The sequence below is a fragment of the Tamandua tetradactyla genome, chromosome 12 (genome assembly GCF_023851605.1).
Source record: "Tamandua tetradactyla isolate mTamTet1 chromosome 12, mTamTet1.pri, whole genome shotgun sequence".
Lineage (NCBI taxonomy): Eukaryota > Metazoa > Chordata > Mammalia > Pilosa > Myrmecophagidae > Tamandua > Tamandua tetradactyla.
In genome coordinates, this window is record NC_135338.1 from 33664173 (window position 1) to 33808351 (window position 144179).

The 144179-nt window shown below is 38.5% G+C and overlaps 3 protein-coding genes across 10 annotated transcripts; 2 read left to right on the forward strand and 1 right to left on the reverse strand.

Annotated features, from left to right (window-relative positions):
• Positions 1-300: 300 nt before the first annotated feature.
• AREL1 (apoptosis resistant E3 ubiquitin protein ligase 1) lies at positions 301-81909 on the reverse strand. 5 transcript variants are annotated; one of them, XM_077123052.1, is made up of 20 exons: positions 81747-81909; positions 31946-32261; positions 27797-27857; positions 26646-26872; positions 25421-25658; positions 19721-19890; positions 19278-19458; positions 18836-19083; positions 16873-16950; positions 13884-14025; positions 13628-13749; positions 12563-12638; positions 11956-12065; positions 11071-11250; positions 10785-10910; positions 8704-8833; positions 8558-8616; positions 6680-6769; positions 6139-6314; positions 301-6033 (listed from the first exon to the last, which is right to left on the reverse strand). In XM_077123052.1, the coding sequence occupies exons 3-20, from the start codon at positions 27810-27812 to the stop codon at positions 5931-5933; spliced, it is 2472 nt and encodes an 823-aa protein (XP_076979167.1). In that variant the 5' UTR covers positions 27813-27857; positions 31946-32261; positions 81747-81909; the 3' UTR covers positions 301-5930. The 5 variants fall into 5 exon arrangements, with proteins under 5 accessions (XP_076979167.1, XP_076979170.1, XP_076979166.1 ...); XM_077123055.1 differs by having other exon boundaries at positions 26676-26872; positions 31946-32266; XM_077123051.1 differs by having other exon boundaries at positions 31946-32266.
• On the forward strand, positions 81285-114301 carry FCF1 (FCF1 rRNA-processing protein). Of its 4 annotated transcripts, none has more exons than XM_077123058.1 (8): positions 81285-81303; positions 82303-82370; positions 83533-83604; positions 84704-84852; positions 97365-97437; positions 108945-109032; positions 110244-110338; positions 114070-114301. In XM_077123058.1, the coding sequence occupies exons 2-8, from the start codon at positions 82336-82338 to the stop codon at positions 114116-114118; spliced, it is 561 nt and encodes a 186-aa protein (XP_076979173.1). In that variant the 5' UTR covers positions 81285-81303; positions 82303-82335; the 3' UTR covers positions 114119-114301. The 4 variants fall into 4 exon arrangements, with proteins under 4 accessions (XP_076979173.1, XP_076979171.1, XP_076979174.1 ...); XM_077123056.1 differs by lacking the exon at positions 81285-81303 and adding an exon at positions 81936-82008; XM_077123057.1 differs by lacking the exon at positions 81285-81303 and adding an exon at positions 82020-82216.
• A 15590-nt stretch (positions 114302-129891) lies between these two features.
• Positions 129892-135246, forward strand: LOC143651298 (uncharacterized). Its single transcript, XM_077122272.1, has 2 exons — positions 129892-132683; positions 132726-135246. The coding sequence occupies exons 1-2, from the start codon at positions 132120-132122 to the stop codon at positions 133122-133124; spliced, it is 963 nt and encodes a 320-aa protein (XP_076978387.1). The 5' UTR covers positions 129892-132119; the 3' UTR covers positions 133125-135246.
• Positions 135247-144179: the final 8933 nt, after the last annotated feature.

Below are 144179 nucleotides of genomic sequence, written 5' to 3' on the forward strand. Positions count from 1 at the left end.
ATCCAGTAACCAAGTGAGTCAAGGAAAGTTAAGGGCATTAGGGGTGGTAGTTTTCATGATGTTCTTTTTTTTTTTTTTTGTATACTATATAGTGGGGGTCATATTTCATTATTTTTCCAATTGAGTATCTAGTTATTGCAGCACTGTTTGTTGAATTTTGGGGGGAGGTGGGGGGTGGGGTGGGGTGGGGTGGGGAGAGAAGTGCATGGGCCAGGAATCACACCTGGGTTGCCTGCATAGCAGGTATGATGTCCTTTTGAGATATGGCCCCTCACATCCCTTCTGTGGCTTCTGAAGGGTCATATAGAGTACTCAAGTGGTAGTGATAGGGGTCTATTGACTTGGGGGTCTTCTTCACAGGTGTTTGGGATAGATATTTTGGATACACATTCTCTGTGGCTTGCCCCTGGATATGGCAAGGTGGGAAAAGAGTCATGGTCCCTTGGAACTTTCATTATCAGTCATCTACTCTAGTACTCTCAACTGTTCCAAGATCCTTACTGTCTAGAGATATGGACATTACCAAGACCCTAAGCCGGGGGAAGCACAGTGTGTACGAATGAAAACTTTTTTCAAGGAACTCCAAGTTGTTAGTCAACTTTTTTATTTAATCTAGCATCAGTGTGCAGGTCAGGAAACTGATGCTGAAAGAAGGTTATATTGACCAAGGTTGTGGAAATATGGGAGTTAAACATGAACATTTAAGTTCATCAATCCATGGCTTTCTATCTTTTGAGGCTCCCATTCTGCACACTGAATATAAAAGTGTCCAAGGGCAACTTCTGAAAAACAAAAACAAAAACAAAAACACCCAAGGACAAAGAGATGTCTGTGTTACAGGGGTGCTAGAGCCCCAGGGAACCTGGACTCAGAAACATAAGGTGATATGTGGGTTCCTGTCATTAAGCTGGGTGGCCTGGTCAAGGACATGAAATTTGGAAGAAATTTATCTCCTAGATCCTTGAGTAGATATTTTCCCTAAAGAATAAAGTCCTAGGACCTTGACCACTTGGAAATTTGCCCGGTTTGCCAGCTGAACCTAACCTAAGACATTCACGGCTATGAAAGGTCTAAGACATTCAAAGGCCACGTTGCCCTGGTTATTAGATACCCACGGAAGTAGCAACCAACATCCACAGGTCTCACCTTGGATAAGTTATCTACCATCTCCCTGATGAAAGGTTTATATAAGAGGACCCACTGTTTTGCAAAACAACTGGATGATACGATTCTGTGAGTATGATCCTTGCCCCCAGGGGTACAAATACTGACACCACCCCGTGACAAACCAGGGCTACACTGCCAACCTGGACAATATTGCTAACACTACCTCTGATTTCATATAAAAAATCTACAGTTATCAGTCCCCTGACTTCTGGAAAGAGACTGTGTCCTCCTTGTCTCTTTACCAGGAATTTACTGATCATTTTGTACAGTTTTACACCCAAGTTCATTGCAGAGAATCCAAGTTTCTTCTGTGGCTACCATGAAGTGGCTTTATATACACAGAATTAAAGTGGATTGAGTCTGAAAAAAAAAAAAATTCATACCAAGACATATCCCAACTCTAAGCAGCACCACTCTATCATATACAAATCAAAATCGTCACCATACTGCGATATCACTGCATTATCACTATGTCATACAACCTGCTGGGTCTCTAAATTCTCGATGCCCCTTCCCCTTCCCGCCTCTTCTACCCTCCAAAAGAGTCCTGAGCTCTCAACTTTGGGATGGGTGGCTATTAAATGGTGCAGATTCAGTTTTCTGAGCCAGAAGTAGTAGCCCATTCCACACTTTTTAAAGACAATTTAATGCCGAGTCATTTTCAATATTACTACATTTATGTGATACTCAAGAACCAGAGAATCACAATCACATTATACAGTCTGCAAAAAATGTTCATGGTATAAAAGCAAAGGAGTATCCAATTTAGAGTAACTAAGAAAAAAATATTTACAGAACAGGATACTTAATATGATTAATCAGATTTAGCATCAGGAATCTAGACTAGATTCTTATGGGCATCGATAGTTTCAGAAGACTTTCAAAACCAATTGTGGGGTATCATGGAGACAATCTACCCTAGTTGGCATCTTATCAGACTATACAGGCCTTTTTATCTCCCAATTATGACTTTCGGGACAGACTGTTTGAAAAAGGAATTGATGAAACAATTATAAAAGTCAGGACAACTTATTTATGGAGGGGTGGGATGTGAATGTGCTCTGCAGTGTTGAAATGTTTTATTTCTGACCTGGACAAAAGTTACACGTGTGTTTCTTTAAAATTATTTATTAAATTGCATGCTTGTATACTTTTCTGAACATACATTATATTTCAAAGAAAAAGGAAAAATGGAATTATTCCAATTTTCTCAGGATGCCTGGAGTTTATTATGCTTGAGGGATACAAAGTGAAGCCAAAATAGAGGTAAGGAGTCCTCTGGATCAAGCCAGTTACTGGAGAGCCTCTATTGTGGTCCTAAGTGAAGTGTGGCTAGACAGAGGTCTGAGAGCTTTATCTGCAATGGCTCAGAAGTAGCAGTGTATGAGAAGCTAAAGCTAATCTGTATTGTGTTAATTCAAGAACAATCCTAGCAGCCTCTTGGGTTTTAAGAATGACTTCATGACGGGCTGTAATCATAGTGACTCATACAAGACCATACAAGCTGTAAGTGTAAAAAACCTAAAACTATAAATATCCTAAAAAATGAAATGTTAGAGGGATAGAATTTTGTGAAGATATTTCATACCACCCAGGAGCTTGGTGAGGTGGGAGTAGAATGAATGGATTCTAAGAGTGGTTTTCAAGTTAAAGTTCCAAATCACTGGGTCTGAGATGGGACCCAAGAATCTATATTTTCTTATAAATTCCCCAGGGGATTTTGATTTTCCAGACTGAAAACGAAAATACAAGATACCATGATTACCTCCTTAGAAAAGTCAAGGTGACTTTTGGTTTTCCTTCTGGCCAGAATAAGAGGTCTGGCTTTCTCTCTCTGCCAAGCTCACCTTTGGTTAGAAATGAATCAGCACACCTGCCACTCACAAACTTTTTAGGAGCAGTGGTTTAGTTCGTCACAGCCAAATATCTGCAGTGGGGGAAATGTTAGGAAATAAATGTGCAATTACATGAAAATCAGAAAGATAAGGACATCAACATGTTAACAGTGGTCATCTCTGGATGGAGGGTGACTTATTTTCCTTATACTTTTTTTTTTTGGTAATTTCCAAATTTTCTATATTCAATGTGAATTTCTTCTGTAGCTAAAAAATAATTAATTAATGTTTAAAAGACTGATGAGGAACTGACATTCTCTGATCTTTACCAAACTGATTTCTTCTTCAGGAGCTGAGCACAAACACTTGTGCTGATGGCTAATGGGAGAAAGTACGATGGTCCTGCTGGACACCATGGACAGCAATAAGGAAGGGTGAAAGGGCAAGACAGCCTGCAATAAGCCAGGGCCCCTGGTGCACATTCTGCCCAGCTGAATGCTTCCTAATGAATTACTGAGGAAATACAAAAATATTTCTAAATTTTTTCCTTCACCACCTCAAATGTAAGCTCTACATCTTCACTTAAAGCAACCATTTGCTCCTTATTTCTTCTTTTAAACATTTATTTATTTACTGTACAAAATATTTACACCAACAGCTGCAATTGTCTGGCCTGACAAATGTGCAGCAAGGCCTGGTCTCTGCCAAAGTTCCTGAAACACGTCGACTCTTTCCTTGGTGTTCACTTGGTGCCTGGTCTCCTTCAAAGAAATTAAAAGGCCAGAAGGTTGGCTGGCCCCTAAGTACCTGGGCCACACAGGAATAAATAAGAGAGCTGTCCAAAATAAGAAACATAAATAGAAAATTGTCTAAGAAATAAGAGACACTTTTCCTTCTCTCCAACATATTGTACCTTTTCCCCATTCTGGCTAGTACCAAAGCAGGATTAGAAAGAAAGGCCAAAAAGAGCAAAGAACCTTTTGAATACAGTTGGTGAATGCAGAATCTAGAAGAGGAACAACTGCCAAAGGCAGCAGAACCATGTGCCCCAAGCTGGAAACCCCTTTCAGGGCCCCAGGGACAGCACTGTATTTCCCAGCGTGATGACTAAACTTGCCTGCACATATCCCATGGGAAAATATTTGGGCAAGCAGCAGCACCTTGTCCTGGTCCCTGAGGAGAGCAGTGACCATGTGGCATGGAAGATCTTGGGGTGTAGAGGCCCTGATGCTGGATCCTGGACCCTAAGGATGTGTGAGGTCAGCACCCATGCCAAGAAAGGACAAATGATGCCTGTGGAGGAAAAAGGTCAGGCAGGAATTGTAGCAGCTCAGGAGGGCTTGCTTCTTGAGATCCCTGCCTGGCCCAGAGGAAAGGGAGAGCGCAGACATACTTCAGGAGGCCAAGGCATTGCCACAAGTCCTGTCTCATCTCAGGACTCTGTGTACTTGCTGGTTTTTGGCAATAAATGATGGCTTGTAATATTCTCAAAATCGAAGTGGTTCATTTGGAATGGTAGCTTGCAGCAAAGCCTTCTTAAAAACAGAAATTTGGAAACTCAATGAGATTTTGAGCCTTGAAAATGTTCTCATTCAAACTGTAATGAAGAAGGACATCCTCTTCCAAGAACAGCTGTGGGGTTCTCTTCATTACTCTACAGTGAACTTAATATATCTTTTTCCTTTTTTAGTTCCCCTTCCAGGTACCTGATGAAGTGCAAGGAAGTCACTGGGACAGCAATATGCTTACTATCTTACATATCTCCTCTATACATGTTCCCAAAGTCCTGAACTCAAGGGAAAGGACCTATGATAAACACTTAAACTCCTTATCCTTTTTCTATTCTTTCAGTGTTGCCAGAGAACACCAAGCAAATAGAGAATGAGGGATTATTGGCATGCTTTTCTTACTGTCCTCCAACCTTTGCTAAAAAATTTTCTTCAGTGGAAATCTAGGTTCTGGTGGGAACCTAGAATCATGTCAGAGAAGAAGCACAGCTCTTAGCACATTGCCTAACTTGGAGGCAAATGGCTAGGCCCAGCGATACCTCAGTGTAAAGAACAAACTCAGGGAAAAGCGTCAGAAGTCTTCCGGCCAGTCATGGGCCTCAGTATACCTCATAACCCTAAAGGATAACCATATTCAGCATTGGAGGCTATAGTCCAGCTGTTTTTCACATTCTTACGTCTGTCTGATTATCTTAGCTGGCTCAAAATCAAGAAAAAACCTTAGAGAGTTCTTCTTTATGAATTAATGATAATTTCCAGAAATGACTACAGGCAAAGCTTCTTTTCCAGTTCTGACACCACAAAAAATGATCCTTTTGTGCTATCAGTGCCCATTAGAGGTAGTCCAGTGCCATGGCATGTGCCTGTGATTGTGCAGAGGGACGAAAGAGAACATACTCATGTGGCTCCTTCCTATCTGTGCTACTTCTGGCTCCTGATGAGAAGAGGCAATCCCCCCCTTCCACAGAGGACTCAGGTACTGGCCAGGTTAAGCAGGAAGGGTCAATTAGGGAAACTCCCAAGGAACATCAGCAGAGGCAACTGGAGCATAGCCTGGACTTGAAGTTGTCAACACACCAAACTTCCAATAGATCTGAGCCCTCTGTGTAATCTCCCTCAGCTACAGAGGCAGCTCCAGCTACTGAGATCTTCAAAGAACCAAATGAAATTATAGCAGCATGGTCGTCTCCTCACGAACGAATGGGTAGCTCAGATTACATACCATGACAAAATGGCCTGTGGTAGAGATGGGCAGGGAAGGGGTGAGATAAAGACAAGGCTCGTAGGTGACAAAATACTCCAAACACAAGGGAGCATGCGGAATCTTCTGGCTGATGGTTACGTGTGTTCGGGCCAGAGATTATGATGTCTGTGATGTGCTCCAGAGAGTGTAGGAGCTGTAAGGATGGCAGGAAAGTGATCAGAGCATGCCAAAGCCCTCACAGCCCTCGCTGATGGCCAGCTGCAGCATCCTGTGCACCTCTTCATAAGAATCATATGTGGGGAGGCACAGCTGGTTAAAACTGGAAAGGCAAGGGGAGAAGTGATTCACTCACACCAGGAAAACACGGAAAGGCCTGGAAAGATAATCTTCCCCAAGAACACATATTAGGCCATCAAATACCTACCATGTGTGTGCGGTAGGGAGCGTGCTATGGGTCGGAGCAGCAATAATCTGGAATGAGGGACAGAGGGCGGCAAAGCCTCCAGGTGGTAGCTGAGAGGAGCCTGTTGTGAACTGAAGCAGACGAGCCAACTCCTCCTGAGTCAAACTGGAAACTACAGTCCAAAACCACCTCATGACCTGGCAGGGAGAATACAAAACTGGGATCAAACACGGTATACAGCCTAGGAGTTGACCAATGGGGGAAGAAACGAGATATCCTGAAACCATGATATGAGCATATATAGAGAGAGGAATGGTTAGCGTTGACAACCTCTTCAGGAAGTGACATGTCAGAAGCAAGCTGATTCCTTGCTTCAACTTTGCATTTCCAACTCACTGCTCCTGCTGCACTCAGCCTGGCAGTTCTTTCTGCCGAGAAAACCATCTAATTTTCCCTGGTCAATCAATAAGTCTATTTCAATGACTCCTCTACTTTTTTCTTTCAAAACTTTTTCCTTACAATATGACACAAAATCCAACTGAAAGAAGTTTGGTCCACTTGCCTTTTCTCTGAAATGCCATGAGCCACCAACCACCACTGCATGGGCTTTGAAGTCAGAGACATTGATGTTTCCAGTCCCACACATCAGCAACTGGAGAAAGGTAGTCAGGTGTTAGTAGAATAGTCAGATGGACAAAGACCCAAAATAAGGTCAAAATACCAGGGGAAAAAAAAAAAAAGACAAAAAGTGAGGTTGTAATGCCAGAATGCTTTAGGAAAATGATTTATGATAGGATAATAATTTCTAACCAGTGCAGTGAAAATCTAAACATTAAAAAAAAAAGAATACAGATGCCCAAGCCGGTCTAGACCTATTGAACAGAAATCTCTAGGGATGGGTATGAACCTATATAGGCTGAAAAAGTTTTCCAGGTGTTCCTGATGAACACTTCTAATTAAGAACTGCTGCTATGGATTTGGGACAAAAAAAGAACCAAATTTTACTCTGCTCTAGATTTAGCCTGGGAATATGAGGGAGAAAAGGAAGGCCTTTCCTTCTGATGAAGACTTTAGCCCCATGGCCTTTCCTTTTCCCTGGATTGAACTTTTACTACCTTACTTTCAGACCACCTCTACTTGATCAGATAAGTTAAAAATTATACCAAAAAAAAAAAAATGAGAACATTCATGACATCAGAGCCCTAATGTCTAATTTGGTTTAGGATCCAGCATGTTACTCAGCTGACTGTGAGTACTACTCCAAGAGCTATGAAGAATGACACATCCTTATCAAGAGATAGGAAAAGCCCAAATTAAGCCTGCAGAGACTTGGTTCCTTTAAAAAGACCTTAACTGCTAAGTTAATGAGTAACTAAAAGCACAGTACAGAACAACTGTTATGAGGTTGTGTTCCTTTCTTTCTACTCACTTTCACAAAGTTGTTATAAATGCTTTACTTCACGAAAAAATAAGCTAATACCAGAATTATTCCTCAGCCCCAAAATTAATAGTACTAGGCTACATATTTATCAGAAACTTTAAGCTGCAATCTGAAGAGTTCATTTTATTTGGACTCCATATCTGAAGTTTGAAAACTGCACAAGACTTTGATTCTTGTTCTTTAAGCCAGTTCCGTTAATAACAATATAAAGTGGGCAAGACCACAAGATAAAGTTTTCCCATTTTTTAAAAGAACTTCCTCTCTACAAGAAAGTTTGTGGAAACACACTCCCTGTAAAGGCTATGGGTAGTTAAAATTAATAATTTGCATTGTACGTCTTATCTGTGAGGAGCAGGTAAAGACACACTGATTTTACTTTTTGCCCACAACTGATAAGTGAACTTCAGTTCTGCTAATAAAGAATGGCATTAACCATCATATAGCCAATTTTTGCTGTTACAGGATCTGAAATAAGACATTAACTATATCATGTTATGATTCAAAAACTTGAGATTTTATCACATCTTTTGGTTTCACTTTCACTAGAATGTAGCTCCAGGAGGGCAGGGACTTTGTCTTCATGTCCAGTGCCTCAAACATACATGGCACACAGGAGGCACTTGATAAACATTACCTGAACAAATAAATCAAAATCATTCCCTAAAATGTACTTTAAATGTCATAAAGATTTTATGAAGACTGTACATGAAACCAACATTCTTTACTACTCGACCAGTATCAATAATTTTTGATGACTCAACGAATATTATTAGTTTTAATAAATAATTAGTTGTTAGCTGGCTTCTAATTTTCATATTCTAATTTTTAATAAGCCAAAGAAAGCATCAATGAATAGTAGAGTGACAAAAGTGAAAACAACTCTTGAATGAAGGGCTTTCCTAAGGCATTTCAAACTAGAAGATCTAACAAACTGGCTCCTTGTGAGTACACTAAAATATTGAGTCAAGGATGCAGGGGTTTGCAATTGTAAGCACTTACTTCAAGTTCATTCTCATCAAAAATAGCCAAAAGGTTTTCAGGGACCAATTCATTCAGGCCTGAAACAAAGTAGGCAAGTTAAAGACATATCCACACTGGTGATATAGGTATTTCAACCTCAAAGTCAACAGTAGACAGAGTCCCACCTTTTAGGAAATGTTCCACCTCCTCTTTCACTTGACTGGCCAGCCGATATTGGGCCAGTAAATTTAAATAGAAGATTTTATTTGCATTGGTGACTGGGATTTGAGCTCCACCTGTCATGAGTTCTACAACCTGAAACAGGAGGCAAAAGACAGAAAGGGAGAGATCGTGGATAGGAGTTTCCAAGATGATGTCTCCCTGATGTGTTCCATAAACATAGCAATAACTTCATGGTGCCCGTCACAAGTTTCTGCTGCGCATTCAGCTTCTCAACAGACCTGATTTTATTTAATTATTAACCTTCAGGGTTCATATCACAATTGCAGTATTCTACTACCTACTATTTCTGGAGTAGCTACCCGAGTCTTCTCTGACCTTGTCAAATGGTGGTGATGCAATGGAAGGTTTTTTAATCTCTCTCCATGACCTACAATTAAACTATTACTGACTGTTTCTCTTAAGCCCCTGAGCCAACTGAGAGTAAATAAAGCCAGATAAGAAATCAAGAAGTCTATTTATATCTCAGTTTTCAGATGGGAAGAGTTGTTTCCTTACATTCTTTTCTTTTCAGTGTGGGTCCATGGGAAGAGCCATGGCTTGAAATCCAGGGGATCCTGGATTCTAATCTCAGCCCTGACAGTAAGTAGCTATAAGACTTCAGTTACTTAGCCATTTGGGCCCCCAATTTCCTTAACTGTAAAGAAATACCTGAACAAGCTGTATGATTCTTAAATGGGAGATGGCACCCTCAATAAACAACCTCTAAACGGTTTTTGAAGAACTCATAAAGCATGGTCCAAAACCACCACCCTAGGGGCGGTGCAAAGTGGCTCAGTGGGAGAATTCTCACCTGCTATGCCTGAGACCCAGGTTTGATTCCTAGAGCCTGCCCATGCCAAAAAAAAAAAAAGAAAAAAAGGGTGCACGGGTGGTTTGGTGGTAGAATGCTCGCTTTCCATGAGGGAGACCGGGTTCGACTGCAGGACCATGCACTCGCCCCCCCCAAAAACCCACCACCCTAAGGAATATGTATAAAGTAAACAAGTTTGTTTTCTCAGGTGAATTCAGTTATAAGCTCAGATTTTAAAGTACTGAAGATAATATGGAAGAGAGAGTGCTTTCTCTACACTAGAGTAAGGATTCTCAGTAGATCAAAAGATGCATAATCCTGGTTTTTTTTTTCCAGTTATTTTGTACATGTTCTTTTGTACAATTCTGAATATTTATTTTATGTATAGGCATTTCTTCCTAGTAGTCTAAGAAGCAAATTACTAAGATTCAGAATTTATAAATTAAAATTGGCATTCCCTTGGGCTTGCGGACCCTAATTCAGTGTTCCATTGACTCTAGCTATCTTGCCACACTGGGTCAGGAAGATAAGTTCTGACCACATGTGTGCAAAGGCAGAAAATGGGATTCCCACAAGCTTCAGGAAAGGGATATTTGACTATTAGTGGAGTGGTATCAGTGGTGCTTTAAGTTGGTCACAAAGTTCCAATCATTGCTATTTTGCTTTTAATTATATATTACTGCAGCTTTGGTTTCTTCATTACTTTTGATATTGTCTAACTCCACAATGTAAACTGAACATTTGTATCAGCAATACTTTTGGCCAACAATCTTCTAATAACAGGTATTAAGATACACAGGCATTATGCTCAAATAGAAATCGTCTATGTCGCCACTGTCAACGTTATAGATACTGCAGTCCCTTCTTAATCTGCTTGTACAGTGATATTTTATTGTTATTGCAAAGTTCTTTTTCTACTAGAAAGTAGGAATGGGATGGACAAATGGCCACCTGTGTTTTCTGCTCCACTCAAATGAGCCAAGATCATAAAGTGTGGGATACAAATGCCCTGTCCAATATGGTAGCCACTTGCTATATGTGGTTATCTCAACTTAAAATTAAAATCAAATCAAATAAAAAATTTTAGTTATTTAGCCATACTAATAACATTTTAGATGCTCAGTAGACAACATAAACAGAACATTTCCATCACTGCAGAAAGTTGCATCTGATAGTGATGCCCTAGAGGACACTGGGAACATGAGACTCACAGGCTTTAGTTCTTTTTCTCACCTTATCCAATTGACCGGATTTGTTATATTTCTCTTCTGCAAAGACCAGCTCCATCTCACTCATGTCATTGTTGAGGATGAAACAAACTTTAGATTTGTAGAATTCTGGGTCATCTGTTTCAAAGTACTGAGTGATAGAAAGACACAGAATGGAACATGAATGTTGTTGCCCAGAAATGAAATTTGTAAGTGCTTATAATCATTTACCCTTTCAATCTTAAGAATAATAAGCTGAGAGTGAAGAAATTCTACAGCTTGGGGCCTTAGAAGAACACCTAAAACATTACCTTGTAATGCATACGTAGTCCTATGATTTGGGCCAGAAAAGAACGAGTAAATCGAGCTCGGACCAACTGCTTATAGGCTCCTCCTAGAGAAGACTCATACAGACACTTGCCCACCAGCCGCCCTGCAAACTCATACATCTTCAGCCGCAGATGAGCAGGACGATTAGGGTTGGGATGTACCTGTCAAACAGAAAGACCAAAAGGCCCTGGACTATTTTTCTTCAAGCCCAACCCTTCCTCCCCAGCCTCATCTTAACAGAGCAAGAATTTCAGAGTCCAGATTAAAGAGCCCATCCAAATGGCACTAGTCTTTTGGTAGCCACCAAAGAATAATTCAAAGTGGTTGGAGGATAAAAGGCAAAAATGGACTTATATAAGTCAAAAAATCTTATATATTAAAGCTTTAGAGCTGAACACTTATGTAAGACCTCTGCTGAGTATGGAAGTTAAAACAGTGGATGATGTGTTGGTTTATTCCCAAGTTTTGGCACATACACACACACACACACACAACAGTGGATAATGGAATGCCTCTTTTCTAAAGCAGAGATTCACTTAGCCAAAGACTACTTCTCTAGTTCTGATACTTCTCCTTATTCAATGATATAGCACACAAAAAAGCAAAAAAACAAACAAACAAAAAACAATTGCTTCAGGTATATTTTGATAAAGGGGCTTAACTATTATAACAATTAGCAAACCAAACAGTGCATTATAATATCTTTCAGTATTTTAAGGAAAGCTGACTGTACACATCAACATTAAGAATGGAATAAAGGTTGTTAGACTCCCAGAACAGTATAGTAACTTCAAGCCCCTGTTACTATATTCTTTATAAAATAATTCCCATTTTCCACCCTACCCATGGGGAAGTCACAGACTCACTAATGCTTGGTTGTTGTCACTGAATCGGGTGAAGAGCTGACTGGTGGTATCAAACAGTGCCTTGCAGATTAGCTCAAACCATTCCCGGCGAGGCCCTCCCCAGTCGAGAGCTGAAAAGTACAATAAAGATAAAACTGACTCTGTTTTATGACCTCTTTTCACTTCCATTTATTTATCCATCATTCTACACTCTATATTCCTCCATTCCAACCCGATTAAAATTTTTTGAAGTCCCACCTCTTTCTGTAAAATAAAAGGTATTCTGATTGCTAAGCTAGTATGGGAATACAGGAGAACAGAGATCTCTGGAAATGGACATCCCTCTTGGTTCTACAAAAGTTAATGTGTCTGTCTGGTTCCCAGAGCTCTCCCTCCAAGTCCCTGTATATGATCTGTGTACTACAAGCTCCAAAAAGCCACCTGGCTGGTAAACACTATCTTTTTTTCTTGACTCATGGTCTCTTTTTCCCTTGGAAAATTATTGTGTGTGTGTGTGTGTGTGTGTGTGTGTGTGTGTGTGTGTGTGTGTGTGTGTGTGAGATAATAATGAGGCAGGTGAGGGGAGGAGGAGAGTTAAAAAAGATGAACATAAAATTTCAAAATTGACCTTCTTCATCCTGGAAAACCACCTCAAAGTTCTTGCTCCAATCTGAGATGGAGAAATATCGAGTGGCTTTCAGGGACTGGAAAGCAGTGAAAAGGAAAGAAGCCATTAGAATACTAGTATCTCTTGGGTATTAAAGACAAAAACACAAGAGCTTTGATGTTGTCTGTTCAACTAACTACTAGTATTTGGAGGAAATATGTTAAACAGAAATAAATTTTATTAATACCATCTTACATTTATAACGCACCTATCTCCAGATAGTTTATGTTTTAAACTTAGAGTTTTAAAACATAACCTATAACCACTGCTATGCTGGAGAGTTGAAGCTATTTTTTACCATCATCATTTTATTAAAGACAAAACTTGCAAAATGTAAGAAATAAAAAACAAGTCAGTAATCTCTCAGCAAGAGAACCAAGGTGCCTTGTTTTCATTAAAGTACTGTCTATCCATGAGACACCTTTATCCACAAGGCTATGTTCAGACAGGGAGCCATGCCACATAGAGAATGTGGCTGAGCAAAGGGGTTTCCAGAAACACCTACCAGAGCCAAACATCACAAATAGTTTCTGGTCAGGGACCAAGCCTTCTCACACTTGGGGAATGTATGAACTAGGCCAGTGTCTGTGCAGTGGAGACAGACACACATCAGGTGTTCCTCTCTCCTCAGACTAGAGTGGCAACAAAAATTATTTCCTTTTAACCCAAATGGAACTCTTCTTTTGCAAGGATTCTATAACAAGAACTTTCTTCTGAAACAAATACTTATACCTGCCCTATATAGGAGTTCCATGAAATTTCTCAAGAACTAGAGATCAGTACAGATTTGAAAGTCATCGTGTCAACTAGTGATGCCTTTCTCTGCTTGTAACATACCTCCAACAAATTGGCTGTAAACTTAGAATAATTAAGCAAATAGAGAATAGCTTTTTTATGAGTATGTTAAAAAGAGAAAATTAGTTTTTTTTTTAAAAAAAAGATAAGCTGAAGACTATAACAAAATGCTGAAGAGGTTCTTAGTTGGAAAACTTTGGCAAGTGTTGACAGAGATGACACTTTACGCACCGATTCTAACAAGGCTTGTCTGCTGACTTTCAGGGTGACTTTGGAGTGTGGTCTTTTCATATGTATCTGCCGCAGTTCTCGCTGGAAAAAGTTCACCTTGTCCTGAAAGGTCTCAGAGCCTCCTGAGGAACAGCAACATTCATTATAATTACAGGCTCATTGTGAGACATCTGTGGAGTCCCAAATTCTACACCCTCATGGATCCCGAGTAGCTGAGATCCCTGTTTTCCATATTACAATCCCCATTCAACATTACCTATGTTCTTATGGAGGGAGCGGATAAAAGTGGCCGCCAGAATGTTCCTCTCCTTACAGCTGAGCTCCACAGGAGGTTGGATGCCATCATCCACCACCAGTGTAAGAAGCTTATGGACTGGATCAGGACCAAGGTATGAAAACTGGTAGAGAAAAAAAAAAAGAAGGTAATATATAAAACTTCAAACCCTGCAAAGATCTTCCACAACCCTACCTTTCTATACAAGTCACTAAAATTATTTAAAGCCTCCTTCTCCAAGCTGGTCTTTACTAGAAGCACATCCTCTTATTTTTCACCTCAATACTCTACAATTTAAATTTTATTTAAGTTATTTGGGTTGCAAAGACTGCTTTTACTTAGGATTATGGATTGATTTGTGCCCCTGGCATGTTCCATCACATATTGAAGTCCTAACCTTCAGGCCAGTGGATGTGAACTCATTTGTAAAGAGGACATTCAAAGATCCTACTAAGATAAGGCCACACTCAGAAAACTACAAAGTATCTACAAAGTCCCCTTGAAGGACTGGGGAAAAATGAAGAACTATTAAACTTTCTCACCTGGGGAATTTCTGATATTTTCTCAAGCATTAGCAACTCCCAATTTAATAAGCCAAGCCCTTGATCTTGAGGTTTGCCCTTATGAAACTTATTTCCATAATGGCAAAGTGAGGCCTGCTTATACTTATGCCAGGAGTCAGCCCTGAAGAGCCTCTTTTGTTGCTCAGATGTGGTGTCTCTCTTTAAGCCAATTCTGCAAATAAACTCACTACCCACCCCCCTACATGGAACATGACACCCAGGGTACAAGCCTCCCAGGAATGAGCCAGGCCCAGGAACTGTGGGATGGAAAATGCCTTCTCCAACAAAAAGGGGTAAAGAAATGGACCAAAATAAAGTTGCACTGACTAAGAGATTGCAAATAGAGTCAAGAGATCATTTTGTATGTTACTCTTATGCAAGTTTCAGCCACATATTACAAACTACTATAGTATGCTAAGCCCCAATCAACAGTATTCCTGAAAATCCTAGGGAATGCTCTAGACTCTAAGTATCCATAAAAGTTTTTCTTAGTAAGTTTATTCTTCCCTGAAGATGAAGAGGAAGATCAAATGATAGAGAAGAAGTGTATCTAAAAAATTAAGATGTAACAAGTGACTGTGACTACTGATTCACTATATAGGTACTTCATTTTATGCTCTAGTATTTTAGAATAGCCAGAAGGAAATATATGAAGTTGCTGAACTGTAATCCATTAACACTAGTCTTTGATAGTGATTGTAAAACCATATAGCAAAATAAAAAAAAAAAAGTCAGTTTGCCTGTGTTTGTGTGGCTCTACTTTTGAGTGTTCTGTTCTGTTCCACTGATGTATGTATGTACATATGGATACACACACACACACACACACACATAATTCTGACAATACTAGACTGTCTCAGTTAACTTACTTCTATTTTAAGTCTTAAAATTGGGTGGAATCCAATACTAGTGGTCAATAAGAGGGTAGGGAAAGTGGTATGGGATATATGGGGTTTCGTTTTTTCTACTTATTTCTTTTTCTGAAGTAACGCAAATGTTCAAAAAATGATCATGGTGATGAACGCACAACTATGTGATAATACTGTGAACCAACAACTGTACACTTTGGATAGATTACATAGTGTGTGAATATATCTCAATAAAATTACATTAAAAAAAAAAGATGAGGCACACTGAACCTTAAGGGTGAGCGTTAATCTAATATGACTTGGGTCGTCATAAGCTGAGGAAATCAGGATACAGTAGGAAGAATGAGGAAGAAACAGAATGAGACAGATCACTGTTGATGAAGGCAAAGACTGAGTTATGGACTGCTGGAAAGCCATCACCAGAATGCTACAGACTTCAGAGAGAGCATGATTCTGCTGACACCTTGATTTTGGACTTTTAGCCTTCAACGCCATGGAAAGAAAGCAATGCCTTGATGATGTTGCAATACAGAATTTTTTCCTAACCTCAAAATTGTAAGCCAATCATTTCCCACTGTTTAAGCCAACCCTTTGCATGGTATTTACTTGAGCAGCCTAGGAAATGAAAATAGAACCCATCACCAGTTTCAACAATTATGAATTCATGGTCCATTTGTTTCATCTACATCCTTGTTCCTTCATCGCCATTCTCCCCCAACTCAAATTCAAGTCAGATTTTAAAACATAAGTGGTATACAGCAAAGAGTTCTGAAGTAGAACAGAATTAGAATTCAGTTTTGGTTACAAGATTAAAGAGATAGAATGGGATGTTCTGATAGTCTCCTTTTTTTATGAGAGCTGAACGAATAAGCAAAATACCAATATTAAAAAGAAAATGCCTAATAAAAAGAACTTCTTAACTCAGGGGCCTTGGGAACTTCACCTTCTTGTACCAGTAAAATTTCTCTATTCCAATCCTCCATCCTGATAGTGACACTCATTTATCATGAGACAATAAATTCTGCTGTTTAGGCCAACCTATGTGTTATTTGTTATAGCAGCCCTGACAAACTCAGAAAGTTTTCACCACAGACAATACTACAAACCTTCCAACATAAAGTATAAGAGTAAAATTAAGAGCATATAAAATAGCAAGAAATGACCACCTATAAAGTTTGGGTAAACTGACTGGAGAAAAGTGATTTTTATAAAATGATATATTCAAGACCTTGGGAAAAGTTTAGATCCCAAAAGCCTAGAAAAGTTGAATTTTTTTTTAATATATGAAAATGTCATTGGGGCAAAAGATAACTGTAGAAGTATTCTGAGTTAATCATTTTTGTTTGTATCCTTCTAGAATTTACATAGTCATCATACCATTTATTGAGGAAACGCTTTCTTTATTTGGCAGTGAATCCTGTGTGTACAATGAGAACTTATAGAAACAAAAGCTGCTCTATTAGGAAGGAAAAAAAAGGCTGAGAGAGTCCAGAGAGTTGAAGCCTGCTTAGAATGAATCAGACGTAAGAATCAACTTACTTTTGTTCCTGGACACACTCGGAAGGTATAAAGGCGCCAGGGAATGATTTTCAGGTAGAACTCCTTCACTGAGAATTGCTGGAGGACAAACATAGAAAATGAAGTGAATAATAAAAAGGTTCTATCTGGGCATTGTATTTCAAATATCAGTGTGCTTATATATTTCATGATAGCCATTTCACCCATGGACAAAGAGGATTATTTGATCAATACATCAAATAGAGATATCAATTGTATGTAAAAGAGACATAATAAAAACATTACTCTGACGATACAATTTCACCCAAACATATTTTATAATCTTAATATTCAAGTCTTACTACAATTTCCAAATATCTGAGGCCAAGTTTTCACTTCATAAGTAGAGAATATTTCACTTGAAAACAACCAATCTACTTCTGCTCAGCCTGGTACCATATAAAAAGGAAGTTTATAAAAATTCTCTATGTAAGAATAAAGAGGCGCCTCTTAATGCCATTTATAAAAGATAAAAAAACAGTGTAATACATCTTTTAGATTAATTAAAAAAGCTTGTGAGATTTTGTTCTCATTCTTTTTTTAACTATTCAATAAAGAAAATTTCAAACACACGCTAAAGAAGGAAAAACAGTATAATGAACCTGTGGTGGTTTGGAGTTATATGTACCCCAGAAATATATTTTCTTAAACATCCTTTGGGTGTGAACTCTTTGTAAATAGGACCTTTTGATGAGGTTATTTCAGTGGAGGTGTGGCCCACCTCAATCAGGATGGTCTTAATCCTATTACAGGAGTCCTTTATAAGTGGAATGAAATTCAAACAGAGAGAGAGCACACTACAGAAGGAGCAGCCAGACCTAAACATTAGCGAAACACAGAAGAGAAGGAAGAGACCAGGAGAGGCCATTATGTGCACTGCCATGTGACAGACTAAGGATCACCCACAGCCAGCCCCAGAACGCCATGGAAAAAAAGCAATGCCTTGATGATGTCGCAATACAGAATTTTTTCCTAACCTCAAAATTGTGAGCCAATCAATTCCCACTGTTTAAGCCAACCCTTTGCATGGTATTTACTTGAGCAGCCTAGGAAATGAAAATAGAACCCATCACCAGTTTCAACAATTATGAATTCATGGTCCATCTTGTTTCATCTACATCCCTGTTCCTTCATCGCCATTCTCCCCCAACTCAAATTCAAGTCAGATTTTAAAATGTAAGTGGTATACAGCAAAGAGTTCTGAAGTAGAACAGAATTAGAACTCAGTTTTGGTTACAAGATTAAAGAGATATAATGGGATGCTCTGATAGTCTCCTTTTTTTATGAGAGCTGAACGAATAAGCAAAATACCAGTATTAAAAAGAAAATGCCTAATGTAAAGAACTTCTTAACTCAGGGGCCTTGGGAACTTCACCTTCTTGTACCAGCAAAATTTCTCTATTCCAATCCTCCATCCTGACAGTGACACTCATTTATTGTGAATTCAGAAATTACAGAATGAAAGATCGAATTGTTTTAATATAGCACAATAGTGATTTTTATAATACTAGTGGGAAAATTTTTAATGGTTAAAGGTAGCTTCCTTTAAAGCTCTAAAAGTCATGCCTTGAGAGTGCACCGGTGATTCACTTGTAGAACGCTTGCCTTCCACATAGGAGACCTGGGTTTGATTCCTGGACCATGCACTTCCCCCTCCCCCCACAAAAAAAGTCATGCCTTGAAATATTTTCCCAGAATCAATCAAGGAGAAGAATGCCAGAGGCGAAGTAAAGCACCAATGGACAGACTCTCTAGAGAGAGATTTAATCTAGTTCAAATCAAACATTCGCAAAAAGAGGTGGCACAATCTTTTGCTCAACTTTAAGCAGCTTCTCTTAGTATCCTAGAAACCCCATCAGACTGCTACCTCATGGTTTCTGTTAACAAATAACAAGTACATGCAGGCACAGGAAAGTGATTTTGAGGAAAGAATGGAAATACCAACCTTTGGTGACACATAGCAGTACACTTTCTTTGGTTTCTTCACTTTTTCAGGGGTGTGGCACTCAGAGGGCGAATCTTCATCTTCCTCTTCAACAGCAGTGGAGGGTCGCCGCTGGGAAGAGCTCATATGCATGGGTGGAAGGTGCCATGGTGTGTTGGTACAATTGGTGGCATTATAAAGATAAGCCTCAAAGTAAATGCTCACCCCTGAGGTGGACACATTGCGTTCAACAATATTCTTCTCATTCTCTGAAGGGTAATAAGGAATAAGGTTTAAGGTAGGAGTTGAGGGAGAAAATTACCTCTTGTTAGGCCTTTAATATACACAACTCTAAGCCAAGTTTGGCTCAAATATCAAATGCCTGTGAAGTCGGTCAGAAGAGGGCAGACATGCAAAGAACAAGTTTTCTGGGAATAGAGCCAAATCAGAGCTTTTAACTCACCACTTAGAACAATAATGTCAAATTCGCCATTATTGATTGGCTGATTTTGGTATGAAATGCAGGCATGGAAGCAGCCACAAGAATGCAGGGTGAGTCGCAAGAACACCTGGCAAGTCTGCCTGTTGGAGGTTACTGACTTCTCAAATGAGATACCAGTGCTTTCTTCTTCTTGAGGACCAAGCTGTGGGAGGAGACCAGCATCGCTTAACACATACAGTTTTCCCTGTTTGCAAGCATTTACTGTATACAAAGAACTTCCTTATCTATGATATATCATAAACCTCACAATTACTAATGAGATAGGTATTTTCAGATGAAGAAACTATAGCCCAGAAGTCAGGTAGAAGGAAGACAAGAGATGGGAGTGAAGTAGATAAAACGAGAATGACAGAGAAAGGAGTCCCTTCTCCCTAATACACAAAGAAAGAAGGGTGTCTGCTTACCTCATGAATAGACAAACTGTAATTGTGTTCATCTCTCAAAGACATGGAATTGTTCGTAGGGTTGTCATATTCATCTCGGGGCACTATTTGAAGGGTGTGTGGCTGCCCACAGGTCAACACGAGAGTAGAAAAATGGCACACTATTTTGGTCTTGGAAGGAACCACCACTCCTAGAATGAAGACAACAGAATCTAATGTTTAGAGAGGTGTTCTTGAGGACACAAAGATTGGCTCAATGAGGAGTTCTAAAGAGCTGGGTCGCCCCAACCCCTGTAAATTCCTAGGGCTAAACAACACTATTAAGAGGCAGAGAAGAGAAGAGAGGAAATTAATTCAAATGATCTTTGGGGGATCATTTTTACAAACTCCTAACACTGCAAGCACAAAACAAAGTGAGAAAAGAATCTGAAGAAATCAAAATTTGATAGTTACAGTTATAGTGTATTGGAGCCCTACTGAGAACCTTTGAAGAAGGCAGGCTTTAAAAATCAGTGCTGACCATGGGATCAACAATTCCATCCTGACCAAAAGGGGGAAAAGAAGTGTAATTAATAAAGTATCAGTGACAGAGAGTTCAAATAGAGTCAAGAGGCTACTCTGGAGTTTGCTCTTAACGCAGACTTCAGGTAGACCTTGCTATTTATCATAACCTGCCAACCCCCAACCAGGACCATTTCAGCCAATCCTAAAGAACACCTAGGGCAATATATAAGATTCCACAGGGGTTCCAGGCACTAGAGTAACTTGCCAGAAACCTACAACCTCCAGATGGGTCCCTGGTCCAGATAAGTCCTGAAACCTAGCCCAGCCTCTCCAGAACATCAGATAGTTCCATCTCCCTACTTCATATTAGTGACAGACCCTTCCGATATAAAAAATTTAGAATTGCCATAGCCCAAACAACCCTAAAGAGAGGTATGGAAAGATTAAAGTTGATCGTGGAATTATACATAGAAATTAGGACTTAACAAATGAAAATGAATGCTGAATCATTAAACTGATATCTTTTTTAGTCTCCAGTATTTTAGAGCAGATAGAAAAACCTAAAATTGTGATACTGTAACCTATGTCAAAGTATGAAATATGTTCCACAACTAATTGTGGTGCTGTGCTTTGAAATTTATAGTTTTGTATATATGTTATTGTTCACAAAAAAAGAAGGAAAAAAAGTCGATTGTGATGATAAAATAGTATTTAAGCCCTCTAGACTTCTATATTCTGAAGGAGCTAGAAGGAAAAACATGAGAGGATTGCATGGCACCCTATGACAAACTCTGGGATCTATCCTATAACCACTCTTTGAAGAGTGCTTTGAAAATTATTGCTTTCTTATTTCTTTGTTTTGTATATATGTTATACTATACAATAAAAAAAAATAGACACAAACAAAACTCTGAAAATAGTAAATTACCTATTGATTCAGTGAAAACAACAACAACAAAAAACCTTGCATCTGATGTTCCTTTTATGCAGAATATGGACAGATATGTAAAAAATATGGAGAAAAAATGAATAAATAACAGGGGGGATAAAGGGTAAAATAAATTGGGTAGATTGCCATACTAATGGTCAATGAGAGGATGGGATAAGGGTTATGGGACATATGAGTTTTTTTCTTTTTACTTCTTTTTCTGGTGTGGTGCAAATGTTCTAAAAATGATCCTGGTAATGAATATACAACTATGTGATGATACTGAGCCACTGACTGAACACCATGTATGGATGTACGTGTGTGATTTATCAATAAAAATATTTTTAAAAAGCCCTGGCAAAGTATATATCTTCCCCAGTTGTGCCTCTTCTTCTTGGTGGTCCTAAGGAACGGACTCTTCCGCAAGACACTCGGTCTATCTGCAGTCTACCCTGAGCAGCTCAACCTCTGCCGAGATCTCTTCACCGCAACCATCAACTACCATATTGAAGCCTGCTGCAAGCCAAATCTCCTGCCACTGGAAGGAGACTGTGGCAAATCTTTTCCCTGTTCTCCTTCCCCTTCCCAGGGAAGGTAGGACCCACTTTGCCAAGAGCCCTCCGTATATTCCCTTCTCTCTGAGGAGCTGGAATTTTTTTCTCTGGTACATGATCTCCTGACACCAATATGTGGATTTTTAACACCACCGTGAGTCTGAAAGGTCCACAGGTCTTTCTGCAAATATTTTCTAGCATTTCCCAGTCACTGTGTCTGGACTAATCAATTACTTTGTTTTTCTTCCTGTGCCATATACCCTCCTATATCCCCTTCCTGCCTTCCACCATCTTTGGATGAGTGAATTTTGTAAATCTAGCTACTGTAATTTGTGGATGCTATTTTTGCTTTTTCTGTGAAATACATATACTGGATATGAGGGTACAGGTACAGGGGTATAGTTGTTTCTGGTCACTTTCTTTATAGCCATCACTGTCTTGTTTCCTGTAACTCAGGCTGGGTTTTGGTCTCCTGCCCCACTGCAAAAATGACCCAGAAGACATGGGACAGGAGTAAAAACCTCCCGGTCAGACCTGCTGGGTTCTGAGGAGTGAGCTTCTTTATTCCCCTTGAAGTGGAAAATACATTTTTTCCACTGGTTCATTTAAAGCACCCCAAGTGTGGGGAGATAACAATTCTGGACAAGTGCCATTGTGTATTAGTTAGGGTTCTCTAGAGAAACAGAATCAACAGGGAACACTTGCAAATATAAAATTTATGAAAGTGTCTCACGTGACCGTAGGAATGCAGAGTCCAAAATCCACAGGGCAGGCTGCGAAGCCGACGACTCCAATGGATGGCCTGGATGAACTCCACAGGAGAGGCTCACCAGACAAAGCAGGAATGCAACCTGTCTCCTCTGAGTCCTCCTTAAAAGGCTTCCCATGATTGGATTTAGCATCACTAATTGCAGAAGACACTCCCCTTTGGCTGATTACAAATGGAATCAGCTGTGGATGTAGCTGACGTGATCATGACCTAATCCTATGAAATGTCCTCATTGCAACAGACAGGCCAGCACTTGCCCAATCAGATGAACAGGTACCACAACTTGGCCAAGTTGACACCTGTCCCTAACCATGACACACTGCAATACAGAATGGTCAGAGAACCTAAATTTTTAAACTCTGAGAGGTCTGAAATTTACTATTGGCCACTGCTGCATCTGTCTGGTATTACAAAGGACCACAGGGTGCTGTGAATAAGAACTGTTGGGGTAAACTTGAACACATTATACCTGTCGGGGGTGAGAAGAATCTGCACATGAATGTTTATAGCAGCCATATTCCAAATAGGCCAAAACTGGAAACCCAGATGTCCTTTGACAGGTGAATGGCTAAATTATCTGTGGTACATTCACACAATAATAAAAAGAACCAACTCTTGATACATTCAGCAACTTGGATGATAATTACGCTAGGTGAAAAAGGCTAATCCCAAAAGGTTATGTACTATTTAATTCCATTCACACAACACTCTTGAAATGACAAAATCATAGAAATGGAGACATGGAGACCAGCTTAGTAGTTTGTCAAGGATTACGAAAAGAAGAAAAAAAAGGGGGGGATAAGGAAAGGGTGGGTGCAAAAGGGGAAAGAGATATAGTTACAAAAGGACAACATGAGGAATGACAGAAATGTTCTATATCTTGATTGTATCAATGTCAGTGTCCTGATTGTGATATTATTAGTTGTGCAAAATATTACTATAGGGCTACACTGGGTAAAGGGTACACCAGATCTCTCTGTATCATTTCTTTCATCTGCATGTGATTTTATCTTAACATAAAAGGTTTAATTAAAAAAAAAAGTGCTGGTATATAATTATAAGGATATGAATTGTTCTCCATTGATGGTTAGGATGTAGGGAGCTGCTAACTCATATGGAAAGAGGTCTTTGAGTGAGTGTGCTGGTGTGAAAGTACTATGTACACCAGAAAAGCCAAGTTTTAATCCTGATCTAATCTCGTGGGAGCAACCATGTTTCTTTTAATCCTGATTCAACACTGTATGTAGAAACTTTTGATTAGATTATCCCCACAGAGATGTGGCTTGCCCAATTATGGGTGTGACCTTTGATTAGATGGAGATGTGACCCCACCCATTCAGGGTGGGTCTTGATTAGTTTACTGGAATCCTTTAAAACAGGAAACATTTTGTAGAAACGACCAAGAAGCCTCAGAGCCTACAGAGAGAGGAGTGACAGAAACTTAAGGGCAGAACCGACACAGAATGCCAACATTTGGAGAACAGAGACACAGATGTTTGGAGAAGCTTGGAGCCCAGGAGACATCACCATGAGATGTTAAGCAAGCCAGAACCTGGAGAGAGCCAAGGGAAGCCAAAAGATGAAAGCCAGCCCCGGAGAAGCAAAATGAGGAACCCATATAGGGACAGAGGCTGAGAGCAAAGGAACTCAGGAGCAAGGGACCAGATACCTGCCATTTGATTTCCCAGTTGACAAAGGTGTTGCAGACCCATCGACCTTCCTTGAATTAAAGTATCCTTCTCTGGGTGTCTTAGTTGGGACATTTTTGTAGGCTTAGAACTGTAAATTTGTAACCAATTAAATTCTCTTTTTAAAAAGCCATTCCAGTTCTGGTATATCGCATTCCAGTAGCTTGCAAACTAATACAGTGAGGTACGCAAGCAAAGGAAGAGATATATGGAGAGAGACATGGCTTGGATGCCTCTTTATGCAGAGACTTCCTCTGTTAGAAGAAAAAGACAACCGAGGACCACTAAAGCAAAGAGATACAAATCTCCTTAAAGTCCCTATCATGGTCAGATTTCAACAGGTACCAGTGGTCCTACCATTTCTGTGAATACCAAAGTGGCCAGTATCCAATACATCCTCAAGAGGAAGCCAGGTGAGACACACAGGGAAAATGGGATCTAAACACATTCTATGTATATGTTGCAGGGCCAAGAGTTAGAGTACACTTTTAGACTTCAAAGTCAAAGAGCATCTGTTAGAACCTGAGAAAAAAACTTAAAATAGAAATAAAGGCCCCAATTCTTAGATAACAGATGCTTGGGCAGGCATTCTTCAGTGAGAATTAGAACACAGTAGATGTGGGATTAAGGTCAAGGTACTTTTATTTGCAAAGCTTTCAAAAAATCAGTAGATTTATCTCTTGTCTGTTCTGGCATGCTTACACCTTAAGACTCATCAGGCTGAGGACCCAGCAATTCCACTGCTAGAGAAATGAAAACATATTGGCCACACAAAAATGTGTACCTGAATATTCAAAGCAGCATTATTCATAAAAATCAAAAGTAGAAACAACTCAAATGTCCATGGTATATCCACACAATGGAACATTATTAAGCAATGAAAATGAAGTACTGATTTATACTACAAAATGGATGAAGCCAGACACAAAAGCTACATATTTTATGATTCCATTTATAAGAAATGTCCAGAATAGGCAAATCTGTAGACAGAAAGTAGATTAGTGGCTACCTAGAGCTGAGGAGGGAGTGGATGTAAGGGGGTGGTACCAAAAAAGTTGACAGAGTTGGGGGAAAATGAAGAGTGACTGTGAATGGCTATGAAGTTTCTTTTTGGAGGAAAGAAAATGTTCTGAAATCCACTGTGGTGATGGCTGCCTAACTCAATATCAAAAGCCACTAAATTGTATAAATTAAATGGATGAACTATATGGTATGTGGATTAAATTGTAATAAAGATCTTGTTATAAAAAGAAAGAAAGAAAAAAAAAAAGAACTTACCAGGTTGAAAAATTTTGTAGTACGGACTATAGGCCACATTTAATCCACCAAGTTTTACTGTGATTTCATAACGCCCAGCCCTGCGCACCGTGAAGGCCACTTTCACCACATTGGAATGGGGCTCTTGAAGGACTTCCTGAGTCACTGGAATTTCCACTGCTAGCTCAACATGAGAGATGTGAACTCTTAGTCCCACAGGCCGAACTGCAGGAAAAGGCTGTCCGTTCTTATAGAATAACTGCAGTGGGAAGAAGAAGAATACCCATTAGCGATGAGAGAGAGATCATTCCCTTTGTGACTAGATAGAGTGTGGGGAAAAAGGAGGTAGCAGGCATAGGTCACACTGGTAAATGCCAGACCCACCTGCTCCTACAGTTTTGCTCATGGAAACTCACAAAAAACACGCTAAATACTTCAAAGAAAACAGTTAAATCCTGAACAAATTTTTAAAATGCTTAGAGGGTAGGAGTAAAATATACCACTGAATCAAGAAAACATCAATTTAAACTTGACATTTCTGAACCACAAATGCTATCCCTTTCCACATCCCCCTCCCCAGTCTTACTAGCCTTTATATTATATTATGAATGCCGACCCAGACTTAAAAAGGTAAGTCAGCCAATACCATTGGTACTAAGTGAAATAAAGCACAGGCCAGGGGAGATGTGGGTTCAGGCTCTCAAGCCAAGCATAATGCGTGGGGAAATCACTATAGAGGTCAGTACATTTTTCCTGTAAACTGTCAGTAAATACATTCAGCTTTGCAGGCCATAGGCAATTACTCAAATTCTTAATTACTAAAATGTAAATGTAGCCAGAGCCAATACATAATGAATAAGTGCAGCTGTGTTCCAATAAAACTTTTTTACAGAATCTCAGAAAAATTTCTGTAAATAAACATAGGCAGCAGGCCTGGTGTGCCCCTCAGGCCATAGTCTGCCAATCCCTGATTTATAATATCTACTTTTTTCAGAAGTATGTCTCTTATTTTGAAAAAGTCAAATTAAGCTTTAGATTTCTTCAAAGCTAAGTACCTGTTAAACCAAAATGATAGAGAAATTCCTGACTCTTTAGATAGTAACTATTCCAAATTTCCTACAATGGATTGAAAGACCAAGGAAAATGCTGACATTCCAGGAGAGTACAACCAATAGACTGAACCAGACTCTGGAAAGCAAGTGACTCAGAAATCCCAATGGGTATGGAGACAGAAACATTCCCTTACATGCACTCGGAAGGCCATGCTGTGGCCCACCTCATAGGGGTCCTTCCAATCCCAGGAGACTTTGCAGGACCGGGGATCCAGGTAATTTCCCCGCACGTAGTCATAAATAGTCCGGTCCCCTCGGCGCTCGCGGTCCTCATTCTGTAGGAAGCTGACTACACGTGCGGCAAGCTCAAAGAGAAACTTAATTGTGAAGAAAAATGCAACCACAGACACTGTGATTCCACCTATGAAAAAGAGAGAACATACATTCACCTGCCAGTTACACTTTACAACTTGTGATTATAGAACAGGCTAGTTATCTCTCAAAAAATAATTAATCAGATGAGGCCTCAAGACCTGCAAAGAAACAAAGTACTAGGTCAGTACTCCTAAAGTAAAGAGAGGAACTTCTATATGTGGGTCAGCAACTAAAGCCCTTGGGCTACTGCCTATTTTGGTAAACAGAGTTTTATTAGAACACAGCTATCCCATTTACTTACATATTGTCTATGGCTGCTTTTGCACTACACTAGAAGAGTTAAGTAGTTGTGACAAAAAATGTACAGTCTGCAAAGCTGAAAATATCTGTTATCCAGTCCTTACAGAAAAAGTTTGCCAACCCTTGTTCTATACCATGGACCATATATAATAATGACCATTTCCCAACCCCTACTTCCTGCAAGTACTGGGGCCTCACAAAAGTAGCAAAAAGGCACCTTCCCCTCCCTGGTTCCCTTGGAAAAATTATCTCATCCTTCAAGTTTCACTTCAAGGAACCAAATCTTCCATAAAATCCTTCCCAATCCCCCACCATAGTTAGGGATTTCCTCTTCTGGGCTCCCTCAAACTCCTGTACAATTTACCTATGACAATTTTTTCTTTTTCAACTTGACCATCTTCTCCTTACGTTATAAACTCTTTAAAGGGATATTTTTGCCTTATTTACCTTTGACTCTGTGGTAAACTGTGCCTGGCACTGACTATAATTACGCAATAAATATTTCCCAAATGAATGGATCCCTCTGCCAATTCTGTGAAGGTACATTCTGGCACGGTTGAAAATATTTCTTTATCTACTTTCAAGGGTAAAGGGGGTATATAAGAAGTCAAAAAAAGAATATAAGCAACCCTAATTAAAGGTAATAAAGAGAACTCTTTCTGTAACTTACCAATAACGTAAAACATCAGGTCCCTTCAATGCCAACAGAAAGCCGAGGATCACAGCTGCAGCTGAAAAGGAAAACTGATTTAGACTTTTCCCCAACTCTTCTTTATAAACATCTCAGTGAGACAAGGTATAGCACATAGCTTTGGCCAACCAACTCTCTCTAATCTAGAGTCCTCCTATTCCTATCTCAGGTACCCTAAGAGAAACATATTTCAGAGAAACAAAAGAAGGCTGAATCATTCCCCCAAAGACTTCCAATTGGTCTATCACCCTAGGAATACCACAGCCACTTGCTTTCTCACTAATTACAAAATGCAATAACATGGCTTCTATCTTCTTAAATCCAGGGTTCCCAAGACAGTTTTCTCTACCATGGAAAGTGGTGCTAATCAACACAAACAAAGAGGATAGCGGAGTCACTTTTCCCTTACATTTGCCTTCTGGAAGTAATCCATCCAAGCAGAAATAGCTATATAAAAGGCTGATTTTAAAAAGTAAATATTGGGTGGTGCAATGGTGGCTCAGCGGCAGAATTCTTGCCTGCCATGCCAGAGACCCAGGTGTGATTCCCGGAGCCTGCCCATGCCAACAAAAAAATAAAAAGCAAGTTATCATCATGTTGGCATTATGTATTAAAATGAACTCAGGGTCATCCCAATAATAAGCACGGGACTAGAACAAAAGTCTTTATGCTGTTACCAATCAGAAAAATGAATGCGCCCTGTGGAAGATGAGCTCAGCAGAGAGACCAAGGGGAGGAACAAAAGGAGGAGGCTATACTTCTTATCCTAAGTGATGCCTACAAAGGTCAGAACAGCTGAAACATGGGGCCAAACATGAGAGATAACTTTCACTCTTATTAAACTTGTTTCCAGAATAAAAGGTTCAATCTTCATGATTCATTTGAACCATCCCAAGGCACCACTGAGAAAACTGCGAAGTATACCGACATCTTATCACTGAGTTTATCTAATTTTGGTATTTGTGCTTAGTATAAGTTGAATACAGCTCCATTTTACCATGCACAAAACTCATATTTTCTTTTCAAATCAATATATACTAAAGTTATCAATGTCATCTTGACCCAGAACCTATCAGCCCCAGAATATTACTTAAGAGAAAACACTGCTGAAAATATCAAGGCTCAGATTTGGGAGGGACCAAAACACCTTTTTTTTTTTTAACCGAGTGTGCTTTCCATCTGATTATGTTGGAAAAATTTAAAAGAAAAAGACAGAGAAATGGCCATTAGTTTCTCCGATAACACTATGCCCAATGGAATCCATAAAGAGTAGGTAATTTGAGGAAAGACCTTTACAAGTTGCACAGAAATCCCTATTCAAACTGGTATCTAGTCCTACCAAAAAAGCAACTCGCACTTGGAATATTAGCATTGTCAATACACACGTATTAAGGTGTGCCCAAAAGAGTCTATTGGTGAAGGTAATATACAGATCCAAAATTTGGGATCATGACTATTGAGTCTCATTAATAAACAAGCACCTCATCTCCTGCAACCCTAAGTTGAAAAGATGCTAGCTGTCTGTACCTTGCAGGATGTGTTGGATGACTTGGGACCAAAACTGACATTCAACTGTCTTGGGTACTTTCTTGGCTGGACATCATCCAATCTGATTCTGGATGTGAAATCTCTAGTTCTCAGGGAAGTCACAGCACTCAACAGAAAATGAAGTCTATGTTTGTTGATGTTGCAGGACTTCGGTTACAAGTCTCTTCTTATTCCTTGGAGGAATAAGGGCAGTGCCAAATTCATGGCATCAGTCACAAGGGCTGGGAAGATGCCTTATCTATTATTTCTGGCGACTACAATAATCTTCTCCATAAGAGGTAGCAGACAAGCACTAAGTTAGAAGCCTAGAGACCAGTCCCAGGGCTGCAACTTTCTTTGTGACCTGTCTGGTCATTAGAATTCTTATTGCTGTAAAGAGAGTTGGTGTTTAATCATTTCCATAGCACCATCTCCTGTAGAGTAATATGACTTCAATGTAAATCCCCACAGCCATCAAGGCTCTAAAATCAAACAGTGTAACAAATATTATAGTTTAGAGAATAAGTGCTGGACTCTGAAGCTATACTGTCCGAGTTCAAATCCTGGCTCTGCCACCTATTGTGACCTTGTACAAGTTATTTAATCTTTCCATACATTGTGTTTCCTTATCTGTAAATGGGCACAATATCTATATGGACCTCATAGGGGTGTTGTGAGTATTAAATGAGTTAACACAGGTAAACACCCTAGAATAGTGATTGGCACACAGTGAGTTCTCAATAAGTTTTAACAATTACTATAATTATTATCTAGTAGCAATATCACTACTTTCCTAATCCTAAGGTCTAGGTGAAATCCTAACTCCCCTCCCTGAAATCTTCCCTTATCATCAATTTAGAAATTCCTTCTCTCCTCTGAGTTCCCACACTACTTTGCTTTTATTCATCTTATAGCACTTACAGTCTAGCTTTAATTCTAGTTCCTTGTTTCTTTTACTTCACATACTAAAGTGGTAAATAATATGAGGCCAAGACTAGACTTAAAAATCCTCAAAAGCATCCAATAGAATTGTATATAGTAATTACAATAAGTATGAATAAAATATCTGCTGAATGAAAAGGGCCAAATATCTGTTCTTTTCTTTGCCAGAATGGCTAAGAACCAGGATTTTCTAGATCTCCCTTTTAGATACAAAGATTTCTCTCATTTAACAGAATACTCACTTGAGCTAGGGGTTATAAGCTCTTCAGATCAAAAGTTGCCAAATTAATCCAGTTCAACAGGTATGTATCATATCACCCCTAGGGTCTCTGCATGGGTTTTCATGAACATAAGGTATCATATTCAGTTTTATGGTCCCTATTAAGATTTCAATATCTTAAGCTTTCATTTGTCTACAACAGTTTCTATAATACCCATCACTTTTCGCTGGTCACATTCTTTCTTCATAAAATTATTCTGGAACTCTTTCCAAGTCTAATTCAAGCACAAAGAAGTAGTATTTTAAGACTAATGCCATTTCATACAATTCAGTTACATGAATATTTTGTTTTTCTAATTCAACTCCTTAGTGTCCTTCCTTGTTCAGCAAACTGTGATACTATAAGCTGGCAGAAGAACAGTAGTAGGGTCAATTAATAACAATAATTACCCCTTTATTGAGCCACTTACCGCAGTTCAAGCACTGGGCTAAGCGCTTTACATTTTTAGTCAAAGTAACTGTCATAACAACTTGGACAAATAGGCACTATCATTCTTATTCCACAGAGTTTAAAAAAAAAGCCAGGCTTAGAGAAACCTGCTAAACATCTCACAGCTATTTACGTGACAAAGGTAAGGCTTAAACCCATGTCTAACTCTGATACCCAATGCTCTTAATCTTACACAATTCTAAATCATGAAAAAGAATGGAGTCATAGAGATAGGGAAGTACTGGGGAGGAGAAAGGACTTCAAAATACAGATAAATGAAAGTATGAAAAACATTAACCATCTTAAGGTAAGAAAGCTCACAGAAAGGTTAAAATTAGAAAGATAGACTCTTCTGGCCCTTTTTTTTATCTTTTAAAATAAAAATAGAGCATGAAAAAGGAAAAATGGAATGCAATACCAATTATCTAGTGTAGAAATATCACTTCCTCACTACAGGATCCTGGGCAAGTTGCTTAATACCACAGAACTTTGGCTCATTGTTACCCACAAAGGGAGGTGAAAATACCTATCTCAAGGGAATGTTAGAAAGTTGATTGGCATGCTTATTCTAAAACACTTTGAATTTGGGGGAGTATAAACATTTACAGTTATAATATCAGATAAATTTTAGTCTTAACATTGAAATTCAGCTGTAAATAACTCATTTCCCAAGAATGGAGAACTGGTTTCTTTATATGCAGTTATTCTGCTGGGGCGGGCAGTGGTGACACAGTAGCAGAGTTGTCATTTGCCATGCTGGAGATTCGGGTTCTATTCCCAGTACCTGCCCATGCCCAAAAAATAGTTATCCTGCTGGGGACAAGTCAATTCTAACTGCAACTGTGACCTTCAACGGCTATCCCTTGCTGAAAAGACTTAGAAACTGGTCACTGAATCTATGTTCTGCATCCCAGTCACAACTGTATATTAATTCATTGTATTATCTTACCTTTAAACGAGGGCCCATGTTTTGAGAACTGAATGGAGAATACCTATTCACCAAAGCAGGTAACTTTTAGCCCCTTTCACCTTGTCTTCCAACTTCAACATTGAAGAAAAAAGCCACAAGGTCAACAGAACGGGTCTGTCCATCAAACCTTCACTGAGGATGTGTCACAGTAAGCAGAGGATCAATGTTTCTGGAATAAACTGGGTGAATTCCAGGTGGAGAAATATAGTCCAAAAGTATATCATCCCTGGACTTCACCCTAGTGCAGGGTGAGATAAACTGCCATCAGATGCATCCGTTCTGGTGTTCCAGGATGCTATCCTAAAAAGAAAAAAAGGTAACTGGGGGAAGTGTTTATTTCTGAAAGAGAATCTGCAAAAAACAATAAAGAAGGCTAAATGGATAGTGAAAACCCTGGAACACTAAAAACAATCAAGGGTTGGTAAACTCTGATCACAGTTTCCCCAGTAAAACTCTAAAGTTTCCCTGAAGCCATTCTCCAACTCCACAAAAGAAGTCAACTGGCAACCTAGTGTTTATAACTCCATCATTTCCCAGGAGGAAGCTCAAGCACTTCAGCTGGCTCTAACACTTCAAGGAGGAAACAAACTAGAACACAAATTTAAAGAGTGAGCCTTATCACAAACACATACCCAGTTTAATGGGGCTAGAGTACAAGTTCTGGGAACAATCTTAAAGAGAAATCAGATGAAAGGATAGGGGCCAAGTTATGGAGGGTCCAGTATGCCATGATAAGGAATCAAGACAATATTTAGTTGGAAAGAGGAAGCCACCGAAGAGATTTAAAACCTAATCTTTCAGTCTACGCACTCTGTTCCCTTTGTATTCATGCATGCATTTGTAAGACATGGTTAAAAAAAGCTGATTTTATGTTTATAAATAAGAGTAAAATCTGCTACTAGGACTAGAAAACTATCTACGAATTTTCAAGATCAAGTCACTAAGTAAAATCCAGTAAAGTTAATCAGTAATTCCCAATGATATTCAAGATATTCATGTAGCAGAAAAGGACTTTATGGCAATACCACCATAAAATGAAAGAGAAGAGATTACTAATCAGTAATAAATGAAAAGAAACTATTACCACATGGCAGAAACTACTCTCAGTGCTTACATGTATTAACTCTCATAATCGCCTCACAACAATCCCAAGACATAGATATTATCACCCTAGTGGTACAGATGAGGAAACTGAGGCATAGAAAGGTGGAGACACTTTGTCAAGATTACACACAATAAGGCATACAGCTGAGTCAAACCCAGGGAAACTGGACCCAGAATCCATGCATCTAACACTTTTCTACCATGGGAAACCAACGAAGAAAACAAAGTACAAACAGGAGCAAAAGAAGAGAATGACTAAAGGCCAACAGACTGAATAAGTTACAAACATTTATAATAAAAAATAAGCAAATATTTGTCTTTATTTGAAAATATGGTGATAGAGTAACTAAGCACATGAGCCAATACCTGGGGTCAACTAGCAACTGAGATCAGCTTCAAGGATTCAAAAACAAGAGAATAGTTACATAAACGGTAAGAGATCCATATGATAGAATATTATATAAGCATTAAAACTGGATTTTCAGGAATAGCACCACAAACCCTCACAAGTAAAATGGTAAATGAAAAAGCAGGCACAAAATTATTTATATAGTTATATAGCATAAGCACAATTTTAGAAATATTAACATTACATAAAGATGAAAAGGAAAAACAAAAATGTTAATATTCCTCTCCTAATGTATGGAATTATAAGTAATTTTATTTTCTATCTGTATCTTTCAGTGTTTCCCAAATTCTTAAAGATGCAAGAATATGTAAAAAGTTTCTATTTCTGAAGAATATATAACTTGTTAGAGACCATTCATTCGCTACAAAAAGGAGAGAACAGGCAAATTATCCTTTTTTTCAAATAAGGAAACAGTATAAAGAAATTGAGATAATTACTGAATTTTTATTTTTATTATATCTGTTTATTATTATCACGATGGATCTCCAATCCTGTGATCAATTATGTGGCCACTAAATCAAAAACCTCCTGCCTTAACATAATCTTTATTGCCCCCATTATGAACTACCATAATTATCCCAAAGCTTGTGTCTCTAATGAGCTTCAAGACCCAATTCAAGCTCCATCACCCCCACCCCAACTTTCTGGTCCAGCTCCAGACCCCTCTGAGGCCTTCCCCCATGCCAAACAGAACCAATTACTTCTCCTCTGTGATACATCTATGTTGAAAATATCTCATCATAGCATTTATTAGTCTATGTGTATTATAATTATGTTTATACAGCAGCATCTTCTACTACATTGCAGGCTCCCTAAGGGCACTGTCTAGTTCTTAATCCTTTGTCTTCCAATGGCTAGTATGGTATTCAACTTTACTACCTCAGAGTTTATACTTTCACAAGATGCCAGGTGATCTGTATGTACCTTAAAGTTTGAGAAGCACAGGTCTAGACTCAAGAACAGCAGACCTATGAGTATGCCCAAGATCCTGCATCTCTTACAGGCTCCCAAGTAATGCTGATGCTGCTGGTCTTTGGACCACACTTTGAATACCAAGGATCTGGAACAGGGGCCAGTCAACTACGCCTGTAGGACTAATCCAGAAAGTCACCTGTTTTTATAAACAATGTTTTAGGGGAACACAGCCACTTGTTTACATATTGTCTATGGCTACTTTTGTGCTACAATGGCAGGGGTGAGTAGTTGTGACAAAGCATATGGCTATTAATACCTAAGGCATTTCACTCTGCTCCTTTAGAGAGAAAGTTTACAGATCCCTGGTAAATAAGTCTTAGTTTTAAAGCTATGTAAGTGCCTTGCATAAATTAATGCATTTCTATAAATCAAAGAAAGCATAAAAATAATTTTCTTCCAGTTCTCCTATCACCTTTTAGGAAAAGAGCTATAAAGATTGTCAAATTATGTAAATGTGTCTCCTGGCCGATTTTAACTCTTATCTAAAAGCTTTATGCCTCCCACAATCAAAGCAGGAATTTTTTTTTTTTTTTACTTTTTTAATTTAAAAAATAAACAAATGCAAACATTCTTAACTTATGAACATCCGTTCTACATACATAATCAGTAATTCACAATATCATCACATAGTTGCATAATCATCATCATGATCATTTCTTAGAACATTTGCATCAATTCAGAAAAAGAAATAAAAAGACAACAGAAAAAAAATCATACATACTATACCCCTTACTCCCTTTCATTGATCACTAGCATTTCAATCTAAATTTATTTTAACATTTGTTCCCCCTATTATTTATTTTTATTTCATATGTTTTACTTATCTGTTGATAAGGTAGATAAAAGGAGCATGAGACACAAGGTTTTCACAATCACACAGTCACACTATGAAAGCTATATCATTATACAATCATCTTCAAGAAACATGGCTACTGGAACACAGCTCCACATTTTCAGGCAGTTCCCTCCAGGCTCTCCATCACATTTTGACTAACAAGGTGATATTTATTCAATGCGTAAGAATAACCTCCAGGATAACCTCTCGACTCTGTTTTGGAATCTCTCAACCACTGACATTTTATTTCGTCTCGTTTTGCTTTTCCCCCTTTTGGTCGAGAAGATTTTCTCAATCCCTTGATGCTGGGTCTCAGCTCATTCTAGGGTTTTTCTCAATTCCTTGATGCTGAGTCTCAGTTCATTCTAGGATTTCTGTCCCATGTTGCCAGGAAGGTCCACACCCCTAGGAGTCATGTCACACGTAGACAGGGGGAGGGTGGTGAGTTTGCTTGTTGTGTTGGCTAGAGAGAGAGGCCCCATCTGAGCAACAAAAGAGGTTCTCTTGGGGGTGACTCTTAGGCCTAATTTTAAGTAGGCTTAACCCATCCTTTGCAGGGTTAAGTTTCATATGAACAAACCCCAAGATTGGGGGCTCAGCCTATAGCAAAGCAGGAATTTTACACAATCATTTCCCAATGCACATGTTTCATACAATTATGTCTGCATTCCATCATGGCCATAATTTCTTAAAACCAGTACCTCAGGGATCAAATACTATATCTAAGTTCCTAATTATTAGAATACCTACTGCAGATTCAGTCTCTACTTTCAAAGTGCTGTTCTAAAAAGGTGTGGGAAAAGGATGTGAAAATCTACTTCAGAATTCTGATGCATATATAGCTAGTGGCAGCACACAGGATTCCAAATATCATCTACTAATTTCTAACAAAGAATTCAAGAACAGGACAGAAGAAAGATTAGTTTTGAAGAGGATGCAGCTTCCAGCATCCTCTACACAGAAGGACCAGCCATGAGTCCAGGGAAATAAAATTAAAAAAACAAATCATTTAATTAGCAAAGGCCCATAAATTAGGGAGGTCTAACTAAGGAGGTTCAAAGAAATAAAATGCACCATCAGCTACTCTGGATTATTAATTTACAGATACTTTGTATTATTTCCCTTCACTTAATTTCACTCTTGGTTTAGTCTCCTCAATCCAAAATCCCACCACAAAAGATTGCCCTCACCCATGAAATTAATACTCCTGAGATATTCAAACAGTTGTGTATTTCTGCTGTCTTGGTTCAGCCAAGTATATGGTTTTCATTTATATTTTTTCCTCATCAGTCAGTCCCTCCAGTCTCAGTCAATCCTGCAGGTCTTCTGTGAACTTTCTCCAGCTGGTCCCAAGTGATCTGGTAATGAGGTGCCTCCAATTGACTACAGACTTCCAGGAAAGCCTGGTTAGTAAGAACAAGATGAGCTCATCCTCTTGGTTCCATGACATAATACTCCTGAAGAGGCAATCCCCCGAATCACAGAAAGCTGTATGCTACCATATTAAACTATAAGCCCATCCCAGGCTTCCCAGACTGGGGTATGGAGCACGTCAGAATGTACAAGTCAGAGGATAAATGACACACATTCCTGTAGCATCCATTTTACTAAAGGATGAGGTGAGTGGGGGGAAAATAAATTTCATGTTAAAATAATTATAGACAATAAAATAAAACGAAAGATTTGTAAGAATTTCTAGAGCTAAAACATGGAAATTTCTAAAATATTCGTAAATAGTTTGTACTTGAGTCAGGAGGGCTGCGTGGGGCTCTATTCCCAGGCCCTAAGGAATTATATATACACATGAGAGACACTTGAGCCAAAAAAGTTTAAAACCTTAACTGTCCCCTCATCTCAACTTCTCATCTACTGCCACTACCACCTACCCCATATACTCACACTTTAAATAATATTTTTCTGTTATGTTCTACATCATCAAATATATATATACTTATTTTCTCTTTGCCTAAAATCACTTGCTAAAACTTTGTATTTCATTGACTATCAACATCTTTAGGTTCCTCTGCATCATTCATTCTTCTTTCATTTCACATTTTTTTTTGAGTGCTTGCTATATGCCAGCACTGGTGCTAAAAGCTAAAACACAAGGATAAATAAGACAGGTTGTGTTCTTACCCTCAATGGACTGCATCCAATGAGGGGGGTGGACAAACAGCCTGTGCAATTACAATACAATGTGGCACATACCAAGAAAGACTAATAAATGGTGTGGAGGGGAGAGGAAGAAGAGAGGTAATTTTGCCTGGGAGGGAAGTCCTGACAGAAAACAACCGAGCTGATTACTTCAGAATAAATTAGTATTTGCAGGGTAGCAAACAAAACTAGTATCCTAAACAGAAAGAATAGCGTAAGCATAGGCAAAAGTGCACAGTCAAGAAAGACAGTAATGAAAAGTCCAGCATTGTGAAAGCAAAGTGTTTGTGATGTGGGTGGTAAGAAAGATCACCTGGGGCCAAAGAAGGATTACTGATTTTAAGTACAGAATAGTGTAGTGGTTAACAAGCATGAATCTAGGTCCCACAACCTATGACTGAGTAATCTTGGACATCAGTTACCTCATATGTGAAATGGAAATAGATGAAGAAAAGGAAGGATTTCAGCTGTTCTTTTTTTCATCTAAAAATCATGCATATTTTTGTTGTGCTCATAATTAATTTGTTTTCCCAGAATTAGTCTTAAAATTATTAAGCAATTAAATTACAGGCAATTCTCTTGCCCAGTTCATATATGCACAAATTTCCATTACTATGGATTTGTTAAATTACATCAGTTCCCCCAAACAATATGATCCAAATTTCATTTACCACAGTACTGGAAATGTGATTAATTACTTTAAGTACAAACTTTGTGGCTAGCTCTCAGTCCACAAGTCACTACATAAATAACAATCATATCACGTCTTTCAGAGTCTGCCAGTGGTTGGTCACTGCGCATCTGTTAGCTCACACATAGACTGCAAAGGTGGTAGATGTGCTGCCTCCTTCTTTGCCAGGAATAACCCCATGTGATATATGACAAATATGGATAATTGAAAGAGGGAACTGGCAAACAAATGTGAAAATACAACAAAGAAATAAAAACAATAACTCTGGGTTCAAGATTAGCCCTGCTCCACGGAAAGGTTGGAGGGGACAGGAGGGCAACTTAGGGGAAGATTCAGGAGTATGGCTGATCTGGGAGAGCCTTCTGCACCACATGCACCAGACTTGGTTGCAGAGGCCCAGGAACTGAGAGGCAGAAGGCTGGAGCCTGGTATGGAGCCGCAGAGCCCACGGGAGTGCATGGACTGGAACGCAAGATTAGGAAGTAAGTTAGGCCATGTTCCTTGGGCACGCTACCCTCACCAGCACAGCCCCATGACTGGCAACTCACCCTACACCCCATGCTCCTGAACCCCAACACCCTCTCCCATTCCCCACACTCCAAGCGTCCCCACCCCACCAGCCCCCAGTGTACATACCTGCCCCACCCCCTCACCCCAACCTCAGCACAACCTACCTCTCCTGTACCCCTACTGAGCACTACCTCCCTGTCCCTGTTCCCTGCAGGCTGGTGTCAGTGCATAAAGGCTGCAGGCACTAACCTCCATACCTAGGTAGCCGCATCCCACACCCAAAGTGCGGCACAGTCTCATCCCACCCTCTCTGAGCTCAGTGCATCCCTTTATGGCACTCTCAGGCCCATGCATGCACAAAGGCCCCAAATCAGGTCATTCAGCTCTGGGAACCACACTTTACAGCAGTCCTAGGACCACGCATGCGCACAGCCCTCAGCCTCACTTCCCAGCTCTGAGAAAGTGCCGGCCTGAGCAGCCTGTCACATCTGCCCAATCCACAAAGGCGCAACACTGACCTGCTGCCACAGCTCTATGCATGCACACAAAGGGCCCCGTGACTTAGGCCTGTGCACACTAGGGTTAACAAGCCCCCAGACTGGTGCACCCACATAACTACATCCTCCCTGGCCACTGGGCACCCACAATCACAAGCATCAGCATAACATTCCCAACCTGTGCCCATAACTGCCCTGAAACAAATCACTGTACTGAGTGCTCCACTCTATGCCCTGTTCCCAGCTGTACAACCATCCTGCAAACACAAGTCCTTACATAAGGACAGAAATCAACTCCCAAAGTAAATCAATCAAGATATTTACATGCCATGAAGACAGAAGAAGTTCACTAAGCGTATCACAATGCAGACAGATACAGCCCTGCCTACTAAACAAATTAAAACACCAGAGGGGACACAGACATTGGAACAACTAATCAAAGATTTTCATACAAACTCTATTAAAATAAGTGGGATAGGAAATGACATAAAGGAGATCAAGAAGATAGTACAAGAGCACAAAGAGGAACTTGATAGAACAAATAGAAAAATAGCAGAAACCACAGAGATTAAAGACTCTGTTGAGCAAATAAAAACCATACGAGAGGCACACAACAGATCTGAAGAGACAGAAGAAAGAATAAGTGATACAGAGGACAGGATAATTGACTTCAAAGACTCAAAACAGCAAATGGCAAAAAAAGATGGAAAAAACTGAATTCAAGGCAATGATAGACAAAACAAAGTACACAAGTATAAGAATCATTGGTGTCCTGGAAGGAGAAGAGAGGAGTAAAGAGCTAGGAAGAGTACTTGAGGATATAATGGGGGAAAACTTTCCAACCCTCAAAAAGGACACAAATATACAAGTCAAAGAAGCCCAAAGAACTCCAAACAGAATAAATCAAAACAGGCCTTCCCCAAGGCACATACTAATCAGTCTGTCAAATGTTGAAGAGAAGCAAAAAATCCTGAAAGCAGCAAGAGAAAAACAATCTACTACATACAAGGGAAACCAAATAAGACTGAGTTCAGACTACTCAACTAGCACCGTGGAGGCAAGGCAGTGTGGTATGATATATTCAAGATTCTGAAAGAGAAAGACTTCCAGCCAAGAATTCTGTACCCAGCCAAATTGTACTTCAAAATTGAGGGAGAGATTAAAGTTTCCACAGACAAAGAATTCCTGCAAGAATTTGTCAACAAGAGCCCAACCCTACAAGAAATACTAAAATGAGTTCTGCCTGCTGAAAAAAAAAAGACAGGAGAGGGCGGTCTGGAGGAGGGCAAAGAATTGAAGAGTACCACTAAGGGTAATTTAAAGAATACAAAAAGAAAGAGGGAAAAGAATATATATATCTGACAAATAAAATAAAAAAGATAAGATAGTGGAATCAAGAAACACCATTTCAGTAATAACTCTGAATGTTAACAATTAAACTTATCAATTAAAAGATACAGGTTGGCAGAATGTATTAAGAAACATAATCCAGATATATGCTGTTTACAAGAGACTCATCTTAGACACAATGATACAAATAGATTGGAAGTGAAAGGATGGAAAAAGATTTTCCACACAAGTTGTAACCAAAAGAAAGCAGAAGTAGCTATACTGTTATTGGACAAATCAGATTTTAAATGTAAAGACATCATAAGGAGACAAAGAAGGACACTACATACTAATTAAAGGGTCAATTCACCAAGAAAATACAACAATCATAAATGTTTATGCTTCCAATCAAGGAGTTCCAAAGTACATGAGACAGACATTGGTAAAACTGAAGGGAGCGATAGCTGTTTCAACAACAATAGTAGAAGACTTCAACACACCACTCTCCTCTATAGACAGAACAACCAACCAGAGAGAAGGTCAACAAGGAAATAGAGAAGTTAAATAACTTGATAAATGAATTAGACCTAACAGACATACATAGGTCACTGCACCCCAAAGCTTACATTCTTCTCTAGTGCTCATGGAACATTCTCCAGGATAGATCATATGCTGGGGCACAAAACAGGTCTTTATAAATTCAAAAATATTGACGTTATTCAAGGCACTTTCTCTGATCACAATGGGATGAAGTTGGATTTCAATAAGCACCAAAGAACGAGAACATTCACAAATATATGGAGATTAAATAACACACTCTTAAACAACCAGTGGGTTAAAGAAGAAATTGCTAGAGAAATCAGTAGCTATCTGGAGATGAATGAAAATGAGAATACAACTTATCAGAACTTATGGGATGTGGCAAAGGCTGTGCTGAGAAGGAAATTTATTGCCTTAAATGCCTGTATTAAAAAACAAGAAAGAGCAAAAATCGAGGACTTAACAGCAAACCTGGAGGAACTTGAGAAAGAACAGCTAACTAACCCCAAAGCAAATAAGAAAAGAGAAATAACAAAGATTAAAGCAGAGATAAATGAAAGGGAGAACAAAAGAACAATAGAAAGAATCAATAAAACCAAAAGCTGGCTCTTTGAGAAAATCAATAAAATTGATGGGCCACGAGCAAGACTGACAAAGAAAAAAAGAGAGAGGATGCAAACAAACAAAATCAGAAATGAGAAGGGGTGCATTACCATAGCCCCTGAAGAAATAAAATAAATCATAAGAGGATACGATGAACAACTATATGCCAACAAATCAGATAACTTAGATGAAATGGACAAATTTATGGAGACACACAAACAAGCTACATTGACTCAGGAAGAAATAGAAGATCTCAACAAGCCAATCACAAGTAGAGATTCAATCAGTCATCAAAAATCTTCCTACAAAGAAAAGCTCAGGGCCAGATGGCTTCATAGGGGAATTTTATCAAACATTCCAGAAAGAACTAACACCAATCCTGCTCAAACTTTTCCAAAAAATTGAGGAGAAAGGAACTCTACCTAACTCATTTTATGAAGCTAATATCATTTTAGTAACAAAGCCAGGTAAAGATTCTATAAGAAAGGAAAACTATAGGCCAATCTTCCTAATGAACATAGATGCAAAAATTCTTAACAAAATACTAGCAAACTGAATCCAACAGCACATTATAAAGAATTATATACCATGACCAAGTGGGGTTTATACCACGAATGCAAAGATGGTTCAACACAAGAGAATCAATTAATGTTATACAGCACATTAACAAACCAAAAGAGAAAAATCACATGATCATCTCGATTTATGCTGAAAAAGCATTCAACAAAATTCAGCACACTTTGCTGATAAAAACACTCCAAAAGATAGGTATCAAAGGTAACTGTCTCAATACGATAAAGGGGATATATTTAAAACTGATAGCCAGCATCATACTCAATGGAGAGACACTGAAAGCCTTCCCCCTAAGACCAGGTAGTGGACAAGGATGCCTGCTGCCACCACTATTATTCAATATTGTGCTAGAAGTTCTAGCTAGAGCAGTCAGGCAGGACAAAGAAATAAAAGACATCCAAACTGAAAAGGAAGAAGTAAAACTCTCATTATTTGCAGATGATATGATACTACACTTGGAAGATTCTGAGAAATCTACAGCAAAGTAACTTGCGCTAGGACTTCTGGAGAAGATGGCGGCTTAGGAAGACGCGTGGATCTTAGTTTCTTCTCCAGGACAGCTACTAGGGGAGTAGAAACGATACAGAACAGCTCCCAAAGCCACAACAGAGATAAAAAAGACAGCGTACCCCATCCTGGAACGGCTGGCTGGCTGAGAGAAGCCGCTCAGGTGAGATCGCCAAGGGGCACGGGCTTTACCGGGCGGGGCGGCAAGCGGCCGGAGTCACTCCCTTCCCCCTTCCCGGGCCGGCTGGGAGAATTGGACAGGCGGTCCCCTGAAACCGCGGCGACTGGCGCCCACACCACGCGCGGCCCCCCGGACCAACTGAGAGAATTGGATCGGAAATCCCCAGGCCGCGGAGAATGGTGACGGGTGGGGGAGGCCCCTTCCAAACCCGTGACTCCCCGGGAACGTGCACTCTCCCGGGCGGGCCGCTGCCGCTGGCGCCCTCCCGCCACGCTTGTCGCCCCAGGCCGACTAGGAAATTCGGACGGGCGCTTTCCCAGGCTGCGGCGGCCAGCGACCCTCCCCACGTTCGGACCCCGGGACGGCTCGCACTCTTTCAAGCCGCTTCGGCTAGCGAACCTCCCGGACGGCGAGAGTTTTCCAAAGTTAAAGGTCCCACAGCACCTTTTACTGGTGGGACCCGCAGACAAACGTGTGCCATGAGCGCCACCTACTGGGCAGGATAAGAAAAACAGAACCCAGAGATTTCACAGAAAAATCTTCCAAACTTTTGGATCCAATACCCAGGTAAATCTGTCTAAATGCGCAGACGCCAACAGAAGATAACGGATAACGCTCAAATAATTGAAAATATGGCCCAGTCAAAGGAACAAACCAATAGTTCAAATGAGATACAGGAGCTGAGACAACTAATGCTGAATATACAAACAGAAATGGAAAACCTCTTCAAAAACGAAATCGATAAATTGAGGGAGGACATGAAGAAGACATGGGCTGAACATAAAGAAGAAATAGAAAAACTGAAAAAACAAATCACAGAACTTATGGAAGTAAAGGACAAAGCAGAAAAGATAGAAAAAACAATGGATACCTACAATGATAGATTCAAACAGACAGAAGACAGAATTAGTGATTTGGAGGATGGAACATCTGAATTCCAAAAACAAACAGAAACTATCGGGAAAAGAATGGAAAAATTTGAACAGGGTATCAGGGAACTCAAGGACAATATGAAGTGCACAAATATACGTGTTGTGGGTGTCCCAGAAGGAGAAGAGAAGGGAAAAGGAGGAGAAAAACTAATGGAAGAAATTTTCACTGAAAATTTCCCAACTCTTATGAAAGACCTAAAATTACAGATCCAAGAAGTGCAGCGCACCCCAAAGAGATTAGACACAAATAGGCATTCCCCAAGACACTTACTAGTTAGATGTCAGAGGCCAAAGAGAAAGAGAGGATCTTGAAAGCAGCAAGAGAAAAACAATCCATCACATACAAGGGAAACCCAATAAGACAATGTGTAGCTTTCTCAGCAGAAACCATGGAAGCTAGAAGACAGTGGGATGATATATTTAAATTACTAAAAGAGAAAAACTGCCAACCAAGACTCCTATATCCAGCAAAATTGTCCTTCAAAAATGAGGGAGAAATTAAAACATTCTCAGACAAAAAGTCACTGAGAGAATTTGTGACCAAGAGACCAGCTCTGCAAGAAATACTAAAGGGAGCACTAGAGTCAGAAACGAAAAGACAGAAGAGAGAGGTATGGAGAAGAGTGTAGAAAGAAGGAAAGTCAGATATGATATATATAATACGAAAGGCAAAATGGTAGAGGAAAATATTATCCAAACAGTACTAACACTAAATGTTAATGGACTGAATTTCCCAATCAAAAGACATAGAATGGCAGAATGGATTAAAAAACAGGATCCTTCTATATGCTGTCTACAGGAAACACATCTTAGACCCAAAGATAAACATAGGTTGAAAGTGAAAGGTTGGGAAAAGATATTTCATGCAAATAACAACCAGAAAAGAGCAGGAGTGGCTATACTAATATCCAACAAATTAGACTTCAAATGTAAAACAGTTAAAAGAGACAAAGAAGGACACTATATACTAATAAAAGGAACAATTAAACAAGAAGACATAACAATCATAAATACTTACGCACCGAACCAGAATGCCCCAAAATACGTGAGGAATACACTGCAAACACTGAAAAGGGAAATAGACACAAATACCATAATAGTCGGAGACTTCAATTCCCCACTCTCATCAATGGACAGAACATCTAGACAGAGGATCAATAAAGAAATAGAGAATCTGAATATTACTATAAAGGAGCTAGACTTAACAGACATTTATAGGACATTATATTCCACAACAGCAGGATACAACTTTTTTTCAAGTGCTCATGGATCATTCTCAAAGATAGACCATATGCTGGGTCACAAAGCAAGTCTTAACAAATTTAAAAAGATTGAAATCATACACAACACTTTCTCGGATCATAAAGAAATGAAATTGGAAATCAATAATAGGCGGAATGCCAGAAAATTCACAAATACGTGGAGGCTCAACAACACACTCTTAAACAACGAGTAGGTCAAAGAAGAAATTGCAAGAGATATTAGTAAATACCTCGAGGCAAATGAAAATGAAAACACAACATATCAAAACCTATGGGATGCAGCAAAGGCAGTGCTAAGAGGGAAATTTATTGCCCTAAATGCCTATATCAGAAAAGAAGAAAAGGCAAAAATGCAGGAATTAACTGTTCACTTGGAAGAACTGGAGAAAGAACAGCAAACTAATCCCAAAGCAAGCAAAAGGAAAGAAAAAACAAAGATTAGAGCAGAAATAAATGAAATTGAAAACATGAAAACAATAGAGAAAATCAATAAGACCAGAAGTTGGTTCTATGAGAAAATCAATAAGATTGATGGGCCCTTATCAAGATTGACAAAAAGAAGAAGAGAGAGGATGCAAATAAATAAGATCAGAAATGGAAGAGGAGACATAACTACTGACCTCACAGAAATAAAGGAGGTAATAACAGGATACTATGAACAACTTTACGCTAATAAATACAACAATTGAGATGAAATGGACGGGTTCCTGGAAAGACATGAACAACCAACTTTGACTCAAGAAGACATAGATGACCTCAACAAACCAATCACAAGTAAAGAAATTGAATTAGTCATTCAAAATCTTCCTAAAAAGAAAAGTCCAGGACCAGATGGCTTCACATGTGAATTCTACCAAACGTTCCAGAAAGAATTAGTACCAATTCTACTCAAACTCTTCAAAAAAATTGAAGTGGAGGGAAAACTACCTAATTCATTCTATGAAGCCAACATCACCCTCATAACAAAACCAGGCAAAGATATTACAAAAAAAGAAAACTACAGGCCAATCTCTCTAATGAATATAGATGCAAAAATCCTCAATAAAATTCTAGCAAATCGTATCCAACAACACATTAAAAGAATTATACATCATGACCAAGTAGGATTCATCCCAGGTATGCAAGGATGGTTCAACATAAGAAAATCAGTTAATGTAATACACCATATCAACAAATCAAAGCAGAAAATTCACATGATCATCTCAATTGATGCAGAGAAGGCATTTGACAAGATTCAACATCCTTTCCTGCTGAAAACACTTCAAAAGATAGGAATACAAGGGAACTTCCTTAAAATGATAGAGGGAATATATGAAAAACCCACAGCTAATATCATCCTCAATGGGGAAAAATTGAAAACTTTCCCCCTAAGATCAGGAACAACACAAGGATGTCCACTATCACCACCATTATTCAACATTGTGTTGGAGGTTCTAGCCAGAGCAATTAGACAAGAAAAAGAAATACAAGGCATCAAAATTGGAAAGGAAGAAGTAAAACTATCACTGTTTGCAGACGATATGATACTATATGTCGAAAACCCGGAAAAATCCACAACAAAACTACTAGAGCTAATAAATGAGTACAGCAAAGTAGCAGGTTACAAGATCAACATTCAAAAATCTCTAGCATTTCTATACACTAGTAATGAACAATCTGAGGGGGAAATCAAGAAACGAATCCCATTTACAATTGCAACTAAAAGAATAAAATACCTAGGAATAAATTTAACTAAAGAGACAAAAAACCTATATAAAGAAAACTACAAAAAACTGCTAAAAGAAATCACAGAAGACCTAAATAGATGGAAGGGCATACCGTGTTCATGGATTGGAAGACTAAATATAGTTAAGATGTCAATCCTACCTAAATTGATTTACAGATTCAATGCAATACCAATCAAAATCCCAACAACTTATTTTTCAGAAATAGAAAAACCAATAAGCAAATTTGTCTGGAACGGCAGGGTGCCCCGAATTGCTAAAAACATCTTGAGGAAAAAAAACAAAGCTGGAGGTCTCATGCTGCCTGACTTTAAGGCATATAATGAAGCCACAGTGGTCAAAACAGCATGGTATTGGCATAAAGATAGATATATCGACCAATGGAATCGAATAGAGCGCTCAGATATAGACCCTCTCATCTATGGACATTTGATCTTTGATAAGGCAGTCAAGCCAACTCACCTGGGACAGAACAGTCTCTTCAATAAATGGTGCCTAGAGAACTGGATATCCATATGCAAAAGAATGAAAGAAGACCCATCTCTCACACCCTATACAAAAGTTAACTCAAAATGGATCAAAGATCTAAACATTAGGTCTAAGACCATAAAACAGTTAGAGGAAAATGTTGGGAGATATCTTATGGATCTTACAACTGGAGGCGGTTTTATGGACCTTAAACCTAAAGCAAGAACACTGAAGAAGGAAATAAATAAATGGGAGCTCCTCAAAATTAAACACTTTTGTGCATCAAAGAACTTCATCAAGAAAGTAGAAAGACAGCCTACACAATGGGAGACAATATTTGGAAATGATATATCAGATAAAGGTCTAGTATCCAGAATTTATAAAGAGATTGTCCAACTCAACAACAAAAAGACAGCCAACCCAATTACAAAATGGGAAAAAGACTTGAACAGACACCTATCAGAAAAGGAAACACAAATGGCCAAAAGGCACATGAAGAGATGCTCAATGTCCCTGGCCATTAGAGAAATGCAGATCAAAACCACAATGAGATATCATCTCACACCCACCAGAATGGTCATTATCAACAAAACAGAAAATGACAAGTGCTGGAGAGGATGCGGAGAAAGAGGCACACTTATCCACTGTTGGTGGGATTGTCAAATGGTGCAACCACTGTGGAAGGCAGTTAGGCGGTTCCTCAAAAAGCTGAATATAGAATTGCCATACAACCCAGCAATACCACTGCTGGGAATCTACTCAAAGGACTTAAGGGCAAAGACACAAACGGACATTTACACACCAATGTTTATAGCAGCGTTATTTACAATTGCAAAGAGATGGAAACAGCCGAAATCTCCATCAACAGAAGAGTGGCTAAACAAACTGTGGTATATACATATGATGGAATACTATGCAGCTTTAAGACAGGATAAACTTATGAAGCATGTAATAACATGGATGGACCTAGAGAACAGTATGCTGAGTGAGTCTAGCCAAAAACTAAAGGACAAATACTGTATGGTCCCACTGATGTGAACAGACATTCGAGAATAAATTTGGAATATGTCATTGGTAACAGAGTCCAGCAGGAGGTAGAAACAGGGTAAGATAATGGGCAATTGGAGTTGAAGGGATACAGACGGTGTAACAGGACTAGATACAAAAACTCAAAAATGGACAGCACAATAATACCTAATTGTAAAGTAATCATGTTAAAACACTGAATGAAGCTGCATCTGAGCTATAGGTTTTTGTTTTGTTTTGTTTTGATTTTACTATTATTACTTTTATTTTTTTCTCTATATTAACATTCTATATCTTTTTTGGTTGTGTTGCTAGTTCTTCTAAACCGATGCAAATGTACTAAGAAATGATGATCATGCATCTATGTGATGATGTTAAGAATTACTGATTGCATATGTAGAATGGTATGATTTCTAAATGTTGGGTTAATTTCTTTTTTTCCGTTAATTAAAAAAAAAAAAAAAGAGAAGGGGTAATTGGAGCTGAAGGGATACAGACTGTACAACGGGACTGGATATAAAAACTCAGAAATGGACAGCACAATACTACCTAATTGTAATACAATTATGTTAAAACACTGAATGAAGCTGCATGTGAGGTATAGGTTTTTTTTTTTCTTTCTATTATCATTTTAATTCTTATTCTGTTGTCTTTTTATTTCTTTTTCTAAATCGATGCAAATGTACTAAGAAATGATGAATATGCAACTATGTGATGATATTAAGAATTACTGATTGTACATGTAGAATGGAATGATTTCTAATTGTTTTGTTAATTCTTTTTTTAATTAATAAAAAAAAGTAACTTGCGCTAATAAATTCAGCAAGGTGGTGGGATATCAAATTAATGTGCAAAAATCAGTAACATTTCTACACACAAGCAATGACTTAGCTGAGGGGTCGGTTAAGGAAAAAATTCCATTCAAAATAGCAACTAAAAGAATCAAATACTTAGGAATGAACTTAACTAGGGACATAAAGGACTTGTACACAGAAAACTATGTAACGTTGCTAAAAGAAATTAAAGGAGATCTAAATAGGTAGAAAGACATTCTTTCCTCAAGGACAGAAAGGCTAAATATAGTTAAGATGTGAATTCTCCCCAAGTTGATCTATAAATTCAATACAGTACCAATCAAAATTCCAAAAACCAATTAATGCAAATGTTCTAAGAAATGATGAGTATGCAATCAAATGATGATACTGTGAATTACTGATTATATACGTTGATGCTTTATTTGGTTTCTTAATTTTTTTAATTAATAAATAAATTTTTAAAAAATTCCAAAAACCTACCTTGAAGATTTGGAAAAGCTAACTACCAAATTCATCTGGACGGGAAAGAGCATCCTAAAAATAGTTAAAAGCATCCTAAAAAAGAAGAACGAAGTGGGAGCATTAACACTCCCTGTTATAAAGTCACAGTGGTCAAAACAGCATGGTACTGGCACAAAGACAGAAGCACTGACCAATGGAATCGAATCGAGAGTGGAGAAATAGACCACCAAATCTATGATCAACTGATTTTGGCAAGCCCCCCCAAATCCTCTGGACTGGGACAAAATAGCTTTTTCAATAATTGGGCATGGAAGAACTGGATAACAATAGCCAAGAAAATGAAAGAGGACCCCTAACTTACACCCTACACAAAAATTAACTCAAAGTGGATCAAACACCTAAATATAGAACTAGCACCATAAAGCTTCCAGAAGAAAATGTGGGGAAACATCTTCAGACCTAGTAATAAGAGGTAGCTTCCTAAACTTTACACCCAAAGCAGAAGCAAGAAAAGAAAGAAATATATCAATGAGAACTTCTCAAAATCAAATGCACCTCAAAAGACTTTGTCAAAAAGGTGAAGAGGCAGCCGACTCAATGGGAGAAAATATTTGGAAATCACGTATCAGACAAAGGTTTGATTTCCTGTATATACAAAGAAATCATACACCTCAATAACAAAAGAACAAACAATCCAATTATAAAATGGGCTAAAGATATGAATAGGCATTTTTCTGAAAAGCAAGTACAGGTGGCTCAAAAACACATGAAGAGATGCTCATTTTCACTGGCTATAACGGAAACGCAGATCAAGACCACCTCACACCTATAAGAATGGCTGCTATTAAAAAACCAGGAAACTATAAATGTTGGAGAGGATGTGGAGAAACTGGGACACTTATGCACTGCTGGTGGGAATGCATAATGGTGTAGCTACTATAGAAGACTTTTTGGCGGTTTGTTAGGAAACTAAATATAGAGTTGCCCTAGGACCTAGCAATAGTTCTACTTGGTATATACCTAGAAGAGCTGAAAGCAATGACACAGACATTTGCACACTGATGTTCATAGCAGCATTATTCATAATCACCAAAACATGGAAAGAAACCAAATGCCCATCAACAGATGAGTGGATCAACAAAATGTGGTATATACATACAATGGAATATTATGCAGCAGTAAGACTGAATGATGTCCTGAAGCACATGACAAGATAGATGAGCCTTGAGGACATAAAGCTGAGTGAAGTTAGTCAGACACAAAAGGATAGATACTGTATGATTCCACTTTTATGACAAGTATAAATGTATAACCAGAGGTTTATAATACAAAAGATAGAGGACTTAGAGATACATAGAAGCTAGAGGGGGTAAACTGTTAGCTAATGAGATTGAACTCCAATGTAAGGACATAGACAGGAGCAAAGGTGATTCCATAATGGGTCTAGAAGTAATATTACCATATTGAAGATGAACAAGATTGAATGGGGTTGTATAGACCTACGTGTCCCACTGAATTACACTAGAAATGTGAATGAGTTTCCGTAAGAATTACTTCAAAGATATGATTCTTGTATAGAGTGTTTAAATTCAGGGTACAGTGCGAAAACTGCTATTGCATACTATGAGCTATGTTCAAAAGAAACAATCAGCACTACTACAGCAACAGCAGAGATAAATAATGGGGTAAGGGTCAAGAGTAAAGAGGAGATTTCGATTTCCTATTTGGCGAGGGTGTGCTAACTGGTTTTCTATCTCTTGGGAACAATGAAATTATCTACAATTGAGAATGTTAACAGACTGTGGACTTTGGGCCCTCTACATGATGCCTGATGAATGCAGCTGGCTGAAGGATGCACTGATAGAGAAGCAGATCAGCGAATGATGGTGTATACTTATGAACAAACGTTGTGTTGCTACAAAAAGGAACAAATGTTGTGAGGAATGCAGCGATCTGAATGAATATGTGGGACAATTGGTGACACAATATAAGCCAGAAACAAAACAACAACAACAATGGTACGGTCACTTTTAGGAAAATGCTTATAAGAAAACAGAGGACTAGACTTCCGGGCCAAGATGGCAGCTTAGTAATGTGTGCGTTTTAGTTCGTCCTCCAGAACAACTAGTAAATAACCAAAAACAATACAGAACAGCTCCTGGAGCCACATCAGTGACCAAATACACAGCGTACCCCAATCTGGACCAGCTGGACTAGCTGCAAGCTCCCCAGAACCATGAGTTTCCCAAGCCGCGGTGTCGGCCGGCACCCCTCCCCCATGGCTGCTTCTCAGAGGGGAAAGGAAAGAGACTTCATCAGCAGTAGGGGCTGAGCCCAACCAAACGCCAATTGTGGAATTAATTAACAAATTCTGACTACTAAAAATAGACCCCCAGCTCAGGTGAACCTGGTCAAAGCGGAGGTTGCTCATTTTTTGCCCCAGCGCCAAGGGGCAGGGCTGACGGAAAAAGGAAAAAAAGAGAAGGAAACAGAGATTTTCGTGGCTGTGTTTCTACAAAGGCTTGACTGCCTCTGGATACAGCGGCAGGGCTCCTCTGGCTGCAACTGCCCCAGGCACAGGCAGAAACAAACTCGTTTTGACGGCTTGTCTGGAACCTGTGCCTTCCCCAGGGGAGGGGTGAAGCCCAACTCAGGTGGAATCCCTCTCTCAAGGAATTCAGACACCAGGGTTTGGTAATTGGAAGCCATTAAAACCAGCCTACTACCTCTCCTCTGTCTCCACCACGCCCCCAGCCAAAGTTAAAGGTACCGCATCATCTTATGCTGGTGGGACCTGCAGGCAGACAAGCACCACATACTGGGCAGGATAAGAAAAACAGAGCCCAGAGACTTCACAGGAAAGTCTGTCAACCTGCTGGGTCTCACCCTCAGGGAAAACCTACGCAGGTGAATCTTTCCTCCTCATAGGAGGCCAGTTTGGTCTGGGAAAATCTGGCTGGGGTCTATAATACCTATGTAGACCCTCCTCAGGGTGGGGGGGGGGAAGGCACCACACAAGTAGGGCAAGAAACAAGAAAACAAGAACTGAAAAATTCTCCTATGTTAAACAAAACCTAAGCTAGAGGTCCAGAAAAAGCTGAACTGAATGTCAAAGAACAAATAGACAACAAATTCATCCAGCAAGAAAACCCTAGGTAAAAGAAGTGCAAGCAATCTCCAGAATAAACTAATTAAGGTAATTAAATGCCTAGAGGCCAGCAAGAAATAACAAATCACACTAGGAAAATTGAAGATATGGCCCAGTCAAAGGAACAAACCAACAATTCAAATGAGATACAGGAGCTGAAACATTTAATTCAGAATATACGAACAGACATGGAAAACCTCATCAAAAAACAAATCAATGAATTGAGGGAGGATATAAAGAAGGCAAGGAATGAACAAAAAGAAGAAATCGAAAGTCTGAAAAAACAAATCACAGAACTTATGGGAATGAAAGGCACAGTAGAAGAGATGGAAAAAACAATGGAAACCTACAATGGTAGATTTCGAGAGACAGAACAAAGGATTTCTGAACTGGAGGATGGAACATCTGAAATCCTGCAAGAAAAAGAAAATATAGGGAAAAAATGGAAAAACATGAGCAGGGACTCAGGGAATTGAAGGACAATATGAAGCACATGAATATACGTGTTGTGGGTGTCCCAGAAGGAGAAGAGAAGGGAAAAGGAGAAAAACTAATGGAGGAAATTATCACTGAAAATTTCCCAACTCTTATGAAGGACTTAAAATTTCAGATCCAAGAAGTGCAGCGTACCCCAAAGAGAAAGAAAAAATCTTGTAAGCAGCAAGAGAAAAGCAATCAATAAGAAGCCCAATAAGACTATGCGTAGATTTCTCAACAGAAACCATGGAGGCAAGAAGACAGTGGGATGATATATTTAAATTATTAAAAGAGAAAAACTGCCAACCAAGAATTCTATATCCAGCAAAACTGTTCTTCAAAAATGAGGGAGAAATTAAAACATTTTCAGACAAAAAAAATCACTGAAAGAATTCGTGACCAAGAGACCAGCTCTGCAAGAAATACTAAAGGGAGCACTAGAGACAGACACGAAGGCAGAAGAGAGAGGTGTGGAGATGAGTGTAGAAAGGAAGACCATGAGTAAAGATAAAAAGAAGGAAAATTAGAAGGACATGTAAAAGTCAAAAGGCAAAAAGCCCGGGCAGTAAGAATACTGATGTTGATGGATTAAGCTTCCCAATCAGGGGACATGGACTGGCAGAATGGATTAGGGAACGGGACCCATCTATATGCTGTCTCTACTTAAAGGACATGAGGGCAACGACACAAACAGACATTTGCACACCAATGTTTATAGCACATCATTTACAATTACCAAGAGATGGAAACAGCCAAAATGTCCATCAACAGATGAGTGGCTAAAGAAACTGTGGTATATACATACGATGGACTATTATGCAGCTGTAAGACAGAATACACATATGAAGTATGTAACAACATGGATGGACCTTAAGGACATTATGCTGAGTGAGATAAGCCAGAAACAAAAGGACAAATACTGTATGGTCTCACAGGTTTGAACTGACATTAGTGAATAAACTTGGAGAATTTCGTTGGTCACAGAGACCATCAGAAAGTAGAAATAGGGTAAGATATTGGGTAATTGGAACTGAAGGGATACAGATTGTACAACAGGACTGAATGTAAAAACTCAGAAATGGACAGCACAATGCTACCTAACTGTAATACAATTATGTCAAAACACTGAATGTGAGAATGATAGAGGGAGGAGGGCTGGGGGCACAACTGAAATCAGGAAGAAAGATAGATGACAAAGATTGAGATGGTATAATCTAGGATTGCCTAGAGTGTACAATGACAGTGACTAAATGTACAAATTTTAAAAATGTTTTTGCGTGAGGAAGAATAAAGGAACGTCATTACTGCAGGGTGCTGAAAACAGATGGTAATTAATATCTTAAAATTTCAACTTATGAGACTAAAGCAGAAAATGTTTATTTGGTACACAATTTATATTTTGACTAGTGCATCTCCTAACATAACTTATGTAGATAGCTTGGTTGAACAACATAAGTACATGGAACCTTGGGTAAGACATGAGATTTTGTTGGTTTGTCCAGAGTGATGCCCCAATGAATCCCAGGGTGATTTGATCAGGGAGTGGAAAAGTGTTTGCAAAGTCCCCTTTGGGGAATGGTGAGGACTGGGGAAAATTCAACCTTCCCAAGTTGAATTCTTGATATTCTCACAAGCAGTGTGGACAACCAAAGCTATAGGCTGAGTCCCCAGTGTTGGTGTTTGTTCATATGAAACTTAACTCCACAAACAATAGGTCAAGCCTACTTAAAATTAGGCCTAAGAGTCGCCCCCAAGAGAACCTCTTTTTGTTGCTCAGATGTGGCCTCTCTCTCCAGCCAACACAAGCAAACTCACCACCCTCCCCCTGTCTACATGGGACATGACTCCCAGGGGTGTGGACCTTCCTGACAACGTGGGATAGAAATCTGAGAATGAACTCGGACTCAGCATCAGGGAATTGAGAAAAATCCTGGAATGAGCTGAGATCCAGCATCAAGGGATTGAGAAAATCCTCTCGACCAAAAGGGGGAAGAGTGAAATGAGACAAAGTGTCAATGGCTGAGAGATTCCAAACAGAGTCGAGAGGTTATCCTGGAGGTTATTCTTATATATTAAGTAGACATCACCTTATTATCTAAGAGGAAATGGAGAGGCTGGAGGGAACTGCCTGTAGAGCTGTGTTCCAGTCGCCATGTTTCTTGATGATGATTATATAATGGTGTAGCTTTCACAGTGTGACTGTGTGATTGTGAAAACCTTGTGTCTGATGCTCCTTTTATCTACCTTGTCAACAGATGAGTAGAACATATGGAATAAAAATAAATAATGGGGGAACAAATATTAAAATAAATTTAGTTTGAAATGCTAGTGATCAATGAAGGAGAGGAATAAGGAGTATGGTGTGTATGGTTTTTTTTTCTGTTTTCGTTTTATTTTTCTGTTGCCTTTTTGTTTCTTTTTCTGAATTGATGCAAATGTTCTAAGAAATGATCATGATGATGAATATGCAGCTATGTGATGATATTGTGAATTACTGGTTATATATGTAGAATGGAATGATCACATATTGGCAATGTTTGCGTTTCTGTAATTTTTTTTTAATAAAAAAAAAAAAGAAAACAGAGGCCTAGATTATAAGTTTTTAGAGCAGACACATTAAGCCCAGAGTGGTGATTATTATTTCTGGATTTTGAGAGGCTATTTTATATATAACCTGATATTTACAGATAAGAACGAAGCCAAACAGGTTGGGGTTAAAGTAATTCAGAACATAGGGGTAAGGAAGACAGTATCTGTATTTCAAAGAAAGGTTTATTTGATCTGGAACTGAAATTTTCTGTGGTGTATAATCTAACTCAACCTATCTGTATAGCTCATTTGAACAACTGAAACATAGGAAGCACAGAATAAGAAAGAGGTCCTTTAATCCTGTATAGATTACTGTAATACCTAGAAACATCCTAGATGTAAATTAACCAAATAATCAAAAAGTATTGGCAAAGTCCTCTGAGGGAGGGGAGAAAGACTATGGAACTATTAAACCTTACCATCAGGGAATCTCCTGATACTGTGTCAAACTTTAGGGATACGCAAGTCAATAGGTCATGCCCTTGATCATGAGGCTTACTCTTGTGAAGTTTATGTAGGTAGCAGAGAAGTTTAGATTACCTAAAGGCATGCCTAAGAGCTACTTCTGGAGGACATCTGGTGTTACTCAGATGTGGCCTCAGCCTCTCCAAGTCCAACTCTGCAAGTGATATCATTGCCCTCCCCACTACAGGGAACATAACATCCAGGGGTGAAAGTCTCCCTGGTGATGCGTGAGAGGACTTCCAGGGATGAACCCAGACCTGGCACCATGGGATCAACAATTTCATCCTGACAAAAAGGAGGAAAAGAAGTGTAATTAATAAAGTATCAGTGGCAGAGAGAGTTCAAATAGAGTCAAGAGGCTATTCTGGAAGTGGCTCTTATGCAAGCTCAGGTAGACCTTGCTATCTATCATAACCTGCCAATCCCCAACCAGGACCATTCTAGCCAATCTTAAAGAATACCTAGAGCAATATATAAGATTCCACAAGGGTTCCAGGAACTAGAGTAACCTTCCAGAAACCTACACCCTCCACATGGGTCCCTGATCCAGGTAAGTCCTGAAATGTAGCCCAGCCTCTCCAGAACCTCAGATAGTTCCATCTCCCTACTCTGTATTAGTGACAGACCCTTCCAATAGCAAAAATTTAGAATTGCCATAGCCCAAGAACCCTAAAGAGAGGTATGGAAAGATCAAAGGTGATGGTGGAATTATACATAGATGATAGGACTTAACAAATGAATATGAACGCTGAATCATTAAATTGGTATCTCTTTTAGTCTCCAATACTTCAGAGCATCTAGAAGTAAAAACCTAAAATTGTGAAACTGTAACCAATGTCAAAGTCTGAAATATGTTCTTCAACTAATTGTGGTGCTGTGCTTTGAAATTTATAGCTTTTTTTTAATATATGTTATTGTTCACAAAAAGAGAAGGAAAAAAAGTCGATTGTGATGATCAAGTATTTAAGCCCTCTAGCCTCCTATATTCTGGAGCAGCAAGAAGGTAAAATACGAGAGGATTGTATGGTAGCCCATGACAAACTCTGGGATCTATCTTGTAACCACTTTTTGAAGAGCGCTTTGAAAACTATTGCTTTTTTATTTCTTTGCTTTGTATATATGATACAGTTTACAATAAAACTTTTAAAAAATTTAAAAAAAGCAATAACTCTGGAAATGAAAGTTGAGTTGAGCATAGATCGGAGTTAGAAGTAGCAGACTGTGAAATTGTTAGCACCATGGCATTTAGAGAGACTCTAGATAGATGTGCAGCCAGAGACTGTGACAAAAAGAATGAAGATGTCTCAGTGGAAATGACACTGGCAAAAATCTTCACATTAAAAAAATTCTGAGAAATTTCATGAGATTGGAAGTGCAAAGGAGAAAGTGTTAGAACCGGATGCAAACTTAAAAAGGAGTATGACAGTTCACCAAGGCATATAAAACATGCTTAATCTGTAAACTACACACAGAGAAGAAGATAGCAAATGCTGCTCAAACTACTCTGAGTAAATTCTTATAAAGTTTTAAAACACTTTAATTCTCAATGTTTCTGATGTTTTAAGTTATAGTATACTGAATTTTAGTTATACTGTTTTTTTCATTTCCCTATACACTGTAACTGACAGAAAGAGAGTTTTGAATGCTTTGGCAAAAACTATCAAATCAGTCACTCTTGAGGAGCAAGACTTAGAGTACAGGGAGAGGAGGGCTGGTTGAATGTGACTGCAAACTCTCCACTCAGCTGACCTGGCACTAGAGGAGTGCCCCTGGGGACATGGTTCTATATACAAACCAGGATACTGGGTTGCTAGGTTTTATTGGTGGGTGGTGTCCAGCCCAACCTGCAGTGGATGAGAAAGATTGCATTGAGGCTACCTGAAGGACTAACTGGTTTCCCAAATATATCTCATGTGGAAACAACCACAGCAACAAGAGAAAATATCTAATTTTCCAGTTTTCTCTTAAAAAGAGAATAATGATAAGAACAGTCCATCTTTATTGAGAACTCACTTTGTGCCAGGCCCTGTGCAGTAGTTAGGTTCAGGTGTCAACTTGGCTAGGTGAAGGTGTCTAGATCTATTGCTGTGGACATGAGCCAATGGTGTGTGAACCTCAACTGTTGCTGATTACATCTGCAGTTGGCTAGGAGGTGTGCCTGCTGCAATGAATGATGTTTGACTTAATTAGCTAGTGCTTAAATGAGAGAGCTTAACGTAGCACAGCCCAAGCAGCTCAGCATACCTTATCTAAGCACTCGCAGCTCAGCCCAGCCCAGGCCTATGAAGATGCAGAAAGAAATCACCCAGGGAATATTGTTGGAACCCAGAGGCCTGGAGAGAAGGCCAGCAGAGATTGCCCTGTGCCTTCCTGCATAAGAAAGAATCTCAGTAGAAAGTTAGCTGCCTTTTCTCTGAAGAACTAACGAAATAAATCCCCTTTTATTGAAATCCAATCCGTCACCAGCAGCTAGCAAACTAGAACACACAGGTACGCTTTATTTATCTAATTCTTACATATACATACAATTACCTCATATGTAGTATAGCATATTGTAATCCATAATTTATAAATTAGGATCAGAGGCACAAAGTTAAAGTAACTTTCCTCAGCCACCTGGTTGATAATTGAAGATATAAGACAACGCGATTCCAGAGCCTACACTCAACCAGGAATAGAGATATAGCAAGAAGAATTCCAAAACGAGAAGACATTCTTGGGAAAGACAATGAAAATTTAAAGAAATCTGACTTTACGTTGGTGAGACAGGACTTCATATTTACATTTATAAGCTACAAAAACCCAAGAGAGAATTTTTACCAAGGAAAAAGGAGGTTCACACATATAAAAAGGAAGTAACCAGGGACAATGTGAAAGAGATTCTGAAGAGGAGAGATGGAGGGCTGAGAGACTAGATAAGAGGATACAAGTCCAGGGGAGAAGTTAGGTGGTACAGAAGGAGAGAAGCTAGAGAATGCTTTATTTTCCAATTAGGACCAACAGGGTTGGTGAACTGGGAGATCAAAAAGATAAAGTAGAACAAAAAGACAAGGATGAATCTAGATTTTCTCAGCTTGAGGCCTAGGTGAATGGTAATAGAAAATTAAGGAGGCAGAACAAACATGGAGGGAAAGATCAGACCAGAATATGTTAAGTCTGAATATCTACAGAATACCCAAGTGAATATATGCAGAAAGCAGATAGAAATATGCATCTGAAGTGATGAAGATACCAACATTTCAAGGACAAAGACATGGAGAATGGAAAAGATTGCCATGGAAAGCACGCAGGCCAAAAAAAAAAGGAATTAATTATAAACCCTAGGGAATCTATCTTAAATGAACAACAACAAAAAAGGAGCTAGCAAAGAAGGAAGACTCCAGAGGAGAAAAACTGTAAGAGTAGTTTATTGGAAGCCAAAGTAAATTAATATTTCTAGAAACTGGTGGTCAATAAGGTTAGATCCAGTAAAAACTGAGATCAGAACAAGGACACAAAATCAGCCTGAATTTTTTTCCCCTGAATTATTTGGGATTCTCATTCTCTGATACAGCAACTTCTTCAAATGAAACTTGTATCTTATTTCCCTCATTTGCAATGATAAGAATATTAACCTAAAACTGACCCAACATTGAAAATGAGTAAGCTCTTTGCAACTCAATTTGGTGACATTTATTATTTCAAAATTATTTTAGTGCTGTTATAACAGATTCAGATCTAAAGTAATTTAAAGCCATCTTCTAATCCCGTGTAAATCACTGGTGAAATTCTCTTGCCAAAACTTCAGATTAAAAAAAAAAACACTTAAATTCGGCTTCATTGAGGTACAATTTACATGCAATAAAAGTCACAAATTTAAAGTGTACAATTTGAGTTTTGATAACATATAAGGTCATGACATAAAACATAATCATGATATAGAATATTTTATCACCCTAAAAAGTTTCCTCATGATTCTTTGCAGTCAGCACCCCTCTCAATCGACTAACGATCACTGATCTGCTTTCTATAACTACAGTTTTGTCTTTTGCAGAATGCCATATAAATGGAATCATAAAGAATGTAGTCCTTTTGTGACCTTTCTTCTACTTAGCATGCTTTTAGATTCACAAGTTGTTACATGTATTAGTAGTTCATGGCTCTTTCTTGCTGGGTAGTATCCATTAAATGTTCAGTTTGGGGCTATTAGGTATAAAGCTACAATAAACAGTCAAGTACAAGTCTTGGGTGGACATATGCTCTTATTTCTCTAAGACAGTGGGATTGCTGGGTCATATGTAAGTGTATAATTTAAACTGCCAAATTGTTTAAGCAACAGTACTACACTATTTTGTATTCCCTCCAGAAATGTATGTGAATTTCAGTAGCTCTACATACCCACTAACACTTCGTATTGTTGTCTTTTTAAATTTTATCCATTCTACGAAGTATGAAATGGTATCTCACTGTGGTTTTAATTTGCATTTCCCTAATGACCAATGATATTAGGCACCTTTTCTTATGCCTACTGGCTACTTATATTGCTTCTTTGGTGAACTGTTCAAATTTCTTGCCATTTTAGAAACTGAGCTCTCTTACTAAAGGCTTTTAAGAGTTCTTTATATATTCTGAACCAAGTTCTTTACCAGATACATGTTTGGCAAATATTTTCTCCATTCTGTGGCTTGCCTTTTCTTTTTCCTTTTTTTTTTAAGTGTCATTTAAAGAGAAAAGTTTCTAATGATGAAATCCAACATCAATTTTTTTTTTTAACTTTTCATGGCCCATGATTTTGTGCCCTATTTAGAGAAAAACATTGCCTAAATTAAGGTCACAAAGATTTCCTGTTTTCTTGTAGAAGTTTTACCTAAAAATTTCATAACAGTAAATCTCTCCTAAAAGATTTTTAATGACATATTTTAAACTTCTTGCATTCCATTTATCTTACAATTAGTTATTCAGTTTTATTACACCTTTATTCCTTTCTAATTCAACTTGACATTTACCAAGCACTATTTAACTTAAAGTCTATTTCTAAATTGGAGAAGATTTTTATCTTTTAACAGATTTTCCTCCTTCTAAAACCTTTAATAAAAGGCCATTCTAAATTTAATCAAGGTTTTAGTCCCTGAAATCTCTTCAAACTGACCCAAAACCTCTGCACCCTTCATACTGATTCTTAAAACAACAAAAATTCCACAACTCATAGCACGTACCTTTAGGTTAAGCAATTCTGTTTAAAGAGAAGCTTTTATAAGATCATTCTCACTATATCGAGTCACTCTAACCTGTGATGAAGCTGGAGAAAGTTATCTTATCACTCACTGGTTAAAAGGAAATTTAGGGCGCAAAAGAATGAAGTTGGACCCTTTTCTTACACTATATACAAAAATTAACTCAATAATAATAGAGAGGTATATGTGAAAAAATGTACCTATTGCAAATATGGACTACGGTTAACAGTAATATTTTGATACTCTTTTATCAACAGTAAATGTATGCCACCAATACTATAGGTTAATAATGCGGGAGGGGGGATAAAGAGAATGGCAGGATTAGGGTTTTCTTTTTTACTTTTATTTCTTTTATGGAGTAATGAAAATGTTCTAAATTTGATCATGCAGATATATGCACAACTACGTGATGATACTGTGAGCCAGTGATTATATACTTCAAATGATTTCTATGGTGTGTGAATATATCTCAATAAAGTTGCATTAAAAAAAATTAACTCAAACTGGACCAAAGACATAAATTTAAGATCTAAAACTGGCTCTTAGAAGAAAACAGAGGCACAACTTCATGACCTTTGATTTGGCAATGATGTCTTAAATACGACAGCAAAAGCATAGGCAATGAAAAAAATAAATTGGACTTAGTCAAAATTTAAAACTTTTATGCTTCAAAGGACATGACTATCAAGAGGATAAAAAGATAACCTGCTGAATGGGAGGAAATATTTGCAAATTATATATATGATAAGGATTTAATATCCAGAATTTGTTTTTAAATTTCTATAACTAAACAATAAAAAGATAAGTAATCCAATTAAAAAGTAGGCAATAAGCACATGAAAAGAGGTTCAACATTAACCATTAGGGAAATACCAATCAAAACCACACTGAGATACCATTTCACATCCACTAGGATGACTATTACAAAAAAAACGAAAAACAAAATTTTTAAAAGCTCCTGAAAAATAACAAGTATTGACAAAGATGTGTCAACATCCTTGGGACCCTCATGTACTGCTGGTAAGACTGTAAATGGTACAGCCACTGTGGAAAACAGTCTGGTAGTTCCTCAAGATGTTCAACAGAGGACTGCTATATGACCAGCAACTCCACTCATAGCTATATACCCAAAAGAACTGAAAACAGGGAAGCAAGCAAATAATGGATTCCAATTTTCAAAGCAACATTATTCACAAGAGCCAAAAGTGGAAACAACTCAAAGTGTCCATCAGCAAATGAATGGACAAACAAAATGTGATATATACATACAATGTGTGGTAGTTAGATTCAGTTGTCAACTTGGCCAGGGAAGGCACCTGGTTCTGTTGCTGTGGACATGAGCCAATGGTACATGAACCTCATCTGCTGATTTACACCTGCAGTCAGCTAGGAGGTGTGCCTTCTGCAATGAATGATGTTTGACTTAACTGGCTGGTGCTTAAATGAGAGAGCACAACATAGCACAGCCCAAGCAGCTCAGCATACCTCATCTCAGCACTCGCAGCTCAGCCCGATCTTTGAAGATGCAGAAAGAAATCACCCCAGGGAAAGCTGTTGGAACCCAGAGGCCTGGAGAGAAGGCCAACAGAGACCATCCTGTGCCTTCCCACGTAAGAACCTCAGTTGAAAGTTAGCTGCCTTTCCTCTGAAGAACTAACGAAATAAATCCCCTTTTATTAAAAGCCAATCCATCTCTGGTGTGTTGCATTCCAGCAGTTAGCAAACCAGAACACAGTGCAATATTATTCAAACATAAAAAGGAATGAAGTTCTAGTGCATGCTACAACATGGTTGAACCTTGAAAACATATGCTAAGTGAAATAAGACAGACACAAAAAGAGAGAGAGTGCATGAAATATTTGATTATGAAATATCTGAACTAGAAAATCTATAGAGACAGAAAGTACATTCCACGTACTTGGAATGTACAGGCATGGGGGGAGGTGGGAATAGGGAGTTATTGCTTAATAGGTACAAAGTTTCTATTTGGGGTATTTGTTTTCTGCAAAAAAGTCCTGCAAATAGATGACGGTAATAGAGAAACAGCACTGCAAATGTACTTAATGCTACTGAATTATGCTTAAAAATGGTTATAATTGTAAATTTTATGTCATAAATTTTATCACAATTTCTTAAAAAAATGAAATTTAGGTTTATAAAGGTTAAGCTGACCAATATTATGACTGGCCAAAAGTAATTCTACATTTCTTAACACAATGTGCATTCTGTCTGTATTACCATTCTATTTAAAACAAGCCTGATAACCCACCAGAATTCTTCAGACTCAAAATGAAAGCACAGGGTAGGCCACAGTGGCTCAGCAGACAAAATTCTCGCCTGCCATGCCAGAGACTCAGGTTCAATTCCTGGTCCCTGCCCATGCAAAATAATTAAATAAATAAAAATTTAAAACTGAAAGCACAGCTTAAATTAACTACCCTCTGGAACAGAATGTGCCATTCTCAGTGCACTTCACAGATTCATAGCTAATGTGAATAAAACAGGAAGAACAAAAAGTGGCAATTTACCACTGCTCATTTTGAAACTTCAAGGGATGCTGAGAAAAATGAAAGAAATAATTGGCTTATCTATATCCCCATCACATTCTTTACCCTAAATCAAGAAAATGTTTGCTTTGGTTTACTTCTCCCTCCACCCTGATGATTTTTCTATATACAAAACTGACTCTACTGTGCTGGCGATCCAAAGAATTAGGAAAATCCCATGTTCGCATACACTTAACCTTTTGTGCTTAATTGACCCTGGGCCACCTGGTTATACAGGAAAATTTTAAAACTAATTCTCTGAATCTTACAAGCCATCTCCCTCAATAAGTCTAGGAGGTTGTTATTTCATTAACTGCGCATGAAATGGCAGGCAATCTGCCAGATGTGCAACCCCAGTGGGGTGGAACTACAGTTGTCACAAATATACTTAAAAGCTAACAACATTTCTGGCTCTTCCAGTCTCTCCTATTTTCAATTTTACTCTATTTTTTAAGGAAAATAAATTATTTATATAAGAAGGAAAGGCAACTTAAATGGCATTTTTTATTTTGGATTCTTTAAGAATCCAAGAAGAAAACTCAACTAGCCACAGAAATGGCAGCCTAAGATGGCTCTATTTAAAGCAGAAATTCAACCCTCAGTTCATCAAAACAAAACTTGTGCTGACTTAATAATCAACATAAGCAAACAGGGATATATTAATTTCTTCAACTGTATTTTAAGCATCCACTGTATGCCAAGCAATATGTTAGACCCCAAGGAGTTTAAAAAGATTAAGATGGTCCCTGACTGTTAGAAACATATAGTTTGATAAAGCAGCCAAGTAAAAAAGTAGTTATAATTCCACGTAGTAAAATCTATCTTTGAGGTGAGTACATGATGTTACTGGAGCCTAAGATGGGATCAGTTCTTAGTTTCTCAAGAAACTTCACACTGCCCTCCTGGAAGTTCACACTGCCCTCCTGGAAGCAAAACCAACTCTTCCACAGAGCTAACAGTGCTTAGGGAATCAGGGGTACAAAATACCACCTATGCACTATTATTCTCGTGGGCAAGGACTTTTTCTCTTCAGCACTGGTCAGAGGGCATTACTGGCCCACATAGCACAGAAAAGGACTCAATGGAAACTTCAATCTATTTATCAAAATTATACATGGAAGATGGTGGCTTAACAACGTGCGCATTTTAGTTCGTCCTCCAGAACAACTACTAAATAACCAGAAACAGTACAGAACAGCTCCTAGGGCCACGTCAGTAACCGGACACACACCATACCCCAGTCTGAACCAGCTGGACCGGCTGCGAGCACCCCCCCCGAACTGTGAGTTCCCAAAGTTGCAGCGGCCAGTGCCCCTTACCCACAGGCCGCTTCCCAGAGGGGAAAGGAAAGGACTTTACCAGCAGCAGGGACTGGGCACAATCAAACGCCAATTGTGGAACTAATTAACAAATTCTGACTACTAAAAATAGGCCCCCAGCTTACGTGAACCTGATCAAAGCGGAGGTTGCTCATTTTTGCCCTTGTGCCAAGGGGGCAGGACTGACAGAAAAGGGGGGGGGGAAAAAAGAAGGAAAGAGGTTTTTGTGGCTGTGTATCTACAAAGGCTTGACTGCCTCTGGATACAGCGGCAGGACTTTTCAGGCTGCAACTGTCCAAGGCATAGGCAGAAGTGAGCTCTTTTGGGGGCTTATCTGGAGCCTGTGGCTTCCCCAGGGGAGGGGTGAAGCCCCACCCAGGTGGAATCCCTCCATCAAGGAATTCAGACACCAGGGCTTGGTAATTTGAAGACATTAAAACCAGCCTACAACCTCTCCTCTGTCTCCACCATGCCCCCAGCAGGGAGAGTCTGCCAAAGTTAAAGGTACCGCATCATCTTATGCTGGTGGGACCTGCTGTCAGACAAGTGCCACATGCTGGGCAGGATAAGAAAAACAGAGTCCAGAGACTTCACAGGAAAGTCTTTCAACCCGCTGGGTCTCACTGTCAGGGAAAACCGACGCAGGTGAATCTTTCCTCCTCATAGGAGGCCAGTTTGGTCTGGGAAAATCTGGCTGGGGTCTATAATATCTAAGTAGACCCTCCTAAGTGTGTGTGGGGAAAAGGCACCACACAAGTAGGGCAAGAAACAAGAAAACAAGTACTGAAAAATTCTCCTCTGTTAAACCAAACTTAAGCTAAAGGTCCAGATAAAGCTGAACGGAATGTCAAAGAACAGATAGACAAATTCACCCAGCAAGAAAATCCTAGATAAAAGAAGTGAAAGCAATCTCCAGAATAAGCTAATTAAGGTAATTAAATGCCTAGAGGCCAGCAAAAAATAACAAATCACACTAAGAAAATTGAAGATATGGCCCAGTCAAAGGAACAAACCAACAATTCAAATGAAATACAGGAGCTGAAACAATTAATTCAGAATATACGAACAGACATGGAAAACCTCATCAAAAACCAAATCAATGAATTGAGGGAGGATATATAGAAGGCAAGGAAAGAACAAAAAGAAGAAACTGAAAGTCTGAAAAAACAAATCACAAAACTTATGGGAATGAAAGACACAGTAGAAGAGATGAAAGAAACAATGGAAACCTACAATGGTAGATTTCGAGAGACAGAACACAGGATTTCTGAACTGGAGGACAGAACATCTGAAATCTGACAAGAAACAGAAACTATTGGAAAAATATGAGCAGGGACTCAGGGAATTGAAAGACAACATGAAGCGCACGAATATATGTGTTGTGGGTGTCCCAGAAGGAGAAGAGAAGGGAAAAGGAGGAGAAAAACTAATGGAGGAAATTATCACTGAAAATTTCCCAACTCTTATGAAAGACTTAAAATTACAGATCCAAGAAGTGCAGCGTACCCCAAAGAGAATAGATCCAAATAGACATACTCCAAGACATTTAATAATCAGAATGTCGGAGGTCAAAGAGAAAGAGAGGATCTTGAAAGCAGCAAGAGAAAAGCAATCCATCACACACAAGGGAAGCCCAATAAGACTATGCGCAGATCTCTCAGTAGAAACCATGGAGGCGAGAAGACAGTGGGATAATGTATTTAAATTATTAAAAGAGAAAAACTGCTAATCAAGAATTCTATATCCAGCAAAATTGTCCTTCAAAAATGTGGGAGAAATTAAAATATTTTCAGACAAAATTATACATAGTAAAACAATGTGGTAATCTGTACTGGATCCAGGAACAAAAAAGGACATGAGAGGAAAAACTTATGAAATATAAACAAAGACTGCAGTGTAATTAATAACAATTAATATTGTATCAATTTCATTTCTTCGATATGACAAATATACCATGATTATGGAAGGTGTTAACATTGGGGAAAGCTGAGCGAAAGATATGTAGTAACTCTTGGTACTGTCTTTGTAACTTTTCCATAATCTAAAATTATTTAAAATAATAATAATAATAATAAATATATAGTTTCCCACTTCACATTCCCACAACCCCTTTTCTGGTGATGTCTCACTAGTCACTGCCTCAATTCAGGTTCTGCTTGGCTAACATGCCTTTTTAAAACCCTTTTAAAATCTTTTCTATACACCATCTACACAGCCCTGCAGGTTCCTTCTTCACCAAGACATGAAAAACTAGATCACACTTGAACAGGAAGGTTTTAACTGCTCCTTTTTCCTAATAACTTCACCCCTACCAGGGGATATCCTCAGAATTGAACTTCTCAAAGAGGGTAAGAATAATTGGGGCTGGATCTGTGGATAAAAGCAAGCGGAACCAACAGAAAATGTAGGCTGTACATTCATTATTAGATTATCTTTACCTGATCTCTGGCCAATAAGTATAATGAATAGAAAATATCATTAACAACTAATGATACTATTAGCATCTCAGACCAAGAGGAAAAATGTACTGATATGAATGCTTCACCTATAAGCACTGAGAAACATGACGCAAATTTTCTCAACTGTTCAAAGTAACAAAAGTTCATGTAAACAAAAGCTCACGTTCATACGGTACCGGTCAATTCGGGCTAAATGTCAAAACACATATCGAGCTTTCTCCGCCGGCCCGCCACGCGGCGCCCACGCCCCGCAGCAGCCGACCCGCTCGCCCTCCTTCTCCCCTCTCTTTCTCCGCCGGCCCGTCGCGCGGCGCCCACGCCCCGCAGCAGCCGACCCGCCCGCCCTCCTTCTCCCCTCTCTTTCTCTGCCGGCCCGCCGCGCGGCGCCCACGCCCCGCAGCAGCCGACCCGCCCGCCCTCCTTCTCCCCTCTCTTTCTCCCCCGGCCAGCCGCGCGGCGCCCACGCCCCGCAGCAGCCGACCCGCCCGCCCTCCTTCTCCCCTCTCCTTCTCCCCTCTCCACCCCTCCTGCTCCGGCCGCTCTCCAACCACCACGGTGCCCTCTTCCCCCGCCTTCACCGGCTCCTCCACCACCAGCCTCTACAGCCTTGCCGCCCTCACCTTTCCTCCTCCAGAACAGCTACTGGGGGAGTGGAGATAATACAGAGCAGCTCCCGGAGCCACGAGGGAGATCAAAGGGACGGCGTACCCCATCCTGGAACGGCTGACTATCTGGGAGAACCAGCTCCGGTGAGATCACCAAGGGGCACGGGCTTTCCTGGGTGGGACGGCAAGCGACCAGAGTCCCTCCCTTCCACCTTCCCAGGCCAGCTGGTAGAATTGGACAGGCGGTCCCCTTAGGCCGCGGCGGCTGGTGCCCCCACCACACGAGGCCCCCCGGAACAACTGAGATAGTTGGGTCGGAAATCCCCAGACTGCGGAGAACAGTGACCAGGGGATCCCTTCCAAACACGTGACTCCCCCGTCGGCTGGGAATAGTGCACTCTCCCGGGCGGCGACAGCTGGCGCCCTCCCGCCACGCTTGGTGCCCCGGGCCGACTAGCTAATTCGGCCGGATGCTCTCCCGTGCTGCGGCGGCTGGCGACCCTCCCCGCATTCGGAACCCCGGGCCGGCTGGCATTCTTCCAAGATGCTTCGGCTGCCGAACCTCCCCTACGGCGAGAATTTTCCAGAGTTAAAGGACCCACAGCAACTTTAACTGGTGGAACCCGTAGACAAACGTGTGCCACGAGCGCCACCTACTGGGCAGGATAAGAAAAACAGAACCCAGAGATTGCACAGAAAAATCTTTCAACCTGTGGGGTCGAACACCCAGGGAAATCTGACTAAATGCCCAGACGCCAGCAGAAGATAACGGATCACGCTCAGAAAATTGAACATATGGCCCAGTCAAACGAAGAAACCAATAGTTCAAATGAGATACAGGAGCTGAAACAACTAATGCTGAATATACGAACAGAAATGGAAAACCTCTTCAAAAACGAAATCGATAAATTGAGGGAGGACATGAAGAAGACATGGGCTGAACATAAAGAAGAAATAGAAAAACTGAAAAAACAAATCACAGAACTTATGGAAGTGAAAGATAAAGTAGAAAAGATGGAAAAAACAATGGATACCTACAACGACAGATTTAAAGAAACAGAAGATAGAATTAGTGATTTGGAGGATGAAACATCTGAATTCCAAAAGGAAACAGAAACTATCCGGAAAAGAATGAAAAAATTTGAACAAGGTATCAGGGAACTCAAGGACAATGTGAACCGTACAAATATACGTGTAGTGGGTATCCCAGAAGGAGAAGAGAAGGGAAAAGGAGGAGAAAAACTAATGGAAGAAATTATCACTGAAAATTTCCCAACTCTTATGAAAGACCTAAAATTACAGATCCAAGAAGTGCAGCGTACCCCAAAGAGATTAGACACAAATAGGCGTTCCCCAAGACACTTACTAGTTAGAATGTCAGAGGCCAAAGAGAAAGAGAGGATCTTGAAAGCAGCGAGAGAAAAACAATCTGTCACATACAAGGGAAACCCAATAAGACTATGTGTAGATTTCTCAGCAGAAACCATGGAAGCTAGAAGACAGTGGGATGATATATTTAAATTACTAAAAGAGAAAAACTGCCAGCCAAGACTCCTATATCCAGCAAAATTATCCTTCAAAAATGAGGGAGAAATTAAAACATTCTCAGACAAAAAGTCACTAAGAGAATTTGTGACCAAGAGACCAGCTCTGCAAGAAATACTAAAGGGAGCACTAGAGTCAGAACCGAAAAGACAGAAGAGAGAGACATGGAGAAAAGTGTAGAAAGAAGGAAAGTCAGATATGATATATATAATACGAAAGGCAAAATGGTAGAGGAAAATATTATCCAAACAGTAATAACTCTAAATGTCAATGGACTGAATTCCCCAATCAAAAGACATAGAATGGCAGAATGGATTAAAAAACAGGATCCTTCTATATGCTGTCTACAGGAAACACATCTTAGACCCAAAGATAAACATAGGTTGAAAGTGAAAGGTTGGGAAAAGATATTTCATGCAAATAACAACCAGAAAAGAGCAGGAGTGGCTATACTAATATCCAACAAGTTAGACTTCAAATGTAAAACAGTTAAAAGAGACAAAGAAGGACACTATATACTATTAAAAGGAACAATTAAGCAAGAAGACATAACAATCATAAATATTTATGCACCGAACCAGAATGCCCCAAAATACGTGAGGAATACACTGCAAACACTGAAAAGGGAAATAGACACACATACCATAATAGTTGGAGACTTCAATTCACCACTCTCATCAATGGACAGAACATCTACACAGGATCAATAAAGAAATAGAGAACCTGAATATTACTATAAATGAGCTTGACTTAACAGACATTTATAGGACATTACATCCCACAACAGCAGGATACACCTTTTTTTCAAGTGCTCATGGATCATTCTCAAAGATAGACCATATGCTGGGTCACAAAGCAAGTCTTAACAAATTTAAAAATATTGAAATCATACACAACACTTTCTCGGATCATAAAGGAATGAAGTTGGAAATCAGTAATAGGCAGAGTGCCAGAAAATCCACAAATATGTGGAGGCTCAACAACACACTCTTAAACAACAAGTGGGTCAAAGAAGAAATTGCAAGAGAAATTAGTAAATACCTAGAGGCAAATGAAAATGAAGACACAACATATCAAAACTTATGGGACGCAGCAAAGGCAGTGCTAAGAGGGAAATTTATTGCCCTAAATGCCTATATCAGAAAAGAAGAAAAGGCAAAAATGCAGGAATTAAATGTCCACTTGGAAGAACTGGAGAAAGAACAGCAAACTAATCCCAAAGCAAGCAAAAGGAAAGAAATAACAAAGATTAGAGCAGAAATAAATGAAATTGAAAACATGAAAACAATAGAGAAAATCAATAAGACCAGAAGTTGGTTCTATGAGAAAATCAACAAGATTGATGGGCCCTTATCAAGATTGACAAAAAGAAGAAGAGAGAGGATGCAAATAAATAAGATTAGAAATGAAAGAGGAGACATAACTACTGACCTCACAGAAATAAAGGAGGTAATAACAGGATACTATGAACAACTTTACGCTAATAAATACAACAATTTAGAAGAAATGGACAGGTTCCTGGAAAGACATGAACAACCAACTTTGACTCAAGAAGAAATAGACGACCTCAACAAACCAATCACAAGTAAAGAGATTGAATTAGTTATTCAAAATCTCCCTAAAAAGAAAAGTCCAGGACCAGACGGCTTCACATGTGAATTCTATCAAACATTCCAGAAAGAATTAGTACCTACTCTCCTCAAACTGTTCAACATAATCGAAGTGGAGGGAAAACTACCTAATTCATTCTATGAAGCCAACAACACCCTCATACCAAAACCAGGCAAAGATATTACAAAAAAAGAAAACTACAGACCAATCTCTCTAATGAATACAGATGCAAAAATTCTCAATAAAATTCTAGCAAATCGTATCCAACAACACATTAAAAGAATTATACATCATGACCAAGTAGGATTCATCCCAGGTATGCAAGGATGGTTCAACATAAGAAAATCAATTAATGTAATACACCATATCAACAAATCAAAGCAGAAAAATCACATGATCATCTGAATTGATGCAGAGAAGGCATTTGACAAGATTCAACATCCTTTCCTGCTGAAAACACTTCAAAAGATAGGAATACAAGGGAACTTCCTTAAAATGATAGAGGGAATATATGAAAAACCCACAGCTAATATCATCCTCAATAGGGAAAAATTGAAAACTTTCCCCCTAAGATCAGGAACAAGACAAGGATGTCCACTATCACCACTATTATTCAACATTGTGTTGGAAGTTCTAGCCAGAGCAATTAGGCAAGAAAAAGAAATACAAGGCATCAAAATTGGAAAGGAAGAAGTAAAACTATCACTGTTTGCAGACGATATGATACTATATGTAGAAAACCCAGAAAAATCCACAACAAAATTACTAGAGCTAATAAATGAGTACAGCAAAGTAGCAGGCTACAAGATCAACATTCAAAAATCTGTAGCTTTTCTATACACTAGTAATGAACAAGCTGAGGTGGAAATCAAGAAACGAATCCCATTTACAATCGCAACTAAAAGAATAAAATACCAAAGAGACAAAAACCTATATAAAGAAAACTACAAAAAACTGTTAAAAGAAATCAAGAAGACCTAAATAGATGGAAGGGCATACCGTGTTCATGGATTGGAAGACTAAATATAGTCAAGATGTCAATCCTACCTAAATTGATTTACAGATTCAATGCAATACCAATCAAAATCCCAACAACTTATTTTTCAGAAATAGAAAAACCAATAAGCAAATTTATCTGGAAGGGCAGGGTGCCCCGAATTGCTAAAAACATCTTGAGGAAAAAAAACGAAGCTGGAGGTCTCGCGCTGCCTGACTTTAAGGCATATTATGAAGCCACAGTGGTCAAAACAGCATGGTATTGGCATAAAGATAGATATATAGACCAATGGAATCGAATAGAGTGCTCAGATATAGACCCTCTCATCTATGGACATTTGATCTTTGGTAAGGCAGTCAAGCCAACTCACCTGGGACAGAACAGTCTCTTCAATAAATGGTGCCTAGAGAACTGGATATCCATATGCAAAAGAATGAAAGAAGACCCATCTCTCACACCCTATACAAAAGTTAACTCAAAATGGATCAAAGATCTAAACATTAGGTCTAAGACCATAAAACAGTTAGAGGAAAATGTTGGGAGATATCTTATGGATCTTACAACTGGAGGTGGTTTTATGGACCTTAAACCTAAAGCAAGAACACTGAAGAAGGAAATAAATAAATGGGAGTTCCTCAAAATTAAACACTTTTGTGCATCAAAGAACTTCATCAAGAAAGTAGAAAGACAGCCTACACAATGGGAGAAAATATTTGGAAACGACATATCAGATAAAGGTCTAGTATCCAGAATTTATAAAGAGATTGTTCAACTCAACAACAAAAAGACAGCCAACCCAATTACAAAATGGGAAAAAGACTTAAACAGACACCTACCAGAAGAAGAAATACAGATGGCCAAGAGGCACATGAAGAGATGCTCAATGTCCCTGGCCATTAGAGAAATGCAAATCAAAACCACAATGAGATATCATCTCACACCCACCAGAATGGTCATTATCAACAAAACAGAAAATGACAAGTGCTGGAGAGGATGCGGAGAAAGAGGCACACTTATCCACTGTTGGTGGGAATGTCAAAGGGTGCAACCACTGTGGAAGGCAGTTTGGCAGTTCCTCAAAAAGCTGAATATAGAATTGCCATACGACCCAGCAATACCATTGCTAGGTATCTACTCAAAGGACTTAAGGGCAAAGACACAAACGGACATTTGCACACCAATGTTTATAGCAGCGTTATTTACAATTGCAAAGAGATGGAAACAGCCGAAATCTCCATCAACAGAAGAGTGGCTAAACAAACTGTGGTATATACATACGATGGAATATTATGCAGCTTTAAGACAAGACAAACTTATGAACCATGTAATAACATGGATGGACCTAGAGAATATTATGCTGAGTGAATCCAGCCAAAAACTAAAGGACAAATACTGTATGGTCCCTCTGATGTGAACGGACATTCGAGAATAAACTTGAAATATGTCATTGGTAACAGAGTTCAGCAGGAGTTAGAAACAGGGTAAGACAATGGGTAATTGAAGCTGAAGGGATACAGACTGTGCAACAGGACTAGATACAAAAACTCAAAAATGGACAGCACAATAATACCTAATTGTAAAGTAATCATGTTAAAATACTGAATGAAGCTGCATCTGAGCTATAGGGTTTTTTTTGCTTTTGTTTGCTTGTTGGTTTGTTTGTTGTTGTTGTTTTTTACTATTATTACTACTTTTATTTCTTTTCTTTATATTAACATTTTATATCTTTTTCTGTTGTGTTGCTAGTTCCTCTAAACCGATGCAAATGTACTAAGAAACAATGATTATGCATCTATGTGATGATGTTAAGAATTACTGAGTGCATATGTAGAATGGTATGATTTCTAAATGTTGTGTTAATTTCTTTTTTTTTCTTTCTTTCCGTTAATAAAAAAAAAAAAAAAAAAAAAACACATATCGACCTTAACTGTTTAGCTTCTAAAAACTAAAAGAATATTCATTTCTCTCTATTAAAACATACCTTGTAGAACAGGCTCTGAGAATCCCACCAGGAAAATATCATGGTGACTTAACACCATACTAGGGCCTCAGGCACACACATACACCAACTGCAATAAGGTTAAACAACCCCAAGTTTGAAAACTACCATTCAGAACAATGTTAGTCCTGGTTTGCCAAACCCCAACCAACATCACTCCTGTTAACCTTAAAGAACACCCCGGGCTCTACCTGAAATCATACAAAAGTTGCACATACTAAGTTTACTTTTCAGAAACCGAAAACCTTCAGATGGTTCCTAGGCCAGATAAACCCTGAGACCCAGAGGGGTCAGCCTCTCCAAGAACATCAACCAGTTCCATCCCCCCATCCTATGTTGTCAATACCCCTTTTCAACATGAAAAATATAACCCAAATATCCCTAAAGTTTGGGAGAAGCAGCAAAGGAGAAGGAGGAGTTATAACAGAGAAATCAGGAGTTAACAAATGAGTGTGACTACTAAATTATTATATTGACATTTCTTTTTAGTCTCCAGTGCCTTGGAGCAGCTAGAAGGAAAAAGCTGAAATTGTGGAACTATAACCCATACCAAACTTCGAAATCTGACTTCAGTACTTGTTAAAATGTACTTTGAAATCTATTGATTTTTGTATATATATTATACTTCACAATAAAAAATGTTAAAAAAGTCAAAGCTAAATATCCATAATCCCTCTAAAGAAAAAGAAACCAAAGAAAGATAACTGAAATTTGAACCTATACTAGTTACAGTATAACTATAATACACTAGTTAAATGGCTAAGGCCATTTAAAAGGTTAAAATGATAGACTAGAATCCATTAAGGCATAAAAATCTGATGTTACAGCTTGATAGTATTATATTATACTATTCAACAGTACTCCGTCTAGGACCACTTCTAAAAAGATGAACAGGTGGAAGCAATTCCTCCAAAACATAAATTCAATTTGCATACTTCTATTATAATACTTACCACAATTTATCTGTTCACAAGTCTATCCAATACTAGACTGAGCTCTTGAAGAGTAACTAGAACATTGCCTAGGGCAGAATGAGCACTCAATAAATGCTCTCTGAACGAATGAACATGCAGCAGTACTCTACCTCTGAAGTATCCCTACCAATTCAATATTAAGACTTCAGAGCAGAGCATGCTGTATGCCACAATTAGTAGGGCAGTTAAGTGAAAAATAATTAATGGCAACTAATATTTGTTGGGAAAAAGTCATATATAGGTCACATAATTAATGAAACCTGCAGTTGAATATGGATAAAATATTTCTGAATTAAATGTTTATCTGATGACCAGAAAAGTGAACCTATAAATTCCTAATATTGATATACAAGGTATTCTCTGAATAATCTTTCAACATCCATAATAATGTCATAAAGAAATCTGTTAACCTAAATTAGTAAATTAAACCAATTTGCTGAATGAAATGAAGCCTAAGCCCATTAATGTGTTCAAACTGTGGGTGAAATGCCTTGAGTAATTTTTTCTCTTCAAGAGTACGGAAAAGTACAAAACAACCCTCTTGGGGGGACTTCCTGGAAGATGGCGGCTTAGTAAGACGCGCGGATCTTAGTTTCTTCTCCAGGACACCTACTAGGGGAGTAGAAACGATACAGAAAGCGCCCAAAGCCACAACAGAGATAAAAAAGACAGCGTACCCCATCCTGGAACGGCTGGCTGGCTGAGAGAAGCAGCTCGGGTGAGATCGCCGAGGCGCGCGGGCCTTACCGGGCGGGGTGGCAAGCGGCCGGAGTTACTCCCTTCCCCCTTCCCGGGCCGGCTGGGAGAATTGGAGAGGTGGTCCCCTGAAACCAAGGCGACTGGCGCCCACACCACGCGCAGCCCCCGGACCAACTGAGAGAATTGGATCGGAAACCCCCAGGCCGCGGAGAACGGTGACGGGTGGGGGAGGCCCCTTCCAAACCCGTGACTCCCGGGGAACGTGCACTCTCTCGGGCGGGCCGCTGTCGCTGGCGCCCTCCCGCCACGCTTGTTGCCCAGGGCCGACTAGGAAATTCGGACGGGCTGCGGCGACCAGCAACCCTCCCTGCGTTCGGACACCCTCCCTGCGTTCGGACACCCTCCCTGCGTTCGGACCCTGGGCCGGCTCAAGCCGCTTCAGCTAGCGAACCCCCAGGACGGCGAGAGTTTTCCAAAGTTAAAGGTCCCACAGCACCTTTTACTGGTGGGACCCGCAGACAAACGTGTGCCACGAGCGCCACCTACTGGGCAGGATAAGAAAAACAGAACCCAGAGATTTCACAGAAAAATATTACAACCTTGCTGGGTCCAACACCAAGAGAAATCTGAATAAATGCCCAGACGCCAGCAGCAGAAGATAACTGTCCACGCTCAAAAGATTGAGAATATGGCTCAGTCAAAGGAACAAACCAATAGCTCAAATGAGACACAAGAGCTGAGACAACTAATGCTGAATATACGAACAGAAATGGAAAACCTCTTCAAAAATGAAATCGATAAATTGAGGGAGGACATGAAGAGGACATGGGCTGAACATAAAGAAGAAATAGAAAAACTGAAAAAACAAATCGCAGAACTTATGGAAGTGAAGGATAAAGTAGCAAACATAGAAAAAATAATGGATAGCTACAATGATAGATTTAAAGAGACAGAAGATAGAATTAGTGATTTAGAGGATGGAACATCTGAATTCCAAAAAGAAACAGAAACTATCCAGAAAAGAATGGAAAAATTTGAACAGGGTATCAGGGAACTCAAGGACAATATGAACCGCACAAATATACGTGTTGTGGGTGTCCCAGAAGGAGAAGAGAAGGGAAAAGGAGGAGAAAAACTAATGGAAGAAATTATCACTGAAAATTTCCCAACTCTTATGAAAGACCTAAAATTACAGATCCAAGAAGTGCAGCGCACCCCAAAGAGATTAGACCCAAATAGGCGTTCTCCAAGACACTTACTAGTTAGAATGTCAGAGGTCAAAGAGAAAGAGAAGATCTTGAAAGCAGCAAGAGAAAAACAATCCATTACATACAAGGGAAACCCAATAAGACTTTGTGTAGATTTCTCAGCAGAAACCATGGAAGCTAGAAGACAGTGGGATGATATATTTAAAATACTAAAAGAGAAAAACTGCCAACCAAGACTCCTATATCCAGCAAAATTATCCTTCAAAAACGAGGGAGAAATTAAAACATTCTCAGACAAAAAGTCACTGAAAGAATTTGTGACCAAGAGACCAGCTCTGCAAGAAATACTAAAGGGAGCACTAGAGTCAGATACAAAAAGACAGAAGAGAGAGATATGGAAAAGAGTGTAGAAAGAAGGAAAATCAGATATGATATATATAATACAAAAGGCAAAATGTTGGAGGAAAATATTATCCAAACAGTAATAACACTAAATGTCAATGGACTGAATTCCCCAAACAAAACAACCCTCTTGACTGCTGAGGACGACTAAAATAATTTCTTTTTCTCGCAAGTATGTACCCCCAAAGCAATTACTTTCTGCTCCCTCCCAACTTGAGCAACACCACCTTTTTCCCATCAAAGAATACTAAACTATCTGAGTATTCCAATCTTAGGCTGTAAGAAACTCAGGGGGCAATAAAAATTACAATGCAAGTAAAATACATTTTTCTAAGTACATTCTCATTCTCAATCATTTTCCTATACTAATTTAACTATCAAGTATTAATAATCAAGGAAATCAGAAAATTCTCAGAATAGAAATTACAAACTGCTTATTCGTTGTTGTTGCTATTATTCATGGATTCCAGATTCAGGGCACACATTACCAAGAGAGTGCTTTCTTGTTAGTGCCTGAATTTAAATATAAATGACTATTTAGTATATATAATTTTCCTCCTGAACTAATTTATAATATCAACCAGTCTCCAAGCATTAAAAAAAAACAACATATTGTATGAGACCAAAAGCAGAGAGGTTTATTATGTCTAGAACCTAAATTTTCTGTAACATACCATCTAAATCAACCTTTCTGGATAGCTCATTTAAACAACCCAAACTCCTGGAGTCCAGAATGGGAATGAAGCCTTGTAATTTTGTATAGCTTAATGTAATACCTGGATATATCCCAGACTATGGTGGGCTGATAATTAAAGAGTACTGGTAGAGTCCCGTGAGGGTCCAAATGGGGGAGAGGGGAAATATTTATTTTAAACAGTTTAACGATTAAACTTTCCCATCTGGGAAACTCCTGGTACTCTCTCAACCACTGGGGACTCCCAAGAAAATAGGCTAAGCCCTTGATTTTGAGGTTTGCCCTTATGAAACTTATTTTTTCATAAATAAGTTTTATGGAGCAACTAAAACTACCTATAACGAGGCCTAAGAGTTGCTTCAAGGAACCCTCTTTTGTTGCCAGATGTGGCTTCTCTCTCTCTAAGCCCAACTGTGCAAGAAAAATCATTACCCTTCCCCCTAGGTGGGACACGACATTCAAGGGTGAAAATCTCCTTGACAACGAAGGGACTCTCTGGGATGAGTCTGACCCTGGCACCCTGGGATCAACAATGCCTTCTGGACCAAAAGAGGGGAAAGATGTGTAATAAAATAAGGCATCAGTGGCTAAGAGAGATCAAATAGAGTCAAGAGGCTACTCTTACACAAGCTTCAGTTAGCTAGGGCTCATTACCATGGTCCTAAATCCCAATCAATATCACTCTGTTGACTCTTAAGAACACCCAGAGCTTGAACTGAGACTCTATAAAGGTTTCATGCACTAGGTTTGTGTTCCTGGAACAAATAATTCCAGGAGGGTTCCTAGGTCAGATAAATTTTGAAATTCAGAGGGACCAGCCTCTCCGAGATCATCAATTAATTTCTTATACCTGTGCTTTAGTGTGGACACTCCTTTTCAACATGAAAGTCAGAAGAGGCATTGCTCAAAGATCCCTATAGATTGGGGGAAGGATTAAAGGAGAAGGAGGAAGTGTAACAGAGAAAATGGGATTTAACAAATGAGCATGGCTGCTGAATCACTATATTAATATTCCTTCTAACCTCCAGTGTTTTGGAACAACTGGAAGGAAAAATCTGAAATTATGGAATGGTAGCCCATGACAAACTCTGGGATCTGTTCTGCAACTACTTGAAGTGTGCTTTGAAAATTATTGCTTTTTTCTTTCTTTGCTTTGTATATATGTTATATCTTACAATAAAAGACCTTTAAAAACAAAACTGAACTGCTTACTTAAAAACCTTAATGCCTAATCACCAAGAAATTCTAAAGCTCTGCACATGGAAAAGGTGGTCACTGCCAGCTCTACCCAAGAACAACAGTGTGGCAGAGACAAGCTGTTCTGAAAAGATAAGGAACGTCTCATGACCTCAAATAGGGTAAGCAGGAGCCATATACAGTACCTGTAGATGCTTCAATAATAAAACGATTTCAACATTAAAAGCTAAGAACCTATAAGAGTCAGGTTAGAAAGCTAACGAAAAGCACGAATGCCTAAAAGAAAAAAGAGAAGCTAGAGGGGCGGGCCGCGGTGGCTCAGCGGGCAAGAGTGCTTGCCTGCCATGCCGGAGGACCCCGGTTCGATTCCCGGCCCCAGCCCATGTAAAAAACAAACAAACAAACAAAATATAATAAAAATAAAGATGTTTCCCTTCCTTCCTTCCATCCTTCCTTCCTTCTCTGTCTTTCTTTAAAAAAAAAAAAAAGAGAAGCTAGAAGTAATCTGTATCTATATCCAAATCAACCTACGATGGAGTTTTCCAAGTGCTGAAAAATTAATAAGGTTTTTAAGATTATCAACACATTCAAGATATAAAATAAAGGAACTATATTAAAATATAGTTGGCATAGAGGTGCGTGGGTGGTTCAGTGGTAGAATGCTGGCCTGCCCTGTAGGAGAGAACCCAGCCACACACCCTCCCCCCACCCTCAACATCCCAAAAAAGGCATAAAATTCCAACTCTACCACACATTCATTCCTTTTTATTATTATTATTAATTTAAAAAAATTTTTAAATACCAAAAAACACCAAATGCAAACATTCTAACTTTTGATCATTCTGTTCTACATATATAATCAGTAATTCACAATATCATCACATAGTTGCATATTCATCATCATGAAAACTCATTCTTAATTTTCAATAATAACAGAAAACAGGTATTGGGTTAGTTTGTGGCAGGCACTGCTCTATGGACTTCACATTTTAACTCATTTGTTAAACATCCCTGTGGAATCGGTACTATTTTTTTCATTTTACAGAAGAAAAAACTGAAGCATAGATAAATTAACTTGCCCAATGACACACAGGTAGTAAGAGGCTGAGTAGGGATTTTAATACCAGGAGTCTGGCCCCAAAATTCATGTTAACCACTACGTTATGCTTTATAATAAGGGCTATGCATATACTTTTATGCACAAAAGTATTAATATACTTTTTGGAATCCAGACACTTGGATAGCATAGCGCAATAATTAAAGCAGAGGCTTCGGGATCAAGCAGACCCTTGAACAAGGGTCTCAGCCTCAGCTTTTCCATATATAAACTGAAGGAACTTACCTCACTAAGTTACTCTGAAAGTCAGAGAAAGTAATATAAATAAAGTGCCAAACACAGTATCTGGGTTAGAGGCTCTTAACCTGAGGTACACAGACACCTCGAATCCACGGATGGACTTCAGAATTCAAGACTCTGATAAATTCTATGACGAATTTTGTATGTGCACCCATTTCTAAGAGTCGTCCACGGCTTTTTATAAACTTTCAACGAGCACACGATCCCCAAATAAGAACCGCCGAAGAGCATCGCAGGTACTCAAACAGCGGAAACTATCTTTCTCTTCTCGTTCTTACAAACTCTTTCCCTTAAGACATACCAAGTCTTCACAATATCCAATTATTTCTCACCATTTTTCTGGCTTGGTAACTAGTAATATCGGTAAATTTATCTCCCCAATTTTCTAGTAACGGCTTAAAAGAGGTCTTCAAGCGCTCTCAGGTCTTCCTGAGAGAACAACCCACCTAGCCGCACGAAGCTCCGTATCAGCTAGGAGACCCAAGTAGGAACTAGAGACCCAGGTTTGGACGACCGAACCCCTGATGCCCCAGCACTAGGGGATGATGAGACTGTTTTCCAAAACTACTGGGCAACGGAGAACCCGTCCCCCCATTTCCCTGATCCTAACTCTGGAACTCAGGTGCGGGGAGGGCTTCTGGACTTTGCCCAGAGCTGGACTGGTGAAAAGAAACGTTACCCGAGCTAAGGGTTGAAAGGCAGTGAAGTTCCAGCTCTGTCACCCTGAGAGGCTGCGGCAGCACCAAGCAGACCAACCCTCAGCCGTCCCCAAAAGAGATCCCCAAGATACAGCTCGTCCCAGCTCGGGAACCGGCTCAGGGTTTTTCCGTTTCGGCTTCCGCTTCCGGGCTATCCTTTGCCGGAGACAGCATGCGAGTGACGTAAAAGGGTCGCGCCGCTGGTGATTCCGGAAATAAGAACGAGAGTGTGGCTTGAACATGGTGAGAGAGAAGGGCCTGGGATGTAGGGGCTGCGGGCCGCGGGCTGGGGGGATTTCAAACTCCCCTTTTGGTGGAGATTGAACTCCTTGGCCAATTTTCCTCCACTTGTCCTCTTGCTTATTTTCATTCCAATCTTTGTTCTTAAACTGCTCCGAGGGATGCCTGTGATCTTTAGGGAGTAGCGAGAGGGCCGGTTAGGGCGCAGCGGGTACGTGCTGGGTATTTGAGAGAAGAAGGGACTCAAGAAGATGGGATGTATCTCAATTCTTTTAACCCCAAGATTTCTGTTTCAAGGGGAAGCAGAAGAAAACAAGAAAGTATGCGACCATGAAGCGAATGCTTAGTCTCAGAGATCAGAGGCTGTGAGTGTCCCGGATCAATTGGATTCATAGACTCTCCAGAGAGATAGGAGTCACAAGGGGATAAGTAGTACAAAATTTTGTTGTTGTTTTGTTTTTTCCTTTTAATGCTGTGTTTTGCATTTATATGGAGTAGGATGGTCGTCAGTGTTTAACAGTCACTTAGCTGTTGAGCGGTTATACTGTGGAAGGGGATGGGAATTAAACATTTCTTAAGTGTTTACTTTGTTCCACCATTGTTATATATACTCTGTCTACCAAAGCACAGTTAAGCCTCACAACAATTCTGTGAGATAATAGAATTATCCCTATGTTCTTGCTACATTACATTACTGCATTCCCCAGAAAAAAATAGTTTGTTGTCATAGCTAAAAGAAGGTGTGATCAGAGACCATGTTTGCCTTGTGTCTCCAATGCCTGGAATTCAAATATTTTTGAAAGAGAGAATGAGAAAATGCCCAGATGTCTCCATCTTATGAAAATCCAGATTACTGTTGAAGAAGAGAGTGGAGTGATAGTCGCAATTATGAATGAGGACCTAAACAGCTTCTCTAATAAGTTATTAGTAGGGACTTGTCTTCATTTTGATTAAGAGACTTAGAACAAGGGAATGGTTGCTAGAGCCTTGAAAGTTATTAAATTACATTGTAAGTGTGGCTTTATTATTTAATTTCTAGGAAAGCCCCCTCATTAATAACCTTTTTTTCTAGGTAAAGATTAAATTTTACATAATAATATGTATTGTAACATTTTAATCCTTTGTAAGAGGCATATGGGAAAACCCTTTTCCCCTCAACTGTTGAAACACCTGAGTCTTTAGAAGTAAATGTCAATTTGTTTACCCACTGCTTGGAAGTGGATTTTGATACTTGATGGTAAAGTTTTAAGAAAGAAATGATAGTACAATCAACATTTAGTTACCCATTTGCAATTTTTATGGGTTATTGGCTAGGGATTTCTAATCATTTTTCTGATGAATTATGGTACTTTCATGTCAACTCCCACTTCAGTCATTTGTGCTAAGAAAGTGTACACTGATGAGTATAAGGAAGTCACAAAGAAGGATTTCTGTATAGGAAAGAAATGAAACATGATTTTTCAATGAAAAGATAACTGCTATGGTTTATTCCTTTTTCCCTGGATTTAATTTACCTTTTTTTCCTAGTAAAGAAAAGGACAGATTAAAACCTAAAAAGAAAGAAAAGAAAGATCCCAGCGCACTCAAGGAAAGAGAAGTGTGAGTAATCAAGAATTCCAGGTTTTCTTTTAAACTAGAAGAGACATTCTAAAACTGAAGACCTCTTAGAAATGCAGGCTTTCTCTGAGCTGATTTCATTTGTGAATAAAACTGGCAACAACCACACAAAGAAAATAGAATTGATGAGCATGTACCAATTTCAGTGGTTCAAGTATTTTTGGATTTCATGGAGCAGTAAAATTTCTCCTAAAATCCTGGGGACCAATCTGGGATTATTAATCTTTTTCTTTGCTAAGTAAGAATTTTTCAAAAAAATAATTACTCTTGTGTAAACAAACCAGCATTTCATAAAAGAGAGTGTGTCACCAAAAAAAAAAAAAAAGAGTAAGGACATTTTCAGAATAACAGTCATATTATTAAATATTTCATAATATTTAATTAGCAGAGACTATTAAATCCCTGCTAATGACTCATTTTTTCTGAGTGTGGGACATTGGTCCTAATAGCTTATTTTTTATTCACACAATGTCCTTCATAGCATGCTTTTGATCCTTCTGGGGACCAAAGGTCATGAGATTCCATCTGGTAAATGCAAATTTCTAGGTCTATTCACACCACTGACAATACAACTTTGAGCTAAATTAAATCGGCTCCTCATTTGTTCACTTGGAAATAATTACTTTTTTTTTAAACTTTACATTTTATTGCCAATTGATTTTCAACAAATGTCCCCAGACAGTTCAGTATAAGAAAACCTAGTGTTGTTTATTGTTGTTGTTGCTCTTCAACAAATACTGCTGGAGCAAATGAATATCTGCAAGCAAAAAACATAAAATAACAAAATGAAAAAAACACTGAAATTAGATTAGGAGTGATGATAGACCTAAATTTAAGTGCCGAAAAGATAATTGCTTTTTTAAAATTGTGGCCAAAAAAAATCTCAGGTCAAGTGGACCTGAGATTGATATATGCTGTCTCTTTCTTCCTCACCTTCCTTTTTAGGATTTATTTCCAGTAGACAGTGAAAAAGGAGCAGAATCCACAGCAAACTCTTCTAAGCTAAGACTTCTGTTTCATTGTTGATACCGAAATATTAATGTAAACATTACTTGGTATCCTTGTTTTCTTTTTCCTTCAGGCCCCAACACCCTTCCTGCTTATTCTTCCAGTATAATACACAGCTGGGCCCACCTTACCACATCCTGGTCGATACCAACTTTATCAACTTTTCCATTAAAGCCAAACTGGATTTAGTGCAGTCAATGATGGACTGTTTGTATGCCAAGTGTGAGTATCATACTTCTATATTTCTGTGCCATTTGTACAGAATAGTTCATTGAATTTATCCAAAAACGTGAAGAGATGAGGGTAGGATTCTAGTTAACTGAATTGCTGGCATTTACTTTGCTCACCATATCAATGACCATTTTTAATAAATTGAAAAACAATGCAAACTTGAGCAGGAATTATTAAACTTTTACAATTCAGAAAGCACTTAAAGTGCTTTAACCATTATTATGGACCTCAGTTTTGAATAAAGAAAAGAAATTTTTTGTTTTATAATTCTGGATTTTAAAATTCTGAGTAAATGAAAATTTATTGGCTTTTTCAACATATATACTCTTTTTTTTCCCTGTGCAATTGTTTTTCACTTTTGAATTATTTTCCCAGAATGTGTTCCCCGAAGTGGGATAACTTATTTTTGCAATCTTTTTTTTCTCGCTCCCTTGTCAGGTATTGCCAAATGGCTCTACAGGAAGATTACACCATTTTACATTGCCAGGAGTCTATCAATCTCCCCACAGCAAACATATATTCTTTTAAGTTGAGGGAAAAACATTCTCCATTCCACTTTAGTATGGAAAAGCTAAGTATGAGATTTTGCCATTTGAGATCACAGAACCAAAGTTGGATGATCATCATTGATTCCTAAGTTTATTCAATTTCATATTTATTTATATCACAAAGGATCTGAGGCAGTTTATTTACACCTATGTGTGCAGTTTACTATTCATAAACTTCCCTTGTATATTTGAATCTCCCCTCTTCCATAAGTTCTTCCCTACTAGGGACAGAAAAAGAAAAATTTATTCCATGCACAAGGAAATAACTTCCTAATATTAAGATCTGGTACATTTCGTTGTGGGTTTATACACATGTATTTTCCAGTTACTTGCTTTAAGGTACAAATGAAAATCAGGCTTATACTCTGCCATAAAGAATAAATTATTGACTTCAAAGGAAAAAATTTGTACCTCCTTCCATTATCTTTGAGTAATGTTATATGATGAATGGACTGATAGTGCTATATGCATGTAATACTTTCATTTAAAAAATTATTTTAATAATAATAAAGAATAGAATGAAGTTGAGGTACTACCATATCTCTAATAGTGGGCCTTGGGTGGCCCTTTATGAGGGAAAACACTAAACTTGGTAGGCTTTTGTAATCCCCATAGTAGTAATTGAGTAGCTGCTCCAGGAATGCTATGACATATTTATAAATGAGTTGGATGGAGGGTTCAGCATGACCCCTTGGAAGTGAATTGTTTCCTTGGCTCCACAACTGATATCTAGATGTTAGCATTAGTCTTACCTAGGCTTTCCCTAGGTATACCTTTCCCTGTATACCTTAGAATACAGCTAAAATGCATAGTTGCCTCATGTGTCTTTTCTAAAAATGAACTTATTATACAAAATACCACTTTCTACAGTCTTCTGTGTAAAATTGAAAAAACATTCAAGTACAGTACAAATTCAGTGTCTAAGAGACTCTTTGAACTGCTTTAAGCCCTGCTTATTTAATTATTTGCTTTGCTGACTTTTATACCTAAAAGAAGGCATTCTTCCTAATGCCTTGAAGATGCCCCTTTGACCTTTTCATAGCTCCTGCTCCCTTCCCTTTCCCCCTAATAGTCCAACAAAGGAGAATAGCTAACTTCTTACCAGCTTTCTCTTCTGTCTCTGAGCCTGGTTATGTTATTTTGCCTTTCTTTATAGTGATTTTCTTGGACCTACTTCTTCACTACATTTGCAAGCCCTTCACTGCTACATGTCTCTGAAAATACTTCTCCCAAACAAACTGTATATTGCCACCTGATCCCATGACTTTGCCTCTATTTTGCTACTACTTTTTCCTTCTGGGCATTGTTTTCTAGTTGAACATTTCATAATATTTTCCCTCTTGCAACAGTGTTAATATACTTGGGAAAAAAATTCAGAAAAATGAAAGTTCTCCATAATGCCTTTCTTCAAGGAGGGGCAATTGTTAAAAATTCATATATAATCAGTGGAGAAGCGGTAATTTTTGTTTATTTTATTAATGAAAATGGGTCATATATTATTTACTGTTTTGCTTTTTCTTTTAACAGCTTTATTGAGATACAGTTCACATACTATACATTTTATCCATTTAAAGTATACAGTTCAGTGGCTTTTAGTATATTCACAATTGTGTATCCATCGCCACAGTCAATTTTAAAATAATACCAATACCCCAAAAAGAAACCCACACCCCTTAGTCATCAACCTTCAATCCTCTCAGCTCCTCCAGCCCTAGGCAACCACTAATCTACTTTCTATCTCTTTAGATTTGCATATTTTGGGCACTTCATATAGATAGGAACATACAATATGGGGGCCTATGTGGCTGGCTTTTTTCACTTACTGTGTTTTCGAGGTTCATCCATTTTAGCATGTATCCGTACTTCATTTCTTTTATTACCAAATAATATTTCATTGTATGAATATACCACATTTTATTTATCCATTTCTACTTACTTTTTACACTGAATGATATATCTTGAAAATTTTTCCATACCAGTATGTATAGATGGACCTCATTCTTTTTTTGTAATATAGTATTGTATTGTTAAAATATATAATTTTTTAGAACCACCCCTTTATTAGAATTTGTATTATTTCCAATTTTTCCCCTATTATAAGAAGGCTATAGTAAATATCTTTGGGAATATGTCTCTGTGCAAGGGTGTGAGGATGTAAGTATTTCTTTAGGATACATTTTTTAGAAGCTGTTATTATAGTATCGAGGAGTATTCTAGTTTGCTAGCTGCCAAAATGCAATATATGAGAACATGGAATACCTATTAAAAGGGAATTTAGATCTACAGTTCTATGGCCATGAAAATGTCCCAATTAAAGTGTGTCTATAAAAATGTCCAAATTAAGGCACCACCAAGAGGTTATCTTCACTCAAGAAAGACTGATGAAGTTCAGAGTTTCCCTCTCAACTGGAAAGGCACATGGTGAACATGGTGATGTTTGCTAGCTTTCTTTCCAGGCTTCTTGTTTCGTGAAGCTCCCCAAGGGGCATATTCCTGCTTCATCTCCAAAGGTCTCTGACTGCATGGGTTCTGTGGCTCTGGCTCTTTCCTTGTTTTCATGGCTCTAAAAACAGACTCTCTCCAAAATGTTTCCTCTTTTAAAGGATTCTAGTAAACTAAACAAGACCCACCTGGAATGAGTGAGTCACAACTCCATGAAAGCCATCTAATCAAAAGTTACCACCCACAATTGGGTGGGTCATATCTCCATGGGAACAATCAAAAAGCTCCCAGCCAGTGATATAGAATGAGGATTAAAGGACATGGCTTGTCTGGGGTCCACCACAGGTTCAAACTGGCACAAGGGGTATGTGTATTTTTCATTTTAATAGACACTACAAAATTGCCCTCAAATAATTTACCAATTTACATACTAGTGGAATGAACTGAGACTCAGCATCAAGGAATTGAGAAAATCCCTAGAATGAGCTGAGACCCAGCAGCAGGGGATTGAGAAAACCTTCTTGACCAAAAGGGGAAAGAGTGAAATGAGACAAAATAAAGTGTCAATGGCTGAGAGATTCCAAGCAGAGTCGAGAGGTTTATTCTGGAAGTTATTCTTACGCATTAAATAGAAGTCACCTTGTTAGTCAAGATGTAGTGGAAAGGCTGGAGAGAACTGCCTGAAAATGTGGAGCTGTGTTCCAATAGCCAGGTTTCTTGAAGATGATTGTATAATGATATAGCTTTCACAGTGTCATTGTGTGATTGTGAAAACCTTGTGTCTGATGCTCCTTCTACCTTATCAACAGACGAGTAAAACATATGGAATAAAGATGAATAATAGGGGAAACAAATGTTAAAATATTTAGTTTGAAATGCTGGTGCTCGGTGAGGGGGAGGGGTAAGGGGTATGGTATGTATGAATTTTTTTCTGTTTTCTTTTTATTTCTTTTTCTGAATAGATGTAAATGTTCCAATAAATGATCATGATGATTAATATGCAACTATATGATGATATTATGAATTGCTGATTATATAACTTTTGAATATAATGATCAAAAGTTAAGGATGTTTGCATTTGTTTGGTATTTTTTGGTATTTAAAAAAATTTTTTTAATTAAAAAAAATTTACATACTGGTGTGAGAATAATTGTTTTCTCAATTTGGGTTTTTTTTTTATCTTTACCTGTCTAATAGGAAGAAAATGAAATCTTGTTTCAAATTTGATCTCTTTAATTAGGAATGAGGTTGAGCATCTTTATGCTCTTTGAACATTTGTATGTCTTCTGTGAACTGAAGTGTAGCAAGCTGGTTAAGAGTCCAAGCTTTAGAGCCTGACAGACTTGGTTCAAATCTTGGTTCACATTTATTATCTGGTTACTTAACCTCTCTGTACTTTAGATTCTTCATCTGTAAAATGGGGATTATAATACTACTACTAACACCTACCTACTATGAAGATTAAATGAGATAATCCTTGTAAATTGCTTAGCACATTATCTAACAACTATGTTGTAATTATAAGCTTTTTGTATATTATGGAAATAAGCCCTCTGACAAGTGTGTTGAAATGTTTTTTCCAGATCTTTTTTTTTTTTAACTTTTTATTTCGAAATACTTTCAGACTTACAGGACAGTTACGAAAATAGTACAGATCCCATACAGGGGACTCCACCATATTCCTAATCCCCCAGATACCCAGATCTATGAATTTTAACCTTTTGCTTCATTTGCTCTATTGTTCTAACTGTCCACTGTACAAACACTTGAGTGTAGGTTATATGTCATTCTCTTTGAACACCTACTACTAATGTCCCTTAGAGCCTTTTGTCCTCCATTGCTAGAGCCTTGTCCAGGATCACATATTGCATTTAATTGTCATTGTCTCTTAGTTCCTCTTTTTTTTTTTTTTTTAATTGTGGGAAAATATGTACAACCTAAACTTTTCCATCTCAACCATTCCCTAGCATACCATTTAATGGGATTAATCATATCCACAATGTTGTGGTACCCTCACCCCCTTCCATTACTAAAATTTTCCCATCTATCCAAACAGAAACCTAACACCCATTATACATTAACTGCCATTCCCCCTGCCTTCTTTCCCTGGCACCTGTACTCTAATTTCTGTCTCTGTTAGCTTGCATATTCTCCAGTATTTTCTTTGTAGTTACCGTGGGCCTTAAATCTAACACGCTAATTCAATAACAATCTCGTTTGCTTTAATACCAACAAAACTTCAGTAGTATATGCACACACTGTTTCTCTGCACCTCCAACCCCCATCTTTCTGTAGTTCTTGTGACAAATTACATGTTTATACATTGTGAGTCTAAAACTGCTGATTTATCATTACATTTTATACATTTACCTTTTAGATCCTATAGGAAGTAAAAAATGGAATTACAAGCCAAAAATGCAAAATACTTCTGTTTTTTCACTTTATAATGGCTTTTTGTTTGATAGTTGTCAAAAAGAAGTTTTTTATTCTTACATGATGAAACTTAACATATTTTCCTTTGGCTTTGAAGTTATTTTCATGCCTTCTTTTTGCATTCCAACTGGGATTTATTTTAATATTTTTAAAAGGTAGGGATCCAATTTAATTTCCCCCCCAGTGGCTGACCAGTTGCCTTAACCATATTTATTTAAATATCCATATTTTCTCTACTTGTCAAAATGCCTTTATCTTATCTTAGATTTCCTTATGACTTTGGTCCTATTTCTAGAATCAACTATTCTGATTAGTTTTTTTTTTTCCTGTGAGAATCCATAACTTTTTTTTTTCACTAGATCTTAATAATACATTTCAATTTCTGATAAGACTACATCCCTCTTATTCCTCTTTGAATTGTCTCTTAGCTACTCTCATATTCTTCCAGAGGAGTTTTGGAACTTATGAGTCAAAATAATAAAAATCCTTGTGATTGTGATTGTTTTGTATTCAGAGGTTAATTTTGAAGAAATTGACCTTAGTTATTTCATTGTGATTTATTCTCCAAAATGCATCTCTCAATTTAATCATATTCTTTTGTCCCTCAGTAGAGTACTAGAGCTCTTATAGGTCTCACCACATTTGTTCATTTTATTCTAAGGTAATACATTTCCTCATTCAACTAACGAGCAGTGAACAAATATCTGTCAACAGATAATAAGCCAGTATATCTATCATTGTAAAGGAATTGTTGTAAATGACAAAAAAATTGTTAGCGTAAATTTTTTTCCATGAAATTTTCAGATTTGTGTCTTTTTTTTACATAAGAAATATGTTGGATGTTATTTTAATTTGATGTTATTTAATTGTGTAACTGATCATATTACTAAATTCCATTTCTAATATTTTTTCTGTTGAGTTTTAACTTTTCTTGTTATATTGTTTATATCGTCTTCATTTGGAGCATTTATTCCCTTTTCTATACTTCTTTTCTTCTCTTGTCCAGTTACACTAGTTGATGTTTCTAGAAAATGGTTAGAGGATAGTCATGATTACGGTACCCTTGTCTTGTTCCTGACTTTAATGGAAATGTTTCTAGTATTTCACTGTTAAGCCTGGTTCTGGGTCTTGTTTTGATGTGCGTATGTGTGTGTGTGTGTTAGGAAGTACCCATCTATTTCTCTTTCACAGAGAATTTTTATTAAGGTTAATGTTGCATTTAGCAAATGGCCTTTTACTATTGAAGTGATCATCTTTTTCTCTTTTGAGAAGAAATTATACTATTAAATTTCCTTATATTAAAACATTCTTGTATTCCTTAAATGAGCCCCATGTATTTCAGGAAATGTTGTCCCAAAACTACATCTTATTTCTATTTGCTAATATAAATGCATTTTAAAAGACCTAAATGAGATCTTTGCCTTTAGTTTTCATTTTCTGTGTCTGTTAGTCAGATCTTGGTATCAGTACTTTGCTGCTTTTGTAAATTGCACACAACAGTGGTTAGTACTATTTCTGTTTTGGGGAATTTATTGACGTTTTCTTGATGGACTATGTACAATTTTTTGTAAATATTCAGTAAATTCCTGACGAGAAGTGTGTTCTCTGTTGGAATGATACAGTTTTAGATTTCAGCCTTATTAATGAAAATATTCTGGTGCTTGTTTTTCACCAACTCCAAGTGTCAGATACTAAAAGAAGATGGTATATCTGTAGATTTATTTTTCTCTTTCCTACAATTTTTGCTTTATATACTTCAGTGCTGCCTTATTTGGTGAATGGATATTCATGACAGATTGTCATCTCTTCTGTTGCTAATATCATTAGCCTACTTTCTTATGATTTTACTTGCTTGGAATTTTTTCCTTTCCTTTGTTTTCAACCTTTCTGAGTCAGTTCCTTTTTTAAAAAAGTCTGCACATTGGTCCCTGTTTTAGTTTGCTAATGCTGCCAGAATGCAGTAGGGAACAGCTTTTTAAAAAGGGAATTTGTTAAGTTACAAGTTTACAGTTCCAAGGCCATAAAAATTACAAAAGTAAGGCATCCAGAGAAAAATACCTTGACTCAAGAAAGGCCAATGTCTGTCACATGGAAAGGCACATGACTGGCATCTGCATCCTTTCCCGGCTTCTCATTTCAAATGGCTCTCTCAGCCCCTGTGGTTCCTTCTGATTTCTGGTTTATTAGTATCTCATGGGTAGGCACATGACGACGTCTTCTGGGCTGTATATCTCCAAGGGTCCGTGTCCAGGCGTCTGCATCTCCAGATGTCTGTGTTTATGTGGTTTCTGAGCTTTCTCCAAAATTCTTCCCCTTTTAAAAGACTCCGGTAAACTAATCAAGGTACACTTTAAATGGGCAATCACATTTCCATCTAGTTGAAAGGTCACACCCACAGTTGAGTGAATTACATCTCCATGGAAACAATCTAATCAAAGACCTGACCCACAATTGGGTGTGTCACATCTCTATGGAAACAGTCCAATCAAAAGGCTTCCACCCTAAAGATTTAAATCATACACAACACTTTCTCGGATCATAAAGGAATGAAGTTGGAAATCAGTAATAGGCAGAGTGCCAGAAAATCCACAAATATGTGGAGGCTCAACAACACACTCTTAAACAACGAGTGGGTCAAAGAAGAAATTGCAAGAGAAATTAGCAAATACCTCGAGGCGAATGAAAATGAAAACACAACATATCAAAACTTATGGGACGCAGCAAAGGCAGTGCTAAGAGGGAAATTTATTGCCCTAAATGCCTATATCAGAAAAGAAGAAAAGGCAAAAATGCAGGAATTAACTGTCCACTTGGAAGAACTGGAGAAAGAACAGCAAACTAATCCCAAAGCAAGCAAAAGGAAAGAAATAACAAAGATTAGAGCAGAAATAAATGAAATTGAAAACATGAAAACAATAGAGAAAATCAATAAGACCAGAAGTTGATTCTATCAGAAAATCAATAAGATTGATGGGCCCTTAGCAAGATTGACAAAAAGAAGAAGAGAGAGGATGCAAATAAATAAGATCAGAAATGGAAGAGGAAGCATAACTACTGACCTCACAGAAATAAAGGAGGTAATAACAGGATACTATGAACAACTTTACGCTAATAAATACAACAATTTAGATGAAATGGACGGGTTCCTGGAAAGACATGAACAACCAACTTTGACTCAAGAAGACATAGATGACCTCAACAAACCAATCACAAGTAAAGAAATTGAATTAGTCATTCAAAATCTCCCTAAAAAGAAAAGTCCAGGACCAGACGGCTTCACGTGAATTCTATCAAACATTCCAGAAAGAATTAGTACCAACTCTCCTCAAACTCTTCAAAAAAATCGAAGTGGAGGGAAAACTACCTCATTCATTCTATGAAGCCAACATCACCCTCATACCAAAACCAGGCAAAGATATTACAAGAAAAGAAAACTACAGACCAATCTCTCTAATGAATATAGATGCAAAAATCCTCAATAAAATTCTAGCAAATCGTATCCAACAACACATTAAAAGAATTATACATCATGACCAAGTAGGATTCATCCCAGGTATGCAAGGATGGTTCAACATAAGAAAATCAATTAATGTAATACACCATATCAACAAATCAAAGCAGAAAAATCACATGATCATCTCAATTGATGCAGAGAAGGCATTTGACAAGATTCAACATCCTTTCCTGCTGAAAACACTTCAAAAGATAGGAATACAAGGGAACTTCCTTAAAATGATAGAGGGAATATATGAAAAACCCACAGCTAATATCATCCTCAATGGGGAAAAATTGAAAACTTTCCCCCTAAGATCAGGAACAAGACAAGGATGTCCACTATCACCACTATTATTCAACATTGTGTTGGAGGTTCTAGCCAGAGCAATTAGACAAGAAAAAGAAATACAAGGCATCAAAATTGGAAAGGAAGAAGTAAAACTATCACTGTTTGCAGACGATATGATACTATACGTTGAAAACCCGGAAAAATCCACAACAAAACTACTAGAGCTAATAAATGAGTACAGCAAAGTAGCAGGTTACAAGATCAACATTCAAAAATCTGTAGCATTTCTATACACTAGTAATGAACAAGCTGACGGGGAAATCAAGAAACGAATCCCATTTACAGTTGCAACTAAAAGAATGAAATACCTAGGAATAAATTTAACTAAAGAGACAAAAAACCTATATAAAGAAAACTACAAAAAACTGTTAAAAGAAATCAAGAAGACCTAAATAGATGGAAGGGCATACCGTGTTCATGGATTGGAAGACTAAATATAGTTAAGATGTCAATCCTACCTAAATTGATTTACAGATTCAATGCAATACCAATCAAAATCCCAACAACTTATTTTTCAGAAATAGAAAAACCAATAAGCAAATTTGTCTGGAAGGGCAGGTTGCCCCGAATTGCTAAAAACATCTTGAGGAAAAAAAACAAAGCTGGAGGTCTCGCACTGCCTGACTTTAAGGCATATTATGAAGCCACAGTGGTCAAAACAGCATGGTATTGGCATGAAGATAGATATATCAACCAATGGAATCGAATAGAGTGCTCAGATATAGACCCTCTCATCTATGGACATTTGATCTTTGGTAAGGCAGTCAAGCCAACTCACCTGGGACAGAACAGTCTCTTCAATAAATGGTGCCTAGAGAACTGGATATCCATATGCAAAAGAATGAAAGAAGACCCATATCTCACACCCTATACAAAAGTTAACTCAAAATGGATCAAAGATCTAAACATTAGGTCTAAGACCATAAAACAGTTAGAGGAAAATGTTGGGAAATATCTTATGAAACTTACAATTGGAGGCAGTTTTATGGACCTTAAACCTAAAGCAAGAGCACTGAAGAAGGAAATAAATAAATGGGAGCTCCTCAAAATTAAACACTTTTGTGCATCAAAGAACTTTATCAAGAAAGTAGAAAGACAGCCTACACAATGGGAGACAATATTTGGAAATGACATATCAGATAAAGGTCTAGTATCCAGAATTTATAAAGAGATTGTTCAACTCAACAACAAAAAGACAGCCAACCCAATTACAAAATGGGAAAAAGACTTGAACAGACACCTACCAGAAGAGGAAATACAAATGGCCAAAAGGCACATGCTCAATGTCCCTGGCCATTAGAGAAATGCAAATCAAAACCACAATGAGATATCATCTCACACCCACCAGAATGGCCATTATCAACAAAACAGAAAATGACAAGTGCCGGAGAGGATGCGGAGAAAGAGGCACACTTATCCACTGTTGGTGGGAATGTCAAATGGTGCAACCACTGTGGAAGGCAGTTTGGCGGTTCCTCAAAAAGCTGAATATAGAATTGCCATACGACCCAGCAATACTATTGCTGGGAATCTACTCACAGGACTTAAGGGCAAAGACACAAACGGACATTTGCACACCAATGTTTATAGCAGCGTTATCTACAATTGCAAAGAGATGGAAACAGCCAAAATGTCCATCAACAGATGAGTGGCTAAACAAACTGTGGTATATACATATGATGGAATATTATGCAGCTTTAAGACAGGATAAACTTATGAAGCATGTAATAACATGGATGGACCTAGAGAACATTATGCTGAGTGAGTCTAGCCAAAAACTAAAGGACAAATACTGTATGGTCCCACTGATGTGAACCGACATTCGAGAATAAACTTGGAATATGTCATTGGTAACAGAGTCCAGCAGGAGTTAGAAACAGGGTAAGATAATGGGTAATTGGAGCTGAAGGGATACAGACGGTGTAACAGGACTAGATACAAAAACTCTAAAATGGACAACACAATAATACCTAATTGTAAAGTAATCATGTTAAAACACTGAATGACGCTGCATCTGAGCTATAGGTTTTTTTTGTTGTTGTTGTTTTGTTTTTTGTTTGTTTTTGTCTGTCTGGTTGTTTTTTTGTGTGTTTGTTTTGTTTTTACTATTATTATTACTTTTATTTTTTTCTCTATATTAACATTCTATATCTTTTTCTGTTGTGTTGCTAGTTCTTCTAAACCGATGCAAATGTACTAAGAAACGATGATCATGCATCTATGTGATGATGTTAAGAATTACTGATTGCATATGTAGAATGGTATGATTTCTAAATGTTGGGTTAATTTCTTTTTTTTTCTTTTTTCCGTTAATTAATATAAAAAAAATAAGAAAAAAAAAAGGCTTCCACCCTAAACAATAGGTCTGTGACCCCATAAGATTGGATCAGGATTGAAAGAAAATGGCTTTTCTGGGGTACAGAAGAGTTTCAAACCAGCACAGTCCCTTATAGGATATTTTCTGCATATCATTCATGTTTGAAAGTGGTGTTTCTATTGGTCTGCAAAAAATAGAATTATGGTTTTACTCTCCTTCCTGTTTACCTGAGCATTTTGTTAATTTTATCTTTAGAATCTAAGCAGGGATGCGAGATGTCAGTGGTTTGTAATCTCTGCTCAGCATGGAACTTCCACTGGAACCTAAATTGATGTTTTTCACAATGCTGATGTGTCCTCTATGCCCACTTCTGCCCTGCCTCTGTGCAGTCCAGACTCCATGGGATTTCTTGTTGAAAGCAGGGCATGAAAATGGGCACTCCTAAGTGGAATGTTTGCTCTTCTAATAATCTGTGTTTTTCCAAATTAAGAATTGGTTGTTAGAAGGACCCTTCTGGACTTTTTCACTTACATTTCTAAGTCTGTACTCAAGATTAGAGGAGTTAGATGCAAATTGGCTCTCTGAATATCATTGCTTATGACAGATAGTTTTGAAATCTGTGGTGTAGGTTTGGGATACTTCTCTAGTTTCCTTTTCTTCTAGTTCTTATTATTCATTTCTGTGTGCTTATTATTATTATTTTTTTAACATGATCAGGCACTGGGAATCGAACCTGGGTCCTCTGGCATGACAGGCTAGCATTCTTGCCTGCTGAGCCACCGTGGCCCGCCCAGTGTGCTTATTTTTTTATCATCCCAGAAGTCTTCTGGGTTTTAAAACTTACAAATAAATAATTCAGAGAGAGTAAAACAGATTTCTTCATAAGTTCTGTTACTGATATGCATTTTTTTTCTGGCAGGTATCCCTTGTATAACTGACTGTGTAATGGCTGAAATTGAGAAATTGGGACAGAAGTATCGAGTGGCTCTAAGGTAGGAAGGAACTAGTCTAGATTGGTTTTGCATTGATACATTGAAGATTCTTTTTCTGTGTATGGTAATATATACAGAATATAAAACTTAGCATTTTAACCATTTTTAAGGGTACAATTCATTGGCATTAAGTGCACTGACAGTGTTGTGTAAAGCTATCACTACTATCTATATCCAGGATTTCTCATCATTCCAAACAGAAACTCTGTATCCATTAGGTAATAACATCCCATTCCTGCTCCCCTCAGCCCCTGGTAACCTCTGCTGTACTTTCTTTCTCTGCATTTCCCTGTTCTAGATACCTTATATAATTAGAATCACACAATATTTGTTCTTTTATGTCTGGCTTATTTCACTGAATGTAATATTTTCAAGGTTCATCCTCCACGTTGTAGCATGTATCAGAATTTCATTCTGTTTTGAATAATATACCACCATTTGTTTATCCTTTCATCTGCTGATGAACATTTTAAGCTGTTTCTACCTTTTGGCTATTATGAATAGTGCTGATATGAACATGTGTGTGCGTGTAATATTTGAGTCCCTGTTTTCAATTTCAACACTGGACTTGCTGGGTTATATTGTAATTCTATGTTTTATCTTTTTGAGGAATCTATAAACTGTTTTCCACAGTGGCTGCAGTATTTTACATTCACACCATCAATGTACCAGACTTCTAATTTCTCCACATTTTCACCAACATTTGTTATTTTCCTTTTCTAATTACAGCTATCCTAGTGGATATGAAGTAATATCGCATTGTGGTTTTGATGTACATTTTCCTAATGACTAATGAAGTTGAGCATCTTTTCTTGTGCTTATTGGCCTTTTGTATATTCCTTTATCCATTTTTTTAAAAACATTTTTATTGACGAAACAGCATACAAACATTCTTAACATATAAACATTCCATACATGGTGTACAGTCAGTGGCTCACAATACCATCACATAGTTGTGTATTCTCATCATTATCATTTTTTTTTGAACATTTGCATCACTCCAGCAAAAGAAAGAAAAAAGAAAAAACTCATACATACCATACCCCTCACCCTTCCCTCTCATTGACCATTACCCCTTTTTCACCCTTCCCTCTTATTGACCATTAGTCTTTCCATCTACCCAATTTATTTTAACCTTTGTTCCCCCTATTATTTGTTTATTTTTTATCCATATTTTTTACTCACTTGTCCATACCCTAGCTAAAAGGAGCATCAAAATAAAGTTTTCACAGTCACACAGTCACATTGTAAAAGTATATCATTATACAGTCTTCTTCAACAAACAAGGGTGGAACACATTTCTACAGTTTCGGGTACTTCCCTCCAGCCAGTCTAATACACCATAACCTAAAAAGGAAATATCTATATAATGCGTAAGAATAACCCAGAATAACCTCTCAACTCTGTTTGAAATCTCTCAGCCACTGACACTTTATTTTGTCTCATTTCTGTCTTTCCCCTTTTAGTTAAGAAGGTTTTCTCAATCCCTTGATGCCAGGTCCTGTCTCATCCTGGGATTTCTGTCCCACCTTGCCAGGGATGTTTACACCCTGGGAGTCATGTCCCACGTAGAAGGGGAAGGCAGTGAGTTCACTTGCCATGTCAGCTTAGAGAGAGAGGTCACATCTGAGCACCAAAAGAGGTTCTCTGGGGGTGACTCTTAGGCATAATTTTAAGTAGGCTTAGCCTATCTTTTGCAGGAATAAGATTCATAGGGGTGACCCCCAAGATCGAGGACTTGGCCTTTTAATTTGCTTGTCCCCCCCTGCTTGCTAGAATATCAGAAATTCTCCAAATTCCCCAATATCCAAATTATGTATTGCCACCTGTATTAGCTAGGGTTCTCTAGAGAAACAGAATCAATAGGAGATATCTGTAAATATAAAATTTATGAAAGTGTCTCACATAACCATGGGGATATAGAATCCAAGATCTGTAGGGCAGGCTGTGAGCTTGTAGCACCAATGAAGTTCCTCAGTGAACACTCAGGACAGGCTGGCTGGACGACCATGGGAATGTGAGAGTCCAAAGTTTGTAGGGCAGGCCACGAGCTAGCAGCTCCAGTGAAGGTCCTCAGCAAACGTAGGAGTGGCTGGCTGGACAACCACAGGGATGTGAGGGTCCAAGGTCTATAAAGCAGGCTACGAGCTGGTAGCTCCAGTGAAGGTCTGCAACAAACTCAGGAGAGGCTGGCTGGACAACCATGGGGATGTAAGAATCCAAGGTCTTCAGGGCCGGCCAAGAGCTGGCAGCTCCAATGAAGGTCCTCAACAAACTCTCAGGAGAGGCTGGCTGGCTACAGCAGGAAGAGTGATTGTCTCTTCTGAATCCTCTTTAAAAGCCTTCCAGTGATTAGATTAAGCATCACTCATTGCAAAAGGCAATCCCCTTAGCTGATGCAAATGCAATCAGCTGTGGATGCAGCCAACCTAGTCATGATTTTAGTCCATGAAATGTCCTCACAGCAACAGACAGGCCAGCACTTGCCCAACCAGACAACTGGACACCACCCCCTAGCCAAGTTGACATATGAACCTAACCATCACACCGCCTATCTTCCCATTCCCCCAAGGGGAATTTGCAAATACTTCTCTATTCACTGTCCACATCTCTCTGAGATTTATTATGGCATCACACTAACCTGGACAAACCAGAAAAATCTCATGCTCTATTCAACATTCCATGTACTTATGGTGTTAACTAAACTGACCATACAAGTTAAATTAGGAAATACACTACAAATAAAATACAAATTTTGCACCAAATAAACAGCTCTCCCTTTAGTCTCACACAGACATTGAAATTTTAAAACATGGATGATATCATCCTTTACCCAGTCTTCTGATATACCGTAGTTCTATCCAGATTAGCTTTCTTCATGTCTTCATGTCACTACTCAATGTCTGATCACTTTTTCAACTTTTAAAATAGTTCCTGAATGGGGTAGTGCTGACTTGCATAGCTTCAGCGCTCTAACGCTGAGTCGCACCTTTGCCCATTTTTTAATTGGTTTGTTTGTCTTTTGTTGTTGAGTGGTAGGAGTTCTTACATATTCTGGATATCAGGTATGTAATTTCTAAGTATTTTCTCCCAATCTGTAGTTTTTTCTTTTCACCTTCTTTTTAATATCTTAGATGCACAAAAATTTTTAATTTTGATGCAACCCAATTTATTTCATTATTCTTTTATTGCCTGTGTTTTTGGGTTTCTTATCTAAGAATCCATTGCCAAATACAGGGTCATGAAGATTTACCCCTATATTTTCCTCTGAGAGTATTACAGTTTTAGCTTTTCCATGTGTTTTCTGCCCAAAGATCTCTTGGCCAGTTAGTTTAAATTAAAATCATACAAAACTAGTACCTGTTTATGATTAAGGAAAACATTTGAAATTTGGAAATTTTTAAGCTGGAGGTTTTTGAACCATTTTGGTCTTGTTGTTCCCCTTTGAAGTTCCTCTAAATTTTCAATTAGAGTATATTCTTCTATTAATTTGTTATCTAGACATCTCTTTCAGAATCCCACACTTAAAGACTAACATTTGTGTTTTGAGCTTATTCCAGAACACACCTTTAGATTTAGAAGCAGTTCTCAAAAGTGTAGTCCATAGACCTCTAGGAGTCCAGAAGACCTTTTCAGGGAGTCCACACGACTATTTTCATAATACTCCTAACACTTTGCCTCTGTTGCTCTTTTGGCATTTGCTCAAATGGTGTAACTGTTACTGCCTTTGTATGAATCAAGGCAGTGGTACCAAACAATGCCAAGAGTCGACGTATTCTTCATCGCCATCCATTGGCAACTTAAAAAAAATAACCAGTTTCATGTAAGAATGTCCTTGACAAAGTAGTAAAATTTGTCATGCTTCTTAAACTTCATCACATGTTTTTTTGTGATGAAGCATGAAATACACATAAAGCACTTCTGCTGCATACTGCAGGACTATGGTTGTCTCAAGGAAAAGCCTTTGTGTGCTTGTTTGAGTCGTAGGCTGAATTAGCTGTTTTTTTCATGATATATCTTTTTTATCTGAAAGAAAAACTGACAGAAAAACACTGAATATTTAGATTTTAGTATTTCACAAATTAATGAGAGTAGCCTACACTTCAAGGAAAGCAACTTACTGTATTTCTTGGCAATGATAACATTTGAACTTTCAAGCAAAAATTATTACTTTGGGAAGGTTGTTTCTGTTACTGTGAGCTTATCACATTCCCAATACTTAAAGACGTTTCTGTTGAGAGCAGTAGTGATATTGAGTGTGATTTTTTTTTATATTGTATAATGAAATGTGTCAATATTTGGAGGATCTTTGTAACTGAGTGAATCAGTATTTCCCAGACAATTAATGTGTGGCATTGCAAAATCATGCATGGGTAAAAGATCCATTCAAAGTGTGAAACAGAACTACAGGCTTTTTGAATGAGAAGAAAACCACCTTTATAGAGTTATAATTTGCACATTATAAAATTCACTGATTTTGGTGTATAATATGATGGTTTTTGCCAATTGTACATAGTCATGACACCACTACTGCAATCATGAGATAGAACATTTCCACCCCTCCAGAAAGTTCCCCCATGCCCCTTCCTCCATTCCTTTATCCCCTGGCAATCCCTGACCTTCATGTCAACATTATAGTTTTGCCTTCCTGGAATTTATCTATAAATGAAATCCAACATTATGAAGTATTTGGTATCTGGCTTCTTTCATATAGCATAATCTTTCTTATCCATGTTGAAGTATCCATAATTTGTTCTTTTTTATTGCTGGTGAAATTCCATTGTATGGGTATTCCACATTTTGTTTATGTACTCACCAGTTGAATTAATTTGGATTGTTTCCAGTTTTTAGCCATTGTGAATAAAGCTACTGTGAATGCTTGAATTCAAATCTTTGTGTGAGCCTAAGTTTTCAGTTCCCTTAGGTAAATACCTAAAAGTGGCATGGTTGGTTATATGCTAAGTGTATGTTTAACTTTATAAGAAACTAATAAACTGTTTTCCGAATTGACCATATCATAGAATACATTTTACATTCCTACAAATAATTTATATGACTTTCAGTTCTTCCACATCCTCAGCCACACTTTTTATGGTCAGTCTTTTCAATTTTGGACATTCTAATGGGTGCAGTGGCATCTCACTGTAGTTATAAATTGCATTTCCCTAATTAATGGTTATACATTTGAGATGAAATTATCTTATTGAATACCTGTTTTGCAAATATTTTCTCTCAGTCTGTGGCGTTCCTTTGTATTTTTTTAAGTATCTTTTAAAGAGAAAACGTTTTTATTTTTGATAAAGTCCAGAGTCAAAATGCCTTTTTTCTTTTTTAATGAATTATGCTATATGAGAAATCTTTGACTAATTCAAGGTCACCTCTTCCCCCCCCCCCCCCCATTTTGCCATATTGGCTAGGATATCCAGTAAAATGTTGAATAGATGTGAGCTCTATGAAAAATCTACAGCTAACATCATACTTAATGGTGAAAGACTGAATATTTTCCCCCTCATATGGAAAACAAATCAAGGGTGTCTGATCTCACCACTTCTCTTCAACAGTGTACTGGTGGCTCTAGTAGGTGCAGTGAGGCAGGAAAAAGAAATAAAAGACACATTTTAGAAAGAAAGAGGTAAAACTTTTTATTTGCAGATAAATGAGCACCCATATAGAAAATATCAGGGACTCTCCTAAAACCTACTAGAACTAGTAAATGAGTTTAGCACTGAGTTTAGCACAATTGCAGAATACAGGTAAATATATAAAAGTAAATTTTTATCTATATACTCACAAAGAACAATGGGAAATTAAATTATAAAAGCAATACCATTTAAAATAGCATCTAAAATATTAAATATTTAAGAATGAATTTAACAAAATATGTGTAAAATCTGTATACTTAAACCATTAATCACTGCTGAGAGAAATTCAAGAAGACCTAAATAAATGCAATGATATACCATGCACATGAATTTACGTCTCAACATTTTTTAGATGTCCTTTTTCCCCAAAATTGATCTATAAATTCAACACAATCCCAATTAAAATCTCAGCTCATCGAGGAGGGGCCAGGATGGCAGCTTAGTGAGATTTAGTTCATCCTCCAGAGCAGCTAGTAAATAGCTAGGAACAGTACAGAACAACTGCTGGGGACACATCAGTGACACTGTGACACAGCATACCCCAGCCTGGACAAGCTGGCCCAGCTGCGAGCCCACACAGAACTGAGTTCCCCAAAACGCAGCATCCGGTGCCACTCCCCCACAGGCTGCTTCCCAGAGCGGGAAGGAAAGAGACTTTACCAGCAGCAGGGGCTGAGCACAACCAAGCTCCAATTGTGGAATTAATTAACAAATTCTAACTGCTAAAAATAGGCCCCCAGCTCAGCTGAACCTCGAGTAAAAGGTGAGGTTGCTGGTTTAGCCCCAGCGCAGAGGGGACAGGACTGACAGAAAAAGAAAAAAGGAATAAAAAACAGAGGTTTTTGGATCGGATAGCACATAATACTTGAAAGGGTCTGGGCCCTGAAGGAAAGGAGGGGGCACATAGGACCTGGACATACACAGAGCAACATACCAACTTAAGCTCTTGATTGGCAAACCTGAGGAATGAAAGTCCTGCTCTGAAAAAGATTTTTCTTTTTCTTTTTTGTGGCTGTGTTTCTACATTTTGACTACTGTTTGAATACAGCTGCAAGGCTTTTAGGGCTCCAACTGCCCCAGGCAAAGGCAGTATTAAGCTTGTTTAAGTGTTTGTCTGGAGTCTGTGCCTTCGCCAGGAGAGGGGTGGGGCCCAGCTTGGGTGAAATCCCTCCTTCGAGGAATTCAGGCCCCAGGGTCTGGAAGAGTGAAGCAATTGAAGCCAGCCTGCAACCTCTCCTCTATCTCTACCACGACCCTAACAGGGAGAGTCTGCTGAAGTTAAAGATAACCACATCACCTTATGCTGGTTTGGGACCCGCAGGCAGAAAAGCGCCACATACTGGGTAGAATAGGAAAAATGCAAAATCCAGAGGCTTCATAGGAAAGCCTTTCAACCTGCTGAATCTCACCCTCAGGGAAAATGGATGCAGGTGACTCTCTCCTCCTGAGAGGTCAGTCTGATTTGGGAAAATCTGGCTGGAGTCTATAATACCTAAGTAGACCCTCCTAAGGGGCGAGGGGAGGGTGGGGGGGTGGCAGAAGGCACTATACAGGCAGGGTAAGAAACAAGAAAAAAAGAACTGAAAAATTCTGATCTGTTAAACAAAACCTAAGCTAGAGATCTAGAATAAGTTGAGCTGAGTGTTAAAGAACAGATAGAAAACAAAGTCATCCAGCAAGAAAATCCTAGGTAAAAAAAGTGAAAACAATCTCCAGAATAAACTAATGAAGGTAATTAAGTGCCTGGATGCCAGCAAAAAATAACAAATCATACTAGGAAAATTGAAGATATGGCCCAGTCAAAGGAACAAATCAACAATTCAAATGAGATACAAGGGTTGAAACAATTAATTCAGGATGTTCGAACAGACATGGAAAACCTCATCAAAAATCAAATCAATGAAATAAGGAAGGATATAAGGAAGGCAACGAACGAACAAAAAGAAGAAATGATAAATCTGAAAAATCACAGAACGTATGGGAATGAAAGGCACAGTAGAAGAGATGAAAAAAACAATGGAAACCTACAATGTCAGATTTCAAGAGGCAGAAGTTAGGATTAGTGAACTGGAGGATGGGACATCTGAAATCCAACAAGCAAAAGAAAATACAGGGAAAAGAATTGAAAAATATGAGCAGAGATTCAGGGAATTGAATGACAACATAAAGCGCACGAATATACATATTGTGGGTGTCCCAGAAGAAAAAGAGAAGGGAAAAGGAGGAGAAAAACTAATGGAGGAAATTATCACCGAAAATTTCCCAACTCTTATGAAAGGCTTAAAATTACAAATCCAAGAAGTACAGCATACCCCAAACACAACAGATCCAAATAGACGTACTCCAAGTTTTCCCACTTTTTTGCCATTCCTCCAAGGGGACTTTGAAAATACTTTTTTATTCACTGTTCAAATCACTCTGGGATTTATCGGCGTATCACTGTGGACAATCCTACAATATCTCATGCCCTACTCAAGGTTCCATGTACTTATGGTGTTCAATTAAGCTGTCCACATAAGTTATATTAGGAAATGTACTAGTCAAAATACAGATTTTGTACCAAATAAACATTTTTGGCTTTAGTCTCACACAAAGTTAAAGTTTTAAACTATGAATTACCATCTATTTTCAACACCCTGCAGTATTGACACTCCTTTGTCCTTCCTCATGCAAAAACGTTTTTAAATTTGTACATTTAGTCACTATCATTATATGCTCTAGGCATTCCTAGATTTTACCATCTCAGTCTTTATTGTATCTTTCCTTCTGATTTCATTTGTGCCCCAGGCCTCCTCCCTCTGTCATTCTCATATTCAGCTGGATTCAGTGATCTAACATTATTGTGCTATCAGGCAGTATTGTGTTATTCATTTCTGAATTTTTACAATCAGTCCCGTTGCACAATCTGTAGCCCTTCAGCTCCAATAACCCAATATCTACCCTATTTCTATCTCCTAATGACCCCTGTTCTTAACTGAAGTTCTCCAAGTTCATTCACTAATGTCAGTTCCTGTCAGTGAGACCATACAGTATTTGTGCTTTTGTTTCTGGCTAATCTCACTCAGCATAATATCTTTAAGGTTCATCCATGTTGTTACATACTTCGTAACTTTATACTGTCTTACAGCTGCCGTTTTATTAAAGTTGAATACCGAATCAGATTGGCAAAAATTTTAAAGTTCACTTTACAATGCCAGTAATAAGACAGTGAAGCACACTGACAATTCTTAGTCAACTGCTGAGAGTGTAAATTGGACTTTGAAGTGTATTTGGCAATATCTGATAAAATCTAAGATTGTCCATACTCATAACTCTCTGGTTTTCAACCTGGGGATCACAATCCATGGGTTGTGAACTCAGTTTAATAGGTCACAGCCTATATATATTGAAGTGGAGTAAACAATAAAGTTTATCACATTGCATGTAGTAAAGGTGGAACACGTTTCACAAAACTTCTTTTTCAATTTTATGTGTATGTGTGTACTATGTGCTAGACAAAATGCATTTCACACTGGATTCTGATAAAAGGAGAAAGTTTTGCTATTGAGAAATTCCAATCTATTGGGGACAAGTATTAGAATTTTCTTACCTGTTTAATAGCAAAAAATTACAAGTAGCCAAAAAGTCCATGAAGAAGAGAATGGATAAATTATGGGATAGCCATGGATAAAATACTATACAGGAGTGAAAAATTAGCGAACTAAAATTAAACATCTCAGTATGGGTAAATCTTAAAAACAATGACAAAAATCGCAAGAGCATATTTAAAACATACCACTTATCTAAAGCTTTAAAACATGCAAAATGAGACTACATTGTTTACAGGTATATACATATAGTAATCTTACATTGTATAGTAACATGTGCAGGATTGAGGAATAGGAAATTTAGAGATGATAGTGACTTGTGAGGAGGTGGAAAAAGATCAAGATTGGAGAAGGGGCTTTATTTTTATTAGTAATGTTTTATTTCATTAACCAGATGGTGGGTACAAGGTGTTCATCTTTATTCTGTATACTTTTGTATATCAGAAATACTTCAATTTAAAGGGGAAAACAGGAAAATTGTTTTGAAATAGAATGGGAGGGAATGAAATAGAAGCACCAAATGGAAACACTGAAGTTGTGAGGAGAAACAGAGAAATGGATGTTACCGAGGAGGGGATATAAGTCAAAGAAGGGTGTGTTTTTGTTTTTTTGTTTTTTTCTTTTTTCAAGATGGGCAGATACTAGAGGCTGTCGGTATGTTTATGGGAAAGAGCCAGTAGAGAGAAGGTGACTGATGATTTCAGGAGTAAAAGAGAGAGACAAAGGAGTAAAATCCTACACTTACGTCTACCTAGTTTCTCAGCAACCACTCTTGAAGTGTATCCTCACCATAGCCTGCTTAATGCTTCTAAGATCCAGCTTTGTTTATGTCACTCTGCACTCAGAAATCTTTAATGATTCCCGATCACCTGTGTCATGAAGTTCACACCCTCCATCTGTGAGACTCGCCCTAGTCCACCTTCACCCTGCCTTTCCAGCCCGATTACACTCCCCTTCACTCCACAAACTCTTTTCACAGCCAGAAAGATGAGCTTGCTCTTCCTTGAACATCACCAAGCCATTTTACAGACAGTGGGTACCCTCTTTGAAATACTCCTGCCCTCACTTTGCTTGGAACATTCCTTCAACCTTCATTTTATCTTATAGCCATGTAATTTTTTCTAAATACACCCATCCAGGTTGGCTTTGCTCTGAACTATTGCAATATGGATTATTTTTGTTATGCTTGGAACTTAGGTGCTACCTTATATTTTTATTCATTTTGGAGAGTGATCACTGTTGCATAATAGAAAGAACATGGCTCTTGGAATCACACACTAGGGGTTTTTCTTTTTCAAATTTTTGTGAAAGTAATATAAATATTTTTTTGTTTGTCATAAAACAAAATATATACATTTTGTGCATATATGTGTATCTGTATATATAATGTATATATAGTGTATATATGTTTTTTAATAAAAGTTCCCCTCCACATTCACACCTTTCTCTTATCATACCCCAAGAGTGAGTCAATTTTCAGAGAAGAATTTAGTATATATTTTTCTGGGTTTACTTTGTGTAAATGCAAATCTAGAGTAAGAGAATCAGTGAGAGATTTGTATTTTCTTAATTGAATTATATTATATATATTGTTCAGTGGCCTGCTTTGTAAAATCAACTACTTATTATCAGTCCTTTCACATCAGTACATCCAGCTCTACTTCTTTTGGGGGGGGCAGGGAAGGGGTGCATGGTCCGGAAATTGAACCCGGGTCTCCCGCATGAAAGGCAGGCATTCTAACCACTGAACTACCCATGCACCCTACTTCAATTTTTTAATAGCTACATAGAATGCCATAAAATGCATAGGTGTACCAAAATGTGTTCCACTTTCACCCTACAAATGGATATTTAGATTATCTTCAGTTTTTCACTCTTATGAAGATGTGAAACATTAACTGCAGTAGTGACCATCTTTGTACCTATCTTGTACATTTGTTTAAGACAACTTCCTAAAAGTGAAGTGGTTGGGTTAAAACTTGTTTGGTTTTGAATCCTGTCTTTTCCCACCTGTGTGATTTGAACAGATAGATAAATCTCTCTGAGCCTGATTCCTCATCTGTAAAATGGGTATATAACAACCAGAGTTTTGTGATGAGTAAATGAATTATAAAGCACACCATCTATGAATCAATAAACTTTAATTCTCTTCTCTATAAATTGTCTTTGGAAGGCAAGAGTACCTTAAAAACTCTACAGGCTATTATTTTATTGATTGAGACTCAGAATATTATCCAAATGTCTGAATGTTTTCTTTAATCTATTTTTATAACTACAGGATCGCTAAGGATCCAAGATTTGAACGGCTGCCATGCACACACAAAGGAACCTATGCAGATGACTGCTTAGTACAGAGAGTAACTCAGGTATCATCAATTTAAAAATCTTACTTTATTTTGGGAAATAAAAGGTGTGTTGTGGGGGTTGAACTGTTAACCTTCTGAGTATTCATAGTCAATAAAGATCTAGAAATAAACATGGTTAAAACAATTATTAGAATCCTTTCATAGGAAGTATAGGGTCCCCCATTTACTTTAGAAAGTGGATTGAAAATTTATACTGTAACTATAATGGAAGAAGCATGGATTTGAGAAGGAAATAATGGGTTTCATATCCCAGTGGCTGTATTTATTGGGTGTATGCATTGGAGCACCTGCTTACGGAATCTTTATTCCACACATCTTCTCTGTAAATGGTTTAAATGAGTTACTGTATATATAATATTACATTAGATTCCACCTTACTGTGAATCTAAAATATAGTTCCATATCCATTTACTCCTCAGGCAGGAATTTTGTCCTTTACTATACTGATCCCCCAGAATGTCTCTTAGTTAAATCTGAGAATCTTCCAGCATGCTGTCTCACATGTACCCTGAAATAAGTGGGGTTTTTTATTCTTCTGTTCTGGTCTCCTTGTCACGCTGCTATAAGAACTTCTGCTACTACTAAGGATAGTCGTTTTCATCTGGCCACAGGCTGCAATGCTCTAAAACTCAATGAAAGATTTAGGTAGGACAGAAATAAAGTAAACCTAGAGTAGCTGACTGCTTTCAGACCTGTCAGGCTCAAACTTGTCCTGAAGGTAGCATTCTGGCTCCATGACCTAAGGGATAGCCTACCTCTACCACAAGGAGGCCTCACAGCACAACCACTTCCTGAGTTCCAGGGAAGGACAAGAGTTGGACCCTATATTCTAAGGCATTTACCCTACATCTGCATACAGTCCCTCAGGGCATCTTCCACAAACCAAGGAATTGTCTAACCCTGATATGAAAGTCCTATCCACTTATAAGACAGAAAATAGTTTGTAGCTTTTAAAAATCATTCATTTTTCTGCCTTCTCCCCTTCAAGACTCTTAGGGCTAGATTCGGTCCAGGCAACTTGATATATATATTTTGTAAATATGCACTCCTAGCCCTTAGTAACTACTTAATAGAAAATTATTTCCTTCCCTTTGATATTTATTTTGAAAAGTAATGATTCTTCAGACTAGTTAATGGTTGTGCCAATATCCATTAGTCACAACATACACTCGATGAACTTCATGTGAATAATCAATCTGCATCTCTTTCAGCACAAGTGTTATATTGTGGCCACAGTTGACCGGGACCTTAAACGAAGAATCCGAAAGATTCCTGGAGTGCCTATCATGTACATTTCTAACCATAGGTGAGTCTACAGCCATACCACCCTGAATGCTCCCAATCTCATCTAACCGTAGGTAAGAAATTACTCTGGGGGAAGTGATTAAAAACATACAGTTGGGATCTTAGGGCCCCACACCAATCAAGATGCCTCAAGGCTCCATCTACCTACAGAAGCTTTGAACAACCAGCAAGAATTGGTGGAAACATCTTTCTCAAAGCTCCAGGAAACAGTTCTATGATTACAGTAACAGAACAAGTACTGAATCAAGAAAAAGGCCACTTAAAGGTGATAAAATCTCATACAGAACAAGTGCTGAATCAAGGAAAAGGGCACTTAAAGGTGATAAAATCTTATGGCATTCTGACTGCCCCTTTCCCACCCCTCACCAACACAGTACAAAGCCAACCAGCACACCCAGTGTTGGTCCCTGGTCCTAGTTATGGAAGGGACAAAATAACCCTCGTCTACATACTGGGAACATGTATGTCTGACCAGCCTTTTTGGTGGTGGCCTGAGGGACTTGCTGTCCCAGAACTTGCCCTGCATGAAGAGAGCAATTCACAGAGCTCTCCTACAGAACACTATGGGCAAGCAGTCAAGTTGTGGCTGCTTGGAGTAAGGTATTACTGATTATAGGACATACAGTGTAGTGCCCAGGATCATGAGGAAACTGTTTCTTAGGGAAGAGGGATACTCATTTCTGTGTAAATTGGCAAATTCCTAGAGTCACTTGCTAATGCCCAAGACAAGACACATGGGCAGAAAGGATCAAGGAAGCCACTGTGCTTTGGCCTGGAGCTGTTTTCTAAACTCGTTTAATGAATAAATCCTGAAGGAGAGGACTTGCATAGGTCAACCTGCAAAAGCTGGGAAAGGTGTTTTCTTTTTTTCCCCTTTTTCTTTCTGTTAGCTTCTAGCAGTCAAGGAAAGCTAAGTCATAATAGTAGCTGGATACAATTCTAAGGAACAGATACTTCTGAGTTTAAATTCTAGTGAAAAAATTAAAATATCAAAATGTATGTCAACAAAAGGTTAAAACATTTACAAAGAAATAGGAAGCAATGGCCCAGGTAAAGGAGAAGAGCAGAACATTAGAAACCATTAATGAAGAGAACTACATCTGGGACATATCAGAGAAAGACTTTGTAAAAATGGTCCTAAATATGTTCAAATTGCTCAATACATGAACAATGAACTAAAAGAAATCAGAAAAGTGATAGATGAACACAAAGAGATTATCAGTAGAGAGATGGAAATTATGAAATGGAACCAAATAGAGCCAAAGACCACAGTAACAGAAATGAAAATTTCCCTAGGTTTCTTTTCTTCTTTTTTTTTTTAACATGGGCAAGCACTGAGAATCGAACCCGGGTCCTCTGGCATGGCAGGCAAGCATTCTTGCCTGCTGAGCCACCATGGCCCACCCAGTTCCCTAGGTTTCAATAGCAGATTTGAGCTAGTGGCAGAAGAAAAAAACGGAAAACTTGAAGATGAAACAAGTGAAAATCATTCAGTCTGAGGAGCAGAAAGAAGAAAGAATGAAGGAAAGTTAATTCCTGAGGAACCTGTGAAGCACCAATAAATGTAACACACATTATGTAATCCCAGAAGGAAAAGAAAGGGGCAGAAAATATTCAAAGAAATAACAGCTTAAACTCCCTGCATCTAATGGAAGACATGAATTATACACATCCAAGATGCTCAATGAATTCCAAACAGTATAAAACCCACTCTGTGTTGTATTTTAATTAAACTCTGAAATGGATAAAGAGAGGATTCTGAAAATTACCAGAGAGAAGCAACGTGTCACATACCAGAGAGCCTCACTTAGATAAAGTACAGATTTTTCATTGGAGACCATGGAGCCAAGAAGGCAGAAGTAAGATATATTTTAAGTGCTGAGAGCAAAAAATTGCTATCCTATGATTCTATATCCAGCAAAACTATCTTAAAAAATGAGGGAGAGATAAAGATGTTCCCAGATTTTGAAAAACTGAGGCAATTTGTCAGTACTAGGCCAACCTTACAAGACATGCTAAGGAGAGTTATGCAGGTTGAAAGGAAAAGATGATAGGCAATAGAATAAAGCTACATGAAGAAATAAGTACCTCTGGTGAGAATAATAACATGGGTAAGTATAAATGCAAGTACTTTTGTATTTTTGGTTTGTAATTCCACTTTTTACTTCCTACAAGATATAAAAGGCGAATGCATAAAATGTAATGATAAATCAGTGGGTTTGGACTTATATAAACATATAATCTGTGACAAGAATTACATAAAAGTCAGGGGTTGGAGGGATATAGGAATACAGTATGAGTATAATATTGAAGTTAAGTTGCTATCAAATAAAACAAGATTGTAATTGGTTTAGAGTGTTAAATTTAAGCCCCAGTGTAACTACAAAGAAAATATCCAAGAATCTGCAAGCTTACAGAGAAAGAGATTAGAGATTAGATTAGAAAGCTTAAAGAGAAAGGGCAGGGAGAATGGGAATTTATTTCATAATGGATGAGGGTTTTTGTTTGTTGAGATGGGAAAATTTTTAGAAATGGAAGTGGTGGGGGTATGGCAATTTTGTGAATGTAATTAATCTGATAGGATGGAAAGCTTGGAAAATGGGAAAGTTTGTATATATGTTTTCACAATTAAAAAGAAAAAAGGCATCTAAAGAGACAATAACAATTAAGTGCATTCCATGATTCTAGATGGGATCTTGCAAGGGAGGAAAAAGACTCTAATAGACATTACTGAAACATATTTAAAAATTGGAATATAGGCTATAAATATATATGAAATTTCTTGAACTTGATAACTGCAGTTAAGGTGGTTACAGTCAGTATCCTTGTTCTTAGGAAATGTACTTGGCAGTAATATGTGTTCAAGGAGCATGATGAATACAGCCTATACTCAGGTGTTCATAAAACAGAGTGCGAAAGAAAGAATAGGACAAAGGAAGCAAAATGTTAAAAATTTGTGGAACTGGGTATCTGGGGGATACATGTATGGTGAAGTTCTCTGTATGGTGTTTATATTATTTTTCAACTGTCCTGTAAATTTGAAAGTATTTCAAAATAAGTTTTGTTTTGTTTTTTTAATGGGGTCACGTTATAGAAATAATTTAAGAGAGATTATTGGTCAAATGTTTACATAGTTATGGTAGAAAAAATGAGACAGTGGTAAAAGCAAGGACAAAAGACAAAGTTAGGATTTAGGAAAGAGGCAGACATTCAAATTGTTATAATAAGATTACTAGTAGAACTAGAGAGATGTGTTGCTTTAAGTACTAAGCAGGAATTTAAATCATGCTATTACTTTTGGCCAGAAACATCTTTTTGAAAGCATGGTACATGTGATTAGCCCTCATCTGGAAAACTCAATCCCATAAAAAAAGCAAACACTGCTCTTTTTCATTCTTGTATGTTCCCATTTCGGTCCTCACCATTATTGACCAGTTCTTCTGCTCTGGAAGAGCACAATGTAGTAGGAAGAATATGTGAGTTAAGGAATTGGACTTACCTGACTCTGGCGCCTCCATTTGCTAACTTTGTGAGTTTGAAAAATAAAGCTGAAGTCATTTTGTGGTCACCTTTTTGCTACAGATCATTCATTATGATTTCTACCTGGAATTGTCCTCCCTAAGAGAAAGGATTTACAGTGGGGAAGAGCATGGCATTCAGCAAAGGGTGGGATATTAGATGGGTTCTGCACATGCACCTTTCTTACTGGTATTAATTTTTTATCCTGATCAGGTACAACATCGAACGGATGCCAGATGATTATGGAGCCCCTCGATTCTAGTCCTTACAAGACAGTTTCTCTGCCTTCCTTCAACTGAATTTCTTTTATACTACTAGTTCATTAACATACTGTTATGAGCTAATTGAGTGTTATTAAATGCACTCACTTTTTGATGCTGTTTTAAAAATGTTTTATATCACTTAAAGGTTTGTTGCTTTTGTTTTTATAAATCAGATGCTCGAATGATTGTTCAGATCATTTCATGGTCTTTGTTTTATATTCATTTTTTCAACAAATATTTATTAAGGCCATGCAAGGTGCTTAATAAGATATGGCCCTTTCCTCAAGACTCAATATTATGGTGGGGAGGAGGAGCACATAAATAAATAAATACAGTAAAATAGTGAGCTAGGGTAAAAGTATGGAAGGATAGGATATAGATACATAAACATGGAAAGAATGATTTCTTTCTACTTGGTTGTGATAGGAGGCAAGAAAGACCAGGGTGGTAGTGTTTTGATGAGTCAGTAGGTTATTTTGGAGATCTCTGCGTGGAGCTGGTATTATTTTTGCAACTGTCCTGTAACTTTGAAAATATTTCAAAAATTTTTTTTTTAATGAGTAGGTACTCGTACTGTAAATGAGGCAAAGAAGATGAGGTATAGGAAGCCTAATATTGCATGGAATAAATGTGCTTGTCCTGTTCAGATAACTGCCAGAAACTTTAATATAGGAAATAATGGAGGGATGACTCTGCACCCACGTCTGAGTCTCCAGAGGTAGATGATGGGAGGGAGAGGGGCTTATATAGCATGCTAAAAGGTTTGGTCAATAGGGAGTTATTAAAATTTTAAACAGATTGGATGACATAGATTAGATTTTTTTAGATAATTACAAGGTAGTATAAGAACAGACAAATAGATTTTTGAAACAAAATAGAAAAAGCATAAACAAACCTATGTATTTATGGGAATTTAGCCTATTAGGAAGGTGGGATTTCAGATCTGTTGGGAAAAGAAATTGTATTAGAAGGCTAATACAATTAGCCTTCTAATGATAGCCTTTAGCATTATAATGCATCCTCATTGCCTCATTTTAATGCTTCAGGTCCTGAATTCTGCTTTTTCTGATATTAAGAACAAGACCTACTTGTTTGCTTTTTGTTTGTTTTGCATTTACCTTATATACCTTTTTGTCCATCTTTTTTAGCTTTCCTGGATTTCTTATACCCAGATAGAGTGCCCCTGCATTTTCTGCCTTGCAGATAGAATTACTACAGACTAGTCACTGCTATATGTACTTTTTTCTTTCCTTTTCTGATTATGAGTGTTTGGTGTGGTTATCCTATCCCAATTCACCATATATTTGGTGTATGGGGTCAGATAATTTGTCCTTTTGGTTCACAGGTTCTAGATCAAGAAAAGCCATATCTGCTGATATAGATACCACTACATATACCTCTTATTGTAGAGATTGCTGTACATCACTTTGAGATCCTGGACCTTGAGCATAATGCCATAACTGGGCAGGACTTTGAGGTTATCTCTAGGGGTAAAGCAGTTGTGTAACTCTGCCTGTGGAAGGGAGAGTGAGTTAAGCATTTGGCAGTTAAAGAGTAGGGTGTGAGAGTCATTGCTGCTGTTGACCACATATTTCTGGCTCTCTTCCTGGTGACCCAGGATAGCATTGCTCTTCTCTACCACCTCTGAAGTTAGATGTGGCAATATGTCTTGCATTGGCCAATACTATGTGCAGGGACATGACAGATGTCATCTCTAGGCAGAAGCTTTGAAATCCATTGTGTGATTCACTACTTCTTTTACTTGCCTTGGTATTCATGGAAGCATGGAGATGGAACCTCTCTTGGCTGGGTCTTAGAGTGAGAATGACATAAAAAAAAGAAACTATCTAAAAGAGGGAAAGAAAAAATGACACAGGAGAGTTGAAACAAATAGAAAGCACAAAAGAAAATTATAAATCTATTCCAAAATGTATGAATAATTGTGTTAAATGTTGGAAGATGGTGTAATAGGATAGGCCAAGTTCACCCCTGCTCCCAGGAACAGCTAGAGAAGTGACAGAAAAATGACCAGGACAATGATTCCAGGGTGTAAATGACGTAAAAGGGTCTTCTTCATAACATAGGGAGTTTCTGGATGAAGAAGCTGAGGTGTTGAGACAGAGAGAACCAGACACTGTCCAGCTAATGCAAAGAGTCTATATGCACCCCTGTCCAGATGGAAGACTGGAGCCCTCAGAAGTGTCTGGACTGGGTAGTGAGGACTAGGCAGTAAGCCAAGCCACGCTCCTTGAACACACAACACCCACACAAATCCCTCCTTGCCCCACCCGCCCTATGTGCACATGACCCACCACCCCACACCACACCATGCGCCCCTGCAAACCCTGCACCTTGCACCCCCACCTATGCACACACGCCCATGACTGGCTCCCCTGTACCCCAATCTCCATGCCCCAAGCCCTGCGCTCTGATCCATATGGTCCCCACACTCCACATGCACATCCACGCCCTGCTGGCATACCCACCCCCATGCACCCACACCATCTCTCCCATGCCCCACCCCCAATGCACTGCCCCTTCTCCCGCATACCTACAGCACATCCTCGAGCCACCTCCCAAAGCTCCCCTGCCTCCATGTGCCCCACACTGTGCCCTGCCTCTACACTTTGAGGCCTCCCGGAGCTGCACTCCATCCTGATGGCCTCCATGCCTCCCCACCACAACCTCACGCCCCATACCCAATGCTCCCTTTCACCAAATCCCTGCCTGTGCCACACCATGCCACCATGCCCTGCTTCATGCCCATTCACAAAATCAAAACCTTTGATTACTGAGGGAATTTAACTTCCAAAGTAACCCTATCGAGATAATTAATGCTTTGAAAGCAATGAAAAATCATAAAACATATGAAAATTTCTGGAGGAGATGGCAGCTCAGTAAGGTGCACGCATCTTAGTTCCTCCTCCAGAACAACTACTAAAAAACTAGAAACAGTACAGAACAGCTCACGGAGCCACGAAAGAGACCAGACACACAGTGTACCCCATTCTGGAACGGCTGGACCGGCTAAGAGACTCTGCTGCGGTGAGGTCCCCGAGAGGTGTGCGCTTCCCCGGGCCGTGGTGGCTGGCAGCCAGAGCCCATCCCTCCCTCCTTCCCGGGCTGGCTGGGAGCTTCGGATTGGCAGTTCCCCAGGCCACGGCGGCCGGCGCCCCTCCCCCAGGCGCGGCTTCCCGGGCCAGCTGGGAGCCTTGGATCGGGGGTTCGCCAAGCCGTGGCGGCCGGCGACCGGAGCCCCTCCCACACACGCGGCTTCCCAGGCCGGCTTGGAACCTCGGATCGGCGTTTCCCCAAGCCACGGCGGCCAGCAACCGGAGCCCCTCCCACACACGCGGCTTCCCGGGCCCGCTGGGAGCCTAGGATCAGCAGTTCCTCAAGCTGTGGCAGCTGGCGACTGGACCCCCTCCCACGCACATGGCTTCCCAGGCTGGCTGGGAGCCTCGGATCAGCGGTTTCCCAAGCCGTGGTGGCCGGCGACTGGCGCCCCACCCATACACGTGGCTTCCCAGGCCGGCTGGGAGCCTCGGATCGGCAGTTCCCCAAGCTGCGGCGGCCCTCCCACATGCTGCTTCCCGGGCCAGCTGGGAGCCTCGGATCAGCGGTTCCCCAAGCGACAGTGGCTGGCGACCAGAGCCCCTTCCACACGTGCGGCTTCCTGGGCCAGCTGGGAGCCTCGGATCAGTGGCTCCCCAAGCCGCGGCGGCTGGCGACCGGAGCCCCTCCCACACATGTGGCTTCCTGGGCCGGCTGGGAGCCTAGGATCAGCGGTTCCCCAAGCCGTGGCAGCCGGCGACTGGAGCTGCTCCCATGCACGCGGCTTCCCGGACCAGTTGGGAACCTCGGATCAGCGGTTCCCCAAGCCGCGGCGGCCGGCGCCCCTCCCCCACAGGTGACTTCCTGGAGGGAAATGAAAGAGTCTCCAACAGTAATAGAGACTGAGCCCAACCTAACACCAATAGTGGCATTAATGAACAACTTCTGACTACTAAAAATAGGCCCTCAGCTCAGGTGAAACTGATCAAGGCGGAAGTCGCCTATTGGGCTAACTGAAAAAGAGGAAAGGGGGCGAAACAGAGCCTTCTGCGGCTGTTTCTACAGAGGCTTGGTTGCCTCTGGGCTCAGTGCTGGGATTACACAGGTTGCAACTGCCCCGAACGCAGAAACAGGCTGCTTTCAGGGCTCTCTACCACCTGAATCTTCCCCGCGGGAGGGGTGAAACGCAACTCAGGTGGAATCCCTCTCTCAAGGAATTCAGATCCCAGGACATCACAATTTGAAGCCATAAAACCAAACTACAACCTTTCCTCTGTCTCCACCACACACCCAGCAGCGAGAGTCTTCCAGAGTTAAAGGAGCCACAACATCTTTTGCTGGTGGGACCCGCAGACAGACAAGCACCACATACTGGGCAGGATAAGAAAAACAGAGCCCAGAGACTTCACAGGAAAGTCTTTCAACCTGCTGGATCCCACACTCAGGGAAATCTGATTAAATGCCCAGACGCCAGCAAAAAATAAATCACACCAGGAAAATTGAAGATATGGCCCAGTCAGAGGAACAACCCAATAGCTCAAATGAGATACGGGAGCTGAGACAACTAATTCTGAATATACGAACAGAAATGGAAAACCTCTTCAAAAACCAAATCAATAAATTGAGGGAGGACATGAAGAAGGCATGGGATGAACAAAAAGAAGAAATGGAAAGTCTGAAAAAACAAATCACAGAACTTATGGGAATGAAAGATACAGTAGAAAAGATGAAAAAAACAATGGAAACCTACAATGGTAGATTTCAAGAGACAGAGGCTAGAATTAGTGAACTGGAGGATGGAACATCTGAAATCCAAAAAGAAACAGAAACTATAGGGAAAAGAATGGAAAATTTTGAGCAGGGGCTCAGGGAATTGAATGATAATATGAACCGCACAAATATACGTGTTGTGGGTGTCCCAGAAGGAGAAGAGAAGGGAAAAGGAGGAGAAAAACTAATGGAAGAAATTATCACTGAAAATTTCCCAACTCTTATGAAAGACCTAAAATTACAGATCCAAGAAGTGCAGCGCACCCCAAAGAGATTAGACCCAAATAGGCGTTCTCCAAGATACTTACTAGTTAGAATGTCAGAGGTCAAAGAGAAAGAGAGGATCTTGAAAGCAGCAAGAGAAAAACAATCCATCACATACAAGGGAAACCCAATAAGACTATGTGTAGATTTCTCAGCAGAAACCATGGAAGCTAGAAGACAGTGGGATGATATATTTAAAATACTAAAAGAGAAAAACTGCCAACCAAGACTCCTATATCCAGCAAAATTATCCTTCAAAAATGAGGGAGAAATTAAAACATTCTCAGACAAAAAGTCACTGAAAGAATTTGTGACCAAGAGACCACCTCTGCAAGAAATACTAAAGGGAGCACTAGAGTCAGATACAAAAAGACAGAAGAGAGAGATATGGAAAAGAGTGTAGAAAGAAGGAAAATCAGATATGATATATATAATACAAAAGGCAAAATGTTAGAGGAAATTATTATCCAAACAGTAATAACACTAAATGTCAGTGGACTGAATTCCCCAATCAAAAGACATAGACTGGCAGAATGGATTAAAAAACAGGATCCTTCTATATGCTGTCTACAGGAAACACATCTTAGACCCAAAGATAAACATAGGTTGAAAGTGAAAGGTTGGGAAAAGATATTTCATGCAAATAGCAACCAGAAAAGAGCAGGAGTGGCTATACTAATATCCAACAAATTAGACTTCAAATGTAAAACAGTTAAAAGAGACAAAGAAGGACACTATATACTAATAAAAGGAACAATTAAACAAGAAGACATAACAATCATAAATATTTACGCACCGAACCAGAATGCCCCAAAATACGTGAGGAATACACTGCAAACACTGAAAAGGGAAATAGACACATATACCATAATAGTTGGAGACTTCAATTTCCCACTCTCATCAATGGACAGAACATCTAGACAGAGGATCAATAAAGAAATAGAGAATCTGAATATTACTATAAAGGAGCTAGACTTAACAGACATTTATAGGACATTATATCCCACAACAGCAGGATACACCTTTTTCTCAAGTGCTCATGGATCATTCTCAAAGATAGACCATATGCTGGGTCACAAAGCAAATCTTAACAAATTTTAAAAGATTGAAATCATACACAACACTTTCTCGGATCATAAAGGAATGAAGTTGGAAATCAATAATAGGCCGAGTGCCAGAAAGTTCACAAACACATGGAGAGTCAACAACACACTCTTAAACAACGAGTGGGTCAAAGAAGAAATTGCAAGAGAAATTAGCAAATACCTCGAGGCGAATGAAAATGAAAACACAACATATCAAAACTTATGGGACGCAGCAAAGGCAGGGCTAAGAGGGAAATGTATTACCCTAAATGCCTATATCAGAAAAGAAGAAAAGGCAAAAATGCAGGAATTAACTGTTCACTTGGAAGAACTGGAGAAAGAACAGTAAACTAATCCCAAAGCAAGCAAAAAGGAAAGAAATAACAAAGATTAGAGCAGAAATAAATGAAATTGAAAACATGAAAACAATAGAGAAAATCAATAAGACCAGAAGTTGGTTCTATCAGAACATCGATAAGATTGATGGGCCCTTAGCAAGATTGACGAAAAGAAGAAGAGAGAGGATGCAAATAAATAAGATCAGAAATGGAAGAGGAGGCATAACTACTGACCTCACAGAAATAAAGGAGGTAATAACAGGATACTATGAACAACTTTACGCTAATAAATACAACAATTTAGATGAAATGGACGGGTTCCTGGAAAGACATGAACAACCAACTTTGACTCAAGAAGACATAGATGACCTCAACAAACCAATCACAAGTAAAGAAATTGAATTAGTCATTCAAAATCTCCCTAAAAAGAAAAGTCCAGGACCAGACGGCTTCACGTGAATTCTATCAAACATTCCAGAAAGAATTAGTACCAACTCTCCTCAAACTCTTCAAAAAAATCGAAGTGGAGGGAAAACTACCTCATTCATTCTATGAAGCCAACATCACCCTCATACCAAAACCAGGCAAAGATATTACAAAAAAAGAAAACTACAGACCAATCTCTCTAATGAATATAGATGCAAAAATCCTCAATAAAATTCTAGCAAATCGTATCCAACAACACATTAAAAGAATTATACATCATGACCAAGTAGGATTCATCCCAGGTATGCAAGGATGGTTCAACATAAGAAAATCAATTAATGTAATACACCATATCAACAAATCAAAGCAGAAAATTCACATGATCATCTCAATTGATGCAGAGAAGGCATTTGACAAGATTCAACATCCTTTCCTATTGAAAACACTTCAAAAGATAGGAATACAAGGGAACTTCCTTAAAATGATAGAGGGAATATATGAAAAACCCACAGCTAATATCATCCTCAATGGGGAAAAATTGAAAACTTTTCCCCTAAGATCAGGAACAAGACAAGGATGTCCACTATCACCACTATTATTCAACATTGTGTTGGAGGTTCTAGCCAGAGCAATTAGACAAGAAAAAGAAATACAAGGCATCAAAATTGGAAAGGAAGAAGTAAAACTATCACTGTTTGCAGACGATATGATACTATACGTCGAAAACCCGGAAAAATCCACAACAAAACTACTAGAGCTAATAAATGAGTACAGCAAAGTAGCAGGTTACATGACCAACATTCAAAAATCTCTAGCATTTCTATACACTAGTAATGAACAAGCTGAGGGGGAAAGCAAAAAACGAATCCCATTTACAATTGCAACTAAAAGAATGAAATACCTAGGAATAAATTTAACTAAAGAGACAAAAAACTTATATAAAGAAAACTACAAAAAACTGTTGAAAGAAATCAAGAAGACCTAAATAGATGGAAGGGCATACCGTGTTCATGGATTGGAAGACTAAATATAGTTAAGATGTCAATCCTACCTAAATTGATTTACAGATTCAATGCAATACCAATCAAAATCCCAACAACTTATTTTTCAGAAATAGAAAAACCAATAAGCAAATTTATCTGGAAGGGCAGGGTGCCCCGAATTGCTAAAAACATCTTGAGGAAAAAAAAACGAAGCTGGAGGTCTTGCACTGCCTGACTTTAAGGCATATTATAAAGCCACAGTGGTCAAAACAGCATGGTATTGGCATAAAGATAGATATATCGACCAATGGAATCGAATAGAGTGCTCAGATATAGACCCTCTCATCTATGGACATTTGATCTTTGGTAAGGCAGTCAAGCCAACTCACCTGGGACAGAACAGTCTCTTCAATAAATGGTGCCTAGAGAACTGGATATCCATATGCAAAAGAATGAAAGAAGACCCATATCTCACACCCTATACAAAAGTTAACTCAAAATGGATCAAAGATCTAAACATTAGGTCTAAGACCATAAAACAGTTAGAGGAAAATGTTGGGAAATATCTTATGAAACTTACAATTGGAGGCGGTTTTATGGACCTTAAACCTAAAGCAAGAGCACTGAAGAAGGAAATAAATAAATGGGAGCTCCTCAAAATTAAACACTTTTGTGCATCAAAGAACTTCATCAAGAAAGTAGAAAGACAGCCTACACAATGGGAGACAATATTTGGAAATGACATATCAGATAAAGGTCTGGTATCCAGAATTTATAAAGAGATTGTTCAACTCAACAACAAAAAGACAGCCAACCCAATTACAAAATGGGAAAAAGACTTGAACAGACACCTACCAGAAGAGGAAATACAAATGGCCAAAAGGCACATGAAGAGATGCTCAATGTCCCTGGCCATTAGAGAAATGCAAATCAAAACCACAATGAGATATCATCTCACACCCACCAAAATGGCCATTATCAACAAAACAGAAAATGACAAGTGCTGGAGAGGATGCGGAGAAAGAGGCACACTTATCCACTGTTGGTGGGAATGTCAAATGGTGCAACCACTGTGGAAGGCAATTTGGCGGTTCCTCAAAAAGCTGAATATAGAATTGCCATATGACCCAGCAATACCATTGCTGGGAATCTACTCAAAGGACTTAAGGGCAAAGACACAAACGGACATTTGCACACCAATGTTTATAGCAGCGTTATCTACAATTGCAAAGAGATGGAAACAGTCAAAATGTCCATCAACAGACGAGTGGCTAAACAAACTGTGGTATATACATACGATGGAATATTATGCAGCTTTAAGACAGGATAAACTTATGAAGCATGTAATAACATGGATGGACCTAGAGAACATTATGCTGAGTGAGTCTAGCCAAAAACTAAAGGACAAATACTGTATGATCCCACTGATGTGAACCGACATTCGAGAATAAACTTGGAATATGTCGTTGGTAACAGAGTCCAGCAGGAGTTAGAAACAGGGTAAGATAATGGGTAATTGGAGCTGAAGGGATACAGACTGTGCAACAGGACTGGATACAAAAACTCAAAAATGGACAGCACAATAGTACCTAATTGTAAAGTAATCACGTTAAAACACTGAATGAAGCTGCATCTGAGCTATAGGTGTTTGTTTTGATTTTTTTTTTTTACTATTATTGTTGGTTTTATTTTTTTTCTCTATATTAACATTCTATATCTTTTTCTGTTGTGTTGCTAGTTCTTCTAAACTGATGCAAATGTACTAAGAAACGATGATCATGCATCTATGTGATGATATTAAGAATTACTGATTGCATATGTAGAATGGAATGATTTCTAAATGTTGGGTTAATTTCTTTTTTTTTCTTTAATTAATAAAAAAAAAATGTTTTGCCCAACAGAAAAAAAAAACATATGAAGATGAAGACAGATAGCCCAGCCTAATGATCAAATTAAAACAGCAGAGGAGACACTGACTTTGAAACCACTAATGAAAGATATTCGTTCAACTCTACTAAATAAATTCAATGGGCTGATTAATGACATAAAGAACAAAAAATACACTAGATGAGCATAAAGAAGAACTTGAAAGAATAGATAGGAAAAGAGCAGAAATCACAGAGATGAAAGATAGTGTAAACCAAATCAAAATATACCAGACACACACACAGCAGATTTGAAGAGGCAGAAGAAATAAGCAAACTAGAGAACAAGACAATTGATTTTGAACACACAAAAGAATAAATGGCTAAAAGGAAGCCCAACAAATGCCAAATAGAATAAATCCAAATAGGCCTACTCCCAGACATATTAATCAGTCTGTCAAATGTGGAAGAGAAACAGAAAATCCTGGAAACAGAAAGAGAAAAACGTATTATTAAATACAAAGAAAAACCTCAGAAGTCTGAGTTCAGACTACTCAACTGACACTACAGAGGTGAGAAGGCAGTGGTATGATATATTTAAGATGCTGAAATAGAAAGACTTCCAGCCAAAAATTCTGTACCTAGCCACATTGTCTTTCAAAACTGCGGGAGAGATTAAAATTTTCACAGAGAAACAAATACTGAGAGAATTTGTCAACACGAGACTAACCCTACAAAAATACTAAAGGGATGTTTGTGGGCTGAAAACAAAAGACAAGCGAGGGGGGGTCTGGAGGAGGACACAGTATTGAGAAGTACCAGTAAGGGTAACTTAAATGCTAAAAAGAGAAAGAGGGAAAAGAATATATAGAGCTGACAAATAAAATCCAAAAGTAAGCTGGTAGATTCAGGAAATGCCTTTATAGTAATGACTTTGAACGTTAATGGATTAAAATCACCAATTAAAAGTTATACATTGTGTGGGCCACGGTGGCTCAGCAGGCAGAATTCTCGCCTGCCATGCTTGAGACCAGGGTTCAATTCCCAGTGCCTGCCCACGCCAGAATATATATATGTATGTATACATTGGTAGACTGGATTGAGAAATATGATCCATCAATATGCTGCTTACAAGAGACTAATCTTAGGCCTGAGGATATAAATAGATTGAAAGTGAAAGGATGGAAAAAAGTGCTCCATGCAAGCTATAACCAAAAGAAAACAGCAGTAGCTATACTAATATCAGACAAAACAGACTTTGAATATAAAGACATCATAAGAGATAAAGAAGGACACTATATATTAATAAAAGGGACAACTCACCAAGAAGAAATAAGTCATAAATGTTTATGTTCCCTATCAAGGAACTCCAAAATACATGAGGCAAACACTGGCAAAACTGAAGAGAGTGATAGACATTTCAAAATGAATAGTGAGAGACTTCAATACACCACCTCTATAGATGGAAGAACCAGACAGAGGATCAACAAGGAAATAAGGAACTTAATTTGATTAACGAAATAGACCTAAAAGACATATTTAGATCGTTGCACTCCAAAACACCAGGATATATATTCTTCTCTAGTGCTCATGGAATGTTCTCTAGGATAGATCATGTGCTGGGGCACAAAACTGGTTTTATAAATTTTAAAAGATTGAAGTTATTCAAAACAGTGTCTGTGATCACAAAGGAATGAAACTGGAAATCAATAACCACCAAAGGACCAGAACTTTCACAAATATATGACGATTAAATAATGCAGTCTTAAGCAACCAGTGGGTAAAAGAAGAAATTGACAGAGAAATTGGTAACTATCTGGAGATAAATGAAAATGAGAATAAAGTGTATCAGAACTTATGGGATGCAGCAAAGGCAGTGCTGAGAGGGAAATTTATTGCCCTAAATGCCTATATTAAAAAAGAAAGATTAAAAATAGAGAACTTAACTGCTCACCTGGTGGAACTAGAGAAAAAACAGCAAACTAACCCCAAAGCAAATAGAAGAAGAGAAATACCAAAGATGAGAGCAGGATTAAATAAATTGGAAAACAAAAGAACAGTCGAAAGAATGAATAAAACTAAAAATTGGTTTTTTCAGAAAATCAATAAAATTGATGGGCCACTCAGACAGAAATGAAGATTAAAGAATTAGAAACCATGAGTGAGGAGGACCAGACCTGGGATGTATCAGCCATGGCTTTTTTTTTTTTTTAAATACCAAAAAACACCAAACAAACACAAACATTCTTAACTTTTGATCATTCTGTGCTACATATATAATCAGTAATTCGCAGTTCATCACATAGCTACATATTCATCATCATGATCATTTCTTGGAACATTTGCATCTATTCAGAAAAAGAAATAAAAAGAAAACAGAAAAAAAATCATACGTATCATACCCCTTACACCTCCCTTTCATTGATCACTAGCATTTCAATCTAAATTTATTTTAACATTTGTTCCCCCATTGTTTATTTTTATTTCATATGTTTTACTCATCTGTTGATAAGGTAGATAAAAGGAGCATCAGACACAAGGTTTTCACAATCACACAGTCACACTGTGAAAGCTATATCATTATACAATCATCTTCAAGAAACATGGCTACTGGAACACAGCTCCACATTTTCAGGCAGTTCCCTCCAGCCTCTCCATCACATTTTGACTAACAAGGTGATATCTATTCAATGCATAAGAATAACCTCCAGGATAACCTCTTGACTCTGTTTGGAATCTCTCAACCACTGACATTTTATTTTGTCTCATTTCGCTCTTCCCCTTTTTGGTCGAGAAGGTTTTCTCAATTCCTTGATGCTGAGTCTCAGCTCATTCTAGGATTCCTGTCACATGTTGCCAGGGAAGTCCACATCCCTGGGAGTCATGTCCCATGTAGACAGGGGGAGGGTGGTGAGTTTGCTTGTTGTGTTGGCTGGAGAGAGAGGCCGCATCTGAGCAACAAAATAAGACCATGGCTTTTAAAAAATGGTACTAAATATGCTCAAAGAGCTGAAGAAAAATATGAACAAAGCTCAAAGAACTAAAGGAGATCAGGAAAATCATAGATGAACATGAAGAGAATATCAATAAAGAGATGGAAATTATGTAAAGGAACCAGAGCTGAAGACCACAGTGACAGAAATTAAGATGGGTTCAATAGCAGATTGGAGCTGGCAGAAGAAATAATCAGAGAACTTGAAGATAAGAGAATTGAAATCATTCAGTCTGAAAAGCAGAAAGAAGAAATGAAGGAAAGTAAACAGAGCCTGAGAAACCAGTGGAAACACCATCAAGCATGCCAATTGTCATGGTTAAGTTCATGTGTCAACTTGGCCAAGTGGTGGTACCTGTTTGTCTGGTTGGGCAAGTACTGGCCTGTCTGTTGTGATAAGGACATTTCATAGAATTAAATCATGATCATATCAGCTACAGCCACAGCTGATTACATTTGTAATTTGTAATCAGCCAAAGGGGAATGTCTTCTGCAATGAGTAATGCTTAATATGATCACTGGAAGCCTTTTAAAGAGGATTCAGAAGAGACAGGCTCTTCCTGTTTTGGCTGGTGAGCCTCTCCTGTGAAGTTCATCCAGACCCTCCTTCGGAATCGTCGGCTTCACAGCCTGCCCTGTGGACTTTGGACTCTGCATTCCTGTGGTCATGTGAGACACTTTTATAAATTTTATATTTGCGAGTGTTCGCTATTGATTCTGTTTCTCTAGAGAACCCTAACTAATACACCAATATACACATTGTGTAAGTCCCAGGAGAAGAGAGAGGATATTCAAATAATGGCTGAAAACTTGCCAAATTTAATGAAAGACATGAATATTCACATCCCAAATGCTCAATGAGTTCCAAACGAGATGAACCAAAAAAGACCGACACCACACCACATTATAGTCAAACTGTTGAAAATCAAAGATAAAGAGAGAATTCTGAAAGCGACAAAAGAAAAGTAATGTGTCACACACAAGAGAACCTCAATAAGATTAAGTGCCAATTTCTCATCAGAAACTGTGAAGGCAAGAAGGTAATGGGATGACATATTTAAATGCTAAAAGGAAAAAAAAATGCCAACCAAGAATTCTATATCTCTCAAAAATATCTTACAAAAATTGGGATGAGATAAAGACATTCCCAGATAAGCAAAACCTGAGGGAGTCCATCACTGCTAGACTAGCCCTACAAGAGATGCTAAAGAGAGTTCTACAGGTTGAAATGAAAGGACAATAGACAACAGATTGAAGCTGCATGGAGAAATAAAGATCTCCAGTGAGATAACAGCTGGGTATATATAATACTTTTGGTTGGTGACCCCATTTGTTTCCTTCCTACAGGATTTAAAAGGGAAATACATAAAATATAATGATTTAAAAATGATGGGCCACTAGCTAGGCTGATGAAGCATTTATATATACCCAGTTATATATAAAGACACTATAGGAAAGGAAAACTACAGGCCATCTCCCTAATTAGTATAGATGCAAAAATTCTCAACAAAATACTAGCAAATCAAATCCAATGATGCATTAAAAGAATTATACACCATGACCAAGTGGGGTTTATACCAGAAATGAAAGGGTGGTTCAACACAAGAAAATCAGTCAGTGTAATGCAGTACATTGACAAATCGAAAGGGAACAAGCACATGATCGTCTCAATTGATGCTTAAAAAACATTAGAAAAAATTCCACATCCTTTTCTGATAAAAACACTTTAAAAAGTGAGAATCAAAGGTAACTTCTTCAATATGATAAAGGGAATACATGAAGAATCCATAGCCAGCATCATATTCAGTGGTATATGAATATGATATATTCATATACCTTTTCCCCCTAACATAGGGAATGAGATAAGGATGCCCTCTGTCACCACTATTATTCAACATTGTACTAGAGTTCTAGCGAGAGCAATCAGGCAGGAAAAAAAAAATAGAGGGCATCAAATCAGAAAGAAAGAAGTAAACCTTCATTATTTGCAGATATGATACTATATCTGGAAAATCCTGAGAAATCGACAACAAATCTTCTTGAGCTAATAAACAAATTCATCAAGGTAGTGAGATATAAGATTAATGTGCAAACATCAGTAATATTTTCATATACAGAAATGACCTAACTGAGGAGACAATTAAGGAAATAATTCCATTCAAAATAGCAACTAAAAGAAGCAAGTATCTAGGAATAAACTGAACTAGGGATGTAAAGGACCTGTACACAGAAAACTACGTAGCATTGCTGAAAGAAATCAAAGAAGATCTAAATAAGTAGAAAGACATTCCCTACTCATGGATGATAAGGTTAAATGTAATCAGGATTTCACTTCTACCCCAACTGATCTACAGAGTCAATGCAATACCAATCAAAATTCCAACAACCTACTTTGAAGGCTTGGAAAAGCTAGTTATCAAATTCATTTGGAAGGGAAAGAGACCTTGAATAGCGAAAAATATCCTAAAAAGGAATAAAGAAGTGGAGCAATTAATACTTTCTGATTTTAAAGCTTATTATAAGGCCACAGTGGTCAAAACAGCATGGTACTCACACAAAGTTAGAAGTATTGAGCAATAGAATGGAGTCGAGAGTGTGGAAATAGACCACCAAATCTGTGGTCAACTGATCTTTGACAAGGCCCCCAGAGCCACTTTTTTTCCTCTTTTTTGCATGGACAGGCACGGGAAATCGAACCCCGGTCTCCGGCATGGCAGGCGAAAACTCTGCCTGCTGAGCCACCATGGCCTGCCCTCCCCCCCCCAATCCACATTTAAATGGGGCAAAATAGTCTCTTCAATAAATGGGCATGGGAGAAATGGACAGCAATAGCCAAAAGAATGAAAAAGGACCCTAACCGTACACTTTATGCAAAAATTAACTCAAAAGTGGATCAAAGGGCAGTGTGATGGTGGCTGAGTGGGCAGAATTCTCACCTGCCATGCCAGAGACCCGGGTTCAATTCCCAGTGCCTGCCCATTCAAAAAAAAAAAAAAAAAAAAAGTGGATCAAAGACCTGACTATAAGAAGCATACCATAAAACTCTGCGAAAATAAAGGGAAACATCTTCGAGATCTAGTAATAGGAAGTAGCTTCTTAAACATTATACCCAAAGCACAAGCAACAACAACAACAACAAAAATAGATAAATGGGAAGTCCTCAAAATCAAATTATTTGTGCCTTAAAAGATTTGTCAAAAAGGTGAAGAGGGAGCCAACTCAATGGGAGAAAATATTTGGAAATCACCTATCAGATAAATGTTTGATATCCTTTATACATAAAGAAATCGTACAACTCAATAACAAAAGAACAAAAAAAATTATAAAATGGGCTAAAGATAGGAATGAACATTTTTCCAAAGAGCTAAGACATATGGCTGAAAAACACATCAAGAGATGCTCGATTTCATTAGATATAAGGGAAATGCAAATCAAAACTACAATGAGATACCACTTCACACCTATAGGAATGGCTGCTGTTAAACAAACAGGAAAATAAGAATATTGGAGAGCATGTGGAGAAATCGGGTCAGTTATGCACGGCTGGTGGGAATTTATGATGATTGTACAGTCACTATGGAAGACAATTTGGCGTTCCTTAGGAAACTAAATATCAAGTTGCCCTATGACCTGGCAATACCATTACTTGGTATATACCCAGAAGAGCTGAAAGAAGTGACACAAACAGACATTTGCACACCAATATCTACAGCAGCATTATTCACAATTGCCAAAAGAAGGAAACAATTCAAGTGTCCATCAACAGACGAGTGGATAAACAAAATGTGGTGTATACATATGATGGAATATTATGCAGTAGAGATGAAATGACATCGTGTAGCATATGACAACATGGATGAAACTCAAGGACATAATGCTGAGTGAAATAAGCCAGACACAAAAGGATAGATAGTGTTATTTCATTTTTATGATCTTGGTAATGGTTAACTCAGAGGCTTATAATACAAAATATGGAAGCTAGAAACAGGTGAACGGTTAGCTGATGAGGTTGTACTTAAATGTAAGGGAATGGATAAAACTGATAAACCCCCCATTAGTGGGTCTATATGTAATATTGCCATATTGAAGGTGAACATGATTGGAAGGGATTGTGTAGAGCCATGTATCCCATTGATTAACACTACCAACATAAAGAAATTTTTGCCTGAACTACTTCAAAGGTATGAGTCTTGTACAAAGAGTTTATAATATTGGGGTATAAGGGAAAAACTATTGCATGCTATGAGCTATGTTTGATAGGAAGACATCAACAGCAATATGAGGGGTAAATAACTGATGGGGGGGAGAAGAACAAGAGTTAAGGGGAGGTTTGGATTTTCTATTTGGTGTGTGTGCCGGTCTGAACCTGTGTTGGCCATGCCCTTTGATCCTCATTCAATATTGCTGGGTGGGAGCATTTTGAGTGTTTCCGTGAAGATGTGACCCACCCAATTGGGGGTGGTAACTTTTGATTAGATGATTTCCATGGAGGTGTGTCTCCACCCACTGAAGGTGAAGTTGCTTGCTGAAATCCTTTAAAAGAGGAAACATTTTGGAGAGAGTCCCTTTTTGGTAGAGCCACGAGAAAGCCAGCAGACGCCGCCATGTTTGCCATGTGCCCTTCCAGCTGAGAGAGAAATGTTGAACATCACTGGCCTTCTTGAACCAAGGTATCTTTCCCCAGATGCATTAAATTGGACATTTGTATAGACTTGTTTTAATTGGGACATTTTCTTGGCCTTAGAACTGTAAACTAGCAACTTATTAAATTCCCCTTGTTAAAAGCCGTTCTGTTTCTGGTATATTGCATTCGGCAGCTAGCAAACTAGAACAGATTTTGGTACAGGAAAGTGGGGTGCTGCTGCTGCGGTTTGCAAATACCAAACATGTTGGAAAGACTTTTTTAATGGATAAGGAGAAGATTCTGAAAGAGTTGTGAGAAGCTTGATAGAGAAGACCTAAAATGCTTTGAAGAGACTGTTGGTAGAAATGTGGACTCTAAAGATACTTTTGATAAGGCCTTAGGCAGAAATGAGGCATGTTTTAGCAAACTGGAAGGAAGATGATCCTTGTTTTAAAATGGCAGATAATCTGGCAAAGTTGACTAGTGGCTTTGGCTGGAAGGCAGATTTTAAAAGCCATGAACTTGGATATTTAGCAGAAGAGATCTCCAAATTAAATGTCGAAGGTGTAGCCTAGTTTCTCCTCACAGCTTATAGTGAAATGCGACAGGAGAGAGATAAGCTGAAAACTGAACTCTTGGGTACAAAGAAACCAGAAATTGAAGTTCTGGAAAATTCTGGGCTTCCAGAAACGGAGACCCCAGAAAATAGTGCTCCATGTGAGAATTTGACCAGATGTGGAACCAGTCAGCCATTTCGGAGAAAGTCAGGATCGGACATGGAGTTATCCAGGAAGGATTTGTGGAAACTCCTTATGTCTGATGGGCATGATCCAAGGCTACTGCATAGAAAGCCAACGAGAGTGCTGTGGGACCTATATAAACAGAGCTGCTGCCAATCTGGCCTGAGGGGTTCAGAGAAGGGGCATATTGAAGGAAAAATAACTTCAGAGACAAAAACATGGAGACTGAGGTCTGAAGTCAAGAAGCCTCGGGCCAGGAGAGCAGACCCACCCAAGCCTGTGGAGAGGGTGAGTTTGCCCCAAAGGCAGAGGATGGGCCTTCCCCCTCATTGCAGTGGAAGAGTCATGCTGCCTCAGGCCTTGGAGAGGGTGAAGCACATTCCTTGGGGGTTAGGGATAGCCTGGCTTCCACCACATGGAGGGGTTGAGTGTATGCCCCAGAGATGGCAGAGAGCCCGGGAGCAGGTTGAGTGTATGCCCCAGAGATGGCAGAGAGCCCGGGAGCAGCCCCGATGCTTGCAGAGGGTGGAGCCGAGTAAAAGGTGGTTTCCCCAAAATCTCCCAAGGTTGCGTTTGGAGAGAGGCAGGTCTCTGTGTAGGCCCTTGGAAAGGGTGGGACTGCCGCTTTCAGAAGCCCTGAGGATAAATGATTCTCAGAGTTTGAAATCTAATGGACTTTGCCATGGGGGTTTTCAAAACCTCATGGGTCCAGTGACCCCTGTGTTCCTTCCTCCCTATGGAAATGTGTATATGTATTCTATGAATGTTCCTCCTTTGTTGGCAGCAAATAACTTGTATGAGTGTTCAAAGGTCCAGAGCAAATGGAGAGAATTTTGCCTTAGGACAGCCCATGCCTGTAACTGACTTGAGATTTTATACTGTCTCTAATTTGGTACTTCATTTGTATTGCTACTGAAATGTTTTAGGTTTTCTGATATTGCTATGGAATGAATGTATTTTGCATTTGGAAACAGCATGTCTTTTTGGGGTACAAAGGGTGGAATGTGCTGGTCTGAATCTGTGGTGGAACCCAGAAAAGCCATGCCCTTTGATCCTCCTTCAATATTGCTGGGTGAGAGCATTTTGATTGTTTCCATGAAAATGTGACCCACCCAATTGGGGGTGGTAACTTTTGATTAGATGATTTCTGTGGAGGTGTGTCTCCACCCACCAAAGGTAGAGTTGCTTGCTGGAATCCTTTAAAAGAGGAAACATTTTGGAGAGAGTCCCTTTTTGGTAGAGCCAGGTGAAAGCCAGCAGACGCCGCCATGTTCGCCATGTGCCCTTCCAGCTGAGAGAGAAACGTTGAACATCGTAGGCCTTCTTGAACCAAAGTATTGTTCCACGGATGTCTTAAATTGGATATGTCTATGGACTTGTTTTAATTGGGACATTTTCTCGGCCTTGGAACTGTAAACTAGCAACTCATTAAATTCCCCCTTTTAAAAGTTATTCCGTTTCTGGTATATTGCATTCAGCAGCTAGCAAACTAGAACAGTGAGGTTGTGTTTGTTGGTTATTTTTCTCTAGGGAGCAGTGAAAATTGTCTAAAATTGAGAGTACTGATGATTATACCACTAAGTGAGGATAATGTGAGACATAGGTTGATGACTTTGGACATTATACATGATGCCTAATAGATTGAGATGGCTGAAGGATACACTGACTGGGAAGTAGAATGGTGAACTGTGGTGTATACGTATGTTTGAATATTGTGCTGCTACAGAAAAGAACGAAGTCATGAGAATGCAATGACGTGACTGAACCTGTTGGACATGATATGATGCAAAATAAGGCAAAAACAAAAGAGCAAATATTGTATGATCTCATTTAGAAAATACTTATAAGAAAATTGGGCCTAGATTGAAGCTCTTACAGCAGTCACATTTAGTCTGGAACTGTAATTGTTATTTTTAGATTTTAAGAGGCTGTTCAATGTATGTATAACCTGGTATTTCCCTGGAACTTTGAGTACCTGTGTAACATAAGACCTAGAGCAGCAGTTCTGAAGGTCTGCAAGTCAGCATTGCCACATACAACTGTTAAATTGAAAAAGAAATCAGGCTTCAGAAATAAAAACGAAGCCAATCATGTAGAGACTAAGGTAAATCAGAATAAGGGGTAAGGATGACATTGTCGGAATTTTAAAAACTTCACTTACTCTATAAGGCCAAAGGAAGAGAGATTTATGTTCTCCAAAACCTAAAATTTCTGTAGCACATAATCTTTCCATTTCTCTGTATCTCCTAATTATTCATGTCTTCTGGAAGGAGCATATGCTGTAGCACATAATCTAACTCAACTTGTCTCAATAAAGCATTTAAACAACCCAAACACATGGAGCCCAGAATGGGAATTTAAAATTTATTAGGGACAAGGTTGAGTTTGAAGAGGTAAAAAATGTAATTAAATTGAGAAGAAAAAATATTGAAATTCTCCACAAAATACATACATATATATTTCATGAATAAACAGTAAATTGAATGCAACTTTAAAAAAGTGAGGCTTTCCTCCCATCTATACAGTATGTACAACGATGTATTTAATGATGGCCCAAAACAAAAAAGGGAAAATATGGCGGAGCACTCAGCAGCTGAGATCCCGTAGGATGACAGAAAACCTCATGACAAGGCTGAAAACAACCTTGTGGGATTGCACCAGCTAGGCGTTCTGCTTTTCCCTCTCACAATGTATTCTCCTCCCTTATATTATGTGCCTCATGGCTGCTTCTTGACAAACAACTTTGAGTAAAAATAAGTCCCATAAATGATCAAAATACGTTTGCATGTACTTCTCTGGAATGTATGAGTTCAGCCTTGTTTTGAAAAAACAACCTCTGTAGCAGGAGTATATGATCAACTGGATAACTCCAATAAACATCTTTTTGCCTCTCTCTCTCAAAAAAAAAAGTGACGCTTCCTCAGGGTACTCAAGGAAGGTATTTTAATATAATTGAAAAGAATGATTGGTAATTGACATATCAACTGTAAATGGATGCTTTTTAAAATAATAATAATTTAAATAGTTCAGACTATTAATTTGCTTCAGCAAACCTTTCAGCCTAACCCATTATCTTAAATTCCAAGAGGAATTAATGAGATTTTACTATAAAAGCAGAAAAACAAACATTTCAAATGATAAGACTTTGGTATCATCCATATCAAAAAATTAGTAATGAAACTTCAGTTTGGAAAGTTGCTGTACACTGCAATAATGCTGGAAGTACAACCAGGTAAAGACAAGGCAAATGTGCACAGTATTATACCAGTGGTTCCTTTACTAATGAAAAATACAAAACTAAAAATCTTGCAATGAAACAGATCTGCTTATTAGGAGGCACAAAATTTAAAGTTTCTCAGAAGAAAGATAAACATTTTTTGAATGGAGTTACAGTGATGAGCCACTGAGATTCAATAAGGTTTCAACATCACCCATTTGCAGCAAGATGTGTCCACAGGTGAGGTTTCTGAATAACATGATTAACAATCAAAATCAAGCAAATCAAAACCAAAACAACCAGTACATTAACCCTGAGCTTCGGCATTCCCCTTCTATGTGAGACATTGACGCAGACTGTTGTTATCCAGGGGAATGTGGCTTTCACTACAGTCAAATCTTGGTATGTCTCCCAAATGAAGACTTCATAAAATAAGTTATTCTAAACCATGTACATCTAGAGAATTTCACTTAATGATAAAAGATTCAAGTCACCCGAATATAAATAATTTAGTACTTTTATGAAGCTAATAATATAGCTTCAAATGTAGAAAGCAAAAATTAGCAGGACAATCTGGAAAAAATAGATAGGCTGAGTATCAAAGTGGGAAATTTTAGTGCTTTTCTTTCAATAGAAAAAAATTCAGGATATAGGTGATTTGAACAAATGGCTGTGCTTAACTTCAAATGGAGCAGAAGAGCCATGAGCCTGACTTATTTCTGTTTATGTTCTTTATATCTTTTTAATCCCAGAAAACATTATTATGTTTTATAACATCAGTGTATTTTTAGTTTTATCCACATTAATCTCACTTTTTTGCTTTTCATTCCTTTTTGCATTTCAGACTTCCCCAGCTGGGTTTTGTTTCTGCCTGCCTGAAGTATATGCTTTGGAATTGCCTCTGACGGGTTTGTTGATGGCAAACATTTTTTGTTTTTGTTTGCCTGGGAGTAAGGGGGGGGGGTCTCTTTATTTTGCTCTTATTCTTTAAAAGTATTTATCTGCCCATAACACCTAACTTAACAGTTATTTTCTCTCAAGTTCATTGAAGATATTCCACTGGCTTTTGTTCTTCTTACTGAGAAATCAGCCATGATTGTTGCTCCTTTGAGCTTAGTCTCTCTCTCTCTCTCTCTCTCTCTCTCTCTCTCTCTCTCTCTCTCTCTCTCTCTCTCTCTCTTTTTGTCTCTCCAGCTACATCTTTAAAAAAATAATTTTATAGACAAATCTTCACACACATACAGTCCATACATGGTGTATAATCAGTGGTTCACAGTATAATCACATAGTCATGTATTCATCACCATGATCATTTGCATCACTCCAGAAAAAGAAAAAGAAAAAATGCATACATCCTATACTCCTTACCTACTCCCTCACTGACCACTTGTGTTTCAATCTACCCAATTTATTTTATCCCATATTATTTATTTATTTTTGTCCTGATTTGTTTACTCTTCTGTCCAAACCTTGGATAAAAGGAGCTTCAGACACAAGGTTTTCACAATCACATGGTCATACTATAAAAACTCTATCATTTTGATGGCAGGAATTCTGGGAAGATGGTAGATTAGGATAGATCGAGTTCAACCTTGCTCCAAGGAACAGCTAGAGAAGGGATGGGAGGGCACTGAGACAGCGATTCCAGGGTGTAAGTGACCTGGGAGAGTCTTCTGCACCACATAGGGCGGCCCTGCTACAAAAGCTGAGGAACTGAGAAGCAGAGAACTGGAGACCGTCCAGCTGGTGCAAACAGCCTAATGCAGAAGCCCGGAGCCCTCAGGAGTGCACTGACAGGGAGATAGGGACTAGGAAGTAAGCCAAGCCACATTCCTTGAATACATTACCCTCACCACCAAAGTCCCATGACCCGTGACTCACCCCATCACCTGCCACCCCTCCCAGTGCTCCAAGTGCCCTCCCCACCAACCCCTTGTGCCCCATGTGTACCCACCCCACAACCCCACCCCAAGTGCATGCATGCCTGCTCCAGCCCAAACCACCTCTCCCTGTAAAAGCACAGTCTCACCCGCTCCCCCCCGAGCCCTACCTCCCAGTCCCTGCCCCCTGCAGGCCATTGCCAGTGCATAAAGGCTGCTGGCATATACCTCCATACCCAGGCTACACCTGCCCCCAGCCCATACAGTCGTGCAACCCCAACCCACCCACCCGCAACTCTACACCTGTGTACACCAGCTTATGACCCTCCAAGATCTGCACATGTGCATGGCCCCCAGTCATGTCCCACAGCTCTGGGCAAGTGCTGACCTGTGCTGCCAGACCACATCTGCCCCCAGCCCACTCAGGAGCAGTACCAACCCAACCTGCTACCCTGAGCTCTGCACAAGTACACAAAGGTCCCCTTGCCTTAGACCAGCTCACACCAGGGCCCTGCTTCCCAGATCCATGCACCCACACAGCCACATCCTTGCTGCTGCTGGGCGCCCATGCTCACAAGTACAAGGTAACATCCCCAACCTGCACCTATACCTGCGCTGCAATGCATCACCACACTGTTGTCCCCCACCCCACGCCCTGAATCCTGCTTCACATCCAAGGCTCTAGACGACTGAAGTAAATCAACTTCCAGAGTAAACCGATCAAGATATTTACATACCACAAAGACAGCAGAAGATCACTAAGCATATCATGATGCAGTCAGATATAGCCCAGCCTAATGACAAAATTAAAACACCAGAGGAGACACAGATATTGGAACAACTAATCAGAGAGAGTCACATAACTCTACTAAATAAAATAAATGGGATGGCTAATGACATAAAGGAGATCAAGAAGTCACTAGAAGAGCATAAAGAGGAATTTGAAAGAATAAAAGGAAAAATAGCAGATACCACAGAGACTAAAGATGCTGTAGACCAAAATAAATAAATTAAATAAAATGAAACAAAACATACTAGAGACATACCAGAGCAGATTTGAAGAGGCAGAAGAAAGAATAAGTGAACTAGAGGACAGGACAACTGATTTCAAACACTCAAAACAACAACTGGCAAAAAAAAGATGGAAAAATTTGAATTGGATCTCAGGGAAATGATGGACAAAGCTAAGAGCACAAATATAAGAACAATTGGTGTTCCAGAAGAAGAGGGAAGTAAAGGGCTAGGAAGATTAGTTGAGGATATAATGTGGGAAAACTTCTCAACTTTTATAAAGGACATAAATATGCAAGTCAAAGAAGCTGAACAAACTCCAAACAGGATAAATCCAAACAGGACTTCCCCAAGATACTTATCAGTCTGTCAAATGTTGAAGAGAAGCAGAAAATCCTGAAAGAGGCAAGAGAAAAAAATCTATTATATACAAGGATAACCACATAAGACTGAGTTCAGACTACTCAACTGGCACTATGAAGTTGAGAAGGCAGTGGTATGATATATTTAAGATCCTGAAAGAGAAAGACTTCCAGCCAAGAATTCTGTACCCAGCCACATTGTCATTTAAAACTGAGGAGAGATGAAAATTTTCACAGACAAACAAATCCTGAAAGAATTTCTCAAGAGACCTGCCCTACAAGAAATAGTAAAAGGAGTTCTACCAGTTGAAAAAAAAAGCCAGGAGAGGGAGGTCTGGAGGAGGGCACAGAATTGAAGAGTATCAGTAAGGGTAACTTAAATGATAAAAACGGAAAGAAGGAAAAGAATATATACATCTGACAAATAAAATCCAAAAGATAAGATAGTGGATTCAAGACCACATTTTCAGTAATAACTTTGAATGTTAATGGACTAAATTTACCAATTAAAAAATAGAGATTGGGAGAATGGATTAAGAATTATAATCCAGCTATATACTGCTTACAAGAGACTCATTTTAGACACAAGGATACAAATAGATTGAAAGTGAAAGAATAGAAAAAGATGTTCCATGCAAGTTGTAGCCAAAAGAAAGCAGGAGAAGATATAATAATATGAGACAAAATGGACTTTAAATGTAGAGACATCATAAGAGATGAAGAAGGACACTATATATTAATAAAAAGTACAATTCACCAAGAAGAAATAATGATCATAAATGTTTATGCTCCCAATCAAGGAGCTCCAAAGTACATGAGACAAACATTGGCAAAATTGAAGGGAGCAATAGATGTTTCAAAAATAATAATAGGAGACCTCAATACACCACTCTCCTCTATAGATAGAACAACCAGACAAAAGATCAACAAGGAAATAGAGAATTTAAACAACTTGATAAGTGAATTAGACCTAACACACATATATATAGGTCATTACACCCCAGGATATACATTCTTCTCTAGTACTAATGGAACATTCTCCAAGATAGATCATATGCTGGGGCACAAAGCAGATCTTTATAAATTTAGAAACATTGAAGGTGGTGCAACGGTGGCTCAGCGGCAGAATTCTTGCCTGCCATGCCAGAGACCTGGGTTCAATTCCTGGTGCCTTTCCATGCTAAAAAAAAGAGAGAGAGAGAGAGGGATTGAAATTATCCAAACCACTTTCTCTGATCACAATGGAATGAAGCTGGATCTCAATAACCACCAAAGAATGAAAACTTTCACAAATATATGGAGATTAAATAACACACTCTTAAACAACCAGTGGATCAAAGAAGAAATTGCTAGAGAAATCAGCAGCTATCTGGAGATGAACGAAAATGAGAATACAGCATATCAGAACTTATGGGCTGTGGCAAAGGCTGTGCTGAGAGGAAAATGTATTGCCCTAAATGCCTATATTAAAAAACAAAAAGAGCAAAAATCGAGAACTTAATTGCTCACCTGGAGGAACTTGAGAAAGAACAGCAAACTAACCCCAAAGTAAATTGAAGAGCAAAAATAACAAAGATGAAAGCAGGGTTAAATGAATGGAAGAACAAAAGAACAATAGAAAGAATCAATAAAACCAAAAGTGGGTTCTTTGAAAAAATCAATAAAATTGATGGGCCACTAACAATAGCGACAAAGAAAAAAAGAGAAAGGATGCAAATAAGCAAAATCAGAAATGAGAAGGTGTGCGTCACCACAGACCCTGAAGAAATAAAAGAACTCATAAGATGATACTATGATCAACAATATGCCAACATGCTAGATAACTTAGGTGAAATGGACACATTCCTGGAAACACACAAACAAGCTACCCCAACTCAGGAAGAATTAGAAGATCTTAACAAACCAATCACAAGTAAAGAGATTCAATCAGTCATCAAAAATCTTCCAACAAAAAAAAGCCCAGGCCAGATGGTTTCACAGATGAATTTTATTAAACATTCTAAAAAGAATTAATACCAATCCTGTTTAAACATTTCCAAAAATTGAGGGAAAAGAACACTACCTAACTCATTTTATGAAGCTAATATTATTTAATACCCAAACCGGGTAAAGATGCTATGAGAAAGGAAAACTATAGGCCAATCTCCCTAATGAACATAGATGCAAAAATTCTCAACAAAATACTAGCAAATTGAATCCAACAACACTTTAAAAGAATTATACAGCATGACCAAGAAGGGTTTATACCAGGAATGCAAAGATGGTTCAACACAAGAAAATCAATTAATGTAATACAGCACATTAACAAACAGAAAAGGAAAAAATCACATCATCATCTTGATTGACACTGAAAAAGCATTTGACAAAATTCAACATCCTTTTCTGATAGAAACACTTCAAAAGATAGGAATCAAAGGTAACTTTGTCAATATGATAAAGGGCATATAGGAAAAACAGATAGCCAGCATCGTACTCAATGGCGAGAGGTTGACAGCTTTCCCCCTAAGATCGTGAACAAGACAAGAATGCCCTCTGTCTCCATTTTTAGTCAACATTGTACTAGAAGTTCTAGTTAGGGCAATCAGGCAGGACAAAGAAATAAAAGCATCCAAATTGGACAGGAAGAAGTAAAACTCTCATTATTTGTAGATGACATGATACTATACTTGGAAAATCCTGAGAAATCTACAACAAAGTTACTTGAGTGAATAAACAAATTCAGAAAGACAGTGGTTAATGTGCAAAAATCAGTAACGTTTCTGATAACATTGCTGATAAGCAATGACCTAACTGAGGAGTCAGTTAGAGAAAAAAATTCCATTCAAAACAGCAACTAAAAGAATCAAGTACCTAGGAATGAACTTAACTAGGGATGTATGGACTTGAACACAGAAAACTATATGACTTTGCTAAAAGAAATCAAAGACAATCTAAATAGGTGGAAAGACATTCCCTGCTCATGGATAGGAAGACTAGATATAGTTAAGACATCAATTATACCCTTGTCCTACAAATCCAACACAGTGCCAATCAGAATTCCAACAACCTACTTTGAAGAGGTTGTTACCAAATTACAATTACAAATTAAATAACAATTAATTTAGAAGGGAAAGAGTCCCAAATAGCTAAAAACATCCTAAAAAAGAAGAACAAAGTAGGAGGATTAATATAAAACCTATTATTATAAAGCCACAGTGACCAAAACAGCATGAAACTGGAACAAAAATAGAAGTATTGACCAATGGAATCAAATTGAGAGAGCAGAAACAGACCACAAAATCTATGGTCAACTGATTTTTAACAAGACCGCCAAATCCACTGAACGGGGACAAAATAGTCTTTTCAGTAAATAGGCATGGGAGAACTGGATTACAATAGCCAAAAGAATGAAAGAGGACCCTTACACCCTATGCAAAAATTAACTTAAAGTGGATCAAACATCTAAATGTAAGAACTAGCACCATAAAGCTTCTAGAAAAAAATGTAGGGAAACATCTTCAAAATAGGAGGTAGCTTCCTAAACTTTATACCCAAAGCACTAGCAACAAAAGAAGAAATAGGTAAGTGGGAATTCCTCAAAATCAAATGCTTCTGCACCTCCAAAGACTTTGTCAAAAAGGTGAAGAGGCAGTCAACTCAATGGGAGGAAATATTTGGAAATCACACATCAGAAAAAGGTTTGATATCCTGTATACTAAAGAAATTGTACAACTCAACAACGAAAGAACAAACAACCCAATTATAAAATGGGCTAAAGATATGAATAGGCATTTTTCTGAAGGGCAAATACAGATGGTTCAAAAGCACATGAAGACCCATGACAAACTCTGGGACCTGTTCTGTAGCTGCTTGTTGAAGTGCTTTGAAAATTATTGCTTTTTTCTTTCTTTTCTTTGTATATATATGTTATATTTTACAACAACAACAAAAAACAAACAGAACTATAGACTGCTATAGTAATAATAGATAAAATAAATTCCTGAAAACAAAAATTTGAAAATGTTTGGTAATATATGTTGATATATTTGTATATAGCTATAGCAAAGTTGATATTTGTAATAACTTTGTACTTGTTATTTTGAGAACGTACACAATTTTGATAGTTAATCAAATGGTATTTAAGATAGTGTTTAATATTTAGAATCTGAGGAACTCTGATATCTGTATCTATAGATCTTTTCCTTCCTTGCTTTAAATTTAAATTTATTAATGAAACATATTGTACAAACAGATTTTACAGTGATTACTTAGATATTTTATTTAAATATGCCTATGGATAAGCTAACTATCCATTTTAGGTGGTTAATATTTTCATACGCTAACTGTTAATACATTTGTAGCTTCACATTTTCCTGAAATCAGGAGATTGTTTAGTAATATAGGTCATTACTATAACAATGTAGAAATTTGTAATAACTTAGTACTTGATATTTTGAGAACATTCACAGTTTTGACAGCTGATCAACTGGTATTTAAGTTGAATATTTATAAATTAATAACTTTACTATCTGAATTTGTACGTGTTTTTCCTTGTTGCCTTAATTTTATATTGGTTTATGAAACTTACTGCACAAACGCAGGTTTTACATTGATTATTTGGATACTTTATTTAAATATGCCTATGGTTAAACTAACTCTTTGTTTTCTTAAATAAAAATATTAAAATAAAAAAAGCACACGAACAGATGCCCGCTTTCATTCGGTATAAAGGAAATGCAGATCAAGATTACAATGAGATACCACCTCACACCTGTAAGAATGGCTGCTATTAAGCAAACAGGAAACTATAAATGTTGGAGAGGATGTGGAGAAATTGGGACGCGTGCACTGCTGGTGGGAAAGTATAATGGTTCAGCCACTGTGGAAGACAGTTTGGCATTCCTTAGGAAACTAAATATCGGAATGCCCTATGACACCAACAATAGCACTACTTGGTATATACCCGGAAGAGCTGAAAGCAGTGACACAAATAGACAATTGCACACCGATGTTCATAGTATTGGTATGTTCATAGTATGTTTGATCCATTTTGAGTTAATTTTTGTATAGGGTTTAAGGTAAGGCTTCTCTTTCATTCTCTTGGCTATTGCTATCCAATTCTCCCATGCCCATTTATTGAAAAGACCATTTTGTCCCAGTTCAGTGGATTTGGGGGCCTTGTCAAAAATCAGACATTTGCACACCGATGTTCATAGTCTCCTGAAATTCCTTAAAAGCAGATTCGTTGTTTGTATAAGGCTGTCCTTGTAACATTTTATTAACATTGACTTCATATTATATGACTGACCCTGGCTCCATTTTCTAGGGACTAATTTTTTTATATATATATATACATGGGCAGGCAGCGGGAATCGAACCCAGGTCCTCTGGCATTCCAGGCAAGCGTTCTTGCCTGCTGAGCCACCGTGGCCCACCCGGGACTAATTTTACTAATCTAGAATGGAAAAAG

What these genes read in the sequence shown, in the direction of transcription:
- LOC143651298 (XM_077122272.1), top strand. Translation starts at nt 132,120, where the DNA reads ATGCGACAGGAGAGAGATAAGCTGAAAACTGAACTCTTGGGTACAAAG. An exon ending in GGCTTCCACCACATGGAGGG is followed by an intron (nt 132,684 to 132,725) that starts GTTGAGTGTATG and finishes GCCCGGGAGCAG; the next exon opens with GTTGAGTGTATGCCCCAGAG.
- AREL1 (XM_077123053.1), bottom strand. An exon ending in GAGTGTGTCCAGGAACAAAA is followed by an intron (nt 14,026 to 16,872) that starts GTAAGTTGATTC and finishes TTTCTCTACCAG; the next exon opens with TTTTCATACCTTGGTCCTGA. An exon ending in GGTGGAACATTTCCTAAAAG is followed by an intron (nt 8,617 to 8,703) that starts GTGGGACTCTGT and finishes ACTTTGTTTCAG; the next exon opens with GCCTGAATGAATTGGTCCCT.
- FCF1 (XM_077123056.1), top strand. An exon ending in GGACTGTTTGTATGCCAAGT is followed by an intron (nt 84,853 to 97,364) that starts GTGAGTATCATA and finishes TTTTTCTGGCAG; the next exon opens with GTATCCCTTGTATAACTGAC. An exon ending in AAGTATCGAGTGGCTCTAAG is followed by an intron (nt 97,438 to 108,944) that starts GTAGGAAGGAAC and finishes TTATAACTACAG; the next exon opens with GATCGCTAAGGATCCAAGAT.